At 40.9% G+C, this 144,179-nt stretch overlaps 4 protein-coding genes and 1 pseudogene across 11 annotated transcripts in view; 3 read left to right on the forward strand and 2 right to left on the reverse strand.

The window, feature by feature from the left end:
- Positions 1–20,483: 20,483 nt before the first annotated feature.
- R3HDM1 (R3H domain containing 1) lies at positions 20,484–85,989 on the forward strand. 8 transcript variants are annotated; one of them, XM_066611902.1, is made up of 26 exons: positions 20,484–20,572; positions 21,711–21,921; positions 34,459–34,500; positions 34,941–35,030; positions 39,243–39,357; positions 40,761–40,839; positions 44,346–44,405; positions 44,486–44,626; positions 47,432–47,540; positions 47,624–47,719; positions 49,924–49,961; positions 50,048–50,098; positions 50,206–50,432; positions 55,175–55,429; positions 57,195–57,349; positions 57,816–57,917; positions 60,190–60,468; positions 61,162–61,285; positions 69,989–70,143; positions 71,393–71,541; positions 76,041–76,144; positions 78,730–78,899; positions 80,537–80,687; positions 81,104–81,186; positions 82,682–82,766; positions 84,588–85,989. In XM_066611902.1, the coding sequence occupies exons 2-26, from the start codon at positions 21,751–21,753 to the stop codon at positions 84,950–84,952; spliced, it is 3,396 nt and encodes a 1,131-aa protein (XP_066467999.1). In that variant the 5' UTR covers positions 20,484–20,572; positions 21,711–21,750; the 3' UTR covers positions 84,953–85,989. The 8 variants fall into 8 exon arrangements, with proteins under 8 accessions (XP_066467999.1, XP_066468002.1, XP_066468004.1 ...); XM_066611905.1 differs by lacking the exon at positions 57,816–57,917; XM_066611907.1 differs by lacking the exon at positions 55,175–55,429.
- A 2,507-nt stretch (positions 85,990–88,496) lies between these two features.
- Positions 88,497–109,974, forward strand: UBXN4 (UBX domain protein 4). The gene is made up of 13 exons (XM_066611910.1): positions 88,497–88,724; positions 94,428–94,530; positions 95,506–95,534; positions 96,932–97,050; positions 98,678–98,816; positions 99,923–100,010; positions 103,431–103,485; positions 103,642–103,806; positions 105,005–105,132; positions 105,512–105,614; positions 107,232–107,363; positions 108,395–108,603; positions 109,255–109,974. Exons 1-13 carry the CDS (start codon positions 88,535–88,537, stop codon positions 109,391–109,393), a joined length of 1,599 nt encoding a protein of 532 aa, XP_066468007.1. The 5' UTR covers positions 88,497–88,534; the 3' UTR covers positions 109,394–109,974.
- Positions 109,975–110,158: 184 nt separating this feature from the next.
- Positions 110,159–134,178, reverse strand: LCT (lactase). Its single transcript, XM_066621514.1, has 17 exons — positions 133,518–134,178; positions 129,621–129,697; positions 129,103–129,186; positions 127,098–127,200; positions 126,816–126,894; positions 122,944–123,643; positions 121,505–122,150; positions 118,621–120,183; positions 117,147–117,415; positions 116,579–116,869; positions 114,631–114,829; positions 113,832–114,034; positions 113,308–113,405; positions 112,239–112,373; positions 111,719–111,942; positions 111,032–111,268; positions 110,159–110,358 (listed from the first exon to the last, which is right to left on the reverse strand). Exons 1-17 carry the CDS (start codon positions 134,176–134,178, stop codon positions 110,159–110,161), a joined length of 5,769 nt encoding a protein of 1,922 aa, XP_066477611.1.
- A 929-nt stretch (positions 134,179–135,107) lies between these two features.
- The window catches only part of MCM6 (minichromosome maintenance complex component 6), a 20,623-nt gene continuing 11,551 nt past the window's right edge, over positions 135,108–144,179 (reverse strand). The window contains exons 10-17 of the mRNA XM_066633018.1: positions 144,038–144,145; positions 142,909–143,064; positions 142,426–142,554; positions 139,367–139,528; positions 138,329–138,464; positions 136,497–136,661; positions 135,856–135,995; positions 135,108–135,548 (exon numbers count right to left, since the gene is read on the reverse strand). Of these exons, the coding sequence (XP_066489115.1) occupies positions 135,435–135,548; positions 135,856–135,995; positions 136,497–136,661; positions 138,329–138,464; positions 139,367–139,528; positions 142,426–142,554; positions 142,909–143,064; positions 144,038–144,145 (1,110 nt within the window). The 3' untranslated portion in view covers positions 135,108–135,434. The remainder of the gene's footprint in view (positions 135,549–135,855; positions 135,996–136,496; positions 136,662–138,328; positions 138,465–139,366; positions 139,529–142,425; positions 142,555–142,908; positions 143,065–144,037; positions 144,146–144,179) is intronic.
- Positions 140,583–140,701, forward strand: LOC136637977 (5S ribosomal RNA; annotated as a pseudogene).

A 144,179-nucleotide genomic window follows, 5' to 3' on the forward strand; every position in this document is an offset into this window, starting at 1 on the left:
AAACAAATCAAGCAGGTGTACTGTCTTCCACCTTTAGGGTGCAATCCTAACCCACTTTCCAGCACCAACATAAGGGCAATGCAACTCCAAGGTAAGGGAACAAACATTTTCTTACTTTGAGGAAACCTCTGTGAGTGCTACCCAACTGCAGGTTGCAGCACACGTTCCACTGGCACCACTACGTCAGTGCTGAAAAGTTGGTTAGGATTTGGGCCTTAGTTTCTAAAGTATATGTCTGATGATTGCTTCCAGTGACTAGCAATAGTGTAACAGCCTCTCTCTCCCCCCCCCCCCATGGTATTGGCACAATCTGCCTTTTGTGGTGTACCGTGCTATGTTGCATCTTCTGTCAGGTCTGGTTTAAGCAGCAGATGGTCACATAGTTCTTTCCTCAAAGGTTCTCAGTTTTGAAGACCAACAATTATACCTTCTTATTGGGCAGGAAATTCCAGTGTTCCAAACATCAGTTTTCTGTACCAAAAGTGTACCACTATGTAAACGTTACAAGCAGGAATGCAGTCTTGGAGATATTTTGTTTCATCTATGAACACCATGTGGGTATTGTAGTCTTGAATGCTTCCCTGTATTAAGCCAATAAATATAAATCAGCACAGCAGACAAACAGCTGGGCTAGAACTTTTGCCTTGATCTTCTTAGTTACCTATTTTGTTGATGGTTTCGCGCGCGTGCTGCTTCGTGAATGACTTGAATAAATTGTGTTCCTATCCCAGATTAGCTCCTTGGAAATGGAAGGAGTTTATACAGAATTGGTGCTTAGCACATTGTGCTGTAGTCCTGAAGAGGTGATATTAGACTAGTGTCAGTAGAACTTGTGCAAATTCATTTCATACAACTAAGGTCAGTATGCTCTTGCCTGCACAGTACTGTAATCATAAATATGTAAATTTCCTGTCCTGATAAGTTAAATTTCAGCCCACTAAAAACTGTACTGAATCTTCCATTCATTTTTGTGACATTTGTGTAGTCCAGCCATTTTCAACCACTGTACCATGGCACATTGGTGTGCCATGAGTGGTCCATAGGTGTGCCACAGGAATTTGGGAGAAGGTCATTTATTAGTAGGGTCAATGGAGGATGTGAGCCCCCCACTGCAGCATGGTGTGCCTTGTCAATTGTCAAAAACCTGATGGTGTGCCTTGACAATTTTAGCACCTTGTCAGTGTGTCAAGAGATGAAAAAGGTTGAAAATCGCTAGTAGTCTGCTTTGTGCAATTGGAAATGGTGATATGATGTGTGGATGACACTCAAATCCTATGATGTAAATTATGTAGTAGACCCTCTGTATTCACAGGGGATTCATTCCAGGACCTCCTGTGGATACCAAAATCCACAGATACTTGAGTTCTGGATGGGGGCAGGGTCCTGGTGCTGCAATCAGTCTGATGCCTCACCAGGACCTCCAGAGGTCCGCACAACATGGACCTTCCTGTCTCCTCAGAAGGCCTCCCAGATGTTACCAGAAGTTGTGAACCCAAAGTGGAAGTGGCTTCCAGTTGCATCCTGGAGGCCTTCTGAGGCTTGGGGAGGCATCGTGGATGCTGAACCCATGGATGCCGAACCCGTGGATAAGTAGGTCCCACTGTACTTTGAATGCAGCAGTCTGATTTCTTGCTTTTACTCTTCCAATGCAAACCTAGATGTAAGAAACTTTGACTAATGTTGTATAGGACTAGGTCCTGACAGAATGCTCTTGACTCAGTTTATTGCTTGTGGGACATCTAAAGTGTACTTTTTAAGTTTTTGGGCTTCAGACTCTAGCTGTGGTCTGGGCTTCAGACTTGTCCTGTGGGGTCAGTACTACTTACCAGTCCTTGCCTGTCTCAATATCCCTGGTGTGTTGTATGATTTTTAAGGACTATTTGGAGGGTTAGAAAGGAGTCATATGGCCCTCGTCCGTGCAGCCTCTCCTCTTTTTCTTTTTTTTTTTTGGAGAAGGAAACTGAATTGAACTGCTTAATTTTCAAATACTTATGCAGCAAATCATTTTTATCTGATATACAAGAGGAGTTTGGCCACAAAGAGCTCAAATTCCTGCATCTTGGCTGAGTTTTAGTGTTTGCTTCATGTCCTTATTGATTTTATGTTGATATCTGGGACTTGGAAATATTTTCCCCACCTTGCTACTTGCACATTCCTACAGAAACTGCCACTGCAATTTGTGCTCCTGTTGACAAAAAGCCAGGCTAACTCCTGCCATCACCTGCATATAAACCAGAAAGGTCTCATAAGACAGGAAGCAAGAAGATTAAACTTGGGTCTCATTAAGTTAATGTTCTGCAGTAGAGCCTGAACACACTGAAATTCATCTTTATCAGACCACACGCAAGAGTGAAGTCCAAATTTGAATGTATTTTTGCAGGTGCTACTTTGAGAAAATAGAGTCTTGACTTTGATGACCTAGTTAGTTTTTTCAGACATGTATCCAATATCCATGTAAAATGTGAGCAAATGTTAATGGTAATAGTCATTATGCTTCCCTATAAAAAGGTCAGGGTTTTCTCCATAGAGAAATTAAAAGTCTGACTGCAACCTGGCAGCAAAGCAAAAATTGCCCCCAAGAATATTGCTTATGTTTCCCCCAGGTAACCTGTTTGGTATGTCTTCTGCAACTGGTTCCTATGCATTTTGAATACAAACTATTTGGGCATTGCTTGTGAGCTGCTATTTAGTCCCTAACAATACATTATTCTAATTTTCCAGTGCAGAAGACAAGTTTATGTCAAACTCCATAAACCTTGGAATGGAGGAAAAACCTTTCCAGAATGAAGATTCTGTAAGCATACATGCCATATAACCTCTTTTTCTCCACACTTCTCAGTCTTCTTTAATGTAGACCTAATAAAACAAAACAAAGCTTATAAGTCTTCACCTGCAATTCTGTATACCCTTTTCTATGTGTAAGCCCAATTAAACATAATGTGACTGACTTCTGAGTAAATGTTCATAGGCTTGCATTTGTTACCCATCTTGATACATCTCCCTCAGTTTCCTAAACTGAACCTTAATATGCTTCATAGAATATCAGAAAGTTTTGTTCACTCAATTCACAGGCAGAAATTGACTTAAAGCAAATGATAATGTGCAAAAAGAAACAGAGAACCATGAATGTCCTCCAGGATAACCAGAATAAAGTTCAGAATAAACAGTGGAAGCATCTTGCCTAGTCCATCTACTGCTGAAAGCTCCCTCCATGAACAGGAAAGTCCTTGCATTCATGGAGGGAGCTTCGAATGGGGGAAGTGCTAGTCAGGTGTCACCTAGTACTATAATATTTGAAAATACTGTGCATTCAGGTGTCAGGTATTGCCACTCTTCTGATTCCTGGTTACCTCTGTGAACTTTTGAGGTAGTCCCAGATATTGGTGGAGATTTGTGTTAGAAATCCATGTGTCCATTTGCATACCTCCATGCAGAGTTTAAAAATTGGCTCTGGTCCTCTTTGATATGCTTCATCAAAGAGCAAAACTAAGTTCCAGCTCAAGAAGGAAGAGTAGTTTGCATAGAATAACAAAATCAGATGATCAGGATTCTGCAGAACTGCTGAATTGACTCTGAATATTCTAAGAACCTGTTTCATCGTAAACTGGTGGTGCGTCACTTCTGATGAGGAGAAGCTCAAAGCTACTTTTCTTGGAATTAGACATCTGCCAAACCAGGGTGTTTCGAGAAAGCTATCCAGGTTTACTGGGAATTTCTCTAATTGAGCTAGACCAGCATTTTTCAACCAGTGGTATGTGTACCACCAGTGGTACTTGAGGTGTTGTCCAGTGGTACGCACAGCTTCCAGGGCACACCTGCCGCTCAGCAGCAAGACAGTGACAGCGCAAACAGCGGTAGGAGGCTTGGCTCAGCAAACAGAGCTCCAGTGTGTGGTCTTTTGCAAGCTTGAAAATGCCAACCTGTTTTCCCTGTTTACCACTGTTTATAGCATCATGTCTGGCCTCCCGACCTTGAAAGTAACTGGCAATGACATTATCGCCAGTTATTTCCGGTGTTACATAAGATACATGAGAAGTAGTACATTGGGAGAGAAAGGTTGGAAAAACATTGAGCTAGATATTTGGTACCTTAAATCGCTTTGTAGGAGAATTCTTTGTAATGACAGTGTTTGCATCAGCTGGAAGGATAGTCTTCTGGCTGCACTGTATACAGTACTGTAATATAGCCAGAATGATTGACAGATACACAAGCAACAGTAGTGTTCATTTTGGGTAGCAAAGTGGGGCTGACAGTGAAGATCAAGAGATGCACTCCATGACCCCCTGCAGTGTCTTGAGTTATGTTGGTATGCCTCAGGGCTCAGATGGTGCAACCTCTCCATTAAGTAAAAAGTCTGGTAGCTTTGGTCAAAGAATGAAGTCAAATAGAACTCAAATAGAAGTCAACTTCAGAATTTACTGACAAATTAAAGATTAGCAAGTAACCAGGTCCAGATGGCATCCATCAAAGAGGTCTAAAGGAACTCAAGGCTGAGGTTACTTGTGACTAAAACTTGTCCCTTAAAACAGCCACTGTACCAGAAATCTGAAGGATAGCTAATACCATGCCAACCTTAAAAAGGAGAGAGATGAGACCTGGGAAACGACATGTCGTTTAGCCTAGCATCTGTTCCAGGTAATACAGTGGAAAACTTGAACAAGGATAAATCTGAAAACATGTAGAAGAACAAGGTTTGCTGAGGGAGAATCAGCATGGCTTCTGTCAGGGTAAATCTTGCCTCACGAATCTTGGAACATGAAAAGAGAGTGGCCAAAATGATTAGTGATCTGGGCTGCCTCCCTGTGGGAAAGGCTTATAATATTTAGGGCTCTTCAATCTAGAAAGATGCCTGAAGGGGTACATGATTGAGACATAAAATTATCATAGGATGTATAGAATGGATAAGAAAGTTCTTCTCTCCCTTGGATAATACCAGAATTAGGGGACATCCACTAAAACTGAGTGTTGGGAGAGTTAGACAAAAGAAAATATTTCTTTACTGTATATTCTGTGGAACTCCTTACAACAGGATGTTGTGATGACACCTGGCCTAGATGCCAGTAAAAGGGGATTGGACAATTTTATGGAGGAAAAGTTCATTATAGATGATTATTATTATTCATTGGATTTGTAATCTGCCTTTCTCCCCGAAGGGCACCCAAGCTATGGGTTGCTAGCTATGATTACTCTAGGCTACCTGTAAAACTCACCTGTAAAACTCTAGGCTACCTGTAAAACTCATTATATATATATAATCTAGATATAGATTATAAAAGTGTGGGTTTTCACTTTGCTCCTAAAGGCCCTTTTGACGAAGAGTATAATGACATTTGGTGTTTTGGCATAGCATAGATCTCAACTTTAATCCCTTCTGAAACTGAATCCTTAATAAAGGCCTTGCTAAGTGTGCTGTGTTGGCTTCAAGGTAATTTTCACCAGAAGTGTCTATAACTACATGTAATCATTACTGACCAAATTATACAATCCCAATATTTATTTGTTTGGAGATACAGGTTCTGCCTCCATATCCATAGATTTGGGACCCATGATTTTAAGTAACCACAGGTTTTGAACTCGTTTGGAGCCTGTACTTGAGGTCCCAGACATGACTGGAGATGTTCTCCAGTCACATCTGGGAGACTTTCTGAGATTCTCAGCGGCCTTTACAGGTCTCAGAATGGCCTCTGGTGATGCCAGAAAGGCACTTCCAGTTTAAAAATTGAAAATGCCTTTCTGGCACCATAGTGGCCTCTGCACAGTGCCTGGAGAACATTTCTGGTCATGTCCAGAGGTCCTATGGACCATAGCCACAGATCTGTTTATCCGTGAGATTCAGTATGTGTGAAGGGGGGGAGATCCGGGAATGGTTCTCCCGCAGATTCAAATATCCAACTGTACTGCCTTTATATGTGATATTTTTTTCAACTTATTTTCCCTGTAAAACTTACCTTTGTAAAAGTTGTCTGGTATTACTAGTCCTGTATTACCGATAAGGCCTGAGGCTGAGAAAAAACTGCTTGCCTATCTGGTTTCTAGATAGTTCTCCTCTTTAGCATGTCTGAAATGTCCTGTTTTGTTTTTTTGTAGAAAGTATGTGTGCTTGCTGGTGTAATTACTACAAAGTGTGGGACAAACGTTGGTTGAACCAACTGTATCTTCTAATCTCTGCTATGTCAAGGGCAAGGAGGTAACTGTTACTCAGGATCCCAGTACTGTTCCAGCGCCATTGGGAAGTATTGCAGCACAGTAGCTCCAAAATGGCTGCAGCTGAGCCCAGTGGGTATCTTGGTTGTATGGAAACCTCATTACATGACAGGCGTTCTTGGTTGAAGGTTCAGAGTTGAGCTGTGATATTGACTGCAGGTTTTCAGGCTGAACACACTTCACAGTTCTCTGGAGATCTCTGTAGTATCTCTGAATAGCAGTAGCATCCATCTGCTTGTTTTTCTAACTGTTCCCTTCCTGTATGTTCCACTTCTTGTATGCTCCATTTTCTGGTAGCTCTGAATGTGGTATACTTGGTTACTACTTATAAAATCTCTTCACAGCCCCTTTCATGGGATTGTAGCAGTAGCCATTAGCTGATTACTTAGCCTCATAGTGAGAGTCTTTAAGACAGGCCTAGGGTATTTTTTCAAGGCTTGTGCTTTAAAGGAGTATAAACCTCCATTGATAGCATGCCATAAAGATGGGTATCTTTGTTCATCTGCCTGCTGAAGAAAGCAGATAGAAAATTTTGCTTCTGGTCTTTAAGGCTTTAATATAGAAAAATGGAGCCTGTGCAGTAGGGGGTTGTTAACATGAGTAGTGAGTGAAAGAATTAGCCGAAACCTCAGAAGCTTTTTTTTCTGTCTCGCTTATGCTCTGTTTGTAATTACAATGTCTCTTAAGAAGACTGCTGACAAGACCTAACGTAAGAGATTCTATTCCTGGTTTGGTATATTTTAAGATCATCAAAATACCCCCAAAATGTTACCTATCTCTAATAGGATTTAGCCAACTGTTGGTGTAAAAGGTACAAATGCAACCAAGATAAGACATTTTATGAGACTTGAAATAAGAAAGTAAAATAGCATTATTTTTAGAATATAGGTGCACTTTTGTGATTTTCATTATGAGGGACAATTAGTATGAGTGAGGGGGAATAGAGAACTCAGAAGTCATATTGATGTCCGTCTGTCCAAGTTGGAAACTGAGACTGAATCCATACGGCCATTTCATAGATTGCTTACAGTTTCACAAGACATTTGTACTGCTTCCCTCTGAATTGGTAATGGAAAGCTCAATATAGCTCCTGATGCCTTTCAGTTTTTCTCTGTGGAGACTGGCTAAGGTGTTGCTGACATCACAACATAACTGTTGTTGATTTTTCTATTATAACTGAGGCTTCAGCAAGTGCCTTAACTAACTGCTTCTGCAGCTACATGCCAAATGTCTGAATAAGCAGCAGTGCATGTGTTTATGAACTAAGCTCTTGTTCAAAGGAGGCCTCCGGAGTTTTGGATTACAGACACTATGGAAGTAATACCTTTAACAACTTTATATAATGAAGATAGATGTCAGAATAATGCAGGTATATTAGTTTCTTGCATATCTAATTCAGTATGGATAAACCTCACGTTTATTTAGAGGATTATAAGTAGGCAATTTTTTCTCCAGAGTATGGTAGATTTCATTGTTGCTGAAAAAATATATCTAATATTACTAATAATAAGGCTAATATGACTTCTCCATGAGTGTGCTTTATTGCTTTATGCCTGTGTATACAGATTCTGTTCTTTGGAAAGTGTTGAAATTCTGGTGACTTAATGTTAATATATTTATGTCCAAATGGGTCAGAATATTTTTTAAAATGTCCTTTCCCACCACCTTCCCCACCCCTGGATGAAAAAAGGAACAGTATGTGAACCACAGCAAATGATTCAGTTGATTTATGTCTTGTTTTAGCATTCTCAAAGGACTCTGATTTAGCTGCTATTGAGTTTTTTCTGACAAATCAAATTCCTTCTTCACATGCTGTTGTGTGTGCTTTGTAAAAATTGTGTTTGCTGGGCATTATTGTCACTGTTGTGATTGTTCCACAAAGTCGGTCTTCCTTGGAATACTAGGATTATTGATTTCCTTAAAATAGACTATGCAATTGTCACTATTTGGCTAGTAGAATATTGTTTGCACTAGCAGAAGCAAGTTTAAAGCCATTTATTGTGGAAGAAGGAAGCGACCGAAAAGTGTTAGTGCTGTAAACATTAAAATTCTGCACTGGTATCCTATAAAGGTCTAAAGGATGTGATTACTGATCTACAGAAACTTTGGAACTATCATGATCTTGTCCAATTGTAAAACACTTCCATTGTATTCAATTATAATTAGTGTTCAGCATAATATAATTCATGTAGACCTAAACCCATCATGATTCTTTGTGCATAAATGGTCTTCAATCCTGTACATGCAGGAAAGTAAGTTCCATTGAGTTCAGCACAGCTTAATTCCAAGTAGGCATCCATAGCGTTATGCTATAAGACAACCCTCTGTTTTTGCTCAACTGATATAGATTCAGTAACTGATGGCTAGGAATTGATTAATGGCTTTAAGTTATACCAAGAGAATTTTTTAAATTGTTGCTTAGATTTTTTTAAAATGCATGAGTGCTTTGCCCCATTGGAGAAATAAAAACTAATGTGAGATTCCAAAGCATCACCAAAATAAAGGAGAAGAAAATTGAACAATAAGCTTTGTTTGATGGAATTATTGCATGTAAAGAATGCTTCCATTTTTTTCACTGAAACCGATGTTTTGGTCAGTCATACAAGTAACTAATATAGTTAAATGTTGACACGTACACTGGGACAGTGCATTTTTATCTAATAAGCTGCAAAAAATTTTGGAACCGTTTTAGTCTCCTGAAGTATTTTCCATTTTTAAATAGCAAAGAAACAATTTGCTAATAGGCTGCCTCATTTGGTTTTCATTAATTTCTCCTCTTTCAATTTAATTTCTAAATCAAATGCTTTTTGGTCTGTGGGTAGTACATGACAGGTAGAAATCTGATACATATTAATGTCTCTTAGGCTGATTTTTAAGACATCAAATTGAAATCGACAGCAATGCCAATGAAATTTAATGTTCGTCCTCTGATACGTTATGTGGTTCAGGAATGGATGGTTGAAAGAGGTGGGGTGTTGGTGTAGTTAACACTGTTGGATTGGATGTGGGGAGAGTTGAGATTAAAATCTTTATTCAGCTATGAAACATCCTTGCTGACTCTGGCCCCATTGCTCAATCTAACCTTCATCACAGGCTTATTGGGAAGTTAAAATTGGACCTGGGGGATGTACAGGATATATGGTAAATGTCCAAATAGTTAGGATCCCATATGTAAGAACAAATGTAGCAGTTACTAAGTTTACCACCAAATTGCATTCATTGGTTTTTTGTTCCTGAAATGTTGGTAGTAATGACTAGCCCTTTACTTGATCATTTGAATAGTCCTGTTTAGTTGATAAGGTAAAATTTTTCTGTGAATTTGACACTTATTGGGAAATTATTTTGCTGTACATAGGTTGTATACTCAACAAAACAAATGGTGGAAGAAAAGGTTGTTCCCACTTTACCTTATGAAGGTAGGTTTATTTATTTAAAAGATTTCTATCTGCCTTTTCTCTTGAACTAAGATGCTCAAGGCAGCTCATGTTATAATAAAACACTGGAAAAAAATACAATGCACATAAAGGGAAGTAGAATAAAAAAGGTTATTGGGGTACCTTCAGGAACTGGCACATGGTTTTTCTGAAGATGCGTGTACATCAGGGAGGTGTTGTCATAAATCTCAGTAAAAGCTGGGAATAACTAGTAATTCCCTTGAAAAAGCATGTTACTCCTTAACTATTCAAGCATTTTAGGCTAGTTTTCACACCTCCACCTCCCCCTGATATATGGCTTTGCAAATTTCAAAAGTGTGTCACTCATGGGGAAGTACCAAAGGGTTTGGATGGGGAGATTTACAGATGAATGAACTTCCCATTGAATCTTTTGTAGATGTACAGAGGCAGCATAGTATGCTGCTGATAAATACAACTGCAGAGCAAGACATAAAGCTAAACCTTTAGCTTAGATCAGTGGTTCTCACACATTTAGCACTGGTTGGCAACCTTCAGTCTCGAAAGACTATGGTATAAGCCTACAGCACCCAGTATTCCCAGGCAGTCTCCCACATTTTAGTATGATAATCTGTCAGGTTGCACCGGAAGTGACGTAATCAAGCAGGAACATTTGTAACAATCCTAGGCTGCAATCCTACCCACACTTACTCAGGAGTAAGTACCATTTACTGTCATTGTTAAAAGAATATACATAGTAGCTTATTAAATGTAAGATCTGTAATGTTTCCCCGTCATATACCATGGTAGCATCAAGTCTAACATTAAAAATAGAATATTGAAATGAATGGGGACCCACCTGAAATTGGTTCGCAACCCATCTAGTGGGTTCCGATCCACAATTTGAGAAACTCTGACTTCGATATTTAAAACGGAAATATCATTTGGGAAAGTTTGGACAATACTCTAATTGGCTCCTACCAGTAACCTGAGGGGAGGAGCAAGGGTGCACATGTCTTCTTCTCTAGGTGCACTGGCAACAAATTACGGACGTGAGAGCTTGTCCAAGCCATTCCTTGGCAAATAGATTAAATAAAAGTAGAATTTAATACACATGTTGCAGAGCAGTTTGTCCAAACCAACCCCTGTGCAATTAGTTGATGTCAGGATGACACACTGGGAGAAATGTGCACACCCATTTTCCTCTCTCATTTTGGTTAGGACAGGCTAGTAGATATATCTGAACTAGCCCTTTGATGGTTTTCCAGTAGTTTTAGGATTTTCAGTATGACCCAACTATGGCATTTGTTGGGTACACTCTTGGGGACCTCAACTGATTGAATTTCCTCTGGACATGGTTTCAGGTGCCCAGATACTGTTCACGTGTTTTCAGAAAAGAAGCAGTCATGTCTGTCTCTGCTACAATATGTGAAGCTGTCCTTGTATATAAACTTTAAAAACATGGTTTTGTGGGCCATATTGGAGGCTCTATATGCTGTTGTGCTAAATACACTGTAAGAATTGAAGGTAAAATATTATGAAATTGCAATGCTGGTTCTGTTTTGAATAAGTTAAGGTGGTAAGGCAATATTTGACTTAGTGCCCAATCCTATCCAATTTTCCAGTGTCAGTGCTACTATGCCTATGGGGTATGCACTGCTTCCTTTGTTTGGGAGGCAGTCACAGAGGCCTCGTCAAGGTATGTGAATTTTTCTTCCCTTACCTTGTGGCTGCACCGCTGCTGGAAAATTGGATAGGATTGGGCCCTTATTTTTCTACCCATATCATAAAACAAATTTAGGGTCCAATCCTATCCAACTTTCCAACACCAATGCAGCCATAATGCAGTCCCAAATTAAGGGAACAAATATGTTCCCTTAACTTAAGGAGGCCTCTGTGATTGGCCCTCGAGCACAGGATGCATGCCCCGTTGGTACAGCTGCATCAGTACTGGAGAGTCGGGTAGGATTAGGCCCTTAGAAATGCCACCATTATTGAAATGTGTAGCTTGGCAATTGTGAGTTCAGGCAGATGTAGCATATCTCTTTGCCCTGTTAACTGTGCCTGAAATGCATGTTAAAGGACATCTTAACTTCCTTGTCTTTGACCTCACACTCACTGATGTTTCCTATTAAGTCTTAATGTTTGAAGGTTTTGAACAAACTCATCTTGCAGGCAGTTATAGGTCTCTCTTTCTGTTTAACTTGTTGTCAAGTTCTAATGAAGTTGTGTTTTCAGAGACTCTGTTCAAAATACCAGTTCTTGATGTACTGTCAATCAGGTAATTTGAGGAAATAAGACAATGTGGAACAACAACGTGAAAGCCAATGAAAATTTTTAAAACTTATGTTGAAATAAATTAATCCAATGGTTCTCAAACTTCCCGGGAGATTTACTTCCCAGGTAAGTCTTTATGGGGGCAGGGGCAGCAAAGCGACCCCCAGGATCACTCCCCTGTGGGGGAGGGGGGCTATTTTTCAACAAACCATATCTGTTCCCAGGGTCCAGGGGGTGTGGGGGAGCCCCACACCCCCTGCTTGCAGAGCTCTCTATGGCTTTTAAACAGTGAGAGTTCCAAGCATGATGAAACCGGAAATTCCACTTCCGGTTTAATTGGAAGAGATTAATTGGTATTTTGGAAGAGTTGTAAACAATTTCATCTAAGCTTTGCAGCTAATTTGGGAATAAACTGGTATTAATAGTACTTAAAGATCTATTGATCAAAGTGCAAGAAAAACCAAAATATTTTTTCCTATTAAAAGAACTGCCTTTATGCTTGCTTTAGACCAGCGGTTCTCAAACCTTTAGCACTGGGACCCACTTTTTAGAATGAGAACCTGACAGGACCCACCGGAATTGATGTCATGACCGGAAGTGACGTAATTAAGCAGGAAAATCCTAGGCTTCAATCCTACCCACACTTACCCAGTAGTAAGTCCCATTTACTATGATTGTTAAAAGCTGCATCATGTGGTGGGGGAGCAGACATGGAGGCCTCCTCTAGGTAAGGGAACATTTGTTCCCTTGCCTTGGGACTGTATTGTGGCTGCATCAGTGCTGGAAAGTTGGATAGGATTAGGTCTTCTGATATTAAAAATAAAATATTGAAATGAATAGGGACCCACCTGAAAACGGCTTGCAAGCCACTTAGTGGGTCTTGACCCACAGTTTGAGAAACACTGCTTAGTCTTTAGGTGTTGATTCTCTACACACAAAATTGGAAATCTATCATTCATATATTGTTTCCTGCTGTGGATACACAAGCAAATGGTAGCAGTTACATTTTTGTATTAAACAATCCATCAGCTCTGTTTCTGACTGCTATGAGTGTGGAAGAGTGAAATAACCCAGAGTAATAACAGCCTCACCAAGTTCATCATGTTTCACAACAAGTCACCTTGTGGAAAAATTACAGGGTCACTTGAGTTTGACTGCAAAGTCTTTGGAAGAAGGCTATTTGAATTCTTTACTCCTAAGGATCCTGCTTTGCAATGCAGTCAGTTCTCTCACCAGAAAGTATTTGAAAAAGGATCCTTTTTTTCTGTAAAAGGTGCCTTCTGATTGCTTAATAGGCCCCATATAAGTATATCCTTTAATGTGAGTGTGTGAGCATGCACTACAGGCAGGGCTGGTGCCAGGCTATTTTGCATCCTAGGCAAGGTTATCTGAAATAATATTTTTTGTAAGACTTTGTAATTATATTCCGTAGCATGGTTGTGGCATTTAATCTTAAAATAAATATAAATTGACAGTTGCATTTACTATATGGGTTAAGAAAGGTAATCTGTATAAAGCTGTGCTCCTCAAAAGGACAATACTGTACCCCTCTCAGGCCTGTTGAGGTCTGCACCCTCTGTGGCTGCCTAGTTGGCCTAATCCAAACACCAGCTCTGGCTACAGGTCAACCTTCAATATACGAGTATTTAGGTTGCAAAACTTTGCTTCTGTGCCATGTTTTCCTGTCTTGAGTGTAGAGTTGAAGTAAGAGTGAAGGAATTGCAAATTGGAAAACCGATTTTGATCATTCTGTGCCTTGAAGTCAGTGTGTCTGTAAGGGGGGGGGGGAGTGAGAGAGAAATACAGTATAGCAAAGTAGTGGTGCTTTACCCACAAGCAGAAGTTCAGGGATTCATTTGTCATCTGAGATTCTTCCATTTTCAACCAGAAAGTGCACAATGTTAATCTTCTAAAAGAGAGAAGAGCTTTCAATGGTCTTTGAGGACTCCGTGTGCCCGGACTGCTTTTTTTCTTTATGGCTAGGGGGCTTATTGAAGGAAGCTGCTGTGCCTTTTGGTCTAATGTGTCTAGACGCTCTTAATGTTGCCAATATAATATATTCTGCTTCTGATGCATTTTAGAAGAAGGATAACAATAGGGCAATATTTTCTTGGCATTATGACTCACAGATGCTTAAGCATCTTTGCAAGATAATTTCTTAAATGCCATGGTAAACTACAATTATCAAATTGAAAATAGTACAGCATTTGAGGCAGCGGATAGTGATTCACTCACTTCCGAGTTATGTGGAACTTATTTGCCAAAAAAAAATGCACAATTTAATTGCTTGCTATGGAGAGCAGAATTGATCATTTATTGTAGAAAAGGCATGCACAACCTGGGGGCTATGGGATGATTAAACACATGCACTCATCCTCTTCTGGTCTGAGTATTTGTGGCTCTTGATTATGCATTGATTTTGCAAGCATTTTGAGAGGCTAAAAGTTGATCATGATGAAACTAGGCAGGAAAAAATATTTGAGGAGCTGACTTATTTCAGGAAGACCTCTTACATTGTCGATCAAATTATCTAGAATTAAATGGCAGTATGAAAGATCTGAGGATCCAAATATTGTACTCTTTCAATCTGAGGAGCAGTGGCATTGCTGGAGAGTGCGGCCTGCACCGGGTGATGTGCACAGGGAAGGTGATGCGCACTGGGGAGGAGGTGACATCACATAATGACCAAAATTGCAGTTTGTAGGAATAATACCATCATGTTATATACCATTTGATGCGTAATTTGCAGCAAAATGCAATGAGAAAACTGAAGTGAAATAAATCTATCTTTTCAATCAGTGGGGCGGGGCAATAGTACATCATCATGCCCATCACATGGGTTGTTGCCCCGTCTACTACACGAGAGGAGGTCCATCATGGGGGTGACATGCTAACCTCCTGCATCGGGTGACACAAACCCTAGTGTCCACTGTTGAGGGGAACTTTCAATCCTGACTTTTTTATGTTGCTTGAGCTTTTTTTAGGCTGTGCCATTCTTTTTTAGACCTTTTTTTAGGCTGTGCCATTCTAAGCAAGTTTTACTTGTAAGTATTGTACTTTTAAAAAATCAGAGTACTTTGTATAGCTGCTACTAACTGTCCAGAAATAAAAATGGCTAGGATCAAATTTTGAGACTGTGATTCTAAATAATCTGGATTTATTCTGACCCATTTTTCCTTTTGTTTTGAAATCTTGTTTTGTTTTGAAATCTTTATCATAGTTGAAAGTTAATAATTCATGCATGTATTAGGAAGCCAGAATTGGCAACATACATACTTTCTCTATCAGAAACAAATTATTCCTTCATCTGTAGAACAGGTGTGTGTTTCTTACCTGTACATAATGCACTGCAGCAATCGTCTGTACCACTGCCACAGGATAGATATTTTTCCAGTATTTTAAATTAATAATTTTAATAGGTAGAACAACTGAGGAGATTGCTGTTTAAAATTAAGATCACAGAATCAATGTTTTGTTGCCTAATAGATGTTAAAAATTTGGGGGTATAGATCTGACTTTAACATCTGTTGAGTTACATTCTAGTTTCATGACTGTCTGGTATGTGTCTGTCGGGCAACTGGGAACACTTCTGGTTCCAATATGTTTCATTGCATTTGTAATGTCAGTAAGAAATGGTTGGTTAAAAGGACTGTTGCGTCCCTCACTAGCATAACATTTTCTAAAGTGGTTGAAGAACATGTTTCTACATACGGTTGGAAGAATATTGCTGCAACTTCCTTTTATGTGATAATGTTTTTCTTTATTTGATAGGTTATAGTTATGAGGATTCTGACTTCTTGAAACTTGAACTCAGCAGGCCCCAATTCATAAAATTACATTGGTGATGTTGAAGAGACTTGCTGCCCTCTGCTGGACAATGCGTTTCCTCTAATGCTCCTAGTATGGCTTCAGTAGCTGTTTGCAGTGTGTTTGCCCTGTTGCACCCCAAAATTAGTCTTTGACATTTCCAAATGGAAAGTCTTCTGCCTTTTAGTTAACAGCCATGTACTCTGATTGTACATGACACGTTTCATTTCTGTGTGTGTTTCAAGTCTTGCTGCAATCCAAGTGTACAAAGGATTAAAAATTCCCAGCTGTCCTGACCTAGCTGTAAGGCATACAGCTTCCTGCTGTGCATGCATGCAGTACAGGAAACTCCCACAAAGTGCCACATGTTTGACTGTCATATTGTTTTTAAGGGAACCATATAAATAAACTTTATAACCATAGTCAGATATTTAGGCTGGATCTACAGAAGCAACAGAATGAACTGTACCATTTCAGACTATAGACGGGGAATTGGTGTATGCAGGGACTATTTAACCTGAGAGGAGCATTTCAAAATGTGATCTCCCACCTGCTTTCTGAAGTGATACCACCAATGCTGCTATATTGTTTTGCTGCATCTCCAGGACAGGCTTACTGTGGAGAGAATGGGTGGAAATGGTAGTTCATCTTCCTGTTAATTTTATTCTTTTATTCTATCTGTACAGTGTGTGATAAGATGTTGTGGTATGTCTTTGTTTTTAATTCATCAAAGAGTACACAATGAAGATTGCAAGGATGAAAGCTCAAAAGTTGTTCTTGTAGGTTCTTCTGAAGCATATGGTAGTGCATTGAGCCAGGGCAAAAATGTTACCATCTTCCCTGTATTATGGGAAGAGCTTTTTTAAAAAGTTAGCTGGAAGGAAGACATTGGATTCATGCCCGGGAACTAGTGGCAGGCACTTTAAACCTGGTCACATAGTTTTATGCTAGTCTCAGTGCTGACCGAGTTAGCAGTTGCTAAAGAAAGCTTACTGAGATAACTTTGTTTAAACAGTGACCTGAAGCAAGAATCACTGACCCAAAAAGTGTTGAGCTCAAACGTACAATAGCAATGCACCTTTTGAGGTTCCATTTGTCATTGTTTCTTGGATTTAGGGAACAAGAGTTAAATCCCTATGAAGCTTCTTGCTTAGCTTTTGGCCAGTTACTGCCTGTAAACTTAATCCAGCTCACATGGTGGTTGTGCAGTTGAAAAACCACTTGAGTTCCGGAAGAGTTAGAGGCTGAGAGATTGCTTGTATGAGATACCTTCAGAAGCATACAACTATGTCTTCACTTTAGACAAGTTCATTTCTAAGTATGTGGACCCTTCATATTATCTTGGGCTTATTCTTGGGGGTTTGCATGTCTAATCAATCTGTTGCAAATTATCCAGAGAATGCATGACTATATATTTCACCAGTTAGTCAGAGTTCAGTACTTGTGCACACTCTTTGTATTATCTGCCCAGTGGATGTAAATAGAATACGACTTTCAGTGACAAACTATGCCAGATTCATTATAATTGATCTTGTACAGTTGCATTCCATTTTTTAAAGGGAAGACGTAAAGGCATTAAAAAAAATTGCAGCCAATATGCAACTACATCTTTCCTATCCAAGTTAAATTATTTCTCCTTGCCTAACATTTAGAATATAGGAGAGCCTTGCTTAGAGACAGTCCAATGAGCACCTGCCCACATAAGTGATGGCCACCGCTGGTCACTGTTCATCCCCCCCAACCTCCAAAGCTCTCCTTATAGAGGGGAGCCTCTACAAGGCTCCGACTGGCTGTTTCGACAAAAACACGTGACTTCCAGTTTCCTGGGAAGCTGGAAGTTGTGTGTTTTCACCTGAAAATGGCATTCTGAGCCTCTAGAGGTGAGGGAGCACAACTCCCCTCCACTTCGGAGGCTTTGCATAATGTCAAACCTTGCTTGGCAACGGGGGTGCCAGTCTGCATCCCTGTCATTAAGCCTCGCATGACTGTGTTGTGATACAGGATGATGGATAGCCACCTCAGAGAACATATGGTAAAGGACAGAAAATCCATCAAAGTTCATGATACGAGATCCCTTGATGTCCTTGGGGTATGATTGGGCGAGTCGGTGCTACTTTGCCTGTCATTCGGACCAGTTCAAGACCTCTTGATGCCTGAGGTAGCATGGCAAATGCTGCCTGCCTTTATGGATGAGGTGCCAGCCTCGGCTCCTCCTCTTCGCCAGTGTTCAAGCTCAGCACTCTTTTCTCCTCCACATTCCTCCTTCCCTCTGTCCCCTTCTTCCTTTTCCAGGAAGTGGGAGAAGGAGAAGCATTGGAAGCAAGCAGTACAGAGTTTCATGCCTTCTACAAATAAACAGCCTGAGGTGACCACTTCAGTTGGCCTCGTGGATCGACTGGCCCTGCCTGTTATGCATTGTTGGCTTTTAATTAAGTTCCCTTAGTATGATTTGTTAGTCCGTACCTGCTTCACTTATTTAATTAAAGTTTCACTTTTAAAAAAATTAAGCCCCTATGCCCCAGTTGTCAGCAACTTTATAATATCCAAACTAAAAAACTGAAGTGTGTGCTATTACTATGGGATATTGGTGAAAATGTTTCCAATCTTCTACATAGTTTATATAGGCTGCCACCATGGTGACTGGCCTCTTCACATTGCAGGCAGCCTTGTCACCACCAGGACATGGAAGAGTGATGTGATTCTTGCAATGTGTTTGAGTTGATAATGTGAGGTAGAAAACTCAGAGGGTGCCCACGGTGAGGGCTATGTGTCCAGCAGTGCTAAGCCCCCTTGTGAACAAGCTTATAGCAGACTAACCAAATAGATTCTTTGGGTACGCTATCTTGCGTGATAGTCATGCTCCTTCCCATCATAGGTTCTAGTATGATAAGCATGAACAAATCTCAGTAATTTCATTGGATCTGCAAACTAACATGGATTGAAATTAGTGATATGGGCAGCATCCAGAGTCCCTTGTACCATTAGAAGGCACTACCACTTGTGCAAGAGCAGTACTTCTGATTTCCACATTGCATTACTGGGTGCTCCTTTTTTTAGCAGGGGGAGAGTAACTGGCCCACCTCACCCCAGCACTGTCTTTTCTAGTGGCTGTCTGCTGGTATTCATTTGCATCTTTTTAGATTGTGAGCCCTTTTGGGACAGGGAACCATTTAGTTATTTGATTTTTCTCTGTAAACCGCTTTGTGAACTTTTAGTTGAAAAGCGGTATATAAATACTGTTAATAATAATAATAATAATAATAATAATAATAATAACAGTATTTATATACCGCTTTTCAACTAAAAGTTCACAAAGCGGTTTACAGAGAAAAATCAAATAACTAAATGGCTCCCTGTCCCAAAAGGGCTCTCAATCTAAAATGTTGTACAACTCTTCCTATAGTTTCTTTGATCAAAAGCGTTATATTTGTCCTCTCTTAACCTAAAAATTGGTCTTTTTAAACAAATACTTTGAGACCTATAAAAATAACATTTTAACAATTCCGATTTTCAGTACTTAGAAATATGGAGATAGCATGCAATTTTTCTTTTCAGTTCAGAATTGAAGCCTGAAACTTTGTGTAGGCCTATTTTAATCTCCCAAGCATGAATTCTCAATGTTCCCAGACTCTGAAGCAATATAAATGGAGAGGCTCAATTTTGAGGCTAACCAGTACGAACCATCTGTGTTGTGGGAACATAGGAAGTTGCCCTGTACTGTGTCAGACCATTGGTCCATCTAGCTCAGTATCATCAACACAGATGGGAACCAGCTCTCCATGGTTTCAGCTAAGGTACTTTCCCTGCTGTCCCTAGAGATCCCAGGGGTTTAACCCTGATACTTCCCACATGCAAAGCAGGTGCTCTACCACTGTTGTATAGACCCTTTCCAAACATGCAGCATGTACAGAGAGCATACAGATGGGCCCTTTTTATCTTTGGCTTTGACTCATCATGGGTTCCAAACCCGCAGTGGAGGTCTGTGACACTGCTCAAGCAGTAAAGCTAGCCTCAAACCCTGAGTGGAATCACCCTTGTATTCACCCTTGTACTAGTGCCTGTATCTGACTCTCTTGTTGGATAGTTTTACTTTTGAGTACTCCCATATTATTGTTCAAGATTATGTCTTTGGGTAGAAAAAGTCCTTAAAATACTCTGTATGAGAGAGTGTTTTTCTTTACCTTAGTTTTGTAGAGATGGCATTGGTTTGTAGTCAAATATTCTTCCATTGAGGACATTCTTTGGGTCGGGGGGGGGGGGAGAGGTAAGAAAAATCCATTTTTGCAGATCCTTGTTGTAAAGTCAGTTTCATTTAATTCTCAGTAAAATGTATGAGTTTGCAAAAGGAGCATTTTGCAATACAATGGTTACAGCGAATCAGAGTTGTTCCTTTAGCCTAGATTCCTGAATTCCAGCAGCTATAATGGCTGCTGAGATTCAGAAAACTAACTCCATAGCCATTTTGATGTAACTATTTTATCCCACTTGATTTTTTAAAAAATACATACTGTTAACCTTCAATTTTTAAATACTGTTAAGTACCATTTTCTACCAAATAAAAATTGCCTATGAAAAGTTGTGGAAATGCAGTGCCTAAGAGAAAAACAACTGAATGGTAAATGGGAGAGGGATTAGTTGGCATGTTAAATTTTCAAATTCTCATTAAAAAATTTTTTTTGTTTTAGTTCTCCTAAAAGGGATGGTCTTGTTGACGCCAGACACTATAATACAGTCCAGGAGTCTCCAATGGTGATAAGGACATGGGACTCCTGCCAGATTCCAGATGGTTCATTGCAACGGACATCGTGGTTGACGACTGTGAAAAGGAACCTTGGATTATTTTATTTTATTTTTGTGAGAAATCACAGTCGTGGCTCTACAGGATACATCAGGCAAGTAATGTGAAATGTCTATTGCTTATGTACTGCTTTTAGATAGAGGAAAAATCAAGCCTTCTACTCTTAAAGACTTACTGGTAAACAGATAGCACTTTATGTTTGCAGTTCCTACTATGCTGATGTGGCCAGTTCACTTCAGCTGGCATATGTATGCATAGGTCAATTATCATTTGGAATCATGTGGTGATGAACTGAGCTGTGCGATCACGTTTCATGATCTTCCACCATCAGTTTTCCCTACTGGCCCTAAATGTGGTTAGGTAGTGTGTTGGTACCACTGTTAACCGCAGTTAATGCTTGCTAGCATCGCTTATATTAGGATTTGAAGCCAAAATTTGAAGCTGACTAGCAAAAGCTTGGTTAAGAAGAAACCTGTGGTAGTGCTCAGAACTTTGGCACAGGGGTGCCAGTGCAACTTCCACATGTGAAACATCTGTTCACAGAAAGCACTTCTGATGATGGGAAGTTGCTACACCAAAGTTCTGGCAGTTGGCCCCTAGTTAGCATTAACTGTAGTTAATGTTGTTGCTTGTAGGATAAGCTGTTGGGGAAATTCTCTTCCAAGAGGGGAGGGGCTGGTGAAAGGGAGTGCATGATCTTCTGGTATTGCTCATGACAACTACAAGTAAGCGATTTGAGTATCTTGGCATCCTGATTGATTTGTGTACTGACTAGATAATTATCCCGCTGATTTGTTTGTATTTGCAATAAAATAATTCGAGTAGTTTGACCTGCAGTTATTCAGATGCCTTTGTCTTTTTTCCTCAGCACCTAGTTCTTTGATAAAAGTAATTCCTTGAACTACTTGATTATCTGGATCAAGTACAGAGTTCTGTTGGGGAGATTACACCAGAGTTTTAGTCAAGGAAGACAGTTCTTTCAACTAAGATTAATAACTCTTGTTTGGTTTTTCTATTCTTAGTTTCTGTTCTTACAAAGGTATTCGAATCTGTGCACATCTGTGCTGCAGGTGACCCAGTGAAGAAAAACATTGATGGAGAGGAGCCTTTTTAAGGCAGTTCTTTGAAGCTGTTCTTTTATTATATACAGTTTGAATATTATATACAGTTTGAATTGCAATAAAACATACTGTAGTTCTAATGACTTTTTTTATCTTCTTTTTCCTTTTAAGGCTCCATATTTCCTGTAGATTTTTAAAATAACCTTTTCTAATGAGGATGACTGATATTGTTACTGTAAAGGGGGAAAGTGATACAATGAAAGGTTCAGAAGCAGACGTAAAAGACACTACTGCACTGGAGCATTTCATAAAATCAGAAAACCATGAGCAAATTCAACCAGAGAAGGATGAAAAATGTACACACCTTAAAAATGATTTGCAGGTAAGAGATCCTATTCCCATCTTTTATCTTTGTGTATTTTTAGTATGGTATTTAATGCTACCTACGCATCTGCTAAGGCTTCTCTTTTTTCCTTAGCGTTAAGTGCCCCATAACTTGATCAACGTGTTTACAAAGAGAATACATCATACATGTATAGAGTTCTTAATGTTTATCCTCATCATGAATGTATTACATTTTGTGTATTTGGGTTAAGTTGAAATTCTTCCTCTATTGAAATCCTTATGTGTATGTGATCATTCTGTGTGATTTTGTTTTTAAATATGTATGTTCATTAACTTTTGCTGTTTAGATTTTTCTCAGTGAAGTTTTCCAGTATTTATAGTTTAACTGCAAAAAAGCAGTTGGATTTCATCAGTTTACACCATCTTTTAAAAACCAAAGGGAGAATTGTAGTAGTGGCCTAGTTGGGAATTAGACCCAGAGATGGTTTTGTACATCCATCAGTCTAAAAAGAACACCCCAATCGAAATTTGTGCTGGAACAGGAAGGCCGAGCTCCAGCAAGGTAGGTGCTTGCTGGAGTGCAACTTGAAGTATTTTCCCCCTTACCCTATGTCACACCCCTATGGGGCCACTCAGATCTGCACCAGCAAAATTGCTGATGCATATCCAAGCAACCCTGTGTAATGCCAGGCTGGTCAAAAGGGGGCTTAGGATTTGGCCTGTGGTGCCGCTGCTAATCCCACCCCCTTCCAGGCCTGATCTGTCCAATGTCCTGCCCTCCCTCTACCCAAAATGCTCCCACCCCACCCGCATTCTGCTCTTTCACCCCTCATGTTGACCAACCCAGACCAGTTCAAACTTAACCCCTCTGGCTCTGAAGCCAGTATCCGGGACCTGGCACAGACCTCTGCATCGGCCCAGCATGCTGCATAGTAGTAGCAAACACTCTATGCTTTATGGCACAAGGGACCTGCCCCAGTCCAGCACCAGCTCTGTATTGAGCTCTAAATGTTTTGAAGCTATCATTTGCCTTCTGGCATCTTAGTTCCTTTTGCTTTCTCAATCCCTACTTTTGCCCTCTTAATTTCCAGTGAAATCCTATGCATATTTATTTAAAACTAAGTCTTCCTGTCTCCAGTGGGCTTAGTTTCCAGAATATTTGCAGTTCTACTGTCTTAACTGCCCTGTTCTGTTATGTGCACAACTCCTCAATTTTTTTTAAAGCTCCTCTCACTTATGCTCACTTATCTCTGGCATTGTGTTTATTCATTGTCCTTTACTGCCAAATTCCTTTCTTCCCTTCATTTTTGACATTGTGCTTATGGGCAGATGTAAAAACAGGTAAGTATTGGGCTCCTTGAAGGAAGTTAAGGGGAGGGGAAGTGAGTGTCATATACCTTCTTTCCTTCCTGGCAATTTCTAGAGTCTTCTGCTATCTGCTGATTATCATCAGAGCCTTTAAGCAGGCACCATATTCCCCTTTCAAAATGACTTCCTATCTAGTGGTAAAAAAAATTCACATCTGCTCTTCAATTTGGGACTGAGATTATCTGCTTTCATAGTGGATTTAGTGCTGCAAGCTAAATCTTGCAATCTTGATCATTGTTGGACAACAAACAAGCCATCCCCTGATAAGTTGTTTTGCTAGAATTGAAAAGCATCTGGAGCACAGGGAGCAGGAAAGGGGGTAATCAACCAGAACAAGGTATTTATATACAACCTTTCTGGTCATCGGATTACTCCTCTGACTTTATTCAAGGCGGTTTACATAGGCAGGCGTTTCTAAATCCCTCAAGGGAGATTTTTACAATCATAGATGGTTCTCTCTTTCAAGAACCACCCAACATTTCAGATGCATCTTCCTGGTCTGAGCTCACTTCTGTTCTCCAGTGCCTCCCACGCAGGCTGACAAGCAGCTCCTTCATCTCTCACATGGAGGGCAGCCAAGACGCTTCTTCGCTCAGAGCAGATGGAATAACTTTGCTCAGCTTGCCAGCTGTTTCAAGGTCTCAGGGAGCTGCCGGTAGTGTCTCAAACTGGCAACCTTCTGATGTTATCTTTGGGCTAATGGAGGCTCTACCCTCTAGACCAGACCTCCTGCCCATCTCTCTCAGTTCTGTACTTTAAGAAAAACGCAGGTGTGGCAGGGAGATCAAATATAAGTATGAAAAAGAATTGGCAAAACTTGGAAAAAAATATTCTCTTTAATAGCACTCTCAAAGCTGTGACTGTATTGCCTTTTGGCCTTGAGATTGTCATTTGAGGTGTTGATTCCCTCTTGTTCTTTGACATTGGAATGATGATCATTTGAACTGATTGATGGTAATACATAGTTAATCAAATGGATGATACAGGTCCATCCTATTTATACACTGATTTTTTATACACAGATTTGACTCAACCACCGCAAATGTAAATGAATGTGCTGATTCCTGGAGAAGGGGAAAAATGCATCCCTTTAAAATTGCTTTAAAAAACTGAACAGTCCTTTAACAATAGCCTCCTTAATGAGGGGAGGGGGCAGCTGGCTGACAATCCATCAACCCTTCTCTCTTCAGTGGACCCCTCCCTTCTCTCTGAGCACTTTGCATTGGTGAAGGGAGGGGCTGAGTGAAGTGCCTTTGTAAGCACTTGGAGGAGCACTGATTGATGAATTGTCTTCTTAATTACTCTTATCTTACATCACAAAAGTCACCAAGGCTGTTTTTAAATCACCTGAGCAAGGGAACTGTTTTTTAAATTGATTTGCTATAGTGTGTTTTTTTGCCATCCACACGAATGCTTGGAATGGAACCCATGGGAATAATGAGTATTCAACTCATTAAGTTGTTTAATGAGTCAACTCATCAACTGCATTAAGTTGTTTCTTAATAATTCACCAGTGATTCGGATAGGCTTCGATACAGCTGTTAGAGGAACAAATATTCTAATACGTTTTAGGCTACCAGTAGATGTTACCAAAGATGGCTGAGCTTGCCTTTGGTCTCCTCTGACTTTTTTAAAAAGCCTCACAAGCTTCTTCTCCCCAAAAATCTCAGAAATAATTTCTATTTTCTAAGCCACTTCTAGGCTTCTATGTGGCATGCAAAATGTGAAAATTGACCACTAGTTTGTTTACCTTTTTTGTTTTATCTCTTCTGGACATGTTTATGGCTTATGAACACCTGTCATTTTTTAAAAAATAAGATCATGTTGCATGTTCTACTTAAAAAAATAAAATAAGCTTTACATATGTTTCTTGTGTTAGCTGAAGATAAGCCAAAAGAAGCTTAGATTGGATAGATTAATGCTGCAAGATATGTGAGAAATAAAAATTCTCCTTTCTAGTACCCCTGTTTCTTTAATAAAATGTTGCTGTTGATACACACTTTTGAATTATCAGGCTTTCATTGCAATGTTCTCAACAGCTTAAACAAAGAAGGAATGCTTTCCATTAGTTTCTCAAAAAGCAGCCTGCAGGTGGCCCTCTCAGTGGTTAGTTTTTCCTCCTATGCGGTCTTCAACAGTGCTTTGCTAGCAAAAGATTATTGAAAAGGTATCAGATGGGCATGTTATGTATAGGATATCTTGTGAATTTTTTTTGCTTATAATTGTTCAGTTGGCGCTTTCTGAATCTAATACTGGCAGTTTCCAAACTTCGGTTTCAACATCCAGTCATTCTTCATTGAATCATCATGACAGATTTTCTGGGATTGCATAATAGGCTTGCAGTCACACTGCTGGGCTAAATGGCTTCAGATCCCAGAGGCAGTGGCGTAGCTAGGTAATTTGACACCCGTGGCTCATAAATTTTTGTCATCCCTGTATGACATAATTTTTACATTTTTATATCGCCATTCCTCAGGGTGGAGTGCATGGTTTCTCCCCTTATTTTATCCTCACACAACAACCATGTGAGATAGGTGAGACTGAGAGATAGTAATAATCATGACATGAAATGAATAATGATTATGGTCAGAAAATGCAGTGAATATATCCTCACAAGCAATGGATGGAATACTGCATCAAATGGTATATAACATGATGGTATTATAAGTCAATATTTCCCCAATTTTTGTCACTATAGTGTTACCCGCTCCCTGAAGATAGCTCATTGGTCCATTTTGCGTTAAGGAAGTGCTTCTCAAATTTTTAGCGCCGGGATCTACTTTTAGAATGATAATCTGTCTGGGACTCACTGGAAGTGATGTCTTGGCTGGGAGTGACATCATCAAACAAATTAAAATAAATGATTATAAATAAAAACAAATCAAGGAGAAGGTAGCCCTGTTCCACTAAGTGGCCTGCCTGCAATAACACCCCCCCAAAATCAGTAAGATTTTCATTCCTACCCAGTGCCCAGTTCAATTGAAGTTCTTATGTTTAAACCATATCACTATCACGATCCACCTAGCTTTACAAGTCTAAAAAAGAAATTCACCTTACCAGGTCAAGCCTCTGTTTTATTCGTTTTATGTGGGTGGGCTGCCTTCTGTAGCATTTGTTGAACTTCACTTTCATCAGATTGGGACAATTCTGGTGACCTTGTACTGTATTCAGCTTTGTCTGATCTGACCACAAGCCAAGGCACGGTTACTTACTCATGAGTAAATGTGACCTTGTTGCTTAGTTTAGCTTTCCATTGAGCTTAATATATTCATCAGCTTAGAGGGAGGAACTTCCTTCTTGGGTGCTTTTGGGGGCCTGTATTCATTGGATTGGAACCATTCTGGTGTTGGATTCCTCTCAGCCTGCCCTTTCCAATGGACTAAGACAAGTCCACCTGCACATGAGTAAATGCAGATATGGCAGCTCAATTTCATTTCCCATAGTGCTCCATGCAGTTTTGTTTTCTGGCTTTTTGGCCATAACTTCTGGTAGAATGGAAGAATATCACTCCGGTTTTTTACATTGCATTCTGCTGTAAATTCCACATCAAATGGTATAGGACATGGTGGTATTATTCCTAAAAACCGTTATTTTGGTCACTTGTAGTGTCACCCCACAAAGCTGGTACCTAGGGCGAACCACCCACCCCCCGCCCCTCACTAACTACATCACTGCTCGGGGCGGGGGGAAAGAAAAAATCAGCCAAAAGATGCCCCTTGGTAAGCAGGGAAGGTTGCTTTTCCCTAGTGGCTATTTAAAAAAGCAGAAAAACCTCACAAAAAAGGAAATCTGTGGAGGGAGAGACTACCAAAATGAAGAGCATGGACACTTTCAGGATGATCTAGATTGAAAGGGTAGAAAGGATGCTTATCAAATTTGTGCATAACCGAAAGCTGGATTAAAGAGGGATCATTCTTGCTTTACCTTATGAGAAACTGTGCAATGCAACGTTAGATTTGTAAAGTGGTAGGGAAGAGATGCAGGTCAATATTTACAATGCACTACTTTTTTATTGATGATGTCTTAGATTGTCTGATAGCAGGTTATTTATTTAAACTACAATTTTAAGTGTATTGCTGATAGTTGCTGCCTGCCATTTCATCTCCTGAGAAGTCATGTGTAAATATGCAGCAATTGCCTTAGCCTTGTAGCCTTATTAACTGTCTCAACCAAACAATCAACTATTGAAAGAGTAAAATGCTTGGTACCTGGTGGTGCTTATGACAATTTGGAATTTGCAGAATGTGCTGATTCCTGAAGAATTTCAGAAATTGTAGATTGAATAGGCAATATCCATGCTTGGAAAGATTGCCTTTGTCAGTATTGGTTTATGCAGCTGCGCTAGCTTCTGAGAAGAGATGCTGCTAAATTAAGAATTTTAGTCAAAGGATCTGTGAATGGGATCTCTCAACAGGATCTCTTTCCTAGTGGGTGTAGGGAACATTTTCCCTGGTTCTCAAAAAGCATCTACCAAAATGTCATGTGTCCAGATGTGTGATAGTTTCTAGCAATCAAATAGAGTGAAAGTTCCTGTGTTTAAAGGTCTACCTCACTGAATTTTCAAATGACAATGTAGTTGAAATCTTTTTCTGTATGTATTGATTCTTTTAACAAAGAGGTGTTTTCAAACACTTTATATTTTCCTCTCAACCATAAAGAACTTAAGTATTTTCAAGGCATCCCTCCCTTATTTGATCAGAGTTGAAGGGAAAGCTTTTAAAGTCAGTAGCACTAAAATTTGTTGGAATTTTAAGGATGATGGTAGTGCGGAGGCCGTGTTAATGTTTTACATGATCTCATGTATATAGAAGGTTCTATCTTCCCAATGTCTGTAGAGCGTTTTTTATCCTTAAAAAAGATTTGCGTGAAATGTCTGCATGTTGGAGGATACTGAATGTTGTGGACTTTTCAGAGCTGAATATTATTGCTGTCCAAAGATTCTCAAAGTACATTGTAGCTTTGTCAGTGCAGCAAGACAACCAGAAAGTCTGACAGCATGAACTCATATTTGCTGTGAAAGCTAGCATTCATCATAGCAGTGAGACACTGTAACCTATACCAGGGATCTCCAAGGGATGTCTTGGTCTGTGGGCCACATCTGGCCCTTCGAAGGTTTTTATCTGACTGGTGACTTCCTGAACCTCTCTGGACTAAAAATAGCCCAAAAGATGCACTTGTGAGTATATACTACATTCAGCCACTAGAGGTGCTAAATGTAGTGAAATAATTTCTTCCATTAGATTGCATGCATTGCATTCAGCTTCTGGTGACTCAATGAGATGTATACAATGCAGGGAATACAAGTCATGTCTTGTTATCCACTGATTTGACTCACCACTGATACCTGGGTCCACCTTTAAATGCCTTGTAACAAGGGGAAAAAGCACCAAAATTCCATTTGCTACCTTTGTGCTGTTAAACTGCGCAGGTTGCAAGTGTCTTGGGGTTAAAGATAGCTTTAAAGACCCACTTCTGGGTTTCTTGCTGCTCCATTGTCACCCCAGAATATATATCAGTATGGATGCTATATAGTAGTGGTTCTCACATATTTAGCACCTGGACCCACTTTTTAGAATGAGAATCTGTCAGGATTCACTGGAAGTGATGTCATGACCAGAAGTGACAGCATCAAGCAGGAAACTTTTTTTAACAATCCTAGGCTGCAATCCTACCCACACTTACCCAGGAGTAAGTCCAATTTACTAACATCGTTAAAAGAATATACATAGTAGCTTGTTAAAAGTACAATTTGTAACATTTTGCCAAATACAGTCACATACCATGGTAGCATCAGTTGGCAACCTTCAGTCTCGAAAGACTATGGTATCGCACTTTGAATGGTGGTTCTGGAACAGCGTCTAATGTGGCTGAAAAGGCCGATTCGGGAGTGACAATCCCTTCCACACTGGGAGCAAGTGTAATCTGTCCTGGTCTGTCTCCCTGGCTATGGGCCTTCCTTCTTTGCCTCCTTGCCTCGTTCTGTTAGCCAAGTGTCTCTTCAAACTGGGGAAGGCCATGCTGCACAACCTGCCTCCAAGCAGAACACTCAGAGGCCAAGGTTTCCCCATCTGCTTAGGTCCGTTCCCAAGACCTTCAGATCCCTCTTGCAGATATCCTTGTAGCGCAACTGTGGTCTACCCATAGGGCGCTTTCCCTGCACGAGTTCTCCATAGAGGAGATCCTTTGGGATCTGACCATCGCCCATTCTCACGACATGACCAAGCCAATGCAGGCGTCTGTTTCAGCAGTGTATACATGGTAGGGATTCCAGCTTGTTCCAGGACTGTGTTGTTTGGAACTTTGTCCTGCCAGGTGATGCCGAGGATACGTCGGAGGCAGCGCATGTGGAAAGCGCTCAGTTTCCTCTCCTGTTGTGAGCGAAGAGTCCATGACTCGCTGCAGTACAGAAGTGTACTCAGGACGCAAGCTCTGTAGACCTGGATCTTGGTATGTTCCGTCAGCTTCTTGCTGGACCATACTCTCTTTGTGAGTCTGGAAAACGTGGTAGCTGCTTTACTGATGCGTTTGTTTAGCTTGGTATTGAGAGAAAGAGTGTCGGAGACTGTTGAGCCAAGGTACACAAAGTCAGGGACAACCTCCAGTTCATGCACAGAGATTGTAATTCAGGGAGGTGAATCCACATCCTGAACCATGACCTGTGTTTTCTTCAGGCTGATTGTCAGTCCAAAGTCTTGGCAGGCCTTACTAAAACGATCCATGAGCTGCTGGAGATCTTTGGCAGAGTGGGCGGTGACAGCTGCATCGTCGGCAAAGAGGAAGTCACACAGACATTTCAGCTGGGCTTTGGACTTTGCTCTTAGTCTATTAAAAATAAAAAATTGAAATTAATGTGGACCCACCTGAAATTGATTCACGACCCAACTAGCGGGTCCCAACCCACAGTTTGAGTATACAGCATTTGGCCATAATTTCATTCCATTAATTCCATTATCCACCCCATCTAGTGGCTGAATGCAGTATAGCATCTATACCAATGCATTCTGGGACGACAGTGGAGCTGTAAGAAACTCAGAAGTGGGTCTTAAGCCATTTTTCCACTGATTTGGTGTCCACTGTTTGTTTTTTTTAACCCACTGAGGGTCCCGGAACGGAACCCCAGTGTATAATGGGGTATGAACTGTATAGATAAAAATATAAATTAAATGTCTATGTTAAACATATATGGAGCAGAAAATGAAACTAAATTTTTTGTGTGTGTCATAGGTTACTTGATGCTTTTTCAGAATCCATTCCCCCCCCCCCTCTTCCTGTGCAAGTCAGTTTTGGCTTCTGCTCCCCTCCTCCTTCCACTTACTGTATTCAATCAAACTTTTGGTTCTCAATGTATGTATTTGTTTTCTGGCCCTCTGCGTCATGTTGGATATATTTATTTATGATGCAACCCTCTTGCCAAAATGTTTGGAGACCCCTGACCTATACTGAAGATGTGTGAAACGGCACTCTGGTCATCTGGCCTTATCTTAGTGCTTTACAGTATGCTTGAATATACAATTGGGTCATTTACTGTGTTTTGTGGGATGAGCAGAACTCCAAAATGTATTTTGGTGAAAAGAGCCCACACCTGTCTCCAAATAAAGCTCTCTGAAATGTAAAACTGCTCAGGAAGAGAAAGGAGAGCATATTTGCCTACCTGTAATTATTTTTAGTCTACTGTGTAGCCCCTTATGCCACATGCTTTCACTGCTGTAGAGGAGCTAACTTATTTTTATCTCCAGTACAGCCAGAAGTAAATAAAGTTGAATATTGTTGTTTGACAGCTTGCAAAGGAGAGCTGGGATTGACATGTAAGGGAGACAGTGAAATTGTGCTTTCTTCTCATTCACTGCTATGGCCCGTAGAACTAGGAAAAGGCTGAAGTCACCATTCAGTCATTTGAGGAAGGAATGGGCTGGCTTCCCTATTCTTGTCTCTTGGGGATGTCTTATTAAAATTTTGTTTCTGTAGTAGATTGGTGGCACAGTGGGTTAAACCGCTAAGCCAACAAGCCTGTTGACCACAAGGCTGGCTGTTTGAATCCATGCGACGGGGTGGGCTCCCGTTGCTTGTCCCAGCTGCTGCCAACCTAGCAGTTCGAAAGCATGTAAAAATGCGAGTAGATAAGTAGGTGCCAGCTCGGTGGGAAGGTAACGGCGTTCCGTGTGCTCAGGCATCTAGTCATGCTGGCCACCTGACCATGGAAACTGTCTATGGACAAGCGCTGGCTCTTCGACCTAGAAACGGGGATTAGCACCACTCCTAGGGGCAGACATGACTAGGCTTAACTCTGGACAGGACCTTTACTTTTACCTTTTAGTAGACTGGTAGTGCTGGAAGTGGTGTTGTGAAGGCTTCTGCTCCCAACCACTGATCTTAGGATGTTGAATCTCTTACAGCAGTTCTGCCTGTGTTTACACAGAAGCAGGTGACATAGTTTTTACTCCCATGTAAGTGTGCGCATGATGTCAGCCTGAGCTGGGAATGCATACATTCTGCCTGGTGCGTGTGCAAGTAAATACTGGCATGATGAACAGCAAGGCAACATGCAGTGCACAAATTGCAGGTCCTGGTATGGTATATTTTGTACACATTATTTATAAGACAATTATATTTTTCTTTTTCTACTCAAAAGAATAATTGTCTTGAACTTTAAGTTAGTGGAGGATAGTATTTTCAGGATAAGGCTTTCATAAGCAATATATAAAGCAATATACAAGAAGCCTCTGGTTTAAGAACAGGCATGTTGCAGGTATGTCCTTATTTGCATCTGTAAAATAGGGAATGGTATGTCAGATGTGTTTTACATTTATGCAAAGAGTATAATAAATAATCATAAGAATAGCAAGAACAGATTATAAAAGGATGGTGCAGCCTATGCAATAAGGGAGCCTTTTAACTTGGACCACATCTACTCAGAAATAAGGCCATTAAATTGCCTGGGATTTACTTCTAATTAAGTATGTACAGAACTGCAGTGTTGGACCGCAGTCTTGTTCATGCTCCCTGGGAGAAAGTCCCATTGAATTGGTGTGACTTAGGAAACATAAGAACATAATAAAAGCTGAGGTGGATCAGACCAGAAGCCCATCTAGTTCAGCCTCCTGTATATCACAGTGGCCCACCAGATAAATCCAATGCATGTCCCATCAGAGATGCACTGGTTTGAGCTGTTGGAGTACTTTCTTTAGTTTTAACCTTTGAGGATTCATCTATGCATCATTGTAAACTGCCTTGAAGCAATTTTATGGCAAAAGGGGAAGACGAATAGTGACAATAAATATTAACATGCAGCAATGTGCAAAAAAAACTTAATGGAACTTCGCTTTGTTAAAAGGTAGCGTTGCCGGGGGCATTTTAGACTGGAAATGTTGCAGCTTAATCCCCCCAGTGGAGATGGGTCTGCCCCTCAGCGTAATTAGCAAGTAATGGGCACAAGGAACAGAACTGCCATACACAGGCTTTTAAAGTTGAGCCAAATAGTTCAAGATTTGACTAAGTCATGAAGGGGAGACATATGTCTTCATGATCTCTGGGCAGTTGCATTTAGTACAGTTATGCACATGTACAGAGCCAACCTCAGAAGCTTCTGGAGCTTTATCGGGTATTTGGTCCCTGCTCTCGAGTGAGAGAAACGTTGTGAATCTTGAGGGTAGGTAGTTCCTTCTGACCACCATTGAAGCAGCATTGTGAGAAATGCTTGGTGAAGCACAACTCCTTTTTCTCATCTTCTACATCACACAGCACCCTTCTTCCCTGGCAAGACAGCTGGATTATTAAATTGCATTTTTAACAGACTTACTTATGATCTGTTATTTTCAAAGTGCTGGAGTGTTGTGCTGTTGCATGGCACCAGGCTCCTCTTCTGCAAGCACATTTAGAGATGGTGGTGAAATTCCCTTCTTCCTCACCTTCATTCTGATTCTCCCCCTCCCCCCCCCCCACAGATAGCATCACGAATACTGTTTTATAGACCAGAAAGCTGTGTATGTTTGGGGAAGTAATAAAATTGGCATATTGAACTAGAACTTGCTGAGGACTGTATTGTATAAGAATTTAGAGTTGTAACGTTTTGGAGAATGTCACAGGTCGTCTTATCCCTGTGCTGTCAAAAGTGTGCTACATCATAAACAACTCTTATCCTGTTTCCTTTTAGGATATAATTTATTTAAATAAACTGCTAGCATCTGTCTAAGTAGGAACTATATCAGTTGTACTTGCATTAACATTACAAAGTTTCGGTGGGATCGTTATTGTATACTGCTTAGTTGTGTAAAAGCTGTAGAAAAGTGCTTCACAATTCTTGCCTCATATCTCTGGGCTCTGCCATTATCCCTCAGCTTAATCTACCCCCTGAGCTATTACAATGATAGTGCTTCTTGTCTGAATGGACATATGAATCTAGGCCTTGTGTGTTGTGAACAAGCTTTCCGTAGCAGCGGTGATATCATTCAGGAATTAGACATTGACCTGTGATGTACACCCTGAGGTAGAGAGAAAATAGCCTTATTTTGTGGTGGTCACCCAGGCCCTTTTCCCTAGCGTTAGCTGAACAAATTGGGAGGCAGAACAGGCATGTACCTCTTGAAGAACTTGTCATATATATATTTGTTCCTCTAAGTCAGGGGTGTCAAACATAAGGCCCGGAGGCTGGATGCGGCCCCCAGAAGCTTTTTATCTGGCCCCTGAGGTGTTACAGCTGAAATGACAGCCCACATGAAAATTGGGCTTTCCCAAATCTTGAAATATGATCAAGATTTGCGTACTTTCTCTTCTGCCATTTGCAGTTAATGAGTTTCTATATGAGACCAGCGTCTGATTTCTGGTCATTAGCTGCTTAATGATGTTACTTTCTGCTTAATGACATCACTTCTGGCCCTCAGCTGGAGCCCTGAATGCTAACTTTGGCCCTCTGTATGAAATGGGTTTGACACCCCTGCTCTAAGTCGTTTGCGACATGAAAAACATGGTGAGTTTTGTACAAGTAGAATTATTGTTGAGAATAAAAAACTTGAGAGAGTTCTTCTGCTGAAAACCTAACTTAGTCTTTGAGCCATGCCTTTTTTGCATTTGCTCCTGAAGTGGCTCATCCTTTTAACTAATGGTCACTGTGAAATTCCTCTGCTCTGCATACTGGTGAATTGACAAATGCCTTATACAATCAGTGCATAAAGTTTAATACAAATTCTCTTTTATTATGCTCGCCATTCAGCAGCCAGCGCATACTTTTGGGCAGACAGGAAAAAGGTCCAAGGTACAGTAGACTTGTGTGCTGGCATGCTAAGGAAGTCTTCATGCTTGATGAAGCCTTGCTATTTTGTGGAAATTATGTATTGAGTTGAGTTTTGTTCTTTTCTTTTGGCAATAAAGTGTGTTTGGTTTTTCTTTTTTTCTTTGCCTAATTGTTTGCTTTTTGTGCTTTGCCTTTATATTTCTGGTGGCTTCTTGTTGCTAGAGCGAGGAAATAGTGCTGCTTTTTGCTTACTTTTTTATTAATTGAAGTTGCTTTTTGCTGATATGATGACTTCAGAGCGTTAACTGCTTGTTCCTCTGCCCTCTGAAAATGAATGATTTTATGTTGAAAGTAGTCAGCTTTTGAATGTGAGCCATTTTGTTTTTGTGCTTGGCAGCAAGTTAAATTGAGGAAAAACATCTATAAACTGTAGATTTTTAATTATAAATACTTTTCTTTAGTCAAGTACAAAGTTAAAGCTAGTTCGGAGCCTGGCTGTGTGTGAAGAATCTCCTCCACCTCCCACAGCTGAAATTTCACAGGACATCCAGGTAAAAAGAAAAAAAGTATGAGGTATCAGAAACCTGATGTCATCAAGTATGAGACATTGATTTGAAGTATGAGACATCAAATCAAAGACTGTTTGAAAGAAAGGGGCATAGGAGTTGTTGGCTCTTTTCAGAATATGTAAGCAACCAGCAAGTGTTTCTGCACACAATCATGAACTTGCATGTCAAGGCAACTTTATCATGATAGAGTGCTAATCTTTTTCCATTAAGCAAAAAGATAAAAATACTTGACCAAATTCAGTTTTGATATTGTTTCTCTGATATAGCTCTCACAAGCTGATGAGCGGAGGGACATGCACTCTTACCCATGGTCCTATCGGAGGGACACCAGTATACCACTTTTTTTTAAATGTCTCTTTGTACCTTGGAATATATGTGTGACTAAAGTCAAAGAGAACAACTTGCAGCACATGTTGTAGCATGCCTCCTGATATTAAAGCAATGAAATTCAAGCTCATGAATACTAACTGTGTTGTTGAAGATTTCCCCTGGACACCAGTGTGGCCTTATCAGCCCATCATTTTGCTGCATCAGTATTGTAGGGTCCAGCTTGTGAGTTGCTTTGTCTTCATGTTTTGCAACACTTAAGCAAATGCAGTTGGATTGTAGGGTTTTAATGTTTTCACTGAATGGTTGCTTTGTTTTGATTTTGTTTTTAGTGTACACTGCACACACAGTTTTTCTGTTGACAGTCTCAGGGTCAGAATGTGTATACTGAACAGGCAAATGCTACATGAATCTGTTGCTTTTTATGCTGCAGTATGAAATGACTTTATTAGTTGATGCTGAAGGCAGATTGGGTTGCCTGATAAGGTGAATTAGATGACTGAGCAATATGAACTATTTAAACTGTTTTTCCAAAGATTATAGCTATCTCTGTATTTGGGTTTAATAATTAAGCTCCCTTGTTCTTAACAGGGATAACTGCGTGAGTAGAGTGAGTGCAGGGGTAACTGCATGAGAAGAGAGTGTGTTCCAGCACCAAATCATTGACTTGCTTGAAATCTCAATGAGAGAAATTAGTAAAGCATTTCCTCATTATATAAGGCTAGCTTTTTAAATCTTTAAATTTTGTTTTTAAAAATACCTTTCCCTATGGAGATTGATGTTTCTGTTATGTTCTGAGGTGTGGGTGTACTTGATTGGTAAGAGCTGAGCTATTCATGTTGGGACTGGATAAACAGTATGATTTTGTGGGATGATGCTCCAGTTTAAAGTTCTTTTGCCTGCTTCCCAGTCAAATGTACACAGATGTACACAAATGTCATACAGATGAGAGTTGTGTACAGATTAGGAACTGTGGACATAAAATGGACATGCATTTGAATGAGAGTGTTTTTTCATATTGCGTTACTTCCAGTGGGTTATGCATTAGAAGTAAACCCCATCCATATTTTGATTCAGTGAGGCACCCCGTTTTATTTATTATTAGAATTAGACATGACTGTTGTGGGAAGCCTGTTCTATATTGATTTTTTTTCAATATTTTAATAATTTTTTAACATGTCCTATGGCATTAAATCAATTTAAAAGACACACAGCAGTTTAAGGTTAGCTGTAATAGGCACACAGAATGTTCTCATTCAGTTTGTAATGTATGAAGCAGTCCTGGGTAAGGTTGAAAATATTTTCTTGAACTTTTCTACAAATGAAGAGAACAAAGGGAAACGAACGAAGTTGCCAGTAAAAGGAAGAATTCAGTGATAAATATTTATTTGTGAGATTTTATTCCCAACCAGGCAAGTTCATCTAATCGTACCTTGTCTGCATAATTTATTAAAATAAACCTCAGATGGGTCTTTGTCTCTTACACCTATGCAATGTATTGGGACGTCTTATTCTTGTGCTGCATATAGGATATAGCAGTGCAGTCTTAGGGCCCAATCCTATCCAGTTTCCCAGTGCCAGTGCAGCTGTGCCAGTGGGGCATGCACAGCATCCTATGGTGGGGAGGCAGTTACAGAGACCTCCTCAGGTTATGGGAATGTTCTTTTACTTCAGGGCTGCACTGCAGCTGCACCAGTGCTGGATAGGATAGGTTGGATAGGATTGGGCCCTTACGCTCTCAGAAGGTAGAGATGAGGGGATGGGTAGTTCAGGAGGTGCAATTTCATGATTGCATGAATTAGGTGATTTCATTGCATGAATTAGGTGATTTCATCACCTTTCATGATGAAATGGTCAATTTCATGATTCAATGGAAAAAGGTCAACTGATTAAGACTGGGTTCAGAGAAGATGGAAGAGAAAGCAACACTGCAGATCTTTAGTTCATGAAGAGGGAGGTAACCAAAAGACTTGTCCAGTATCATGATACAAGTGGATTGACTAATGAAAGACATACAAAACTGAGATCTTGTTTTATTACCATTGTAGTTTTCCTCCTTTCTTGATCACTGTGAGAAGGTTCTAACTGGTTTTAACCAGTTAGGATCTTGAAATCATTTTTTTTAGCTTAACAGTTAAGCTAACAGCAGCACTCCTTCTGGTGGTGGTGGTGCTGCTGCTGCTGCTATTAGGTACTATCAATACATGTAGCACTTGACAAAAAATGAGATGGCAGATGTTACTTGCAACCCAGGTATTGACACAAGGGAGACAACTGCAGAATGGTTGGGAAGTAGAGTAAATAAGGAAAGAATATGAAGGTGTTTCAGTGGTACATTCTTAACTATTTTCCCCAGTGTTTCATATATGCAACATAAGTTTGAAAATTGTCAAAGTAACTCAAATACTTAGGATTTGTTTTTTTCCAAATACTTGGGATTAATCTGATTTTTGGCTTGTGAACAGTATGAAGGGTCAACAGTTCAAAGATTATCATGGGTCAGCGGTGTTGCTGGGTTGGTTGGCACCCAGTGTGGAACTTAACTCGTGGAGGCTCAGTGTTCCAGAAGTTCTGGCATGACGTTGTAACGTCATCGCGGCATTGCCAACTGTTTTTGGTGTACCCCGATTTGGAGCCAATCAGAGATGCAGGCAGGCCCTCGCAGCACATTAAGCTTTGCTTGTTGCTGCATGCTTCGGTGCTGACAGTGCAGTGAAGGCTGAAGACGTGGTGGTGATGATTCTATCCCTCGGCCATGTTTTGTGTCCTCCCCCCACCCTTGAGCACCAAACCCGGGGTGGTCCGCCCCAACTGCACCAGCCTCACTTCACCTCTGTCTTAGTTGTAAAGAGACTCGGATATGATGTCTAAAAAAACTGAATGTGTTCAAGAAGACTTTTACTTAAGCATTTTGAAAATGCTTTATGGTTGTGTCAGGGTAAGGAGAGAGGATGGGGTCATGGGAGAATGCAGGCTCACCAAAGGGAGTCATGCCTAATGGTTAGCATGCCAACATCCCTTCCTGCTCCCTGCTTTCTTTTTACTGTACCAGCAACTGAATATGGAAGAAATACTTGTAATTTGTATCCATTGCCACCATCCCACAGGCTACAGAGACCAGGCAGAGAATGGTCTCTGCCAGAAGAAGGAAAGTGCCCTCCAGGAGACTACTGAACCCCAGGGGTTCTTATTAAAAATCAATTTCATAGTAGCATCTGCAGGGCAGCAAGATTTTACAATGTCCTGAATTAGCTATGAACATGGATTAAGCAGTCAGAGGGTCAAAATGTAACTAGTTTATTAAAAGGTCTAAGTAAACAGGTAATTAAACAATACATGGAAAGAAAGAGGGATAGTAAAGTACAGGCGTGACCCCTTATCCACTGGGTTCCATTCCAGAACCCTCCACGGATACCTGAAATGGTGGATACAGGCAAACTCCCATCCTTGTGGTCTGGGGGCCGCCCCCCTCCCTCCAGGGGACAGGGAGTCTGAGCTCATCAGGGGCTATGGACATCAGCTCAGACTGAGTTGTGTAGCTCAAAACATGTAATTTCCGGTTTCATGGAAAAACCGGAAGTGACTTTTTAATGCTTTATAAGGGGTTGGTCTTGTCTAGAACCTGAAATCTATATGTATTTCCATACATTTGCTAATTTTGAATTTAAAGACGTTTGAAGAATCTTGTTTTCTGTTTATGAGTTGGATACTTATATTTTATAAGACTCTCAAGGCAGTACTGCCTGTTTTCTTGGTCTACAACCAACATGTTCTCTGGTATGTTTGCAGATTGTTTAAAGTGACACAGTATTCATTATGGGATGCTCTTCTTGGAAAAGAAACATAGTTGATTTTACTTTTCAACAGGAGAAAATTCAGATCCAGCTAACACAGTCTTTTGAAAAGGAAGAGAAGCCCTTGAAAGATGAAACTGAAAAGGAAAAGTCTACTGACAAATTACCCAGGAAAATGTTATCAAGAGGTTTGCTATTTGTTGTCCTCTGTATTAAATTCGATAAAACTAAACCATAAAACTGGTTCTCTGTTAAGAGATGTTTATTCATTAACTTTACTTTGATGACTTTTTTAGTATGTACTGCTCCATTATTCCAAAAGTTTGGGAATATAGGAGTTACCCAAATGTTTTATCTAAGTTGCATTGTGTTTATGTCTCTCTGTTTCATCTTATAAATAAAAATTCCACCCAGCATAATGTTGCCTGTATAGTATACACGGACGCATTTCACAAAGACCAGAAGAGTGGGAGCAGAATTGGCTGTGCAATTAAGAAATTGGACCTGGTTTGGTCTGCTTTCTTCTCCATTTTGTTTTTTAAAGGAGAGGAAGAGGCAGGGTCAAAGGACCCAAGAGAGCCCATAAATTGTCTTGTTTCACATTTTTCTGGCTTTTTTTTCTTTACACTCTCCATTTTCCTCTCTGTCCAAAGAGCAAGAACTACTGCTTTGCTCAACTTAGTGTACCATGGTAAAGACAGTGGACAGCAGCATCCTTAGTATCCAAGTTCCTTGCACCAGCTTTTGAGAGTGTGAGGAACCAGCGAAGACATGAGAAGCCCCATTGCAGGGCTTGGGGCCTTCCCCCGAGGACACATCCAGATGATTCCTGGCGCCTGTTTGATACAGTGGTAGCGGCTTTGGCACTGCTACTCCAGCAGGCTCTGGGAAGCGCAAGATTTGGCTATCCAGCCCTTAAGGAGAAAATACAGAAGCAAATATGGCCTATAAATTAGCTGATATTTGTCCTGTATTTCATACTTTTTAGAAGTCCCAAAATAGTTTTCTGAACTGTCCCAAGGTCAGTTGCATATTGTGTGGTTTGAGTTAAGACTGGGCCACATAATTCAGGGGATTCTCTAATGCACACATGGATTCTAGGCTTGTGTACCACCCTGTGGCTTAATGCCAGTGTCTGTCTTGTCATGTCTGTCTTTCTGAATTTTTATTAAGATTGTGAGCCCCAGTAGGACAGGGAACTTTCTTTTTAATCCCTTTGTTCTTGTAAATCATTTTCAGAATATTTTGTTAAAAGATGGCATAGACATATTCCATAGTAATAGTAATAGTAATAAGTGAGAATTTCCTTTTCATCCAAGGACCCGAAAGGTTACAGCTAGAATTAACAATAACCAAATAATGTCTGGTTATCTATGTGGTTTAGATTTTGAGCTTTGGGCTTGATTTATGAAGTGAGAGTTCAGAGAGCAGAATTTGCAGAAAGATTACTGAATGAACGCAGTGCAGATTTCTCTACTTTGTAATTTGAGATATGAATATGCAAAAAAGGTATGAATATGTAAAAACAGCTCTTTAAAATGTAATAGGCGTGGTTTTTATTGAAATACTTATATTTTGGTTTGTTTTTTAGATTCTAGCCAAGAATATACAGATTCAACTGGTATAGACCTACATGAATTTTTAGTTAATACATTAAAAAACAATCCCAGGTAAGTGTGCATGTGTGGCTGGTAATTCTTCCTTAAACTAGGTTGCTATGAGCTTAGGCATTCATAGTGACCTTCAGGCTGCCTTCCAGCATTGTGGTCGCTTTTAAGTAACTAGATAGAGGTTAACAAGAAGCAGTACTTAACCTCCTGTTAAGCCACCCCCCACCACGAGTCCATTAACTCGCTTAAGAACTTCCCCCAGCCAAAGTTCCTAAAAGGAGAAGGTTGCCAGGCAGCCTGGAGTTAAAAAAAAAAATGAGACGGAGGTTAATAGGAAGCAGTTAAGTTCAGAACAGAACGCTTGCAGATACTGAGACATGCCTGTACAGTGGTACCTCGGCATCCTTGGGAGTTCCATTCCTGAAACCCCGTGGATGCTGAAATTTGCAGGTCAGAGCACACCATACCTCTGAATGCGACAGGAGCTGTGCGTTCTGAAGCCTGGGGAGGCTGTTCCAGAAATCTCTGTTATTGTCCATACGGTATATGCTGGTTTGCTGCTACAGTTTGAGAACCCACAGATATTCAGTATCTGTCAATTTGACTATCCAGTTAAAGAGGACCAGTCTGTGTATAATTTTGTATGCTCTGCATTCTGCTTTGCTTGACTCAAGAACTGTGTTAGATAATTGGCATTCCTTCTACTGATATATTCAGATGTGTTTGTAAGAATGAATTTAGATTACAATCGAAACTTTTATTGTTAATTTATATGCAGAAATCTAACTTAGAGATGACTAGCTGCAGAGCCTTGGCCACAATGGGCAGCATTCTAATTAGTATTTCTGATGTCAGGAGCTTCCTTCATATGTTGAAGGAGTGTGTTGATCATGTGCAAACAGAATGTGCCATTCATTCTCACAGGGAGCTTTTGACTGTGGAAGTGATAATTTGGATGCTATCTGTTTGCAGTTCCCTGAGGTTATGTCTCTGCATGGCTCAGGAAATGACTTCTTGGCGTAGTCAGACTTTGACTAATTTGCCTGCTTTTCTTTTGTTGCTATGGGGCACAACCAATTTATAAGCAACTTAGAAAAACTAAGATATACAGTAGAATCTCTTTAAGTTGACCACCCAAGGGACTGGAGGAAATTGGTCAACACAGGGAGGTGGTCAGCATATGGAAAGAAGGTATTTAAATATTATCATATTTAGCTCCCAGGACAACAAATGCAAGGCCAAGTTATTATTTGGTTTGGATTTTTAAGAAGTTTTATTGCAAATATCGATGAGAATTGATCCTCTTGTGATGCTTACTATTTATATCTTCTATATCTATATCAAGAGACGGAGAATAAACAGCCCACAATCAGTGTTTTAAAAACCCCTGAAAATTCATAAGCTGAAAAAAATTATGCTTGGTTTCATAGCAGACAGGCAGACCAATGCTATCCCTTGCCAGCCCATAGCATGTAGCATGTTACATAGCCCCAACAGCTAAAAAAACACTTTTTTACTTAGGCTGCCTGGCCTCCACTGAGTCTCCTCAGATTCACTAAATGCCAGAAGGTGTTTGATACGGTCCTCACTAAAAGCTGTTGAGAAAACTCCACAGTCAGGGAATAAGAGGACAGGTCCTCTCATGGATTGGGAACCAGTTGAAGACTAGGAAACAGAGACTGGGTGTCAATGGGCAATTGACAAAAAAGTGGAGAGAGGTGGAAAGTGGAGTGCCTCAAGGATCTGTCCTTGGTCTGGTGCTTCTCAACATCTTCTTCATAAATGACCTGGAAACAGGAATAAGCAGGGAGGTGGACAAGTTTAGTGGATGACACTAAACTTTTCTGAGTGGTGAAGATCAGAAAGGATTGTGAAGTGTTCCAGAAGGATCTCTCCAAACCAGGAGAATAGGCAGCAAAATAGCAGTTATGTTTCAGTATAAGTGTAAAGTAATGCACTGGTGATGGGAAACAAAGTGAAAGGAGAGTGGCTTCACTGTGCACAAGCAACCTCATGTCCCTTACAACTTGGTACATATCCAGGTACAATCGGCAGCCAGTGCAGGTCTGTCGGCTGTGTGCAGTGTGCCCACCTATATAAACCCTTTCGTGCATGCGCTAGCAGGTATAGGGGAGAGATTGTCGCGTGGCTTCTTGCTTTTCCAAGATGGGACAAACCAGGCAAAACACAGGCCCACAGTATCGTGTTCAGTGGGTAACTTACGGTAAATTAATACTCTGTGCAATGGTTCGAAGTGATCAAGATACAGTTTATGGAGGTGGTCAGTATAGAGAGGTTGGTCTCCCATAGAGTATACGCAGTATCTGTCCATATTGTGAAAATTAGGTCAACTTGAGGTGGTCAATATAGAGAGGTGGTCAACTTTGGAGGTTCTACTGTACTTAGTCTCTACACATCTCCTTGATACCATGGAATAGTAAAATGTAGCTTATGGACAGAAGTTTAGCTTTTGTAGATCTGGAGCACACACACAGCTTATTTCACCCTTCTGAATTCAAGGTAACTGGTCTTATTCACACAGACAGACCACGTGCTCTGTTAGGGCCCAATCCTATCCAAGTTTCCGGTGCTGGTGCAGCAGTGCCAATGGCGCATGCGCTGCATCGTGTGTTGGGGGCCAATCACAGAGGTCTCCTCAAGGTATGGGAACATTTGTTCCCTCACCTCAAGGCTGAATTGTGGCTGCACCAGTGCTCGAAGTTGATTAGGATTGGGCCCTTATTCTCTTCTTATCAAGGAGGAGTTAGTAGTAGTAGATGCACTTATTAGGCAAGTGTAGCCTTCATGATATATGCATCTAGTCTCTAATCTTGTAACGCCCATGCTCCAATATTAAATTCTGAGTCATCTGGGCATGTTGCTGAGAAACCAATACTTGTTCAGTTATATTCTTATTGGTAGCAACTAAAACAATTTATGCTAGATGACTAGATGTGTCATAGATTGTGTAACTTGTTTGCTTTAATATTCTACTTGCACAGGTGATTTATTGTGGTGATCTTGTGTATTTATAAAATGTATGAATTACCTTTCTATTGCTTCAGGAGCGCATAAGGTGAAGTACTATTTCAAAAACAACCCATTTTGATTTATTTCCATCATTTTTTAATCACATGAGTGTGCTACCCTTTCCTCAAGAGAACTGAAGGTTATATTCATGGAGGTTGTCCCATTTTTTATCCTCAGCAGCCTTGTGAGGTATATCAGATTGTGTGGTTATGTGGCTAGCCCAAGGTTGCCCATGAGTATGTGTTCTAGTAGAAGTGCATCTTTTAATTTTAGTTATTGTTCAAACCTGTGCAGTGTGAACTCTAGTAAGAACAATTTTTAAAAGCCTGCTGAGTTTTCTGAAGTCAGGGCAAGGGGAGGTCCAAGTGTTGGTAACAAATCCTCCCTTTCATTAAAGTTGCAATTTCTTTTTCATGGACTTGAGATTTTTGAGAGAGCCTCTTAATAACATTCTTACTATTGCAGGGAGTATTAGAGCTTCCTTTATGACTACTTCTTTTCTCTCTTTCCTCCTCCCCTGTATTTTTTGTTTCCAGGGATAGAATGATGCTGCTGAAATTAGAACAGGAAATCTTAGATTTCATTGGTAATAATGAGTAAGTGTTCCAGGTTTTCAAAAAATTTTATGTGTGATGTATTAATTTATGCAAAATTAAACCATACTGCTTCTTTTCAGAATTCCACGAAAGAAATTTCCCCCCATGACCTCTTACCATAGAATGTTATTGCACAGAGTGGCTGCTTACTTTGGACTGGAGCATAATGTGGACCAGAGCGGAAAGTCTGTAATAGTAAATAAAACCAGCAATACAAGAATGTAAGTTGGAGTTATTTTGTTCATTAAGCAAGTATCCTGTTATCTGGATGATGAACAGTTTTCACTGTTGAAATGAATAAGGCAGTGATTTTCAACCTTTTTCATCTCACAGCATACTGACAAAGCATATTGGTAAGGCACATAATGCTACTGGTGCCCACATGTCCAGTGGACCTACTAAATAAACGACCCTCCCCCAAACTTCCACGGCATACCTGCAAACCATTTGCAGCACACTAATGTGCTGTGGTACACTGGTTGAAAATCACTGGATTAAGGTGTTGCATTAGAATCTAGAGAAAGTGTAACTAAATTTTTAAAAGCTTACCTTTATCAGTTAGTGACAATGCCTAAAACAAAGATCACACCCAATCATTAAATATTATCCCATACTTAGCAATTTTGGTGGCATTTCTTTAATTTTAATTAAAATTACTTTTGCCTTTTGCGAATAGGGGCCCCAGTTTTTCTTAACCAATTAATGTGCAATTTATAAGCAATTTTTTTTGTCTTTGTAAGAGAATTAAGATGTAATTACAATATCCATATCTACTTGGCACCATGGAATAGTGAAATGTAGTTTGTGGACTGAAATTTTGCTGTTGCTGTGGAACATGCAGAGCACACACATTACCCCCCCTTAGTAATTTTAGTGGCATTTTTTTATTCCTTCACTTCGTGCTCTAAAGGTACCACTAATTTGTGGGAGCCATAACTTACAAAACTCTGTTTCTAGAAGGGGAGAAAAAATCTCCCACCATGATTTCTTTGCTAGAAATCTCCCCAGTGCTATATTTAGTGTAATTTGTTGCTGAAATTGAATAATTTCGGAACTATAAAATGTTAGAAAGCAGGAAATAAACATTTCCTTACAAAGTATATCGGACTCCAAAGGGATTCTAGGAGGGGAAGCAGTTGAAATGTTTTCTTCCATTTGAGCCAACGCTTCTTAAATTGCCTATCTGGGTTTTTGTTTGTCATATATGTTGCCTCCTAGGTAAAAATCAGTATTAAAATTACTGAAATGCTTTGCCATTTTGATAAGGCTGTTGTAGTCGTAGTGAAAGCTCCTGTTATGTAGCATACCTCTTTGGGAAATTGGGTTCACCAAAATCTCTGGGCAGAGTGCTTATTACCTTTAGAATATATATGTAATATGTTGATTTCATCTGAAAATTCAACCTGCGTCTCTATTTGTCCTTTAATCCCTTTCCCAAATATTGGTATGGCTTACCTCTTTGGAAACAAGAACTGTTTCAGAGCATTGTTCAGTGAAATCGGCAACTGCACATCCAGTGCCTTAGGCACAAATTCCTTCTGTGGGTCATCGTTGAGTCTCCATCACCTAATTGTCTGAATTGTTATAAACCATAAGTTTGACCTGCATCATTAGCTATGGTACATTTGCTCAGAAATAATGGTCTTGGAGGAAAGCATAATTTGATAGCTGCTAGGCGTGGTATTATTTTGTTCCTGCCGTTAGTTTTTGTACTACAAAATGAACTAATTCAGCTATTAGCATTTTTCAGTTAGTAGAATGGAACAGGTATGCAACAAAATATTTAAAGCAAGGCTGCATTTAAGATTAAATATAGTGTGTGTGTGTGTGTGTGTGTGTGTGTGTGTGTGTGTGTGTGTGTGTGTGTGTGTGTGTGTGTGTGTGTGTGTGTGGTGATGCAATTGATAATATTTGCTTGCTAAACTCTATCTCAGGTTGTCTGTCTATTTTTAACTAGATAATTTTGAGACCTGGTGGTTGAAGATTTTGGGAAGTTGAAGAATGAGCTACAGTCCCTGTCCTGTGAAAAGAATTTTTTATAATCTTTAAAAATGTAGGCTGGTATCTGGAAGCCCTGATAATAATTAGCAGGCATTTCATATGACCAATAGACTATGTAAATTATATTTAAAGTTTTTCAATGTTCTTATTTTAAATCTCTTGAGATGTAAAATAAGAATATAGAAAGAACCTTGGAGATCTGCTCCATATTGAATAAAACCCAACTTGCCTTTTCCTCATAGGCAGATTCCCCGCTACAGTGGCGATCAGTGCTGTAATGACATCATCAACCCAGTGCACACTGGGACGACTCAGTGGAGTGGTGATTGCAGGGCAGTAAATTCAGGGACCTTTAAGAGAAAAGAGGTAAGACAGTCTAAAGGTTCTCTGAAGTGCCTGCTAATTATATTTGGGCATCCAGTAGCTTAGGTAAAATTTGGGAGGCTTTTAAAAAAATTTATAATGTAGTTAAGGAATTAAGAAACTACGTGTTTCTTGTTTCTCAAGAGATGTATATAATGTGGGAAGGCAAGTACAGAATACAGGTGTTGATGCACTTCAGCATGTGGTTACCTTTCTGTTTGGAAATGTATCATGGTTTTATTACCTGGTTGCAATCTGAAGGTTAGTTGAAAATGAGTCACATAATTCCATCCCAACTTTTGCTCCAAGAATGCTTGAACACAACTTTATTTATTCTGACCTCTGCTGTTAGCAGTAGAAATTTTTCCCCCCATATGATTTATTTAAATAAAAACTTGGTAGATGGGTACACCAGCTCCCAAAGACAACTCCAGACACCCTCAGGAATTCTTAAATGTAGGTCAAATGTAAAGGAAATCTTTTGCTAGTTGTTTTGATACCTTATATGGCAGCAGGACTGGTCCCATGTCTGTTTAAAGTTAATCTTCTGTCATGTGCAATTGACATATTTATCTTCTATAAATCTAAAGGTCCATACGTTTGAAGCAGTTCTTTTTTCAGATTTATCCTGATTTCTTTTCTCTTAATCATTTGTTTTAAAGACCTGACCAGAAGTTTTGTGAACATATTAAAGATGAAAAAAATGAAGATTTTCAAAAGCGGTACATCCTTAAAAGAGAGAACTCTAGTCTAGACAAAGACGATAACCAGGTAAATGTTAAACCTATATAGTTGTCTTGACTACAGTTGTACCTTGTAGTGGAAAATGGCAATTAACAACTTATTTAATTTAGATGCGAATACGATTAAAAGATGACAGAAGAAGCAAATCTATAGAAGAACGAGAAGAAGAGTACCAGAGAGCTAGAGAACGAATATTTGCACAAGATGTAGGTATTAAATTGCAAGAAATGTTCATAGCATCTTTATATGTGACAACGGAGGAACTAGACTATGTATGTATGTGGTTCATAGTACTTGATAAAGTTGAATTAAACTGCAGAAATATCCATATAAATTGAAACATTCTGTCACAGTTCTGTTAATTGAGTGACAACGGTACAATGTACTATGAGAGCATTAAGAGGGAGAAGCAGTAAGCCACCTACCATTCTTCTCAATCTAGAGACAAGTAGAATTATACCCAAATAAGAAACAGTGTTAAAAACATTGAGGACAAATGGATCAGGACAGATATCTCATTTTAAAAATTCTGATTCTTGAAGTTTTGGCATCAGCGGCATAATGCATGCCTTTTGATTCAAAAGGGTGCATTATCTACTTTCGGGTCCCCAGAAATTTGCTTTTTGTACTGTAAGAAACTTGCAGTTGGTTCATTAAGGAATTGGATTCAACTTTATAAGATGTGAAGTGTGTGTATGTTGCTGCTTACTGATGTAAGGTGTGCAAGTTCTGCAAAAAGAAGAGTGGGATATTCCAACAGTTCAAACTTAGGGATGAACATAAGTTGCCTTGCTTTTCAATGGTATTTGTGCTTCTCCTCCCCTGAGCCCATAGTTTATTAAGTCCTTTCTTCATTGAGAGAACATAGGTTCATATTTGGTCTTTTGTTAACGTTCTCCTTTCTCACTGTTCAGATACTCATGGATGATGATGATGATGATGATGATGATGATGATGATGATGATGATGATGATGATGATGATGATGATGATGATGATGATAATAAAACTTTATTTTTATCCCACCCTTCTCCCTAACGGGATCCAGGGCGGCTAACAACATATTTAAAAAACCAGATTTTAAAAACATTAATACATAGCAGATAAAAACATTTAAAAACACATTACAGAGGCCATAAAAACAGTAGTCAGATTAAAAGACAGAAATAAAAGAGCAAGTCACTGAGGAATCAAGCCTGTAAAAAACTAAAAGATGTATAAAAATGTTAAGAAGGCCAGAAATCAGAAGGCTTGTTTAAACAACAGTGTTTTCAGGCCTCGCCAAAAACTCTCAAGAGAGGGAGCCATTCTCAAATCAAGGGGAAGGGAGTTCCATAATGTTGGTGCCACTACCGAGAAGGCCCTATTTCTTGCAGCCGCCCCCCGGACCTCCTTGGGTGGCGGCACTTGCAAAAAGTCCTTCTCTAATGACCTGAGGTGGCGAGCCGGATTGTATGGGAGTAGGCGGTCTCTAAGATATCCTGGCCCAGAGCAGTATAGGGCTTTAAAGGTTGCATACCATGATTGCATAATGGTATGATTCTTCCATATCATGATAGTCTTCTGTACTTCTAAGAACAATAGCCAGCCTTCAGTGGGAGGAGAGGTGTGAAGGGAGTGCTTTAACTGTACAGCACCATAATAGCCATATTCTACTTCTCCCTATAGTGCTAGAGAGAGAGAGTCCAAGGTTTCCTTTGGTCTAGGACAGGCAAGTGGCTGCCCTCTACCCCTCTCTCTAGCATGGAGCTGAAAAAGCAGGCAGAATTTCTGCAGTTGTGCTGCCTTTTCACTAAGCTCAGTGTACCTGTGGGGTCTGAGTCTGCTCCTCCCTACTTCTAATAGGTGCTGGATAGATGCCGTAGATGCCATCAATGTCGCTAGAGGCCGCTAGCATGTTTGCTGTGCAAAGGGCACCATGTGAAATCTGGAATTGAGCTTAACAGTTTGAATTCATCTTTGAAACTTGCTTTGGGGAAGTAAACAATAATACACAGATCTGTCTGTGCCCATTGTTCTCTAGGATAAAAGGCAGGTAACCTAAGATGATTCCACTGTCCCTTGTTCTCTTTGCCTGCCTGTGACTTTAAGAAGCTTCTTTATAAATGGCAGCATAGAAAGGTTAGACATCATGTAAACTGTTAAGTGGCAGACATGCTCCCTATCCTGATTCACATATCACACCCCCATTGCTATGTTAGTTATATGTACAACTGATAGATCTGTGCATGTGAGCAGTCCTTTGGATGAGGTTGCCCATTTCCCTTTATCCTACATGGCCAGAGAACATGTTACATTTCTTGCTGTGTGTGGTTTCTGCTTTCCTTTCAGTCTAGTAACGGACAGGCTGGGACTTGTTAATCTAAATAGTTAACAATGGTGATTTTAGTTCTACACTGTTTCTTCCTTAGTCGCTGTGTTCCCAGGAGAATTACATTATTGATAAAAGGTAAGAACAATTAATATTTTAAACAAGTTCCTATTTGTTTTGTACTAATAAAATATTAAGGTATTGTTTTATTGACATGCCAACAGAATCCAGGAGGAAGAAGCCAATAGCACCCAGCAAAGGCGACAGATATTTAGGTATGTTTGTTGTTTGAATCTCAAAGCATTCTGCATGTGTCTTTCGTCTTTTGTTTTGCTTTTTTCAAACAATGTCTCAGTTTGAAAGCTAAGTTTGTGAATTACAGAGTCAATAAAGATGCTTCAGGGAGGTCAACTAACAGCCTTCAAAGCAGTACAGACAATGAGATGAAGTATTCTGAGCCCCGTCCATGGAGCAGTACGGACTCTGACAGCTCCCTTCGCAATTTGAAGCCAGCTGTGACCAAAGCCAGCAGCTTCAGTGGGATTTCTGTTCTGACAAGAGGTGATAGCACTGGGAGCAGCAAAAGCACAGGCAGGCTTTCTAAGACAGGTACAATTTCAAACTGCTGGTGTATGTTGCAAAAATGTGCGCTGAAATCCTTGTTGAATCATATTTTTCTGTACAAAACCTGTATTGCAGGTCAGGAATATCAGTGTCTCAGACTTGCTGAGAAACAAAAATGCAAATTGAAGAGAGTCAAATTTAAGAACATTCTAGTTAATTTTGGGCTTTGTGGTAGGAGCTGAGTCTTGGCTAATCAGGTGAATAGTATGTACAGGGAAGAGTCTGGGGCTCCCTGAATGTGTGCTGTAGGGGCACCTTCTATCTGCAGTATAAAAAATAGCCAGATCAAGTCCTATGAAAAGTGACCAAATATGGTGTGGTTATTGAGAACTCTTTTTTCTCTTGTGAAAAGTGTCATTGTTGTCTCTCCCACCCCCTTTTTCAGTGATTGGTAGGCCTCTTTGATTCAGTCATAACGTTTTAGGTCATCAGTGGATAGAATTGCACTGTGTTAAGGCAAGCTATGTCCATTGTCTAGTAACATTTAGGCACAAATTACCCAACTGACACTTGCAATATTCAATGCAAGATAAATAAGACACCACATCTCTGTAGACCAGTGGTTCCCAAACTGATGGAATCGTGACCCACCAGCCTGGGAAGCACTGGCCAATGCCCCTTTAAGGGAGGGTAAGCAGCAACACAATCCCCTGGATTGCGCTGCTGCTGGGGATGGGAAGGGGGGTTTTCTACTTAAAACTACTACTGTCTGCTTCTTCTACTTTCTACCTGCAGTCTTGGGGTTTGCAAGAAGCTCTCTGCAGGGCTTCCCGTGCCTGGCAAAGTGTAAAAAAAATGGGCACTTCCAGTTTTGCAATGAAATTGGAAGTGCGCTTTTCCATTTTTTTACACTTTTGCAGGCATAGGAAGCCCTGCAGAGGGCTCCACGCATGCCCACACCTACTAGGACTGCAGTGCTGGCTGCAGGTAAGTAGAAAACCCCCTTTCCCATCTCCAGCAGCAGTGTGATCCTGGGGATTGCATTGCTGCCTTCCCTCCTCCACAACAACTTACAGTGCTCCCAACTCCCTTATAGGAGTTTGGGAAGCACTGCTATAGACCATTAATCTTAAACATGTTGGATAGGGATTGTTAGGAAGATATCTGGGTCAACACTGACTGATTCTGACTGGATATCACTGAACACAGTTGGCCTGAACACAGATATCACTGAACACAGTTGATAATGGGACCTGCAAGTGAAGTGTAAAGAAACCTGAACCTGACAGTACAGTGGCATGTCTGTGCTTGCCATTCAAAGCATTGACCAGTCCATGTTAATTGCTATCGTAGTGTCACAACATCTGTCCTTGATATATTTTGATTGGAAGGTTTTGTTAAACGTTAGTGAAGATAATTATATGTACAGGAGTGTGTTGCTTAGCAACATTCTGTGTTGCTTAGCAACATTCCGCCTTACGACCAACCGCATATACAACGGTGGTTGCTTGAGATTAAGTAAAGCACATGCTCTAAGATCAAAGGCTGCAGTGCAAAACCCCACAAACCTTGCAAAAAACTTATCCAAAGGCTTCCTGCTTGAGATCACTGTGTTCTCCCTGAACTCCGGCTTATCTGAACTGCTTCCAGTCTTCCTGCATGCTTCCGCTATTCTCTTTTGCTGTAGTGACCTGTTAATGAGACAATTGCCCCCCATGTTTGTTTGTTTGGCAACTTGATCTTAATCAGGCAGTCAGCTCCCTTTTCCCCTTCCATTGTCCTCTGTGACTTCTTAATGATCCTAATGGAGGCTCTTCGTTTGCAAAAGATGTTGCTGCTGAGATTGAGATCTGAAGCTTCTTGCAAGGATATTTATTTTACAGAGCTTGCAAAGCTTAATGAGCTTAACTGTAAAACACTAGACTTGCATGCCTGTTCACTGTGCAAACTTGATGATTGATGACCAGGGGTGCCCAAACCCTGCCCCGGGGGCCACTTGCAGCCCTCCAGGACTCCCAATCCAACCCCTGGGGAGCCCTCAGTCTCCAATGAGCCTCTGGCCCTCCGGAGACTTGCTGGAGCCTGTGCTGGCACAACAGAACTGCTCTCAGTGTGAAGGTGACTGTTCAACCTCTCACATGAACTGTGAGATGAGGACTCCCTCCACTGCTTGCTGTTCCACGTCTGTGATGCTGCAGCAGCGAAGGAAAGGCCGGCGTTGCTTTGTGCAAGGTCTTTTCTAGGCCTTGGGCTGTTGCAAGACCTTCATTCATATAAGTTCCATCTCTAATATATTCATTTATGCAAATTTATTCAAATGTGAAATATAATTTAATTCTTTTTTCCCCGGCCCATGATGTGGCCCTCCTGCCAAAAAGTTTGAACATCCCTGATTTAGACATGAGGCTAGATGTAGCAGTGGTCTCGCCTGTATAAGGCAGCTCCTAATGCTTTATTTCCAAGTTTGGAGTCTCAGATTGGAGATGATTTCTTTTAGTATTGCATCACATTTTGTGTTTCTGGGTTTGATCATTTTTGTATTTGTATAATTTTAGGGTTAATTGCTTGAGTGAACTCTGAAAAGTTCAAACCCTGCTAAAGTGAACAAACTTAGAATTTCTTACAGGTACCAGAGGAGTGCTTGGGTTCATGACCACTTGAGAACTGGAAGTTTGTTCTCCCTAGTTTGAGAAGACTATCCTGGAACTCAGTTCTTTGTAGGTTGGAGATAATCAACTCTTCCCATTAGGGAGTTTAACATTATTCAACTCCTTCTTAAAAGAAACCAAATACAGCCTACCAAGTCAATTACCTTACCTTTTAAATAACTTCGATTTCCAACTCAGGTTTTTAGCCAAAACTTATATGACTTCTAGCAGTCCCTAAGTCTTGGCTTCCTGAGAACCTAAGAGCATGGTGCCAAAATATTGTTTGTGGCCTCACTTGACAGTTATGGAAATTGACAAGGAAGGCTGTAACCTTGTTTGTGATCTGAATCTGGACAACCCTTTAGGCATCACAGAACTGGTTTCAAGTGCTCCTGTTTTTCCTGATATGGACATTTAAAATAGCAGGATTGAATTTTTACTTACCTTCTCCTTCAGACTTTCCTTAAGAATCTCACAGTTCCACCTCCTTTTTTCTTTCCCAGCTCAGCATCTGGAGGAAGTGATTGAATTGAGACCTGTAGACCAACTGATGTCCATAAACTTTGTTTTCCATTTTCTTCACACCTTGCTCTTGTAATCTTAGTGTTTAGTGTGTTGCGTTGTTTATAGATGACATATCCTGCTTATGCTCAATCTAGACACAAACTATTGCAATAGTGATGAGCAGGCTCTGTGCCTTGGAAGGAATAGCAATGTATGTAGTTGATGGTGTTGAATCCCCTCTAGCCAGTCATGTCTTTGAAGTGTTCCTGGATCTGTTCTCATCTAAAACTTGAAAGTACAGGTGCAGCCATCCGCACAAGCCCTTTCCATCAGCACCACCACCTGAGAAAATTGTCATTGTTTTATGTGTGGACATCTTGCTTTCAGGTCCATTTAGTCCATCATTCTTTGCACGTATCCCAGATATACGAAGGACCTAGATCAGGGGTATCAAATGTGTTTTATACAGTGGGCCAAATACCTTTCATGGCACCAGCTGAGGGCTGGAAGTGATACTATTAAGCGGATGATGGCTAGAAATAAGCACTTGTTTTCAAATAGGAATTCATCAGATGCAGATACAGAAATTATGCAAATTTTGATCATATTTTCAAGATATGGAAGAGCTCAGTTATCATATCGGCTACCCTTTCAGCCACACCGCTTCTGCTGAGGTGTCATTTCACAGCTCAGCAGTTTTTTTACATGATTTGGCAACGTGAAAAATAAAATTGCTAATGTCTGAGTTGATCAGCTATGTGAAGATATAAAAAATGCAATCCAAGTGAAATGTTTTTATCACTAAAGACCGCTAGTTTATTTTTTTTAAAAAGGTTAAAAAATCAAACCAACTGCACAGTTAAAAATGAAAGGTAATTTAAGATTTGAGATTTAATGAATTTTCAAGTTTCAGACTGAATGAAAGAGGTAATTTCTTCTCAGATTTGATTTATTTGGTATATTGAATTGAAGCAGTGGAGTTATCCTGCATCTCAAATACATGCATTTGTTTTCTGTGTCTCCTTATTGAATAGCAAATTTTTTAGAAAATATGAAATATTCAAGCTAGAATCGGTCTGTTTTAAGACCTATTGGTATCTGTGGGGACAAGTGAAGCTCTTCCTTAACAGCTGCAATTTAAATCATGACTCAGATATCTCTGTAATAACTAGTTTTGTGTTGACCACACTCTTTAGAAAGGGGGGGAAAGTGTGTGTGAGAATTCATTCCTAAACTGCTCATGGGCTGGGGGCGAAGTCTTGTGTTGTAGTCTTTTAAAGATTGCATGCTTTGGCTGTCTTAGATTTCTCATCCTGCTCTTCCATTGCCTTGTCTTTGTGATTTATGCAAAAAGTAGAACATGTGTGTTGCTCTTCTCCTATATCTGCATGGCATGAAGCCTTTGTATTCAAGGTAGTTTAGGATAGACCCCCCATTCTTATAGTTAGAACTATTGGTATGTGTAACACAGAGAGGGAGAACCTGCTTGCAGGAGAGCGGGTGGGAAGCTGCTGCCTAGCACTATAGCGCCAGCTGTGCTTTAAAAGGGTAAGAATGTAATAACTTGCATATTTAAATGTGCATGATGATATTCTGTCTCTAGATAAAATCCCTTTCTCATTACTCCTTTCCTAGGTTCAGAGTCTTCTAGTAGTGTAGGGTCATCCACGGGTTCTCTTTCTCACACCCAGCAGCCTCTTCCAGTCACAGCTCTCAGCCAGCCTTCTCATGGCACATCTGCCGTCTATCCAACTGTCAGCACTAGTAGTTCTCTTTCCTTTGATGGTGGCATAAGTGGGCAAGTGGCGCCTTCTAGCAGTAGCTTCTTTTTGCTTCCCTTGGAAGCGGCAGGCATACCACCTGGAAGTATTCTGATCAACCCTCAAACAGGTTGGTATCCAGTTGTGGATGTCTTTTTTTAAATTAATAACATTGCAATAATGTGTTTAAAATGTTTTGACATCACAATAGTATGTATCCTTTCTTCCCTCTACCCCACTTCTCTCTCTCTTAATTTTGGGGTGACATGCATTTCATTCCTCCTTGTTACAATTGTGCTAATACAAAATGATGTAGACAATGTTTTGGTTTCTTAACTGATATTTCTCTGCCTTCTGGGGAACTCTAATTTATATGGTGTTTTTAAAGAACATTTACATTTTAATGTAACATTATATATGGTTAAATATATCCATATTAGCTTATCTTATTCAATTTTTAAATGACTTTTTCTTTCTTTGTTGTACTTGTTCAGATACACCCAGGTTAGTTCAGTGGTAGAGAACAGGTGCAGTGATAGCTTCTTGGACCACTTTCTGTTAGTGGTGTATATTATTATTAACTTCATTACCTATATTAACTTTATTTTTACCCCACCTTTCTCCCCAAAGGGACTCAAGGTGGCTTACAAACAAGGTTAAAACAAATTTAAAAACATAATTTAAAAACAGATAAAAACATAACATATCATAAAAACAGTAGTCAGATAAGGGGAAAAAAAAATAACCAGGTGAAAGAGCATAGCGCAGCAAATTAGAAAAGGATCAGGCCTGTAACCAGATGTTAAAAAAGATATTAAAAGATGTTTAAAAAGATGTTTAAAAGGCCAGGAACTCAGAAGGCTTGTCTAAACAGAATGGTCTTCAGGCCTCCCTGAAAAGTTTCAGGAGAGGGAGCAGTTCTTAAGTCAAGGGAAGGGAATTCCATAGTGTTGGTGCCACTACTGAGAAGGCCCTATTTCTTGCTGCCACCCCACGTATAGAGTGGTTTGAAAGCAAATGATATGGTACAACTGCTGAAACTAAGCAGTGCCTGCATGTTTAACAGCCCAGAAACCTACATAAGCCACTTTGAGTTCCTGGGCGAGAAAGCAGAATATATCTATTTTTAAAAAAAATTTAGTAGGCTACAACACTGGCAGTTAAATAATTCTTGGTCTTTGTTAACCTTGGCCCTAGGTCATGGTAATGAAGTGCCACCCTTGCTGAAGGGTCTGGTTGGTCCCTAGATGGGAGACCACCTTGGAATGTTCCATATGTTGCTTTGAGTTTGATTGGGGGGGTGAGAAAAGGCAGCAGGGTATAATAAGCTTTTAAAAAAATCACTTAGCTGATTCCCCCCTGTCTCTTGTGTGGTCACCATGCTCGGTGGCTTGCATATAAGCTTCTCATGATTTAAAGTCCATTCATCTTAGTGTGGCTTCCCAGTTTAAACATTGGTTAAGAATAACTGTGGTGCTGCCTGTTCCACAGGCTGGATGCCTTCATGAAACAATAGGTTTTAAAGAGTTTTTTTAAAACGTTGCATAATATCTCCAAATGTTGTTAAGCAATTCCTAAATCAAATCCTTCTCAAACTAGAGTTTGGTTTTTATTTTTTAAGATAAATACAGGGAGCTACTTGTCAAAATGTCTTTTTTATTTGCCTTCCACCTAACTCTTTCAACAATTGTTTTATCCCAAACAAGTCAAATGGGTGAGGTTTTTCTACTGATTTTGACATCAACCATGCAGCTGTTTTCGTTCTCTTAAGATGTCATCTGTACTACTGTACATGATTGGATTTTGAAAATAGGCAATGATCTAAAGCAAATGTGTTGTTTTGCTAGTAAATTGTATTCGACTACATATGTACCTCTTTACCTCTGGTCCTCTAGGTCAGCCATTCATTAATCCAGATGGCACTCCAGTGGTGTACAACCCTCCTATGCCTCAGCAACCTGTTAGAAACCAAGTGCCTGGACCTCCTCAGCAGCCACCTCTTCCCATACCACCTCAACCACAACCAGCAACCAATCACATCCTCTCACAGGTGTGCAGGTCAAATATGCCATGCTTGACTAAGTGTTCTTGCCATCTGATGAGAAGAAAATAGTAGACTGTTGTGGAAACCTGTTGAGAGAGGCAAATACCTGTTCATTATAACTCATGGCTCAAACTTTGGTGTGGGAAGCCAAGCTTTTTTAAAGCAGTTGAAATAACTGTTTGTGCTTCTGTACTTGTATGTGATTTGGTCTGGTTTTTAAGTGTAATGATAAGTGTGTAGTCTCGCTAATACTGCCTGACGTTTAATAAGTTAGGAAGCAAATTACACCTATTGGAGAAATGGAGAAATGTTCAGTTTTAGGTTTTTACTGTATGTTTGAGCCTTGTGTTTAGTTTTTTCTTTTTTTGTGCACAATTGATTTTTCAAAGATGATTTTATTCCAAAAGAAATACTCCCAGTTTCATTTCTTTTGACTCTGTTAACTGTATGTGTTCAACTGTTACTTCTTCAGCCTGTCCGACCTCTTCAGCCTTCTTCACAGCCTGTTCAGTTCTCCACAGTCTCTTATCCACCCCCGCTCCTGCCAGTTTCATCTACCCAGCAATATACTGTGGTATATTATCTTCTACTCACCTCTTCTGTGCATGAGAGAATCTTTACTAGGGTGTGTCAAGTGTGCATGTATAACAAATACTGACTGGCAATAATATCTAAACTTAGTTCAATAGTAGTAGCAAAAGGGAAAAAATTAAGCTTCATCCTAAATTCATTTTGAATTTACCTGAAAACTAAAGCTGTATGTTTCAAGGGAATTGCCTTCTGACTTAAAATTACGTTTTGGCCATTACTCTTTGTAGCCAGTTAATATTCATTATACCCTTTGGAACATTTATTCTTAATGCATTTTCTTATTTCCCTGGCTGTCGTTGTCTAATCTTAAGGGTGTTTTGCCTTGACAGTAAAAAGCTTTCCACTGTGCTTTAATGTTTGACTGGAAACCAGTGCCAGAATTTTGTATAGGTGTGTTTTTGAGCTTTGTTGTCTAGCTTAGCTGCATTCCTCAAACTTATAGTTATTCAGCTCCGCTCTCCCAAGGTAAGATTCTCCACACACCAATCTCCTCAATCTCAACCTTTTCCATTCACTTGGAGCATGTTGTGCTGTCAGCAAGTCAGATGGACATTTGTTGATCTGAACTCTGTCACTGCAGTTCATCCTGTCAGCATGCTTCCACAATAATTTAATTATGAAAGATAATTTATTTTTAGAATGCATCCCAAGTACACTAATTTTAAACTAGGGTGTCATCCAGAATAGCACCTCCTTGAAGAAAAGCTCTGTCTGAGAACAGAAGAGTCCTTGCACAAGCAGAAGACCCCTTTTGCTCAGGTGGAATGCTTCTACCATTCATGGAAGCATTACAGTAATCAGGATGCCATCTTGTATATTTTTTGGATGTTGCTGTAAAATGATATTCAAGTTGAACAAAATGTTAAATACTTCCAAGTTTAGTGATTAATACTCACCTTAACATCAAAGTCATTTAAAAATGGACATGTGCATTTGTTTTGCTTTGGAGATGTATTTGGGTGGTTGGGAAGGACAGCAAGTAATGAAATTCTTTCCCTATCATTACTCTGTAAAACCTGTTGAATTAGCATCTCAGCAGTGAAATAAATGGACATGCTGGGGGTCCTAATTATCCATGGGGGTTCTGTTCCCGGAACCCCTATGGATATGGAAAACCACAGGAATTCAAACTCCTCCCCCCACCTCCAAACCTGACTGGAGCTGGTCTCTAGTTGGACCTGGAGACTTTCTGAAGCCTACAGAGGCCTGGGTTTCCCCAGGCCTCCCAATGCCTTATAAAGCATTAAAAACATTTCCGTTTTTATTGTAAAACCATAAGTCGTGAGTTTTTTGTATTTTGGGGCATTCTGAAGCATGTAGCAGCCACAGGGGATCACACGCGGCCTCCATGGGCCTCAGAAAGCCACTGGGCCTGACCGGAGCTGTGCTCTGGTTGAGGGGAGTATTCGGCACTCATGGATACTGAAGATCCATGGATCCTGAACCCGTGAATGACGCAGGCCCCCTGTATACATTTGTATGTTTTGACAGAACACATTGGGTGGACTTGCATTTAGTCTGTTTACTGTGTGTGGATACTTACAAGAGAGTAATTAACATTGAACATAGCAGGGCTTACTGTGCAAGTAAACATGCTTGGGGTTGTAGGGTTAGGCTAGATCAACCTGTTTAAAAAATTCTGTTAGAAAGTGTAGTAGAGGCAGAAGGATTTAGGAAAATGGAAGTCCAAAAAATTGAACAACTTGTCTATCTTGGTGACTAACATTTCACCCTGTTAACAAATACAAGCTTTCTTCTTTGCCTTGTAAATGAAGGCAATTATTCAGTTGCTTATTCAATTCAAATAATTCTTGTTATTCAATTGCTAGAATTTTATATTAAAGTTTACCAGAGTTGTGTATCTTTTTGTTTGCAAATATTTCCCTAACAGAATAATTTCAGAAATTCTTTCCAAGTTCAACTGATGGTGGCTTTTACATGTACGTTTTACAAACAGTAAATTTTGTGTTGCTTGCTGCAGGAGTAAGTGTATATCATTTCTCCACTTGCTACTGAGCTTCTGCTTTGTCCATCCAGCTTTCATTCAGTTTTTTTAAGCAAATATTGCTAACCAGCTGTAGCTGGAAAAGAGAATATTTTGTGTTTAACCATTTCTGCCCAGCCCCCAAGTGTACACATTTGATCCCTGTTGCATATATATGCAACGTTGGACAGAAATGGCTTAATAGTGAACTGTTTATGAAGCAGCTTTGTGTTTCTGCAAATATTCAGAAGGAATAATGCTTTTTTTTCAGCAAGACAACCTAGGATCCCAATTTAGCCATATGAGTCTCTCCCGACAGACATCTGGGGAAGCTGCTGATCCTCATGCCACCATGTTCCAGTCCACAGTTGTCCTCCAGCCCCCACAGCAACCTGGTTTTATCATAGCAACTGCCCCACCTCCTCCACCTCCACCACCACCACCACCACCTGGCCAACCTGTTCCTGCTCCTAATTACAATGCATCCAGCCACCCTGTCAACCAGCAAGTTCTTCAGCAACAGGGATATATGCAGCAACCAATGCCACAGGTATTGAGATCTTTTAACTGTTGCCAAACCATTTCAAAGGTAACTCACATTAACTGTTGATTTTAGTTTGAATTAAAATCTTGGACTTCATTGTGTGCGGCTTTGTCCTCCCCCCCCCCCTTGGTATGATACTGGCATATAGGAGAGGAAAGCAATCTAGGCTTCATGCCTCTCTCTCAGAATAGACTCAAGTAGCATTATGGACTTGTCAGTAGATGCTGCTTTAAAAAAAATTCTAGCACAGTGTTAGAACTTGGTGTTATTACTTAAATTCCCATGTCATATTTTGTTCATTGGCAATATTTCTGTGCTAAATATCATTATTTTTTTCTCTAAACAAGAAAACCAGCAAAATTACTGCTTTTCCATAGCAGAGGATGCATCAGCTTGTGGATACTATCCTTGAGACTTGCAGAATAGCTTCCTGCATTAATAATGATAGTTGTTAGAAAACAAAGCACAGTCCTAAAGTTGTTTGTCTTCCTACATGGAATATTAAGTGACATGTAATTAATGTGTGTTCGAATCTTAGATAAAAGTGTTTTTCTGCAACTATGTAAATTAACACCATCTTCTTTTGCCCCACTAGATTTTTTAACGTTTTGTTTCATAAATCTGCTATTGTTCAGTGCTTTAGGATGTGTTTGATTAGCATATGTATGTATGAATCTTTTATATATTTATCTTTTTTAGATGCCAGCCTGTTACTGTGCTCCAGGCCAGTATCCACACTCCGCTCAACAGTATCGACCAGTAACTTCTGTTCATTACAACACACAACAAAATCAGTCACTGCCACAGCCTGCACAGCAGACAGGTTTGTGGTGTGTTTTTCCTCTAATTTATCTACTTCTAGGAAGTTCAGATGGCTGTCTACACTGTCAAGTAGCAAGAACCTGAGAAGTGCTTAAGGAGAATGTTTGCACCCTTGATAACATTCCCATCTAGTGAAAATGCATTTTTCATCTACATTTTCAACTTCTTAAATCTTAAGTGGTGACTGAGGGAGGAAGTCATAAACTAAAGTATTCTACACTTGTATTTGGTAATTCATTCTTTCAGATGTAAAGAATTTCCAGTGAAAGGCCAAATTCACACAGCTCCCTGCTGCATTCATATAACTTAAGCCTGTTCATCTATCTTGAGTGGTTTTGTAATTACAATCTAATTGTATCATGCACACTCATTGCTGTTGGTTGGTTTTATGTGTTCAGAATTGAAGACTTTTTGAACAAGTGTACCAGATTTTTTTATGTTCTCTTCTATCTCTTAACTCCTCTTCTAAAAATCCCACAAAGCTCTAAGGTCTTCTCTTCTGGGAACTGTGTGCGTGCTTGCTTTTCCTTGAATCATATTTAGTCGTAGCTTAGTGTGGCAATACTTGTGCTTTAAGTGGTGATTCTGGCTGCTTCAGTGGTGAGGCAAAGATTAAGCTGCCCCTGAAAATACTTCTCTCTCCTCCCTCCCCTTTTCCAGGAGTAGAGCAAACAACAATGTCTCAAGTCAAGTCAATTTATTAATATGGTCAAAGACCAGCATAAACAAAATGTTACAACATTGCCTGTACAACAAAATTTAAAAATTTTTAACTGCACGTCACACTAAAAACAGAGAAAATAACCATTATAATTTTTTCTCATAACAAATGATACCCTTGTGGGTTTTGCAGGCAGCTGCCAAGAAACTAGCACTCCCTCTTGTGTAGTGCGGGTTAATTCCCTTAAGAAGTTTCTTGGCTTTCTCCTCATTTCGCAGGCCTGAAAATTTCCTAGTCAGGGAAGTAATAAACATAGCACGTATTCCGTGATAAAATGAGCAGTGGAACAAAACGTGTTCAATTGTTTCCACCTTGCCTGAGCCACAGGAGCAAATCCTTTCAGGAATAGGGATCTTTCTATAACATTGTATATTGTATTGGCAGCCTTCAGTCTCGAAAGACTATGGTATCGCGCTCTGAAAGGTGGTTCTGGCACAGCGTCTAGTGTGGCTGAAAAGGCCATTCCGGGAGTGACAATCCCTTCCACACCGGGAGCAAGTGCAGTCTGTCCCTGGTCTGTCTCCCTGGCTATGGGCCTTCCTTCTTTGCCCCTTTGCCTCAGACTGCTGGCAAAGTGTCTCTTCAAACTGGGAAAGGCCATGCTGCACAGCCTGCCTCCAAGCGGACTGCTCAGAGGCCAGAGTTTCCCACTTGTTGAGGTCCATCCCTAAGGCCTTCAGATCCCTCTTGCAGATGTCCTTGTATCGCAGCTGTGGTCTACCTGTAGGGCGCTTTCCTTGCACGAGTTCTCCATAGAGGAGATCCTTTGGGATCCGGCCATCATCCATTCTCACGACATGACCGAGCCAACGCAGACGTCTCTGTTTCAGCAGTGCATACATGCTAGGGATTCTAGCACATTCCAGGACTGTGTTGTTAGGAACTTTGTCCTGCCAGGTGATGCCGAAAATGCGCCGGAGGCAGCGCATGTGGAAAGCGTTCAGTTTCCTCTCCTGATCCTGTTGAGGGTTCTATAAAAACCCTCAACATATACTGAGGGGAGAGCTCTCCATCTAGCCGAAAAGAAAGCTCTCCTGTGCCCTGGAAGCTCAAGAAGTGAGAGAGAGGTGGCTGGTGCAGGTATATACCTGATATCCTCCGCAGCTAAGAAATTTGGAGTTCTATTAATATCCTCTTGCTGCTCGAGGTCCAACAACTTCTGCTTTATGGTTGCTCTTGCTTGATTCAACTCCATAGCCCGTACAACCTCTGGAGAAAATCCTAGCTGTCTCACCTTTGTGTAAACTGCCTTGAGCCAGGTTGATTGAAAGTTGTCACATAGAATTAAAGATGTCAAACCCTGGGCATTAAAGTTTAAGTTGAGCCAGAGGTAGATAGAAGTTAAAGAAACCCTGGCCTCAACCTTTAGCAGGCCCGAATCCAAACGCACGCTTACATTGGAAACATAGCTAGACACTTGAAATATTGATCTTAGAAATTTGGATTGGACACGCTCCAGGGGGGCAAAGCTAGAGGACAGAGGGCCTACAATTGTCCCATACAAAAGTTGGGACCAGGGCTGTTTCTTCCCACTGACAGCTTGATGTTCGCTATAACTTTCACAAGACAGGACAATGGACTATTTTCTCTTGCTGTATATCGATAGTGGTTGACATAAGGTATATCTAAGAGTGTGTGTATGCCTATAGCAGTTTTTGTGATTATTTTGAGTAGCTGACCATATCACTGAAAGTGAGGGAATTTTTAGACCATTTCTAATGTAATTTGCTGTATGATATTGAGGGCTGCTGTTGAGGCAACACCAGTGCTAAGGCTCTTGCGAATGTAGACCCAGTTGCATGATGCTTTGGATCCTGGTCTAAATCTTTACCACTTTCATCAGTATTCCCTACTGCCTTTTACATGAAAAGCAGTGAGCAAGATTGCATCCTCATCTGTATGTTGTCTTAGGCGCAATTTCTTCTGAGGGGTCCGCACCAACGCATTGACTCCTACTGCAACTGTATGTCATTGCAACACTGCCTCCGGATGTTCGGCAATGGCTTCATTGCCGAGCTTCCAGGTTACTTAGCTCTGCACTGTGCAGAGTTCAACTGGGAGGTGCTCAGCTGTGCCACCACGCATCTTAACAGGAACACTCATCCTAGGCATTTTTCAACAGTGCCCTTCTGCAAAAAGTGTTTTGTGCACTCTGGTAATACAGTAATTTAGAAGATTTTGCACCAGTCAATGCTCTGCTAGCAAGTTCGACCCTGGCAGCCAAAAGAAACAGGTCAAGTTTGCATTTTGCATTGTGCAAAGTTGGGTTCAAGCCTGGCCAAGTGTTTAGTTTTCTTTGGTTTGGAGAGTGATCTTGGAAGCTCCATGCCCTGTACATGAACAGTCAAAAGCTTGCCAGGGAAGTTGGAAATGGTCTGTGTAGGCACAAAATATGGGTCCAAGCCAATGCTTTCAAGCAAACGAGAATGAACAAATGTGAATGGTAGCTTTCGTTTACCACCATGTTTAGTGACCTTTAATTTTAATTTGTAACATTTTAAAATTACTAAATTTTTGACATATCTGTGTTTTGTGGTATGTGTAATCAAGTGTGATTTTATGTGTGTCCCTGTGATAGACCAGACTGTGGTATGTGTAAAACATTGTGGAATAGATTGGCTTTATTCATGAGCTGTTGGATTCGGGGCCGTAACACTGTCTGAGAGGGTTACATTTCTCACAGTGAACCGGTCTCTTTTTCAGCTGCTTGCTGCCTTCCTTTTTAAAAGGGTTTCAGGTGTCTCTTGTCTTGCTCTGCTGCTTTCTGTTTAAGAGCTATATGCTTTTCCTTCTTAAAAATAATCCACAGTATCTGCCCTTTAAATAGCCGGCACTAGAAATCTCAGGAAGGTGTTCAGCAGTGGCCAGGTGGGCGAGAATATCTTTGACAGGCTTTTGCCTCTGTGGCTTGTTGTATGTGTCCTGTGCTTTTTATAATTCTGTCCTGCTTGGGATTTCCATTACATCAGCGAAAGCTATGGCCTTTCTACCTGATTCAGTCATGAGATGCTGTATCTGGATACCACAAGCAGTTTCATTACTTACGGACAATAAAATTGCAGAGTGACTATTCATTATTTGTGATCTCTAAATTCTGAGAAGCACAAGTTTCACTGGTTTGATAGCACTGCTGTAAAATAAAGCCATCTGTTTCAGCAGGTGCACCTTTCTCTTTTTCCCCGATGAGTGCTATATTTCTTTCATGCTACTTGGTATGCTGAGGTGAAATAGTGAAGCTAAAAATAGGAATATGCTTTGGAACCCCATGGGGCTGCATGTTAGCAGTCAATTTGTATTGTCCTAGTTCTTCTCTCAGCATGGAAAATTGATTTTGCTTCGTCTGTGTGAAAGTGCCAGAAGACACTGAATAATTTTCACAGCTACACTGCAGTCCCTGAGAAATGAAAATTTTGATATTGCAGCACTTTGCATATTTTGTGCTTGCATATTGTAGCTTTTGAGTTTCCATGCTGCTGTTGAGAGCATCAGTCTGTATTTTGCCCTGAATACTTTGTTGGATGGCCAGATACATTGAGGCTTCTGTTTTAATTGGAAAATATTCATAAGGCTATCGATGGAAGTGTATTAAAAGTTCAGAATATCTCTTTTTTCACTAAACATTGGAGGGGGAGGAATTGTGTAAGTTGACTTAAGCTTGTCAACAGTGCACATTTAAACCAATTTCCATGTGCCATTTTTAATTTTTTTAATATTACATAAGCACTCTTAAGTTCGAATTCACTCATTCAGGCTGAAATTCACCTTTTTGCTTTAGCCTTTCTTTTTAGACCTAGCATGTCTTAGATTGTGGTGTTGCATAAAATATCTAAATAAATTGCTTTTATAGTTGCTGGAAAAGCAGCCTTATCTGTTGTTGCATTTGTATTTTCGAAGGTAGATTTTGTAAATCCTTCTGAATAAAACTGCATTTATATTTGTTGAATTACAGATTGTGAAAATGAGGTATAGGTGTGTCCCCTTATCCACAGGAGTTTTGTTCTGGAACCCCCTGTGGATAGCTGAAACTGTGGATACTAGCAAATGCCCATCCCTGCAGTCCTGGGGGGTTGGTTCTTGGAGGTGATGGAAGCTCTGTTCCCCTCTCCTCCAGAGGCGTCTCTGCACTCAGCAGAGGCCGAGGACATCAGTCTCCAGCGTCTGCTGAGCTCAGACTGAACTCTGAAGCTCAAAACATGTGACTTCTGGTTTCACAGAGTAACTGGAAGTGATGTTTTTAACGCCTTATAAGGCATTGGGAGGCCTAGGGAAACCTAGGAGCGGCTAGCATGAAAACATAATTTTAAATGGTGAAAACTGTGTCTGGCTCCTGAAGTTTTGCATAGGTTCCTTGATCCAAAGCAAATTGGTTGAACCCTTGGCTACAGTCTCTTTGCAAAACATTTTTTAATCTGGGTTTGCAATGCCAGTTTGGTTCATGCTGTTCTGGGGTGATTATTTTTTGCTTCAGAAAGATATGTAGAATAAAATTGTAGGCCTTGGTTTGGTCATTTTCCACCCATGAACTCAACACTCTTGTTAAAGGGATGGTTAAGCAGGAATTCACAAATTGGTTGGCCACTGTTTGCTGTTGGCTGCTCCTTAATTGCAATTGATGAAAACATGGGAGAGAAATATCAAAATTAAGAATTCCATGCAGCCCTCACTTGTAATCTGCAGTGCTGATAAAAAGGGCAAGTTATCAGAGATTTCTTTTTCTTCCACTGCTTTGAAATAAAGATCCTTTCCACCTAAAAGTGTATGTTTGCTTACTTGAGGACCCTGTTCCCTCCCAGGCTGTTGGAACAGATATCTGGATCACTTTATAAAGGACAAAAGGGTAGTGGAATGTTGGCAAGTCTGAGCAGAAAGCCGCTAGCATTCAAGATATGAAGTTTAATTTGTTTGTGTATATATAGCCAGAATACCTGCACAATCCAGCTCTAGGTCACATAAAAATGCTATTTGTGGAAGACTAGTTGTATCAGAATGTGGACACATTCAAACATACATCCCATTGTAAGTATTGTGGTGTTGATAGATGACATTGGCCCTCAGATATGCCTCTGATTTACAACCACATTTCCGATCCAGTTAGTGATATGATCATTGCCTTGTCTGATTCTTGGAAAGAAGGGCAGTTTAAATGTTCAGGCAGGTGAGTATGCCTGCCTCTTCTCCATTTAAACAACACTATCCTACTGGCAGGATTTAAAGAAATATTTCACTCCCTAGTTCAGTTGTTGGCTGACTGAAGCAATGGCTGATTTAATTCCCCTTTTGGCAATGAAGTGATAACTCCATTGAACATTGAGATAACAGAATGGAAACAATTTTGTGCTTCTCACATTTAAAGTTCAAATGCAATGTCACCTGGTAGCTTCTTCTTTGAAGACTGAGATGTTGGAATGCAAAATGATGTGCACATTTAAGACCACATTCTGTGTTTCAAGTTCAAATACAGTTCAAACTGCATGATCCCCTGCACTTGTTGCTTTTCCACTCCCTGGAAACATCCAAAGTGCAATCTCTGAAACACTTTGCTTTATTATTTTTATGTGATTCCTTCAAGTGTCACAGCAGAAAAATTTTATAATTGGTAAGTTAGAAGGAGCATTAAAAAAGAACTTTATTCGCCAGAAAATGAAATAAACTTCAACAGATTTTAAAGAGAACAAGATAAGTTTGATAATTGTTGCTTGTTGGAGCTGAAGCAGAGGTGTGTTATGGGCTTGTAAAACTTCACTGGGAATTTATTAAAATATGCCTCAACACTGCACATGCAATATGATTTCTCTGAGTAAAACCATTTATGCCTTTATAAGGAGTGCATAACAGGGAGAAGTTTAACAGATATAGAGTTCCCTGTTGCTGTGTCTCTGCAGGGGAGGATTGTATCTGTTGAATTTCTGCTTATTGCACAACTTTTAAAGGCACCTTTTTAGTCCATTGTAACTTTCCACTCTTTTGATGCTTTCAAAAAAGGGAACCTAAAACCCCTGTCACCTTAGTGTGTGTTTTATATTCTTGTGAACTTCCCTGGCCTTTGCACCTCATGAAAGATTCTACCAGTGGCAGTTGTAAATCCCTGCTTGAGAACTTTTGACACTGTGGCCAGTTGCTTTATGCATTTGCTGTGCTTCTCCAAAAGACAGCACAAAGTAAGCCAATGGACCTTCCTTCTGTCCTCAATCCTTTGTGTGTGCCATAGAATGTGGGGAATGGGAGGTCTTATATCACATTCCTTCCCTAGAATCTCATCTCCTCTTCCTCTTGAGTCTTTTTGCAATGTATAGAGAACTTAAGGAGTGGATCATTGTGCTGGAGAGATAGTTGCTTGAAGGAAAGGGGCAGAAACTCAAGTCAGTTCTGTTATTCTATTTGAAGTATTTTTAATGCACTTATATGCTTGTCAGGTCTGTTCATAGCTTGATTTGGAATTTGAAAGGTAAATTCTTGAGTAAGGTCAGTGACAATGGCATTTAGTCCTTCATCCTTCTCGGCTCTGTTAAAGTGACACTAGAAGTGGGAACATTTCTAGGCCACCATTGTGACATTGAATGAAATGACCAATGCACCTTTCCTGTTCTAAAGCATCTCTATATTGATTTTATATTTAGGACATAAGGTCCTATATATGTTTAGGGCATGCAACTAATGAAATAAGGTCTGGGTGGGCATGCACTCATGCCATACTCTACTTCTATGTAAGAACAGCAGTTCTTGCATTTTGTTTAGTGTGTTGGCTTAACTGGTTGGACCTGAGATACCTGTGATGGGTGCTATATGTTTAGGTTTTGGATGTTAAATTTGCCGTGCACATGGTTGAAGAAAGAGCAAAAGTGCTGGGAAACGGAACATAAATGAAGTTGATGGGTTTCAAAGCCATGGTGTTGAAATCAGTATACCTGTACATTTATAGGATACAGTTGCAGAATAAGAAAAGCTATTGCAACATGGAGTGACCTTGAATCTAACATTTTTGTGTGAATGAAATACAAAATAGTGGCACTTAACTGAAACATAAAATAGTTGCTTCATCAGTGACATCACTTGTTATGGTCTGAAATTCTTTTTGTGCCCAAACTTAGGTTTGGGATCTTATGTTTCCTGACAGTATTTTGGAGGGTGGAGAAACTCAAGTTAGAATCTCAGATTTGCAAGAAACCTACAAGATCGAGTGCAATCCCCTGCCAATATAAGTTGTTCACAATTACAGCATCCTCAATACATGGCTGTCTAGTCTCTGCTTAAGTTATAGACCTCCAATGATGGAAAGTCCACCACTTTCCAAAATGAACTGTTCCACTTCCTAACAGTTCTTATCATCAGGAAGTTCTCTGCAACATTTAAGTAAAACCTTCCTTATTGCAGTTTAAGCCCATTTTGGGTCCTACCCTCCAGAATAATCCAAGAACAAATCCATTCCATCTTCCCTATGACATTCCCTCAGTTATTTGAAGAGGCTGCAAGGTATCATTCACCAGTTCTTTGAGCACCCTAGGGTGCAACTCATCCAGTCCCAAATGGGTTTAGATTCTTTTAGAGCAGTTAAGTGAGCCCAAACCTCTTGCCTGACAAATCCCCTGGTTCTGGTGGATTTTTTTAAGACTAGTAACATATCAGAAGCAGAACTGATGGCAAGCACACTACCCTGTTTGCAAGCTCAAGTAATGAGCTCCTTGGCCTTGACTGTCTCAGCAAAACTGACTCGTGCCCTTTTGATGTTACAGCAGCAGCATGGGAGTCACTTTTTCATTCCACAGTGCTGCTGTGGCATTTTTAATATTGGTTGCACAAACCCTTTTCACACAATTGTTGCTTGGGGTGTGCAGTGGTGGACTCCTTTTAACACTACAGCAGTGTTGTGGAATGAATCCACAGAAAATAGCTTCTACCGTATAAAATTTAACATCCTGATTTACGTTGTGTGTCTTTTAGAATATTGTATCAAACCAAACTTATAAATATTTTGTATCATTACAGGTTACCAAGTTATGCCTAACCAGCAGCAAAACTACCAGGGTTTAGTTGGTGTCCAGCAATCTCAAAACCAAAATCTAGTCAGTGGCCAACCTAATAATATTGGAAACCAGATCCAAAGTGTAATTGTCCCATATGCTCCAGTGCCATCTTATCAAGTAAGCTATGCTGTATCTTTTTCATTTGTATCATTGCAACTTTTAACTTGTAATCATCTTGTAACTGTACATTGTACATTGTACAACTGTACAACTGTGTACAACACAACAACAATTGTACAACTGTACAACTGTACATTGTAACTGTACATTGTAACAACAATGTAAACTTGTTATCAAGTAAGCTATGTTGTATCATTGCAACTTTTAACATGTAATCATGATCATGTATCATGATTTTTCTAGACATGTTCCAAGACAGTGTCTAGACAGAACTAAGATGATTCTGAATCTACAACGTTACAGATGTATTTAGCTTGCTTTCTTAAACTGCTTACATTTCAACATATTTGTTGGGAACTATTTTTTTAATATAAGTGAAATCCACAAACACTGGAGAAATATTGCCCACTTATCACTTCCATAGTCTCAAATATTATTCAAAGCTGTTGTGTTTCCTTGTTTTCAGAGAGGGTAAGCTACAGGTATGTAAGCTTATTTAGATGTTACTTTATATGCACATTCAGTGAACAGCATAGTATCATAGCAGTAGGCTCTGCTCTAGCCCAATGCAGTTATCAGTCTGCACAGAGGAGTTTGTTCCTGTGTTCAGTGAATGTCCTGGGATTGGAGGGCAGTGTCTGCTGCCATGATACCACTCCTCTCAAACCTGCATTCATTGAGTTTTTGGATGATAAAGTCTTCCCAGGGTTATAGTATTTCATTTTGCTTTTTATATAACTACTTTGTCGTAGGCATTCACCTACCACTTTCTATCAGATCTCTGCTGACTCTGTTCAGTGGGAGAGAACTAATCTTTATTACTTTTACAATAAAATTCCTTAATTTGCATGCTACGTGACAGAAGCCTGTCTTCTGGGCTCTACCATTTTGCGTTGGATTACCATTTCAGCCCTGCATATTGGGAGTTCATATGACTGAATTAGCTCCACAAACAAAGCTAGAGGTCAGAGAGAAGGCAGATCAGAATCCTTCTCCCTGACCTTTTACTGATAGAAAGGGACTATTGAGGAAGCATTAGACCCTGTGAGCCCCCACCAGCAGTCTGAAGTGGTACAGCCAAGATATATGTTTACCCTATTGCAGCAAGAACTGCATATCGAGATGCCAGTTACATTGACGTTTAAAAAAATTTTTTTTAACAGTATAAAGCTATTGTGGGGTGTTATGTGTGTGGCAAATTTAAAATAAATTAAATTAGCGGTGTTAACGTACTTTTGTTCCTTAGGTTCCAATGGCTCAAGGTTCCCAAGGAATACCCCAGCAGACATATCAGCAGCCTGTTGTTATTCCCAGTCAGTCTAATCAAGGACTGCCCACATCAGGAATGTCAGTTTACTACAGTGTCATTCCATCTGGACAGCAGAATAACTTAAGGTGAGTTCTAAGCTGAAGAATTGATTTTTCAGTATTGAAATTTCAGAATTTTGTAGGTTCTCAACAATTTGCCATTAGAAAGCTGGTTATGATTGGATTAAAAATCAAATCATGAAATGGTTCCCTGTCCCTAAAGGGCTCACAATCTAAAAAGATGCAGAGCAGCACTTGCCAACATCCACTATGCAATCCTTGTTTCCTGGAAGGAACAATTTGGCACAAGTCCCAGAGCATGCAAGCAAATTAGTCAAGTTACCAGCTTTTTTAGTGTTCAGTTTCCCTGTGAGTTTGTGGGTGACCTACTTTAGCTTGTATGATGTTTGAAGTGTTCTGGTAAACTTTTATAACTGGCTAAAATTAAAAAAAAGGTATCACCATTTCAGATATGTTGGCTTGAAACAGCCTTTCATCTGTGCCTAAGCCTATAGTGCTACTGTCAAAACATGCTTTCAAATTTCATTTGAGTTGCATAACAGCCATACCATTATCCCAATGGCCTTTAAAGCGTCTTAGCTCCTGTTCCTGAATTATAAATGTGTTACTTGCTTAAACATTAAGAAAAAAATATGTAAAAGCAATTCTTTGTGTTTGAATGCAGCTCAGTAAATCCATGGATGGATTTATTATTAACACTGTAGATCCATTATGACGATGGGGTAAATTTATACTGAAGCCATTTTAAGGAACAAGATTTGTTTTGGGTAAACATTGTAATTTGTTTTAGGAAGCCACTGTCTTTGAAGTTCTTAACTGCAGTGTTAATATCATGCAGAGCATAGCAAATATAAATGGAGATTAAATCCAATACTGATGCACTACGTGCTCAAATTTTGCTATTAATTATATTGTATCATTTGCTTCATTATGGGGAAGACTTTGACTTATTCAGTGTGAGTTGACAGCAAACTACTATTCTGTCATAGAAATATTTAAGAACAATGTCAGTCACTCATCCATATTTGAAGATGCCGTTTTTATTATTAGCTGTATTAGAAGTTACAATATCACCTTGATTCATGCTTTAATAAATTATATTTTGATTTCTATCTGGGCAGTAGGAAAGACTAAAAGACGACTAAGTAGTGTGTTTGCGGGTTATTGTTTAGTTGGCCCAGGGTTTCTCTTAGATTGTTAATCCCTATGCATACATAGTGCCCTGTCCTAAGAATGTTAACAGGCAAGTCCTTTCTACCAATCAGTTCCTGGATTTCAGTGTTACAGTGAACTAATTTGTTTTGTCCAGGGGAAAAAACATATAGTAAGTCCAAAATTAGAGTACCAGATAACTTTTTGAGTAGTACCTGTAGGTGAGATTGGTGTATTCCACAGTTTTAGTGTACAAATGTGGATATGGTACTGGCCAATGAATAAAGTAACCATATAACCCCAGCTTTTCTCACCTTTCTAGAGTCAATCTATTGTTTGCGAAAACAGTTTGCAAATGTATATACAATAGCTAGGAGAATTTCTGAAGTGAGGGGAGAGGTGGCTGTAAGCAGAATTTCTGGAGATAGGACTGTATCACCCTGCATAGCTTTGTCTTTCCAAGTTATTCTGCTGAAGAGCAATAAAATGGAGAAATGTAATTTGGGGTCACCTTGATCTTGAGTTTTGACTTCTTTCTTCTTTTGTAAAGCAGTGAATATATATATTCTTGCCTGTAGCTTATCTTTGTATCAGTTCTTTTTAATATTTAAGGTTCCTTTGATCTTTGTGTCTTGCTTTGAAAGCTTCTTTTGAAAGTCAGTAATTTGCAGTAATGTGTTGCATTAATAGCAGTCTTCAAAGCCTGACCACTTTTCCAAAAGTCACTCCATGAATAATTCACAGGAAGTTAAGAGAAAGGAGAATAGCATTTGAGCAACTATTTTTCCCCCCTTACAATAAGTATTTCACTCTTGTTTCTAATTTTATTAATTTGAATTTAAGTGATATTCATTTCTCTTAGAACAAAAGCATGTAAAATTCTGTTTAATAATACAGTGACAAATGAGAGCCAGGTTGGAAAGCATTGTAAGAGAAATGTTCGACCTTAGGATCAATAAAAAGGCCTAGTGAATACATATGGCCTGTAAAATATGTTTAATCAAGCTGAGCATCAGCTTCATAGGACAGGAAGGCAACTTTAGTAATAAGTGCTTACTGTCGAGAGATTTCAGTTCAGGCAGTGGTCATGAATGGACATACAGCAGCCAGCACTTTCAATAGAATATGTAATGACAAAGTTTTATAAATATAGTGAAGATAGGGAGAAAAGAGAGACATGATACCAGTCTGTGGTTAGTTATGACGACCCTAACAATAACGGTATTTTCCATATATACATCACTGCGTATCAAATACTAAGCTGCTCAAAACAATAAAGGGAACACTTAAACAACACATCCAAGATCTGAATGAATGAAATATTCCTATTAAATGCTTTGTTCCTGACATAGTTGAAGGTGCTGACAACAAAATCACACAACAATCATCAATGGAAATCACATTTATTAACCCATGGAGGTCTGGGTTTGGTGTCATACTCAAAATTGAAGTGGAAAAACACACTACAGGCTGATCCAACTTCGATGTAATGTCCATACAGCAAGTCAAAATGAGGCTCCGTAGTGTGTGTGGCCTCCACGTGCCTGTATGACCTCCCTACAATGCCTGGGCATGCTCCTGATGAGGTGGCGGATAGTCTCCTGAGGGATCACCCCCCAGACCTGGACTAAAGCATCCGCCAACTCCTGGACAGTCTGTGGTGCAACATGGCACTGGTGGATGGAGCGAGACATGATGTCCCAGATGTGCTCAATTGGATTCAGGTCTGGGGAACGGGCGGGCCAGTCCATAGCATCAATGCCTTCATCTTGCAGGAACTGTTGACACAGTTCCTGCAAGATGAACTTGCAGGTCTAGCATTGTCTTGCATTAGGAAGAACCCAGGGCCAACCGCGCCAGCATATGGTCTCACAAGGGGTCTGAGGATCTCATCTCGGTACCTAATGGCAGTCAGGCTACCTCTGGCGAGCACATGGAGGGCTGTGCGGCCCCCCCAAAGAAATGCCACCCCACACCATTACTGACCCACTGCCAAACCGGTCATGCTGGAGGATGTTGCAGGCAGCAGAATGTTCTCCCTGCCATCTCCAGACTCTGTCACATGTGCTCAATGTGAACCTGCTTTCATCTGTGAAGAGCACAGGGCGCCAGTGGCGAGGTTGCCAATCTTGGTGTTCTCTGGCAAATGCCAAACGTCCTGCACTGTGTCGGGCTGTCAGCACAACCCCCACCTGTGGACGTCGGGCCCTCATACCATCCTCATGGAGTCTGTTTCTGACCGTTTGAGCAGACACATGCACATTTGTGGCCTGCTGGAGGTCATTTTGCAGTGCTCTGGCAGTGCTCCTCCTGTTCTTCCTGGCACAAAGGCGGAGGTAGCGGTCCTGATGCTGGGTTGTTGCCTTCCTACGGCCTCCTCCACGTCTCCTGGTGTACTGGCCTGTCTCCTGGTAGTGCCTCCATGCTCTGGACACCACACTGACAGACACAGCAAACCTTCTTGCCACAGCTCGCACTGATGTGCCGTCCTGGATGAGCTGCACTACCTGAGCCACTTGTGTGGGTTGCAGACTCTGCCTCATGCTACCACTAGAGTGACAGCACCGCCAGCATTCAAAGGTCACCCAAACATCAGCCAGAAAGCATAGGGACTGCGAAGTGGTCTGTGGTCACCACCTGCAGAACCACGCCTTTATTGGGGGTGTCTTGTTACTTGCCTATGATTTCCACCTGTTGTCTACTCCATTTGTGCAACAGCATGTGAACTTGATTGTCAATCGGTGTGGCTTCCTAGGTGGACAGTTTGATTTCACAGAAGTGTGATTGACTTGGAGTGACATTGTGTTGTTTAAGTGTTCCCTTTATTGTTTTGAGCAGTGTATAATGAAGCATATGCTATTGGAGTTACACTTTTTCTTTATGCTGTGTTGTTAATTGACTATTAGGCAAGAATTGGCTTTAGCATGTTAACCAATGAAATGCAAAGCTGTATCAGGTACTGTATATAATCTCATATATCTTCCAGTCTGTGCTTAGCATCCCTTGGATTTGGCTTGTATTGGCTCTCTGTGTGGTGCTCACAGAAATAGAGCCTCATTGTTTTCTTTGAAGAATTTGGCCTTTTGTCTTTTATTCTAAATTTCCTCACAGCAGTGATGTGGCTAAGCAAACAGAATTCAATGAAGTCAACTTGCAATTCCTAGCAAAGTTGACAGACTTTATCCTGAAGGTAGCAGCCAGGTGAAGTGCCCAACCCCTGCATCACCTCAACCTCTTTTGCCAGCGTGGGAGCACCAGGGAGCGACATTGTTACAAGTTCTAATTTTTAGGGCCAACAAGGTTATTGTAAGCAAGTGCTTTCATGAAATTAGAAAAACCGTGTCTGAGGTGTACAGTCAATATTCATATGCTATTAATATGCTATGCTATTTTTGCTTCCTCCCCTTTTGCAGTTCATCAGTAGCATATCTGCAGCCTCCAGGATCAGAGCAGATACAGTTTTCTAGAACAACATCACCCTGCAACTCTCAGCAACTCCAAGGACAACAGTGTGCAGGTGTGAAAAGAGAACCTTTCAAAATGAGCCAAGTCCCTTTTGTCCTCTAATTGTGTAATCAATTTTTAAAAGTTGCATATTTTGAATAGTTCCTTCATCCAGCATATTTTTGTTTAAATGAAGCATTTGCCCCTAATTAATTCATATCCTAATCCAGTAGACTAGCTTAAATTGCAGCAGAGACTTGTACTGTTGCAGCTAAGCCACTGCTCAGGGTGAGTGGGAGGACTTTTCAAAGCACCTTAAACCATGTGATGGAGCTCAGCCCAATGGACTGAGCCGCTTCCTGCTGTTTTGAGGCTGTGTCATGGGTCTTATTGCCTGCTGACTGGCAGCGCACAACACCCCAGGGGAGTGCCTCATGATGCCCCATGGCATGGTCATGCACAGTTTGGGAACCTCTGGTTTAGGCTATACAGGTCCAACCTTGTTGTACACGGATTTGACTCAACATGAATGGCCACTGCAAATGAGAAGGAATGTACTGATCCCTGGAGAAGGGGGAAAATGCATCCCTTTAAAATCACAGTTTAAAAAACTGCTTTTTTTTTTTACTGTTGTAGAGAGACAGTCATGCAAGTGATTATAGGTATAACCTAATTACCCACTGATATTTCACCCATGGAAAATCCACAGATTTTTCTATTTCAACACGATGAGAAGGGCCCTTTAAATTAATAGAAAACAGTCATTTAACAATAACCTTGTTAATGGGAGAGAGGATAGCCGGCTGACAATCCATCAGTCATTCTCTCTCCAGGCACTGAGCTTCGGTCCCAGGCAAACAACTCCTCTCTTTCCTCTGAGCAGGCAAAAAAACGATAGTTACTTTGCATTGGTGAAGGGAGGGGGTTACTGGCTCCAAGTGAAGCCTTTCTAAGCGCCTGGAGAGAGACTGACTGATGGATTGTCTTCTTAATGACTCTATCTTGCATCACAAAAGTCAGCAAGGCTGTTTTTAAATCACTTAGCAAAGGGTAATTGTTTTTTAAATTGATTTGCTTTAATGTGATTTTTGCCATCCATGTGAGTTCTGGGAATGGAACCCTTGCGAATACTCAACCTGTATAGTATCACTTATATCTTGCTCCAAAAGGTTTGAGTTGTGGTTTGAAGGACCATGTGATGGCTTTCAATGTATAAAAGAGACTACCTGCTTGTCTTAAGAAAATGCAAATAGGTTTCCTGTTCAATAGGCATGTGTAAGAGAAAAATGTTCTTTTTTTGTTTTAATTCATTTTCTTTTTCACATTAAATTTCATTTTGCATTGATTCAATAGAAACTCCATCTTTTGATGCTATACATATGACATTTTTCAACCAAAATGACATGAAATTTTCAGAATTTGTACTTCTCTCTTCTGGCATCATTTGTGTGAATGTTCAGGAAAGTTGGAGAAAAGGAGTCCACTTTATAAGCAATTTAAAAAACACACCCACTATAAGTTTTCTATTCATTTCATTTTACATTGAGTTCAATAAAGGCTTCCTTTTAATGCTTGTAACTTCAGTATTTTCTGTCCCAATTGCATAACATTTTCATAAATCATACTATTGTATTAATGCATCATACCTGAAATTTTTAATAGAAATTCTATCAAAAGAATGGTGATACCTATATAAACAAATTTTCACAAAAATAAATGGCCATCTTGTATTGACTGCATTTTTAAATTCCTTATAAATCCGATTTTGTCCAGTCACTAAAGAGATAGTACCCTAGAACAGAGGTGTGCAAATCCTGACCTGTAGGCCATTTGTAGCCCTCGGGGACCCCCAATCTGGCCTGCAGGGAGCCCCCAGTCTCCAATGAGCCTCTGGCGCATCAGAGACGGTTGGAGCCTGCGCTGGCCCGTGACTACCAGTCATGACTGCCAGACACAAGCTGCAGACCGAATTAGAGCAAGGCCTTTTATAGTGTCCATGTGTTTTCTCCTTTTCCCTAAGCATTATTTTAACCCCTCCCCCCATTGCCTCTGAACAACTTATGTCTCCATGCATGTGTTTCTGGCTTGGTCTGTATGTTTTCACTGTGCAAGAGGTGTGTGGCAAACAGTTCATAGTTCAAATTCACATTTGAAATTTAAATTAATTTTTCCCGGCCCCAGATACAGAGATGGTGTGGCCCTCCTGCCAAAATATTTGCCCATCCCTACCCTAGAATTCTAAAAATTTTGAAGTTATAATCATCAAAAGATGAGATGGGTCTCCATTGAAATCAATGTAAAATGAAAACCATTGGATTCACATTTGCTACCAATTGAATGAGACACATTTGTTGTTCTCATTCCTTTTGAAAACAAATGCCCATTCTTAATTGTTTCCAGAAATAAATACATTGTCGATGTTCATCTCTTTCTGAAGAAAGAGTAGACTTTCTGACTAACTTCCATATTTATTGAGTTCATATAGATTTGATTCAGTAGCCTTTATTTTTAGCCAACTGACTGATGATATGAGAAAATATTCTTCTGTATTTACTTTGCTAAGGACATTTGTTTTTACATTTATAGCTACCTGCCTCTGCCTTTCGGAAACTGTAAGATAGAAGCTTAAATACCATGTTTCCAAATTGTGTTTTGTAGCAGTAGCACCACCACCAGGAGGAGGAATGGTAATGATGCAGCTCAGTATACCCAACAATCCTCAGCCTCGACCCCATTCACCACCCCAGTGGAAACAAAATAAATATTATTGTGACCATCAAAGAGGGCAGAAATCAACAGATTTTGGCGCTTTGGACAGCTCTACACAGGTATATTATCTCCTGTGCAATAAAAACTTAGCATTTAAAAACAGCTGTTTTAGAAAAGTGTCCAAAGGTTCCCTTCTTCAAATGGAAGATGCTTATCTCTGATGCAGGAGGTATATTTACATTTTTATTTCTTTACTTTTACATAGTTTATTGTTAAAAGAGTTGAGAAAGTTATTCAGATCGTCAGGAAGAAGTTTGTTATCCCATTTTTGGTTAGTGCAGGCGCCTTCATCCACTATAAAATTGACTGGGAAGTCAAGGTCACACTGTAAATCAAATCCTGTATTCAAAGGAATGGGAAGGAATCCTGATGTTCTAATTGCCAGACTGTTGTAGAGGATAGTCCTGTTCTGCAAATAGGATTCAAAGAATATTTCTTTGTCTAGGAAAAGAGAGAGTATAGTTTCTCTTCCTAGGGATAGTATTTTGCCAGTCATTGGAAGAAATGCCAACTTTGCAAAAAGAGGGAACTTTCAGAGAAAGAGAGCACGTTGTTTCAAGAAGAATCATCTTTGGATTAAATCCAAAAAGAACAGAATGAAGGAAAAGAGAGGGATCAAAAAATACAAGAGAGTTAAGAAGAAGTGGAAGGAGCAAGAAGGAAAACACCAACAAGACAGAGAACAAAGAAAGTACTAAGACAGAAAGTGAAAATGGCTGAACAACAAGTAGAAATTTTCTTTGTAGATGTTAATGCACTGAATTCTCCTTAGAAGTGAAGAGTATTCCATTAATTATATCGAATCAAAGCAGATGTAAATGAAAACAAATTTGGAACACAAATATTGCAATAATTAAAGTGGTATTAAGATAACTAAAGTGGTATTTTTTAAAGAGAAATTATATAAAATGTTTTATAGATGGTATTTAATTCCAGAGAAAATAGCAAAAGTGTACCCTGGGTCATCAAACAAATGTTGGATATGTAAAGAGATTGAGGGAACTTTTTATTATATGTGGTGGATATGCAAAAAAGCAAAGAAATATTGGAAAATGATATATAAACTGTTAGAAGAGATATTGAATTGTGTTTTACCATTCAAACTGGAAATATTCCTCTTAAATGCGACATCAGAAATTAAGAACCAAGATAAGAAATATTTTATTGTAAATATTAGTTTAGTGGCAAGAATAGTGTATAAGTAAAATCTGAAGCCTTTTTATGATTGAATAGATAATGTTAGTTATTTAATATTGTTAAATCATTAATCAATAGATTAACAAATATGATGATTTTTGTATTGATGAATAATTTTGTTTTTAGTCATTATTGGTTTTTTTTTACTAATGCATGTTGCAATCGATGGCCAATACCCTCATGTGTAACCTGTGTAGTGCCAGCCCTAAGTCTAACCCATTTTCCTTACCTGTATCTGTAATAAATAAATAAACTTTGTTGCAAAGAAAGGAAGAAATGCCAACTTTGCCAAAATCCTCTGGTTTCATGTTTCATAAAAGAGGTTCACAAAATCATGTCTTTTTGTAAGGACTGCTGAGTGTGGAAAGTGAAATTTCAGTCTGCACGGAGTCATAATTCACATGCAGAATATTAAACTGATTTAAACAAGGGTTTCCAATAAATTGAAAGACTGACCTCCCTGCCATGATATGCTCATATGTGACTTTTTTTTTTAAAGTTACAACACAGTCCACAACTAGGTAGCCCTGCAATCTCTCCAGCCCAGTCGCCGGCGCCAGCTCAACTGTCAAACATGAAGAACATCCGTCCCACGTTAACACCCCTTCCTCTTGTACCCCCGTTCTCTAGACCTTTTGTCCCTGGACAAGGTAAGAATGAAATCATAAATGGATGGCTGTGCTTACATGATGGTGTGTTAATTGGAGAGATGAACTAGTGCAGTGGTTCTCAAACTTTTTGAGTTAAAGGCTGCTACCTAATTTATAAATGCTAAAGAGTGTGGCTATAATGGTGATTGGGCAACAGTGCTTCCCTCCCCCCTCATGTAGTAGCTTGTTTAACCCTTGATGTGTGTAGCCTAATTAGCCCTGTCAGTTTCATGAACTGCCAAAAATTGGGTCACAGTCCAATGGTGTGTAATGGACCCATAGTTTGAAAATCGCTGAACTAATGTGTATATTAGAACCAGAACACATTGAATGTATGTGTATGCCTGCATGTATGACTTCCCTAAATATAGTGTATACACACTATTTGATCTAAAATTGAATATCTGTGTCTTCAGGAGATGCCAGATATCCTTTGCTTGGTCAGCCATTGCAGTACAATCCTCCATCTCTGCTACATGGACACATAGCAAATCCACAGGTAGGAGAAAAAGTCCTCCCTTCACAACATTGTCCAGTTACCTGGATAAAGTGTGTAACAGTAACAGGTATTTCTTGCTTCAGAAACAAGGTGCTTTCCTTTTAGAATTGTTTGCTTTGTTACTTATGCATAGCTTTTTTTAACAGAAAAGAAGCCAGGCAGGCATGTAAAATTGTTGTACCCTGACAAGTTTCAATATTTCCAAGAAATTCTGTTCAAATCTTTTATAATGCAAGGTTATCTTTCATGCATATGGATTTGTGGTGATTTGCATTAGTAAGTTTGTAAAAAGTGGTGTTCAGATGTCACTTTAAGATAGTGGTATTCAAACTGGAGCATTGCGATGCCCCAGCCTGTGGGTCCTGGCCTCTGCCCCCTTAAGGGGCGGGGGCAGCCAGGAGATGGGGGGCAGTGGCGCAATCCACAGGATCGCAATGCTCAGGGGAGCTGCAGGGGCTTGTGTGCACTTGCCCAAGCCTCCTGCAGCCTCCTGGGGGTGCAGGGAGCCCTGCGCAACCTTCAGCAGGGCTCCCCAGGTCAGGAAAAGTGAAAGCGGAGCGATCGTGCCCCACTCTGCAAAACCGGAAGCGGAGCGCAATCGCTCCGCTTTCCCTTCTGATGGGGCTGCAGGCACTGGGGTGCACCCTCCAGTCCCTGCAGCAGCTGTCCGTGTGTGCGGGGAGCCCTGCCCGAGTGCCTGCAGGGCTCCCCAGGTCAGGGAAAGGGAGAGTGGGGCAATCGCGCTCCGCTTCTGCTTTTGCTCCCCGCACAAAGGGATGGCTGCTGCAGGGACTGGTGAGTTCGTCCCAGTCCCTGCAGCCCCCTGAGCGATGCGATTCGCGTCGCTGCCTTCCCCCTGCCCCTGCTGCCTCCCCCCCATCCCTGCAAAGACTTACTGTTGGTTTCAAACTCCTGGAGAGTTTGGAAACCGCAGCCTTAAGATATTAGCCATAGAGTCTAAAAGACAATGCTTAATATTTAGTGAATGCTGAAAACACAGCATTTGGGTGCCTTGCAGCAGCTTAGAGTTACTTGTGAATATGACTGTATGTTTGCTTTTAATGATCCAAGTTGAGGCCAGGGTTGAATGGGAATTTGTAGATTCAAACTACCTTGACACATATCATACCTTGACCATTGACCTGAGTTGTTTGGACCACAAGCGAGGAGATCAGCAATGTTCTGTTTGCATCTCCAAAGTCACCTCACTCCAATGTAAGGAATGATTTTTATTTTTTTTAGTATGAATGGTGTGCTATCAAACCTGACCTGGAATAAAGGAGCACAGTAGTGGATCACTTCATAGATTTCAGATGCTGCTGCGTTTCTTTTCAGTTCAGAAAACAGTACCATGTAGCCATTGAAATTATTCTAGCAAGATAGAAGGAGATAGCTATTGTCCCTTTTGGGTGGAGTGGGCAAGAGAAGAAAGAATTCCAACTCCTGATCATTCTTTCTTTCTTCATATGTGTATCTGTTCCCCTCCCCCCTGTAGTGTCAGCCTGGAAGCAGACATGGAAACAGAGGAAGAAAACCAGCCAAGAAGGCTGCTTCTGCAGACCTTGGTGCTGGAGAACCAGGTGGGTGACTCATTGTGTGGCATTTTTCTTTGAGGCAACTGAACAGAAAGAAAGTATATTATGCATGCATCCATTTTAACACAGCTCTGCAGGTCTGATCTCTGAAGATGAATGCAGAAAACAACAGGCAGTAGGAAATGTGAATGGGTATTTCTACAATGTACTGCAAGCTTTTTGAGTCTGTGTTCTACACAGCAGTTCTTTTCTTTTTCTCTATCATGCAGAACGGTGTACTAAACTATTATTCTTCAGCATTTGTCATACTTTCAAGTATGCATATCTTCAGCTGACATAGCATCCTTTGAACATTTGCCCATTCTCTGTAGCGAAATAGAAGGCAGATTTTAAAAATCTGGAACACAAATGCAAAGTTTCTTTGGACCATTTCTAAACGTGTCTATAATAGATGTTTGTGAAATATGATTGCAAACATCACCAGCTGAAGCTGTCTGGGCCCATGGCTATTCAAGTTATTTATGAGTGTGTGTGTGGAAAACTTTCTCTTGTGTGATTCCCGAGAGGAAAGAAACCCAAATAACTCATTCTAGTTCTGTTTCTGTTGGAATACCTGATCCTTACAGTCCGAACATAAGAAATTAAAATATTACAAAGTTAAATTTAGAAGCAGAGTTAACTCTTTGAGTTAATCGAAGTGCACACAGGAGATAATTGGATCCTGATTTATAGTGGTAATCCAAGTAAAAGAGCTGAAGAATGGTGTCTGCTTATCTTGCATATTATGCAATTTTATATCCCATTATAGTTCTAAACTTTGAGCCATGATACCTACTTGAGGCATCATTGAAGCTACACCAGAAAAAACATCACTGACACCTTTTGTTATCATTAAAACAGAAGAGCAGTTGCATATCCTATATTCAGTGCTTTCATTTTAGTACTTCTCACTCTTAGGGTGGAAGCTACAAACTACATTGCTGGCCATTTTCCATTTGTTCATCAGATATATACCTGATAGATATCTCTCTATTGGGAACTTCACTTCATGGGTCTGATCAAGTGGACATTAGTTAATGAAAGTTTTTGCTGAAATACATTAGTTTTTAAGGTACTACAAGACTCTTTGTTTTCTTGCTGTGACAAACCAACACAACTACTGCTCTGGAGGTTATCCAGTGCATTAGTAGCACCAGGTCATATAGAAAGGTGAGAGTTACTTGATCATAGTTATTGAGGGAATGTGGTGACACATGGCCATATGCTGTACCTGCTCACAGTAAGTTGTTTTGGGGCACATGACTACCACGTGCCCCAAATTGTTCTTGCTTTGCCTACATTTGGAGGGTGGTATTGAATTAAAGCAGTGTTTCTCAACCAGAGGTATTAATACCACTGGTGGTACTTGAGGTGGTGTTTGGTAGTACACACAAGAACTGCCAGAACCTTGCTGTTGGGCAGCAACACCAGTGATGCAATGTGACAAGCAATAGTAGGAAACTCAGCTCAACGGGCAGAGCTCCAGCATGCACTTTTCATGCTCACATAAGCCCTCCCATCTGCCCTGAGCTTCTTACTGGTGCTTGTTGTGTTGTATCTGGCCTCCTAATCCAGAAGAAACTGGGGATGACATCATTGCCAGTTACTTCAGGTGGTACTTTCAGTAGGTGAATCATGTGAGGTGGTACAGTGGGGGTCAAACATTGAGAAACACCTAATTAGAGTACTAGTATGTTAGATCAGATGGAAGCAGAGGCAAGATTGCCAAACAGGTTCAACATTCTGTGGATGTGTGTGATTAAGTACATGCTTTATGATAACATAAACCTCCTGCAATGTCATTTTTAATCCCACATTTTTCTCCAGTTGTAGGAAAAGTGTTAGAAATTACTGAACTACCAGAAGGAATAACACGAGCAGAAGCTGAAAAATTATTTGTGGAACTTCTTAAAGTTGGTGCCAAGATTCGGTGGCTACGAGATCCCCAGTCCCTACACGTGCAACAGCAACACCACCATCACCCCTGTGGTAGTGGAGATAGTAATGTGAATGTGGAACCTTCCAAACTTAATGACTTGGCATCTACGTACACGGTTCTAGCAACATTTCCAACCATGTCTGCAGCCCAAAATGCATTGAAGAAACAAAGTAATTCACTGAACAAGTTTAGGCTGAGAACAAGCAAGAAGCACTACGACTTTCACATTCTGGAAAGGGCTAGTTCTCAGTAGCAGCTATGCCATTATGAACATTCAGCCTTTATTACTTCCATGTCTTTATCTCCTCTACTTGATTGGCTTGATGTTTATGGGTTTTTTGTTGTCTTCATAAAGACTCCTTGGATTTCATACAATAGTAAAGCCTTTGAAGAATAAACCCAGTGATCCAGGCAGAAGATGCAGAAAAAAATACACGCAGTTAAATCAACAACTATTTAAAAAAAAAACAACTGCTGTGACATGAAACGGACAGGCAGCTTTCTTGGAGGAATGCTGTTAAAATCCCCCTTTTGTAGTAGTTTCGTTTTATATTTCCGAATTCTTGTATCAGATCCAAAGCTCTGTTGTACAGCAAACATTTGTTCATAAGGAATATCCATATTCTTACCTGTATTTTGTAATCCCTTTGCACATAGCCAGCACACTTCTATCACTTTTAAGGGCAGGGATTTGGGGTGGCGAGGGAAAGAGAAGAGTTCTTAAGGAATTACACTGTATTTCTAGCCCAATATGCAACTGGCAAGGAAAGCAGTGTATTTCTGATCCCCTTCTCCTAATCTAACAATAACTACTGAAGACCTTCTCCAGTCCTTCCCTTTCCAGATTCACTTTGGAGCTGTGAATGGTAACTGCCAATAAATACTCAATTCTGAAGCAGCTTGTTTCTGTTCCTATGGGATAAGTATTAAAGAACATTGCAGATAATTTTAACTGGAGCCCCTTTGTTTTCAGTAAACAGTGAGGAAATTAAATGTGACTCTCCCAATGGCAAAACGTTTGCACTTTAATTGTGTTCCCATCAATATGGTCCCCCCCCTTTTTTTTTTACTGTAAGAGTAATAGCATTTGATAAGTGCTGGAAACTTCTTAAGTGGTTTAAATATGTTTTTCATCATTTGTAGAGGATCACTGGACATCAAATGATTCATTGCACATATAAAGGAGACACCTTTTTCAATTTCTGTATAATTTGCAAGGCTGTACAATGTGTGCTGATGCAAGCCTTTCTTCAGTTTGAAAAAAATAAAAATAAATGTTTACAAGTACAAGTTTTCTGGTGTAGTTTTTAAAGTGTAGTTTAGTTTTCAAAAAGATATGATACAAATCTCCATATCAGGAGAGTTTGTCTGGTATAGTGCTGAAAAGACTGAACTGCAAATTGTGACTTCCCTGGTTCTAATTCCACCTCTGCCATAAATACCCACTAGGTAGCTTTAGGCACCCCCTCCCTTTCAGCCTCACTTTCCCAACTGTAACAATATGGGATAAAACTTGTCCTATTGGGTTGTTCTAAGGATTACATCTAGATAATGCATGTGATATACTTTACACAATCAGAAAACACTACATGATGTTAAATATTATTATTAGGAACTGGATGACTTGGTTCAGCAGTTCCCAAATGTCTACAAGGGAGTTGGGAACCCTGTAAGTCTTGGCAGGGTGGAAGGCCAGCAATGCCACCAGAAGTAAGGGACTCTTAAACACAGCTGGTTGGGCTGGCCTCTGGCAGGGTGTGGGTGCTTCATACCCCCCTCTGCAGGCCTCCCTGCTGCAGCAAATGGGTCCGCTTGGCAATCAGAGCTATTTGCAGCAGTGGGGAGGCCCGCAGAGGGGGCAGCTAGCCTCCCACACTGCAAGAGACCAGCACAACTCCTCCAGGTAAGTTTAATTATCCTTTGCTCCCAGTGGCATTGCAATTGCTGCAGAACCATCAGGGCATTCATTTCTTTGGCCACTCCTCAAGTGGGAATGGTTCTCCTTGTTCCCCTAATTGGGAACCCACCAGTTTGGAACCACTGGCTTAGCTATTAGAGTTTGGTAAATGAAGCTGTTCTATACTACAATTTTTCATGAGACAAGACTTCAGAGAAGACTACTTGACTCAGATTGTTTTAGAATAGTGGTTCTCAAACTCTCCAGGAGTCTGAGAAGCACTGGTAAGTCTTGATGGAGGTGTGGACTGGGATGGGGAGGATGTCCCAAAGGCACTGCAGCAATCACAGCACCCAGCCACATTTCAACACACCTGGGGGGACTGCAGCCTTAGCTCTGCTGCAGTGGGCTTCGATCTGCAGTTGGAGTCCACTTCTGGTTTGTGGTCGGAGCTCCAGAGCATGGAGTTTCTGAGACCAGAAGTGGGCTTTGACTGCAGATCAGAGCCCACTGCAGCAGAGGGGAGGCTCGTGGAGGGAGCTGGAAGCCTCTTGGATCCCCTGGGAGGCTGCAGTACCCCAGGTAGGTTGAAATATGCCTGGGTGCCCTTGGCGCCACGATCGCTGAGTAGCTGTCAGGACACCCATTTATGGGTCACTCACCTTAAGGGAAAGTGACCCATTTTGGTTCCAATGGTGGGTTGTAAGCCACCACTTTGAGAACCACTGGTTTAGAAGTTCAAAAAATCAGGTCTGTTAATGTCAGCAGCCTTACAGTTTTTTGGTTGTATTCCCCATCTTATCCATTGATTCCTCTGCCCCATGCTAGTCTTCCTTTTCATCTTGAGAGCACAGTTGCACTGGACAAATCAAAAACATAAATCAGATGAAATATACAGCTGAACAATATTTATGTACAGAAAATTTTGTATTGCTTATTCTATAGTGTTGAACAAAACCTCAACTCAAAAGTAGATTTAGCCCTATAATATGTCTGTATGAGAAACTCCCTGGAAACCATACACAAGTCTCTCTTTTTCTCTGCTCAGGTGATAGGTGGTGGTGGTGATGTTATTGATTAATAATTCAAACTGTTGAACAATGAAATGCTACCACAGTGAAACATTTAGCAGTCTAGATGAGTCTACTACTAGCTTAACATCAGTGAAGTTATGAGGAAGAACTTTTCAACAAATACATTTGGATCTTGGATTGTCAAGGTTTAATTATGTGAGACGGGAACTTAAGAACTCATGGGACTTAAGTTGCTTAACAGTGCAATCTTCTGCATTATTCCAAGTTATATTCCTTTCAATGGGACTTATTCTCATGTATGTGCATACTGTATAGGACTGTGGCTCAAGTAACTACATTGGATGGGAATGGAGACGAGAAATACTAGGCTATTCTGTAAAAATATATGGACTCCTAAAATTACCATATACACTTGTTCTTATTACTGTGAGTTGTACTTAATGCTTCAAACTTAGTTCAAGAAATCTTAGTTGATGAACTCTGAATTTTAGTTTAGTTGTATCAACCTAAACTTGTACACAAGAAAAATAGTTCTGAAGAAAAAGCATACCATACTTTATTTTTAGATTATTTTCTAAATCTACATGTTCTAATATGTACTTATTACATTAATATCCCACCTCTCCCATTCGTGGTGCGCGTCTTCTAGGATACCTACGGCTCTGCCTCGTCATGTCAGCCTCGAACAGGCCAGTCGTAACGCCCCGCCCCCACCAGCCCAGCCGAGGCGCTCCCAGCTGTCAGTCAGCGAGCGTTCTCGCCCCGCCCCGCCCGCGCGACTTCGCAGCGCATGTGCAGTCCTCCCACGTTCTCTCCGGCGGCGGAAATCCGGGTGGAAAACTGCTGGTTGGGTGGCGAAGTCCGAGTCATCGTCTCTAAAGCGAGGCTGACATTTGTGACGCGCATGCGCGCTGCGTCTCGAAGGAGACGGGCTGCTGGGCCGCGGGGAGCAGAAGGCGGCGCGAGCGAGTCGGGTGCGCGCGGCCCCCCTTCTGAGCCCCCCGCCGCCGCCATGAGGTGGTTCCCCGGCACCATCCCGGCCGCCATCGCCGCCGCCAAGCAGCGCAGCGCCGTCTTCGTGGTCTTCGTGGCAGGTACGGGCTCGGCCGGGCGCCTCCCCGGCCCTCCTCTGCCCCACGGGGAGGAGGACCCCGTGCCCTCTGCAGGCCTGTGGGCCCCTCTGGGCCCTCCTCGCCCTCGGGGGCTGGCACCAGCCTGGAGGGCAGGGGAGGGGTCTTGCCGGCCCTGGCGCCCGCACTCCCACCGGGTGCGCCGGGGCCTGTCTGCGCCCCGTTGCCCGCTCTGCTCCTCTGCCAGCCCAGGCCTGTGCGTAGCTGCTCGGGAGGGACTCCCGCTGACTTCAGGGCACCTACTCCAGGGGGAGCGCGCGGGATGGTGGCGCTGCCTCGGATCGCAGCCTCACGCCCCTCTAGGCCAGGGTTTCTCAGCCAGCGGTACGGGCAGCGCCTGGTGGCAGACGGGGTCCCCGGGCACCTGCCGCTCAGCAGCGAGACCAGGAGGGCGACACATCGCGCAGCAGCAGGAGGCTCCCGAGCAGGCTTTTCCGGGCTCGAAAACCCCTCCCGTCCACCCGAGCCTCTTACTGCTGTTTGTCGCGTCGCGTCTGGCCTCCCAACGCAGAAGTCACTGGCGGTGATGAAACCGCAAGTTTCATAAGAAGAGCCCCGCTGGATCAGGCCAAAGGCCTATCCGGTCCAGCTTCCTGGATCTTGCAGCAGCCCCCCAAATGCCCCAGGGAGCACATGAGACAGCAGGCACCACCTGCATCCCAGTGCCCTCCCCGGCATCTGGGAGGTAACTTGCATACACTACTTGATCATGCAGGTGCCTCTTCGTTTCATGGCAGTGCCTGAATTCCTTGCAGTGGTACTTGGAATAGGTGGGCCACGTGAAGTGGTACGACAAAGGACCAACGTTGAGAACTGCTGGCCTAGAACAATTAGGGCTGCAATTCTATATGTTGTGTAGGGTAACAGGTTTTTCACAAGGATGCTATTGGCTCCCTTGGCTGGCCACCCCAGCTTCCCAGAAGTTTGGAAACCATTGCTCTAGGTTCACGCAGGGGCAGAAGATTATTAGCATTTCTTGATAACTGTTCTGTTTCTCTAATATAAGTCTAGTAAACAATACAGCCTAAGGTAGTTTGTTTGTGGTACAGAGAACAGTTATGCTTGTTAAATGGAAACATCCTTAAAAAAGTTTCTCCAAGGCACCTAAGTGCCTTGTCCACTCTATCTACTTTTTTTTCTCCTCATCTCCCCCCCCCCCCCCACACAGGGTGAATTTCATCTAATTCCCATCCCACATTGTTTCTTGTATTTTTGATCTAATATTCTCCAATGTATAGAGCAACTATATGCGTGCACTAGAGCTTTAGGCTCCCATTTGACATTCCCCTCTTACTGTCTTGTGATCTGCTTGTGAGAAGGGTTCCTGTGTCATTCGGAAGAGGAAATGCAGTTCCTTTATTGTGTATAGGCAATTCCAAAATTGACAAGGTGAGGTTTGAATCCATTGTGTTCAAGACTATAATCAAGAGCCATAAAAACTTGGTTGCCTTTCCCAAGCTGGCTTGTATTTCCTGTCTTGCGCCTGTGATGATGCCATTACCAAGGACCCCATGCTATTTTTATTTATTTTGATGCTTATTCAGTTCTGTCCTGAAGATTTGGGGCAGATAATAGTCCCATGCAGTCATCTTCCTAAGAACATAAGAACAGCCCCACTGGGTCAGGCCATAGGCCCATCTAGTCCAGCTTCCTGTATCTCACAGCGGCCCACCAAATGCCCCAGGGAGCACACCAGATAACAAGAGACCTCATTCTGGTACCCTCCCTTGCATCTGGCATTCTAACATAGCCCATTTCTAAAATCAGGAGGTTGCACATGCACATCATGGCTTGTAACCCGTAATGGATTTTTCCACCAGAAACATGTCCAATTCCCTTTTAAAGGCGTCCGGGCCAGATGCCATCACCACATCCTGTGGCAAGGAGTTCCACAGACCAACCACACGCTGAGTAAAGAAATATTTTCTTTTGTCTGTTCTAACTTTCCCAACACTCCATTTTAGTGGATGTCCCCTGGTTCTGGTGTTATGTGAGAGTGTAAAGAGCATCTCTCTATCCACTCTGTCCATCCCCTGCATAATTTTGTATGTCTCAATCATGTCCCCCCTCAGGCGCCTCTTTTCTAGGCTGAAGAGGCCCAAACGCCATAGCCTTTCCTCATAAGGAAGGTGCCCCAGCCCCGTAATCATCTTAGTCGCTCTCTTTTGCACCTTTTCCATTTCCACTATGTCTTTTCTGAGATGCGGTGCCCAGAACTGGACACAATATTCCAGGTGTGGTCTTACGATCGATTTGTACAACAGCAAATAGTTTCTTCCTGTTTCTTTCGTCTAATGTAGACACAATGTTCTTTTCTCATCTTACAAAATTTCCTTTAAGCCTTTTCTGGTTTTCTCTCCCTTCTTTATATTTCTTTCTCTTCTTGCCCCAATGTCTCTGTAGGCCTAGCTTCTCAAAGTCTTTTAATCACAACCAGATTGATCTTGGGCATCTGATCGTGCAGGTGCTTATGCATGTCATGGGGATGCCTGAGATTTTGTCTTAATTTGTTAGGTTTGCCTCTCACTTACATACTATGTATTCCATGTATAGTTTTTGTCTTCCTAAAATTTATGCTTTACTAGGACTGTAGTAATATTTAATTTTACATGCTTACATCTGTCTGATTCTGTATAGAAAGCTATTCCTTCCTTGTCTTCAGACTTACAATCTAAGGCAGATGTGTTAAATGGGGAAAAATAAGCGACAGACTGTTAGCCTCATACAAGGACTAAACTCATAGGCTTTTTGTCACCATCCATGTAAATGTGTCAGTAGCTCTTAGGAAGGTGCCTTCTTAAAATTATCTCCTGGTACACACATACACACACACACATACTGCTTGCAACACATCTCTAAGAATTTGGGCTAATTTCATTGTCACTCACAGCATATAGTTGGCTGTTTTAGATGCATAAAAAGCTCTTGAGGGAAAGGGGGATGCATCTATGTAATAAATAATTCAAAGGCTGACTGTATCACTTTGATGCTGTGCTCTTAAGTATCCTCAAATATTAACAAAAGTAACTGAAAAAGCTAACAGAAGTTTAGTTACAGATTTGACATCTGTCAGTTTTGTAAAGTTAATGCAGCATTTTATAAACTGTGGAAATTAACTGTAATCAGCATGTGCATGATATGTTTCCTGCATGTCTGGTGCACTTTACAGTGCATGATGAATACACCTGTGGGAAATCAACACACTTGAGCTCCTTATTTTTCTCTCTCTCTGGTCTCTCTTGGGAAATGATTCTGGAGTATGCAGATTGCAACTGTGTTGGCAGTTGGCTCAGACCAGCTATTTTCTGCACTTCCCTGCTTCTATCAATATAGCAGTGTTGTTTTTAAGCAGAGTTTAATGATACCAGTTAACCTATTGACAAGATTGTTTGTGTGAATGTAATTTTGTTTTTATTATTATCTGCTCTATTACATGTCTGCATAGACATACAGTATATATTCTGTAGAGCTCCATAGATAGTGAGATAAGATTAGGCAATTGTAATATGTTACTCGGAGTCAAATGGAAAACTTAACAAGTAAACAAGAGTATTAAATCTCATCACATGCACTTGGATTTATTTCCAACTCGTGCTAGAACATAATATATTACGGTGAGAAATTCTTTTTTTGCCATATTTTCATTAATTGGCTTGTTTATTTGGAATTGTTTTTATACATCTGATATTTATTGCTGTTTTTCTTTCATTTGTATGAAACTTCATCATACCCACATTCTAAAAAGAATGAATGTGTGTTTTTGTAAGGTGGTTGTATTAAGTGTTCATACCATATTAAGAACTAGTTAGTCTGAAAAACTGCTACGGCATTCATACTTTTAATAGGTGTTTGTAGTTTAGAATCATTTTCAGATTCTAGAGTGGTATGTTTAGCAAGCTGCACAAGGACACCTTCTCATATTAATTTTGTAGGGTCGGAACCACTGCATCTCATTCCCACTCCATGAAAGCAGCATTAGAAGACCCATCCCCTTCTTGGAAACTCAGACAATGTGAAAGAATAACAGCCTAGGCTCCTTCTGTGTGCCCTCCTCATCTTTTGGATGTTTTTTTTCCAGAAGTAAATCCCTTTGTATTCAGTGAGGCTCTCTCCCAAGTAAATATGCAGAGGTTTGTAGCATTAGCTTGAAACTTGTTTTAATGTTTTGCTAAACAAGTTTCATGAAACTGAAACTCGCAGCATGATGATGCTAATCCGAAACAGTATGTTTAGTTTCAGTAATATCTTTCTGGCTACATAGTTCACAAAATAAAGACTTTGATTGTAATTTAAAGCTGCCATAATGCGTACTGGGTGACCTTGGACCAGTCACTATCTCTCAGCCTAGCCTACCTCATGTCATCAGTGTTGTGAAGGTAAGAGGAGGAGGGGCCATGTACACTGTCCTAAGTATCTTGAAGGAAACATGGTGCATAAATGTAAAACATTCCCTAAGTATGCAGAAAAAATATTAGCTTGTGAATTAAAGGAAAAACAAAATGTCTAATAGCTTAATTGAGAATGGCACCTTCATTGCCTTTCAGGGGCCATGTAATATTGAAGGTGGTTAAGCAACAGTCAGGGGAAGAGGAGGAAAATGAAGGGAGCTGCACAAGTCCATAACAAGTTATAGTATGGCATTAGAACTGGAGGAAGTTATTAAGGGGCATGCATCGCTTTTCCACTATGATCAATGTTATAAGCATTCAGGTCTGTGATTCTAAACACATTCTGGGGATCTGTTTATTAGGTTTGGAGGAAAGTGCTTCCTTTAAATCCTAATCATTCATCCTCTCAAGGGACTATTTCAGTTACAAAGGAAGCTTGAAGCATAGAGCTTGAAAATAGGATCAGTGCCATGAGATGCACAGTCTTCAGTCTGAGTTGCCACTCGCCTAAGCCTTCCATGCAATGTACAGAGGTTGAAATACCCTGTCATTGCACTGTGTCGCTCAGATTTTAGTCTAGATGGAAAGCCCTGACCCTTAGTAGTCAGCTCTGTCAAATGATTACACTGTAGTGCTAACCTGTTGAGGTTATATTTTAAGTTAGGAGGAGACTACTTATCCATGTAGAGCAAGCAGTCTTGTACTATGAGGCAGGGGATGGATAGACCTGGATTTCCCAATTATTTATTCTGCTTTCCCCTCTGATTCAGTTCAGACCTCCCGTGTGTTTCATCTATTTCTCAATGTGCAAATGTCTGTTCTTATAACACTGCAACATTGAAAAGTAGTTGACTTTGTTATGATATTAACAACTGGAAATGTCTTAAACACAAAATTGTGGCAAGAACCATCCGTGAGGTACCGCTGTTTGGAGAGGATCCCCACATGTTGATTGTGAGAGTGCATATATTGTTTCCCTTGCAGCCTGTGACCTGTCTCTCCTATTTCGTCATCAGGAATTATTTCCTTTTATGTCCTGCACCTGCTGTCTGCTTGTGACAGGTTTAAGTTAGGATGGTTTTGACTGATCAGTATGAGCCTGGAAAGTGGGTTCTGATAACCCAATGAGAAGGTTTTTTGGGGTGACCTTTTGGGTCACTGTATTGATGTACTGACAGTTGCCTTAAAGTCATGAACAATGTGTTTTGACACAAGATTGTGTTTACACTGTACTGTAATTTGTGATTAATCTAGATTTGTATCTGTTGTTTCTTCATAGGAGATGATGAACAGTCCACAGAGATGGCTGCTAGCTGGGAGAATGAAAAAGTGACTGAGGCAGCAACAGATGGCTTTGTGGCTATTAAAATCAATACCCAAAGGTCTGACAACTTCTGATTTTTTTTTTATTCCCCCCCAGTGGTATTTACTCTCAAATACTCTGTATTCAAGACTTAGTTATTTGGGAACAACTTTGCATAACGATTAATAAATGTGCTTTAAAAGTAACTGTACACTAAGAAAACATATTAATTTTTACAGCATAAATTTACATTGTTCTGGTCAACATTCCTGCTACTGTATTGTTTGCCAGAATAAGATCTGGCTGATGTTTGTATTTTGACTCTGAAAATTAAAAGCCATAATGATTATGGCAAAATTTGGGGCCAAATTGTATGTTACATTTAATAGTAAGTAACCTTGTACTCCTTGATTCTCTGAAATGCTGATTAGGAAGGAAGTGACTGAATGAGAGGTGCTTTAACCCTTTCCCTGTCTGGTGAAATGGGGACACAGTCGCTTCTCTACCAGCTATTCAGAGTAATTCAGTAACATTCCACCTGCCAATTCCAAATGTTTGTTTGCCCTCTCATTTGATTTAGAATGGTGAAATGGCAAGTAAGGAATAAAACACATACACGCACTGTTTCTCCACTTTCATCCTCTTTAGGTACGCAACATGTAACTCGATCCTCAAATGAGATGCATTTGTTGTCCTTTCTTTGACACTTTTTACGAGAAAGTACCCTCCTATTTTGCTTTAGTAAGTTAGGTAAATGTGCTATTCAGTTGGGTAAACTTTTTAAAAGTTGCACTTGTATAGCTTTATTTCCCTTTAGTAGCACTTTAGAAAAAGAAACACTTGATGATGTTTGATATTCGTGAATGTTAATCCTGGAATTCCCTGTATTGTATAATACTGGTGTCTTTTAATACCGGTGTTTAAAAGAAATATAAACTAATTCGTTGTAGTCTCACAAGGCTTTTACTAGTCTTGCATATGTCACTGGCTCTTTTTAAATTACATTTCAGTCAGATACAATGATTTGCTAAACTAATATTTACTTCTTACACAGCGACGCCTGTCTGCAGTTCTCACAAATCTGTATCCTTTGAACATAGTAAGATGTAAGCATTTCATTTTAGAATGATTATGAATTTTCCTGTTCAAAAAGGCTTTATTTCACAATGACAACCTGGCATGTTTGATATCATTTCAACTATCTGAACATTTTGCACAGATAAATTGCTACATTGAGTGGTGTCTTTTTGGTTCTGATTTTCAGCTAGGGAAGCTGAGATACAGTAGGTTTAGGGCAGGCCAAGAAGTACTGCTTCACACAGTGTTTATGCTTCTTCCTGAGAAGTATGTGCAGAAGAAACAATCCAGAAGCAAATATACCTACTGCCTTCTTGGTACAGCTGTCGTCTTTGTCTGACAAAAACCACAGGGGAGGGGTGTTGGGTGAATTCCCAAGAACATGATTGCATAGGATACAGAAGGTTGTAGAACTAAAAGGAGATCATGAGCAATTGTCCCCCACCCATGTTTTCGGTTTGTGAGACTTAGGGCGCAATCCTAACCAATTTTCCAGCACTGGCATAGCTGTGCCAGTGGGGCATGTGCTGCTTCCTGCAGTTGGAGGGCAGTCACGGATGCCTCCTCAAGGTATGGCAATGTTTGTTCCCTTACCCATAAGTTGTATTGCTCTTATGTTGGTGCTGGAAAGTGGGTTAGGATTGTGCCCTTAGAGTGCAAACCATTATTATCACAGAATTCTCTGTCCCAGGCTGTGGTGATGGCCACTTGCTTAGATGGCTGCAAAAAGGTTAGATACATTCACGTTCAATAGCTCGGTCAACATCTATCAGCTTTTTAACAACCCTGCATGCATTATTCTTTGTGCGAAATGCAAGGGGCAAACAACATAGGGAGGTTGTTTCCTTCATGCCCTGTTTGTGAGCTTCCAGGTTACATTTGTCTGGCTGCTGTTGAAAATGGAAAACTGAAAAAAGAAAACAGTGCTGGCCTAGATGGAGATTTAGTCTGAATCCTGCAGGATAGACCTTACGTTAAGAAATGAACTACCATTCCAATAGTCATCGATATATCTTATTTAGTGAAGTAATATCAGGCACTGGCAGAAGATGTGTGGGGGTTTTTTGGGGGGTGGGTGAAGAGAGACACTTATCCTGAGGGCTTTAGGCAGTTTCCATACAAAAGCTTGATGCATGAACAAACTCTTTGATCCAGTGTATTTCTTTTGAGTTGGGGGAAGAGGCAGCAAAAATATGATAGGTAGGTTGGTGTCCCACTTAAATGTTTCTCAGTAATTTTGACATTTTTCTGCCAACATAAGTTTGCTGTGTACTTTCCCTGCCCACCTCTTTCCAGTGACCCCTTCTCCTAAGCACTGGCATTTGTTTTTCTCTTTCCCTTCTAAGGTACATTTGTCCACAAATGCAATACTTTATCTATTGTCCTTTACTATCACTGTATAGATCCTGTAGTGTGCATTCCATCCAGTTTCTTTATAGGAGACAGTGGAATCCCATTGGAAGTCATCGCTGGCAGTGTTTCTGCCGATGAACTTATTACAAGAATTCAAAAAGTCAAGCAGGTAAACAAATGGTGACAGACCTGTTTTTTTGTTGTTTTGTTTTTTACTATAATGAAGTGTTTTGAAATAGTTCTTTAAATTTAACCTTTTCTGGCTTGAGTGTGTTCCTGTGTCAGTTTGCCTTACAGAATTTTGAAGCATGTACACTTGTCGTAAGGGTATTTATAGGCCTGTTGAGGTTACACTCAGTTACACAGTTTTAATGGTATTCTGGACAGAGCTGGAAATGTATTGACAAGGTGGCGAGGACTTGTACTAAAGAATTAAAATCCTTTTCCTTTGCAGAACTAAATGAATGACCTTTCTTCTCTCAAATAAACCTCTTTGCACCCTGCATCAAATTTTATGCTTCCCAGGCATATTTTTTAGTGCAGTGGGAGATGACAGGTTGCAAGTGGAATTTCTTTAAGATCCTGTGCTTATTCATTCCAAGCATTGCCCTGTAATAACAGTTCTCTCAATCTGTGTTGAATAATCCTCCTCATCTGTTGGTGGCAGCTTCATAAGCAGTCTACGGCACTTGGGCAAGCTATTAATGCATTTGTAATTAGAAAGTCCCTTCTGTCAGATCAGAATGTTTGGTGATCAAAGGCAGATTTTTGTCATCCTGCCTTGCTAGTATGTACCAAAGCATGTGCTATCTAAGGATGTTTTATTAAATGTTGTTTGCCCTGCACACCATTATGGTATTGGTAACCCTCAACTCTCTTCTTGTCTCTCATTATTGTAAACTAAGCTCATATTTTTTTGGGTGTGTTACTTCCAACCGTACAACTCAGATGAAGCAGTCTGGAATTGTGCATTAAAAATATGTAGTTGTGCTATAGTTAAAGGAGAGGACAAAACTGAGCTATCTGTTACTCTTGCATGATATAATTCCCTCTCCTTCCTCCAGCCAGGCAAGGAATTTCCTTATCTGACAATTGTATAACCTTAGATTTACCCTTATAACTGGAAATTAACAACCTACAGTCTTGGTATGGCTTGATAGCAAAATAATGCATGTCTGTATAAGGTAAACCAGAGGTTCTCAAGCTGGAGCGTCATGATGCCCCAGCCTGAGAAGCTCTGACCCTGTCCCCTTAAGGGGCGACCATGACAGCAGTGCTGGTGCTCCCGCAATCACACTGGCACTGAGGACATCAAGGTTACTTTTAAACTCACTGAGGCCCACAATTGCCCTCCGGAGGGTAGGGGAAGCCTGCAGGACCCTCTGCAAGCCTCACCGCACCTTAGAATTGCTGAAAAATGCTTGTGTGACCCACTTCTGGTTTTCGTTGCAAAACTGGAAGTGGGTCATGCAAGCGTTTTTCAACAATAGCCCCAATGTCCCCGGCACCAGCGTGATTGCAGGAGCACTTGCCCCATCTGGCAAGGACTTACAGCAGTCCAAACTCTTCTGGAGAGTTTGGGAACCGCTGTAGTAACCCAAAGGTATGGATATATAAGGTAAAGTCCTCCTGGACTATACATGTAACCCAAATTCCAGTTCATAGACTAGAAGTAGATGATGAGTTTTGTCATTGGAGAGTTAGTAGTCACTGACCCTTTAAAATAGATAATGGCATCAAAAACAATGTTCCATAATTATAGCAGCTATTCATGTCCTTGCTTTTTTCTTCCTTAGATGCACGTGTTAAAAAATGAAGCATTAGAAAATTCTGCCTCATGTCCCTCCTCTTTATATAACCTCACAGAACACTCTCCATCCCAGGCAGCTCAGCCCTTTGAAGCACAGCCTGAAAGGCTGAATGTTGCTTCATCTGGTAAGTGTTACTGATTCCATATTTGTAAATAACTTTGGTTATTTCAACAGTTGCATGGTTAATATTTAGATGTTTTTACACCACCATGAGTAATGTACTTAGGACATTTGTTGCAACATAATTTAATTGCATAATGGTTATATCAAAAATTGGAGTTCAGAGGAGCAGCATTGCACAGAAGTAGCATAGCAACTACTCAAATCCCCTTACATTTTTGTTTCTCAATGGCAATTCAGTTTGGAGTATTGATATGCAGAATGGTGCATTTTTATAGTTGAAGTTTAAAAATTCTATGATTTCTCTTATAATAATACAGTAGGCTCTCAGTATCCATGGATTTCATCATGTGCGGGTTCTGAACCCACGGCTGGACCCCACTGAAGGCCTCCAATATACTACTGGAACCTCATTCCAGTTGCCTCTGGGAGGCTTTCTAAGGCCCGCAGAGGCAGTGCCTCAGTTTTCAGTGAAAACCAAAAGTTCACATAAAAAACTTCCAGGTGGCATTCTGAGGCCTGCAGAGGCCTTGTTCCGGTCATATTTGGAGGGTCCAGATGGCCCAAATCTGCAGATATATAATAATAATAATATACAGTATTTATATACCGCCTTTCTTGGTCTTTATTCAAGACTTTATTCAAAGCGGTTTACACAGGCAGGCTTATTAAATCCACGCAGGGATTTTTACAAATTGAAAGAAGGTTCTCTCTTTCAAGAACCACCACATTCAAGGTGTTACACTCCGATCTGGTTTAACATTCTGGCCTCCATCCTCCCACGTTCCGAGCAGATGGAACAGCTCAGCTGCAGCTTGCCAGCTGCTTCAAGGTCGCACGGTGCCGGTGGCCTCGAACTGGCGACCTTGTGGATGTTAATCTTCAGGCAAATGGAGGCTCTACCCTCTAGACCAGACCTCCTGCCCTCCTACCAGATTCAAACACCTGCAGATTTTGGTAATCCCAGGGGTTCTGGGAATTGAACCACCATGGGTAACAAAGGCTGTCCTGTATAGAAATCACTTTTCTCTTTTTTTATGGTGGTAAAAGTTCTGTCTTTTTCTTCAATCTCCCTCTTTTCACTTATGTGTGATTCTAAACTGTCTTAAGATGATACAGGTTTGGTCCAGACAAATGCAAAAATTGACAGAAGGGCAGAGCCAGAGGTCACAGATGATCTTGCAACCAAAGTTGAAAGGTATGTATTCCTTGCAAATGTTTTGGGTGTTCTTTGATGTACTGTATTTGACAACATTATTTATGAAAGTGTATTAGCATGTATATAATTGCAATCATGTTTGTCACAGTGATTACAGAACAGTATTAGTTTAAGTCACTATCTACTCTGGCAACTGCAAAGAAAGAGGTGTGGCTGTTTGAAACTGCTACTTACTGTTTTTTCACTATCATAACCCAGATGTTCCAGCATAGTGGCATGTCTGTCTCCTGTACTGGACAGGGTAGAGACCGAAAATAGGGCTGTGTGGCAGGTACAGTGGGCCTCAGTATCCATTATGGATCAGTTATAGGACCCCTGGCGGAAATCGAATTTCACGGATAATTAAATCCATGTTTGGGCCTCAGAAGACCTCCCAGACGCGACCGGAAGTGTATTCTGGTCACATCCAGAAGATGTACTGAGGTGTGGAAACACATCCAGAAGGTATTTGCGGATTGCACTGGAGGCTTCCGATCACATCTGGAGGCCTTCTGAGGCACAGGTGACTCAAGGTGACTGATTCCATTAATCTGTTGCCTAGAATCTTAACTCCAGCATGGAACTATATGCAACATATAAGTTCCCTGTTATTTATCAAGCCAATTCTCACCTCTTAAATGTTTTTACACCACCACCTTTGTGCCCCATTGCTACTTGCTGCCAGTCAATCCTTTCCCAAGTTTTCTGTGCCATCATACTGAATCTTCTGTATTTAGTATTGTTTTAGCTGTCCGTCTTAAATCTTCTATACCAGTATTTCCCAAACTGTGGGGCCCAACCCACCAGTGGGTCACAACCCGATTGTTGTTGGGTCGTGAAATTGAAACTGATAAGCTGATAGCTTACAAGGAAAATGTATTGAGCCCCATGAAAAGTGAAAGTGAGCCATACGTACACGTTTACTTGCAAGTAGGCGACTGCGCCTTAGTCTGCTTCGAAGGACAGGAGAAAAGGAACACAACGCCACCAGAATGGTTCCGATCTGATGGATGTGGACCTCAGCAAATGCTCTAGAACAGGGGTGTCCAAACATTGTGGAAGGAGGGCCACATCATCTCTCTGACGCTGTGTTGGGGGCCAGGAAAAAAAAGAATTAATTTACATTTGAAATTTGAATAAATTTATATAAATAAATATATTAGAGATGGAACTTATATGAATGAATGAAGGTCTTGCAGTAGCTCAAGGCCTATAAAAGGCCTTGCACAAAGCAAGGCCAGCCTTTCCTTCGCTGCCGCTGCTGCATCACAGATGTGAAACAGAAAGTAGTAAATGGAGCCCTCATCCCACAGGTGAGAGGTTGAACAGTCGTCCTCACACTGAGAGCAGTTGCATCAGACCAGCACAGGCTCCAGCAAGTCTCTGGAGGGCCAGAGGCTCATTGGAGACCAGGGGCTCCCCGTGGGCCGGATTGGGAGCCCCCAAGGGTGGCAAGTGGCCCCTGGGCAGTGGTTTGGGCACCCCTGCTCAAGAAGGTGGTCTCTCCTGTCATGATAAAAATAGAGGCTTGAGCAGCTGCAAAGTCTGCTTTTAGTCTTTTTTAGTCTCGTAAAGCTATGTGGGTTCCAATAGAATGTCATTTTTAAAAGTGGGTTGCAGTGCTAAAAAATTTGGGAACTGCTGTTCTATGAAAAGTTTGTGACTTTTCCCTTTTTTATATTTAGCATGTTTTTGATGCGAATCAAATGTGTAATAACATCTAATAATAGCCATATACATTGTTGAAGAGGATTTGGGTCAAATATTACACAGGCTAATATACATTTTGCTGTCTTAAAAGTTAGACCTATTCTTGGGTTTATTTGGGTTGCTGAGTCCAAAAATGCCATCTGTTTTGTCCATTGGCTATAGTTGTGTGGGTATGGCAGTTTTGGGCTCTGGTTTTCAGGATACGACTGTTACCATATATCAGCGGTTTTCAAACCCTCAGGGAGAGTTTGAACCACAGGGAGTTCTTGCAGGGGCGGGGGGGGAGGCAGAGATGCATTCCCCAGGATCGCATCGCTAAGGGGGCTGCAGGGACTGGGATGCACTCACCAGTCCCTGCAGCAGCCTGTTGGGGGTGTAGGGAGCCCTTTGTGAGCATCTGCAGGGCTCTCCAGGTCTTGAAAAGTGAAAGCGCAGCAATTGTGCTTCACTTCCAAAAAACCAGAAGTGGAGCGCAATTGCTGCGCTTTCACTTTTCAAGACCCAGGGAGCCCTGCAGACATTTGCACAGGGCTCCCTGGACCCCTGACAGGCTGCTGCAGGGACTAGTAAGTAATGCCAGTTCCTGCAGCCCCCTTAGCGACACGATCCTAGGGATGAGGTTGCTGCCTTACCCTCGCTCCTTAAGGGGAAAGTGGCCAGGGCTCACAGGCTGGGGTGTCGCGAAGCCCCAGTTTGAAAAGCCCTGTTGTATATGCTGATTCAAACAGCTTCCTCATGAGGAAACCATGGTGGCAGCTTCCTCATGAGGAGGCTGCTTAAATTGACATATAAGGTGACTATATCATACCTTCCAAATTAGAAAAAACGGATGCCATTTTTGAATTCAGCATCCCAAAAATATCCTAAATTCATTCAAACATCCTTGGCAACTGAAAAAGTTTTTTTGTAAACCTGTATTACACATGACCAGCTGTTCTGAAATGTAATAGTTTGCAGTACTGTACAACAGTCTAGTTCTGGTTTTAGTTCATGCTCTTAAATTCAGTGGCATTTGAGGTTCTGTGATATATCATTATATAACCTTTATATATGCCTTGCAATGCATTACTTTGAAAAGTATCTTCTTTTAGAATATAAAAGCAATTTGATTCCTCTGTTTTGAGGAAACAATGAATAGAAGAGACCATTGTGGTGACTTAGGTATTTGAAACAAATACCCAGGAGGGTTGCTCTTGGACAACAGTATTAATGTTTTTGATGTTCCTTTTAAGATACACAGTAAGATATTTCTGGTCTCTTAATTCTGGCTTCTATTCAAAAAGAGAGCATGCTACTGTCATAAAATTGGACCTCCCTGCCCTTTTCTACCCTCTGAAGCTTCCTGACTCCCCCCAGGAACCAAGGGTGGAAACCCTCTGGAATAGTGTAGGATGGGGCATGGAAGGCTACAGGAAATCGGAGAATTGGCTAAAAAAGTGGAACGTCTTTGTGCAAGCTTCTTACCTGCTCTCATAAAAAGGTGCATCTATCTGACAGTGATTGATCTTCCTTCCCCACACCTCACCCTACATGTTTTGATGCTCTTGAGTGGATTTTTTGAGAGATTTAGCGGAAAGGGGGGGCAATGAAGTCTCCTTATGCGAACTTCATTCCATTTGTGCAAGTTAAGATTCAGCCCTTTCATGTGAACTTCACATTGCAGATATGAGTTTGCATTTATGTGTGTGCTTTTGTTTTTTTCAAATTTAGAATGACAAAAAAGCTTGAAGAAAGACGAGAAGAGAAAAAGAAAGAAGAAGAACAGGTAGAAAGCCGCTGAGTTAGTGATTCTACATGTGTGTATACAGCCATATTTTCTTTTAAACAAGGGTCTTATTTAAAGCAAGCTGAAAACTAGTCTATAGCACAACCGTATTTATATATTTACATTCAGTGATAATTTTGTTGTATCCTCTCTTAGAAAGAAATTAAAAAAGAAATAGAAAGAAGAAAATCTGGAAAAGAGATGTTGGACTATAAAAGAAAACAGGAGGAAGAACTGACAAAACGAATCTTGGAAGAAAGGAATAGAGAGAAAGCTGAAGAGAGAGCTGCCAGGGAACGCATCCGACAACAGATTGCATTGGTAAGAGATCAGTTAATTAATTAATTGATGAATTTGAATAGAGTAAAGTCTTGCACATGTCACTGATGCATCGGGAAATTGTTGTAGAATCGTCAGGCTTGTTTTATTTTGTTTTCTGTCATTAGCTGAATGTTTGCAATCGTGTAGCCATGTACAGAGATTCATCCCTTTGTGGAGACGAAGACATAGTTAGAGGGAGCAAAAGCACACTGGCAAGCTCCATCCTCTTACCCAGGGGTGTCAAACTCATTTCATATTGAGGGCTGAATAACATTCATGATGCCTGCTGAGGGCTAGAAGTGATGTCATTAGGCAGGAAATGATGTCATTAAACAGGTCATAAACAAAAATAAGCAATTTTTCTCACTTAGGAACCCATTAGCTGCAAATGACAGAAGAGAAAACACACAAATCTTGATCATATTTCAAGATATTGGAGAGCCCAGTTTTCAAGTGGGCTGCACTTTCAGAAGTAACACCTCGGCACTGCTCAGCAGCTGAGGGCCTGAGGACCAGATAAAAAGCCTCTGCGGGCCGCATCCGGCCCCTGGGCCTTATGTTTGACATCCCTGCTCTTAGCGATGCACTCTAGAAGCCCCATCCCTTACACATAGTGTTTTTTTCTGAATAGACAGTTGCAAGACCCAAGGAAAGATTCCCTCTGTGATTGGGGAAAAAAATCTCTCTCTGGGTAAAACATTTGCAACTGCAAGCACAAAATACTCACAGGACAGAGCTTGTCAGAGTTGGAGACGAAATGCATACAGGACTAGCGACTAAAGACCATGTGTGCTATTCCTGTGAATGTTTCAACACACACAGAGCATGTTATCAGAAGATGTTACTCCAGTAGTTTCATATGATTAATATTGGAGTCTGAGAGAGAGGCAGATAATATTGACTATACTTAGTGAATGTTTAAGAATTTACGTGCTCCCCTCAGGAAGTGTGGGGATTAAGACATGCACCACATGAAATTGAATTTTGCCACTGGTGCTGCACTCGGCCCATTATACCAAGTCCTTCTACATAGAAATAGGTGGTGATGCCTGTCACCAATCATTCTAATCATGAAATTGGTGGTGATGTCTGTTACTGATCATTCTAATCAGTGAGACTATATTCAGTAATGTGGCCTCAACAGGTTTAAAAGCAGAGCCTAGTAATTTGTCACTAGTGTATTTTTATTCTTAAAAAGGATCGTGCAGAAAGAGCAGCTCGTTTTGCAAGGTCAAAAGAAGAAGCAGAAGCTGCCAAAGCTGCTGCTCTCCAAGCTAAGCAAGCTGAAATGGAAGCCAAGAGGGAAGCTTCTCAGAGGGAGAGAAGGTGAATCACATTTTTTTGCTCCCATCCCAATCCTCCCCCAGCCACGCACAAAGCCCTGCCTAGGTTGCTGTCTTTTGTTTCTGCTACCAGTTAATTCTATTTCACGCCATTCTTATCTTTCCTTGTTCAAGCCTTGTCCTTGGCCCTCTTCCTCTTTTTCAGACTGCAAACCCTGCTGGTAGAAACATGTTGCTTCAGCATTCTGTTCATTGCCTAGCATGCTGCTTGTGCTAAATAAATCTCAAATAAGAGTTTAGATTTAACCTGAAGTAGTGCAAAGGGCAAGTTCTTCCTATGTAGTAAACTTTACTTGAGCAAAGTTTTTTTTATCACATCTCTTATTAAACACCTCACTGGTAACCTGAAATATCTTCCTTAGTGCCATTGCAAGAATTCAGTTTCGTCTCCCAGATGGATCTTCCTTTACTAATAGTTTTCCTTCAGCTGCTCCCTTAGAAGAAGCTCGACAATTTGCTGCCCAGGTAAATAAGCACCTGTCATATTTTAAGGTTTAAAAAAAGAAGCTGTATGTGTAGTTGCAATAAATTGTCACCTTTTTGTATTTTAAGGGATTGTTGAGAGCCTCCAAAACTGAGGGGCTTTTGTCCTGGCCTTCTAGGCATTGATTTGTTGGCACAGTCCTGGCCCCATGGGGCCCTTGGATCATAGGTGACACATAGACCATGCAGAAAAGCAGGCAGACTTAGAAAGTTAAATTAACAACAATTTATTGAAGAAAGCAAAGGAGCAATTCTACTCTCAAAGCATAACCATACAATATATAAATAACATAACTTAGGACTGGGCAGCACTCCTTTGTACTGCTCCAAGAACAAAGCCCTTGTTCTCTTACTGGCATCAGTCCAAAGGACTGTGCTCTGAATGAAGCTCTCCTCACTTTTTTATGGCCTGCCTGTTAAAGTTTCCAGCAGAATTTCCTTATGTAGGTAGGACTTCTTGGCTTACCTCAACCTGACAGTCTCTACTCAGGTCAGGAACAGTCAGAAGAGAGTTAGAAAAGACGGGGATACTGTTTGACTCTTTCCTGCCTGTCTACCCTCTCGTTCAAGCTTCCTGAGGTAACTTCAACTAGTCAAACATTCCAGTACATAAAAGAATTACATTAAACATTCCCTTAACAGTTTTGTTTCTACTTCTACCTTCCACCTTCCTTGAATAAGTATATTTAATAATCCTGAGGTAGCAATTCTGAGATTTTTTTAACAGATCATAATCTTACTGCTTAGAAATTAAAATAATAATAATAACAATAATAATAATAATAAACTTTATTTTTATCCCACCCTTCTCCCCAAAGGGACCCAGGGCGGCTTACAACATATTAGAAACAAAAACAGATTAAAACATAATTTAACAGATAAAAACATATTAAAAACACATTAAGAGAAACCATAAAAACAGTAATCAGATAAAAGTCAGAATAAAAAGAGCATAAAACAGCAGTTCAAGGAGGAATCACACCTGTAAAAAACTAAAAGATGTATAAAGATGTTAAAAAGGCCATAGAGTCAGAAGGCTTGTGTAAACAACAAGGTCTTCAGGCCTCGCCGAAAGGTCTCGAGGGAGGGAGCCATTCTCAAGTCAAGTGGAAGGGAGTTCCATAACATTGGTGCCACTACTGAGAAGGCCCTATTTCTTGCCGCCGCCCCACCTACCTCTTTAGGCGGCGGCACATGTAAAAAGGCACATGTAAAAATTAAACCTTTTAAGTTGTGTGATATTAACTTAAGCGGTTCAGTGAGTGTATCTCAGTGTCTGCTACTAAGAATGTCAGTTCAATCAAATGATACAGGTTATACTGACTTTTTATAAAAGTCTTCCAATCTGACCAGACACTTTCATGTCCTGAAACGGTTCCCAGATTAACCCAAAGTAGCACTTTTCATGTTTGGTCTAGGGTCATGACAGATTGGTGGTGGACAGACCTAGTTGTGTGTAATTGTAAGCCCCTTTTGTTTGAAAGAACTTATTTTGAGATGAAACTATATTTGCTTTGGAAAGAGCAAATATGGCCATTTCATTTCTACAGGCACTTAGATGCATACAAAATGTTTATCTAGTTTGTTGTATTGTTACAGACAGTTGGTAACACATATGGCAATTTCTCATTGGCTACGATGTTTCCCAGGAGAGAATTTACTAAAAATGATTATGGAAAAACATTATTGGACTTGGAACTTGCCCCAAGCGCTTCCGTAGTATTGTTGCCGGTAAGTGTCTTTATTTTCCTTGAAGAACAGCAATAGTAGGGTACAGGTTGAAGGGTTCCATTCCCAGAACCTCCAAAGATGCCAAAAATGTGTTAAAGGGAATCCACTTAAAAAACAATGTCCCCTTGCTTAGTAATTTTAAAAACAGCCTTGCTTACCTTTGTAATGCACAAGAGTGGCAGCCAGCAGACAATTGGTCTCTCTCCAGGTGCTTAGAAAGACTTCGCTCTGAGGCAAGCGACCCCTCCCTTCACTTCACTGGAAGTTCAGGAAAGAATGCAAAGAGAATGATAATCCCGTCTGCTTTGCATTTTCATATGCGGGGGGGGGGAGGGGGAAACAGGCTGTTTGCCTAGGAGTGAAGTCTTTCTCTTGAGAGAAAAAGTGAATGAATTGAAAAGGGAAACCAATGTGGGGCAGGTGGGGGTGAAGGGAGAGGAGGGCAGTGAGCTCAGGGGGTGGAGGGAAGCAGCCTGCCCTCCCAACACAGGTGCCTCCTGTTACCCCCTTTGCCACTTTCACCGGGAGGAGCTGCAGCAGACAGCTGAAAGAGCCGCAGGTTGCCGACCCCTGACATAACTCCTCTTTCTGCAGTTCTAACTTTGGAAAATCCTTGAAAAAATACAACTATTTTCTCCCACCTCTACTTATAAGCATTGGAGATCCTGGGAGGAGGGGTCAGGGGGGCAAAAGCCCTGGGGTGCCATGTCTGTGGGGATGGTACTGCCACACCCTCCACACTGCACCCACTGCCACTCTGCCTGTTCTTCCTGCCACAGACTGCTGCCTGTTCTTCCCCATTACAATGGTATGCGAGGCTGTTTATAAAAGGGGTGTTTTCCCTTTAATTACTTGAGATAAAACTGTGGGTGAAAAATCTGTGGATAATTAGGTTATACCTGTTAAATTGTACCATTTCAACAGGATCTTGGTGAGTGTTCATGTGTCTGTCTTACTATATGAACTGAGCTTTATCTAGCATGGTAAATTTTTAGCTCTTTGAGTGACTTGCTTCTTGTTCTTATCAATAGGCAGGAAGGCCAGCTACATCAGTTGTACGGTCCTCCAATGACACAATAATTGGCAGAATCCTTGGCATGATCTTTTATCCTCTGATGGCTGTCTGTCGATTTATTAGCAACTTTCTGTTCACCAGCCCTCCTCCTTCCCAGCCTACAGCAAGACCTCGTCAGCAGGAGGACACAAATCCTCCATCATCTAACACTATGGAACCAAACAGGTATTATTTATAAGACTAGTGTACTCCCAAAATTATCACAGAGTTTAACTGTAGCCCAGAGTACCTTTGCATTTTGTCTGAGTTGTAAGTGTAGAGGTAGCAGGAAGAATCCAAAAGGCCTTCACTGTTTCTCTAGTTAATTTTAACTTATAGAAGCTAGTCTAAATTCACTTCAGATGCAAACTGATGCTTTCTGAATTGGGACTTCTGTGCCTATTACCAGAAACTTTATCTTACATCTTCTCAGGTATATACCAAAGGCTGGCTAGTTCCATGAATGTATTTGCATTCTTGCCAAATGCTGAGATTACCATTAGCCAGGAAGTGGCAAGCTACAGTTAGCAGCAAAACACTCATTAGATATACTCACTCAGTTCTGTTTTTCTTCATTTTTGATTATTTCAATTACCTTGCAATGTATTGGAAAGGAATACAAAACTACCTTTTATAGTTGGCACTACGTTAGGTAATGTCAACCTAGTCTGAGTTCTTATTCCTGTACACAACTCATTGATGGGGGGGGGGGGCCGGAAAGAAGAGCTGAATGAGTTGTACACTTTTATATATAGGGCAGATGAAATAAGACTCTTCTCCTGTAGGAAGCTGTTCTCACACTGTTTTTTTTGTTTTGTTTTTTGTTTTGTTTTTTAGACAGGCAGTCAGGAAACGAGCACTGGAAAGACGGGGTGAAGAATTCAAAAAAGAAGGCAAAATCTATAGACTGAGAACCCAGGATGATGGTGAAGATGATAACAATACTTGGAATGGAAATTCAACCCAACAAATGTAGTTTTTACAAGTAAACTGTGCATAGTAATCATTGATTTTTTTTATTTGATTTAATTCAATTTAAAACTTATGCTGCACAAGTGGGCTTGTATGGTTTGCTGCCTGAACTGTACCTTATTCCTGTCATAGCACATGGAAGAAGGTGTTAAGTCATGCATGTAGCTGGATACTGCAATGTAACTACTGCCAAATATGCTCAAAGAATCTCAATCTTCCATCAGCTTCGAAAAGTTTAGTATTTCATATTTTCTAGCCCTATTGTCATCTGAAAGCACTTTTTATTTATAGACATTTGAAATCAGAAGCCCAGATTATAAAAGTGAGTGAGTTTGAATAGCAGAAGCATAATACTAGCAAATTGGATAACTTATTTTTCTTTTCGTGCTTCTGTACCATGCCAATTCTGATAGTTTTTAATCTCCACGCATTCAATAAAGTTTTTCCAAAAAAGGTGGTTAAGATCTTTGTTTTTAAGAAGTATTTAGTGCATTCTTAGTTCATATGCAAACTTGTTCAAAAAGCTACATTTTATATTGGAACCAATACACAAAAATCGATAGTGCAGTCTGAAGTACTCATAATAAACTAAAGACATAAGCTGCCAACTGAAGTCTCAAACAAACCAAGAGAGTTGGTCTGCACTTGAGGATAATTCTGGTAGAGATGCACCTCTGCCCATATCCAGAGTTATGAGCCAATTGCGAATTTCAGTAGGTCAAGCTTAAGGTTATGCAATTCAAAGTCTTTTCAGCCGGAACAATAGATATTAGTGTTTACTTAGTTTAAGATCATGATTTTTGTGGGTTTTTGACTTCTTTCGACAGCTATATGAAAAAACAAGGCCCAGTACAGCTACCAGCAATAGTGCAAACAGCACATAAAGAACTACTTCTGCATTAGATGATGTCAAGTCCAGTCCCAAAAACTGCACAGTCTCAGTGCGTATAGGCCAAGTTGTGCTGCTGGCTGGTGTAGTACCTTGTGTAGTACCTGGGAAGACACATATTAGCATAAATATTAACACAGCCAATACACTATATGAGAATTCTGTGTTAAAAGCAGTATTTCATTGTCTATGACAGAATGGGTTCTTGAGCCTCTAAATAAAGAAAAAACCCTCCTTGGCACTTCGCAGTACTATTGTTGGCAAATGGAAGGAAGAATTCAGCTAGTCATGTTGGAGGCAGAATCCAGGGTTAAGCATGCTCACTGGTTTGGTTCAGGTTTTTTTTTAATTCTAAAAAGCTTATATATGATTATTTGATCATATTTTTATTGTGTTAACTGTAGTGTGTTAACCACTTTGGGTTCTATAGAAGAAGTATATTATAAGTTTTTAAAAGCCTATTTGTTCTCTGTAGGGTTTTTAAAACCTAGACTCCCACAATACTTGCTCTACTTGATGACTTATCTGTGAAAATCCTATTATAATTGATTATAGTTATGCTCACACACTGATATAGTTAGAATCCCAAGTGAACAAGATCTCAACAGTCTTATTTTCCACTGGCACAGGTCATTAACATGCAAAGATTCTGATTCCATGCATGGACCTACTAAACTTTCAAAGAAACATGTACTTTCACCCATGTCTTACCATTAATCAGTATAACGGTTCAACTTGGGTAAATGTACCTACCTTCAGGTTGTGGCTGTAGACACCAGTGAGGCCCAGTGGCTGGATCTGGAAAGCCATTACACCTAATGATGGATGAATAATATTTTGAAGATGCCTTTGGAATCCTTGGTAGGTTTGGGTCTGTGTAGTTAGTAAAATACAGTCCAAATCTTTCAGCAAAGCCCACTGCCCATTCAAAATTGTCCATCAAGCTCCATACAGTGTAGCCTCGCAGATCAACACCATCAAGTATAACTCCTGTTCAAGAATATAGAGTAGTAAAAGATTCAGCATGGATATCTGAGAAGCTTACTCTGTAACACTGACTTACTACACATCTCAAAATGGTCAGACTTGGAGGAGAGAAGCAGCAGGGAGTAAGTACTTGACCTTTACTGCAACCACTGTTCTTCATACTCCCCAGTCACATGTTTACCTAGGTTTTGAACTCCAGGTGGAGTTGGAAAGGTAGTTTGGAATGAAGGATTGGTAAACTGGAAAACATACCCCCCCCCCCACACACATGCTTTGTTTAAAATACTTTCAACAAGCTTGCTTTCTTTAAAAAAAATAAATAGAGGAAACTGGTGTTGAAGCTGTGTCTGTAGCTAGCACCTCACTAACACTTATCTTGCAGGGAAAGGATGAAATGACCAAGCATCTTCTAATTATCTGGAAACACACCAATTTAGCAGAAACACACTGTACCTTTTAAAGCTTCGTTGATGTAATTCTTTAAATAATGTATTCGCCAGGTATCATTAAAACCCCCATCCACCCGTTCTGAAATCCCATTCTCAGTCACATAAATAGGTGGATTATTGTACTCGTCCTTGATCCACTTCAAGAGCCTTCTGAAGCCAAATGGGGTCACCTTCAACCAAAAGGAGCCAGAGCCCAGCCAGCTGCGGTCTGTAATTGAGGCAACTCCCCTGGGGAAGAGACCATAACATAACTATTGCTTCCATAACATAGGACAAGATGCACATGTGTACTGACACTTGCAAAACAGGTATTTCTAGTAGATGTCAGCAAAGCCAAGAAGATTGTTCTGTGGCACTAAAACCCTTTGTCAGGGTAGGGAGAATAGTGCAATGCTATGTATAAATGTGGGGTTAGGATGTAGCCAAATGCTGCTCTGCATTAACATTCTCTGGCAACCCCGTACAACAGACATCAGCACAGCTCCGAAGCATGCAAGTTTTGAGGAAGTCTGCTTACTTCTTACCTATCAGCATCATATGATGAAATAATAGCAGGATAGTTTAAGTTGGATGCCAATATTGTGGTATAGTGATTCAAACCAAAGAAGTCAAAGGTGCCTTTAATCCTCCGTTTTTCACTTTCAGTAAATTCAGGGAGACTGCATTACACACAAAAAAAGAAGAGGGTGGAAAAGGGGATTTCATATGAGAGTATTTACCAGAAGTGTATTATCCTGGTTTCCTTTTAAAAAATTGACACTTCAGGGGAAAAAAAAAAATCTTTAATCCATTTTTGCCCAGCCCACAGGTGTACACATTTGGTCCCTGTTGCATATATGCAACGCTGGGCAGAAATGGCTTAAAAAGAAGCACATTCTAACTAGTGATTTAATATGAATACCAATCAGGACTGCGTATGAACTTTGTCTTGTTCAAAAGCTCAAAACTAAGTTGTCATTAAAACATTGCAATAACAGTGGTAAAACCTTCCCCTGTATTTGTGGGGCTGCTATGATGTCACTGAATGCTCATGAATATGCTAGCAGCTCAAGGGGACTATGTGTCAGCACAGCCACTTTTCACTTCTCTTGCGTATACAAAATTATTGAGTGAACATACACTTTTCACATGCACTTTGATCCAAACTATAACCGAAGGGCTTCAGTGGCAAAACTCTCCAAACCTTGCTTATAACATGGGGCAGTTTTCTCAACACTTCTCAATATATAACCTCAGTGACATTTCAAACTAAACGACTTCTGCCATCTTTCACAGACAGTCTTAGAGATTTGGTCCCTGTCTCTCATTTGCCAGCCTCTTTTTCTTCTGATGCTCAACTACAGTCTTGGCTTATCATAGGCCACATTTCCACTAAAATCTAGGAAAGAAGTATCAATAGACACTGGCACAGCTTCAAGTTTTGTACCAGGTAGTACTAAAGTGTACTTTATTCAAAATGTAATTTTGAATAAAAACACATCTTTCTGCATTTCTAACTTTGGAAAACACCAAAATCTGTGAAAAAACACTATTTTCTCCCTCCTCTAACTATAGAAAACGCCACAAGAAGCTACTGCATGATTGGGCCCTTACCGTGATTTTCCTGAGCTTCTCTCCTGTATCCTCCTTTTCATCACTTCACTATAGTCACCGTTTTTGAATATTGGATGAGCAAACCAACCAGCATAGAACTGAGACAATAAAATTAAAAGAATGTTCATTAAGCAGTGTCCCTACAACAAGACTCTGTGCAGAGACAATAATGTTCTACAACTAGACTTAAAGGCAAAATGTCTCCTCTTGGGATCATGGTTTAAAGAGGAGAGCAAAAATACAACAGTACCTTCTTGGCATTTTACTCAGAGTATTTGTGTGGTCGAGAGGGGTACAAAACCAGTTATAAGACTAAAAACTTCATTGCCTTAGAATGACAGAATGAGAGTCTGGCCAATATGTATTCATCTAGGCATGATAATTGAATCAGGGAAGACCAGACTATGACAAAGTCAATTAATGCCACGTACAACAGGCACTATGTTAAGGTAGTGAAAACAGGGTTCTTAACCAAAAGCAACCGAATTCGCACCCACAAAGTGTTGAAGAACTTGTTGTATTACCTCAACATGTCGCTTGGCCGCATCGTGGTCTTCCTGTTTGTAAGGGTTCTTTGGTTCTGCCCACTCTGAACTGATGGTAAGAGAGATCAGTCCCCCTTGTTTTGGGCGGTATGTTTCATTGTAGAGATGCCAAACTTCCGCATGGGCCTTGATAAGGTTGTGCCCTACTATGTAAGGGGCTCGACCTGGTCTGGCAGAGATTCCTAGGAAGAGAGTGATAATGGCACAGGGTTACCCTTTTCTACAGTTGGTGGGAAAATACAATTAAAACAATAGCAAAGAGCTTACTTGGCTTCCTGCCCCATATAATGCCTTCAAGGTATTTCCTCCTTATAACAAATGTCTTTCATTAACTAAATAGCTGTCAGCACAGGGCCTCAGAGAAATACGACTAAGGTAACTTACTTGAATGGTTATTTTTAATTGGGTACAAGCCCCATGGATGGATTTTCTCCCATAAGTATTCTGTGATTAAGCTCTCGTATAAAGACATTAAAGAGTCTACTTCAAAACAATTGTGGCAACAAAGAGGTAAAAATCTAACTGCATGGGGACAACCTTCACAGGTCTTCCATCTGAGAGCAGATTCAAGTGATCAGCATATGTAGGCTTTCCATGACTTGTGCTTCCTGTTCCTGTTTCTGATATACTGTGTAGTGAGGACCATGAGCCCTAGATTATCTCTGAATATCATAGATCACAAAACTATCTGGACTTTCAGAAACGTTCATGTAATCAGTATGTCTTTTGTTTCCAAAGTTCCCCTCCTCAAAGGGCCATAGCAAGGTAGCAACCTTACCTGGAGCAGACACTCCATAACCGTGACCAAGATTAGCAATGACATATGGCTCATTCAAGGTTATCCAAAATTTCACTTTCTCCCCAAGTCTCTGAAAAAGAACCTCTGCATATTCTTTGAATCTCTGGATGATGGTGTCATTTTCCCATCCTCCAATGTTCTGAAGGGCCTGAGGGAGGTCCCAGTGGTACATAGTTACCTAGAGACAGAGACAGGCATGTACAGACATCAGGGCCTCTGAGAGGAATTTTATCAGGGGGTACAAAGTGTCTTTTGGGCCCCTTTGCAAAGAGGGAGGGAACCACATGCATGCTGTGTTAACTGCTGCTGCAAGCCATACACACCAGGCCCAGGAATGCATCCATGACCCTCCTGAACACAGTGTCAAATCTGGGAGGAAGCTCGCTTGCTACATTAGCTCTTTGGCTTGCGGATCCCATAACAATGAAGGAGTGTATAGAAGCTCAGGGACCCAGGTGTGGGGCTACTGCTGCTGCAGAAGTTCATTGTGGTCCAGTCTAGTGTGAGTCTAAACATGTTGATGCTAATTTTCTGTAATTAAATTTCTATATTTCAAAAATTTTAGAGAGACTTAGTTTGCTTGGTTTTCCATATTACTTTATCTAGCTGCCAATGCCATATGATCAGGGAGACCTGGGCTCTGCATCAAGAAGCCTAGTAGACCTGGGCTCCAAACACTGTTGTGGCTGTCAGCACCCTCCCCCTGCCTTAGTTTGCCCCCCATTCTGCCTGCCCCATTGCCCCCTCCCCCTTTGGGAAGGGGCCCAGAAGAAACTTCGTACCCCCTGACAGAATTCCTCTCATAGGCCCTGCTTAGCTCTGTGAAGATCTCACCATTGTTTAATGTGTCAATTACCCAATCAAAATGAAAGTTAGTGGGGTATAAGATGTTGCATTTGTATCAAGGAATCTGAAAGCCAGTCCCTGCTCAAACTTAAACCTTGCCAAGTGATCTTGGGGCAGTCACTCTCTCCCAGCACCAAATCTAGCTCACAGGTCTGGAGTGAGGATAAACTGCGCTACTTAGGAGAAAGACTCAATGTAAATATTACTTTCAATTAGTAAGTTCCACCTATCTTCTACTTTGATTTAAGGTTATCACTGGAAGCACAATTCCTCTGAAAGAAACACATCTTCATGTCCTAATCAACATAAACGACTTTATACATTGAACATAAGTGACTTTAAAAGGCTTATATTATAAGCACTCTCAGCCTGTCAATGTTTCTGAGTATTGACAGTATTTATTAATGGATCATATGATAAAACCTACTAAGTGCAATCTAATGAAAAAGCAAATTTCTACTATGTATCAAGAAGAGCAGCATATTTGCAGTGCCTGAAAAACCCACACACTAAACAAGTCTTGCAAAGATTACAAAAAAAGGGAATGCTATCTGTACATTTTGGTACGTATTTGTAGTTTATATGAACCACACTACAAATTTCTTGTAGTTGCCTACATTTCACAGAATATTTTGAAAAGACATAATTGAATGATTGTGTTCTTGATTTCTCTTTCTCTAAATTAGCCATTTTCAACCACTGTGCCGTGGCACACTAGTGTGCTGCAGATGATCTACAAGTGTGCGGCAGGAGTTTGTGGGAGGATCATTTGTTAGTAGGGCCACTGGGGGATGCGAGCTCCTGTTATCAGTGCAATGTGCCTTGTCAGAAAACTGATGGTGTGCTTTTCACAATCTTAGTGCCTTCTCAGTGTGCTGTGAGATGAAAAAGTTTGAAAATCTCTTCTCTAGATTATCGACAAGAACATGCTTGTCTTGAAGTGAAACAACTGACTGTAATAAACTATGCTTTCTCTTTTAGTTTATGTTTGTTTCACCTAAATAAAAATGCACTATCAAAAATCCTGCTGTGCTTTCTTTCCTACTTATAGGTTGTATGGATTCAACATTTTTGCATTTACCTGAGGCTGGATGTTGGCTGCAAGAAGACCATCAATAAACTTTTCATAGTATCTCAGACCAGCTTCATTTACATACTTGGTGGTTCCATCAGGAAGGACACGAGGCCAGGAAATGGAAAAGCGATAATGAGTCACTTGGAGGTCTTTCAGAATAGCCAGATCAGCATCCATCTTGTTGTAGCTGTCGCAGGCTATATCTCCATTTTCATCATTGCTGATTTTCAAAGGAGTGTGAGCAAACTGATCCCAAATGCTGAGGCCTTTCCCATCTGCTCTCCAGGCACCTTCAATCTTTAACAACACGAAATAATTAGTGACTCATTATCACCAAAGTAAATAGAATATTATAAAAAGCTAATTCTTTCAAGAGTCCTTGACGGTCACTACTGACAGCATTGACCTTATATGGTTTGCATATATCTTGCAAAATGAAGGCTTTGATTAACATTCACACCACAATCGATAGTCCTACCAAGAATATTTATATACTGTTTTCAACAAAAAAAAGTTCCTAAAGCAGTTTCTGTAGCAAAATTGATAAATAGCATATTAAATGCAACTTTCTAACCTGATAGGCTGCCGATGACACACTCCAAGCAAAGTTCTTGGGAAACTCCCCATAAAGAAAGTCATCTTCCTTTGGCTGCGGGATTCCATTTTGACGTATGATTTCAGAATAGTATATAGCAGAACGTTTTGGGGTTCTTGGCCTGTTTGGATTGGCAAAATCAACCTGATGCAGTCCAAATCGTGGATCATAACCATTTAACCATTCAAAAGAATCCATGAAAGACCAAACAACGTAGCCTCGAAGATTCACCCCATCCAGCTTGTAGGCTAAAAAGACAAACACCAACATACGTTTGTAATGTCATTCCTGCCACAATTCAAATCCCCCCCCCCCCCAATCTTGATGCCTCCTGCAATAGAGAACAAAAGCTTCCACTGAAAGCAAATTCCTCTTGAAAATAATGCACCGTGATAACGCATCAGAGCCTGGGCAAAACTCCCCAATCCCCTTATCAAACTTCCACTCCCTTTCACAGCCCAACACACTACTGTTTCTACAAAGGGACACACACTCACCAGGCCAAATTACATTTTTAGGGCAACATATAACTTGGCTTTAATGTACCCACATACTGGATTAGAGTTTAATCTTTCACACTGTGGTGCAGCTCTGTGATCAGGAATTCCTTCTTCAAAGAGAAGAAGCCCTCACCCATGAAGTGTGGCAGTGTGCAAGGGTACGATCCAACCTGTTTATTTCATTCTTTGTTATAGTTAATTACACACTTCCAAACCCTGAGAGTAAAGTATACATATAGCCCAGTTCTTCTTTCTACAAATGCTAGACCTGATAAGCATTGAAATCTGCAGGTTGGTCCTCACTGGGTTTACTTGGCAATTAGTGACACTGATTTCAGTGGGTTTTAAGTCCTTTCCTTAGAATCACAGCAAAGTGATGCTAGGCAGGCAGCCAAAAATTTTGTGGTAAGGGGGCCTGAGTGGGTAGCCTATCATGGCAGAGCAGGTCAAACATAATTATAGGTAGCGTTTGGATATTGAAATTAAATTAGCCTTAAACTTAATAAAATTAAAATGTCATAAAATGTAGCAATAAAAGGTTCTAATCATTGTCAGTTATCCCAGCCACCAGAAAATGGAAAGTGGAAGCAAAATTACTTCCTAGTGAACAACTGGATAGAAAGTTGCATACACACTTTTCTTCAAACTTCCTTGACCAAAAAGGTTGTAAATTCAGAGGCCCGGAATATCCCTGAGGGGTCCCCTCAGTGCCCCCTCCCCACGCATGACCAAGGAACATTTAATTATTTCTCCTGCAGAAAGAGCACTTCTCTCAAGTCTCACTAGTGTACCTCAGATGTACTTTGGGAAGGACTGGTCTAGAATCTTTCAGCTCTAAATTTAAAATAATAATAATAATTGATTTAACTGATAGAACTATAGGATCACCCAATGTAATCAGCCATCTACATCTGAATAATAGTCACAAGCCTTCACAGCTGTTATAATCATACCTTTCAAAGCTTCATCAATGTGAGTTTTATAGTAAAAATTTCTGCTTGTATCGTCGACATCAGATTCGGTTTTGATCCCAACTCCATTCTCAGTAATGTATATGGGAGGATTGCTGTATTCTTCTTTGATCCAGTTTAGAAGCCTTCGTAGCCCCCAGGGCACTGCTCGCATATTACTTAGCGCTGAGGTAGGCCAAGAAGAGTCTTTCTCTGATGCTTGTTCTTGGTCATTTTCATATGAAAATGGATTAAGCCTTGTGGTCTTGTGCCTTATAATGCTGGTGGTATAATAGTTCAGACAGAAGACATCAGCCGTACCACTTATATATTCCTTCTCTTCTTCTGTGAAGACTGGAAGTCGAGAAGATGGCAGTTTCTGTAGCTCACTTCTGTTTCCCACCGTCCACTTCATGGCCTCTGGGTAATCACCATTTTTAAAAATTGGGTGCGCAAACCACCCTGCCGTGAACTGAAGGAAGCGATCAGCAGCTTCCACATTCCGGGGATCATTCAGAATCTTTGGCTCAACCCAGTCTATGTTGATGCTCAAAGAAATGACTCCTTTCTGACTTTCTCTGTATTTTTGGTCATAAGTGTGATAGACTCTGGCATGAGCCTTCAGTATCACGTGAGTAACCTTATAGGCAGCATAACCGGGATCATCTTTCACATTTGGGGGAAATGTTGCCAAGTCATAGCCTAGCCAGGAAATTGCTATAGGCTCATTAAAAGTAATCCAGAACTTGACCCTATCTCCAAATGTCCGAAAACAAAAGTCCGCAAAATTATCAAAGAGTTCAATCAATATGGGATTCTCCCAGCCACCGATGTCTTGCAAAGCTTGTGGGAGATCCCAATGGTACAAAGTCACCATAGGGGTGATATTTCTGGCTAGTAAACCATCAATAAGCCGGTTGTAATAATCAACACCATGAATATTTATGGAATCGTTTCTTCCATACGGAAAAATTCGAGGCCATGACAGGGAAAAGCGATAACTGTTTACTCTTAAAGCTCTCAGCAAATAAAGATCTTCATCTAGTTTATTGTAGCTGTCACAAGCTATGTCTCCAGTATCATCATTTTTAATATTCCCTGGGATGTGGGTGAAGTTATCCCAGATGCTAGGTCCCTTTCCATCGGCATCCCAGCCTCCTTCAATTTGGTATGCAGCAGAAGAAGCACCCCAAAGAAAATCTTCTGAGAAGGTGCCATAAAAGTACATGTCTCTTTCGAAATCAGTCTGGTTTGAAAATTTTTCCCAGATGACTTTTGCCCTTGAAGGAACTTCTGAAGCTGGTAAACCAGGCAATTTTGGAGTAAGGAATATGTTCCTTTGGAGCGTTTGAAGAAATTTTTTTGCAACCTTGCTAGGGAAGCCATTATTTTCAATAACAGTGGAGAAGAAATATGCTGATTCTTTTGGTGTCCTCTGTCTGTTTGCATTTCCAAAATCCACAAGGTGCAGGCCAAACTTTTGTTTGTAACCTGATGGGCCTTCAAAGCCATCAATCAAAGATCGGGCAACATATGACTGAACATTGACGGCATCTAACTTTATAGCTGTCAACAAAGAGGAGGCAATTTAGTTTGGTTTCATTAATCCGTATACCATAAACAGTATAATCACAATTCTCCTTTCTTCCAATCCACGCTATAGTGATTTGAAATGCATCACTCATATTGTTCTGAGTGAACGAGGAAATCAAATAAATTCAGATACTAATTCTTAAGCAATATTTGGCTTTCAGCTGCACATATAAATTAAGTCTACTGAAAAATGCTGCTCTTGAGCCAATGTGGAAGTTCTGCCATAACAGTTCTTTCATATTTATGGATCCCTTTGGGATTTGGCAGTGATCAAGTGGTGATGCAGTCAGCATTCCATATATTCAGAGTCACAGACAAGGTGTTAACTAAGGTACCTTAGCCACAATCACAAAATGAACCATGCTCAAACTTCCCAATGGTGGTGGCCATAACTGCTTCTACATCCAGCTTCCAACTGGATCCTGCATCTTCCAACCCAAGGCAATACACTGCCTTTGTTTGGCACAGCAGAACAAAATATCAGCTCTGTCTGCTAAGTACGTAATGCAAGATGCTGCAGTTAAGCAAGAATAGGCATTACCTAACAATGGGCCCAATTCTATCCAACTTTCCAACATCAATGCAGCCTGGAGGTAAGGGGACAAACATTCCCTCACCTTGAGGAGACTCTGTGACCCCACCCCTTAACAGGATGCAGTGCATGTCCTGTTGACACAGCTGCATCCATGCTAGAACACTGGATAGGATTAGGTCCAAACCAACGGAAGTAAATTTTAAATTATCTGTGCATTATATTTACAAATAGTACAATCAATTGGTATTAATGTTGCCTTTACAGTAACAGTTTAGAACTGTCATCTTGATTAACTGTCCTCAAAATATGCATCTCAGTGAGGTCAGATTCTTGACCATTGCCCTTAGCTAACTGGGCAAAGAGGCACCTTTTTATGTGGTGTCTCTCTCATATTGGACAGGGGGAGAGCTACTGCCCTCGTTCAGTCTAGCATAGCATCTCCTAATGGCTGATATTTCCCTTTGTGTTTCTTTTGAGGTTGTGGATCCTTTAGGGACCCATTTTTCCAATTTTGTTGTCATTATTTAAGCCACTTGAAACATGGTTTTAAATGGAAAAGCATTGTATGAATTTTAATCCTTTCATCTCAAAAATACTCTTTCCCCCCATGTACTGATGGGACAAGATAAACTTCAGAAAACTTTCTAGCCTTGTTGAGAGAAGAGGGTGAGTAACTAAAGAGCTTTTCCACAATCTGACAAGTGAATTTCAGTTGCATGTTATGCTTGATGCATAACACAAGAACAAGAACTTTCTTACCTTTCAAAGCCTCATTGATATAGAGGCGATAGTAATCCAGCCTTGCAGTATCGTTAATAAAATCATCTCCATCATCTGCTGGTGCACCATTTCCTGCTATATAAATGGGAATGCTTGTCCCTGTGTATTCCTGGGACACAAACCTCAGCAATCTCCTCAGTCCCCAGGGAACCACATAGAGCCACGGCGCAGCTGTCTGTGGCCAAGAAGGGTCCACATGTTGGGAAAAGCCACCAATATTCTCATAGCTTGGAGTGCAGGTGAGATTAACTGAAGCACTAATGAGCCTGGAAGTGTAATGGGAAAGGCCAAAAAAGTCAGCAGTGCCATTCAACCGGAGCTTCTCGGCATCACTGAACACAGGAAGTCTGGCGATGGGAGTAGAACACTCTTGGTTCTTCTGCTGAATCTGGGATTTCAGGATGTCTGGGTAATCACCATTAACAAATATTGGGTGAGCAAACCAGCCCAGCATAAACTGCAAGTAGCGTTCAGCAGCTTTCACATCCTCAGGACTTTCCACCGACCTGGGTTCAGCCCAGTCCGAATTCAGCACTATTCCCACCTTCCCATGCTGCATGGGACGAAACAAGTTGTTATAAACATGCCAGGCTTCAGCATGAGCCTTGAGAACAACATGAGCCACCTTTTGGAAAGAGAAGAAAAGACAGTATTACTATTTGGCAGGTCCAATATTCTGCAGAGACAAATTGATCTACTTGCTCTTAAGGATGGAAGAATAACTAGAAACATCATATGTTCTGAGATATTCCTTGACCAAGATGCGTTGAAGATGCTTGTTTGAATAATCTGACCCATATTTTAATATCCTGATAATCAATAACATCAGAAATCCAAAGCCATAGTCCACACTGTAACGCTTTCTTTTGTCAGTCCTGCTCCAGTTTCTGGGACAAGCACCTCTGACATGCAAAGAAGTTGCGCTGTGTACTACAAAAGCGGGCACAAGATGGAGCCGTAATCCAACAGCTTCTTCTGCTGCTATACGGACTATTGGAAGGGGTTCTTCATCCTGAAGGCATCATTTTGTGAAAGCAATTGGTGAGGGTAGAAAGTAGGACTGAGCCATTTTCAAAACCAAGTACTGGATGTACCTTCTAGCTAATGTAGATTTTTCTTTCTCAAAAGCTCTGAGGTTTCAAAACAGGTTATCCTACCTCTTAATTATCAACAATGATCAAAATCAGTACTTCCTGCATTCCTACACAATGGAAGTAAAGTTTTTGATGGTTATAGACCAGAATGTGAAAATGGACAACTTTCATCGCTTTTGTCTCCTGAGTGCTATTTTCTGGGGGGGGGGGGGTCTAACTTTGTTTCACTGGCAGATTGTGGAGGAATGAATAGCCTCAGATTAGGAGGTAATCACCCATGATTCATGGAGCCATACATCGTGGCAAGTATTACACTGTTGGTACCTGATAGGATGCCTCTCCTGGATCAGCAGTTCCTGGAGGATGCTGACCGGTGCCATAGCCAGCATAGCTAATGACCCAGGGTTCGTGGAAAGTAATCCAATATTTAACTCGATCCCCAAAACTGGCAAAGCAGAAAGATGCATAGTCTATGAAAGCACTTATAATGTTCTCATTTTGCCAGCCTCCAAGATCTTGCAGAGCTTGTGGCAGGTCCCAGTGGAACAAGGTTATCATGGGTTCAACATCAGAATCCAGCAAGCTGTCTATGAGTTTGTTGTAGTAGTCCACGCCTCGAGGATTCAAGCTGTCCTTATAGCCAGATGGAAATATCCTAGGCCATGATAAAGAAAACTTATAGATCTTCGGCTGAAGGCCTCTCAGTAGGTAAACGTCATAGTCAATCTTGTGGTAGCTGTCACATGCAATGTCAGCTGTTTGATTCATGTGGACGTGGCCCTGATGCCCAAATTGGTCCCAGATACTTTCTCCTTTCCCATCCTCTGCCCATCCTCCCTCAACATTAAAAGATCCTGTCGAAGTTCCCCAGACAAAGCCACTTGGGAAAACGTCATGCAAAAAAGAGTCTCTGTCTGACTCAGACTGGTTGGCAAATGTTTCCCAAATCATTTGATAGGATGACATGGCAGGTGGCTGCTCCTTCTTTGGCTTTGGTTGGATGGGCAGATCTTCCATGTAAGGGCTAAAGAAGAAAATAAGAATGAATATGAATACATATAATTGGACTTTGGTGCAGCGGCCTAGCAGGGCAGGAGGCCTGAGGGAGTACTGTGATCCATGGCAACACTCCATGGGGGGGATGGCTCATGGCGTCACACAACCTGTTGTTGTCCATCATTTGCATCCACGGCTGCCACAGCTTCTGAGGGCGGGCATCACCTTTGCTGAGCTGCATGACCACAGCGATGGCACCTGCAGAGGCCCCAGCCCACTTCTCATCACCATGCATGATGACCCAGCATGCACTGAGGCACTGCTGTCCAACCTTACCTGGCTGCTCACCACCCTGGGCCACCTTTTCCTGACACCCTTTGTGGATAGCATCACATGGAGCTCTGGAGGAGCTGAGCTGGAATGCCCATCTAGACTGCCAAAGCACTGTGGCTACTCTATTACCTACAGGAAGATGATGCTTTGCAGCGCAAGGCCAACTAGCTCTGGTTGAAGAGCTTCCTGGAGCGCATCCCCAACCACCAAAAATTAATAAATTACCGGCTGGGGGCTGTGTTTGGGCAAGGGAAAGTTTTGCAGGGTGTCCCTGAGTGAGATGTGATCAGGGTAAGATGTGATCATAGCCGGGGTGGAGTGGGTGTCACAGAGAGAGAGCGAGAGAGCGAGAGAGAGAGAATGTGTGAGCAGAGGAGCCACCAGCAATGGCTGCCACTTGTGCTCTCCCCCCCCCATGTCTGGAATTAAGGCCCCCAAAGGGGCCAGCTTCCTGTATCTCACAGCAGCCCACCAAATGCCCCAGGGAGCACACCAGACAACAAGAGACCTCATCCTGGTGCCCTCCCTTGCATTTGCATTCTGACATAGCCCATTTTAAAATCAGGAGGTTGCACAAACACATCATGGCTTGTAACCCGTAATGGATTTTTCTGCAGAAACTTGTCCAATCCCCTTTTAAAGACATCCAGACCAGATGCCGTCACCACATCCTGTGGCAAGGAGTTCCACAGACTGGCCACACGCTGAGGAAAGAAATATTTTCTTTTGTCTGTCCTAACTCTCCCAACACTCAATTTTAGTGGATGTCCCTGGTTCTGGTGTTATGTGAGAGTGTAAAGAGCATCTCTCTATCCACTTTATCCTTCCCATGCATAATTTTGTATGTCTCAATCATGTCCCCCCTCAGGTGTCTCTTTTCTAGGTTGAAGTCTCTCTTGCTTTTCCTCCTCCTTCCTTCCCTCTCCCTATTTCCACCTCTTCCAAAATAATCCAGAGATTATGATGATGACGACGACTGCTGATTAATCAACAGGTAAGTAGTGGTGCTGGTTAAAGCGGGGGGGGGGGAAGAGATTAAAGGGAAGTGTTAGAAAGAGGAAAATCATAGAATGTTGTATGTTGGAGTTCTATGTATGCAATTATACACACACACACACAATAAAGGTCAACATTAATTAATTCAATTTAATATAATATTAATTTAATTAATTAAATTCAACTACGGTGGGTGCCAAAATTTTAGATAAGACGTCAAAACTTGGATAAGAATAATTCATGGTGTGAAAATACAAAATGCATTCCAGAAATCTGAACTATTCAGTCCAGCTCAGATATGTAATAATGCTGAATTCTGCCAGTCCAATGCAACTTCTCTTGACTAAGTCAGATTCCATACTGAAAAAATAGATAAATTTCTACTGCATGATTTTTAACTGAATCTTCAATATATATGCAACTGTTATGGACATCTAAAATCTGTTAACAAGTTGCTTTGATAAACAGAGATTCTCTAAGAGTTCTATAGAGCAGAAAGGCACATGATCCATCTTCTCTCTCATGCATGAGCTGTGAAAACTCCATTTACCTGGTAAAACAGAGGTTAGTTTATGAAGTCTATTAAGTAGCAGGAAGTGACACTGTCAGACTGTTCCTGATGTTTCTATTAAAATGAGTCAGGAAGCCATTTACAGCTGAGTGGACTGCAGTTGGCCGACACATACATGAGCATATAGCCTTTCCCAAAACTGCTCCCCTGTGGTCTACCTCCATGTTATCTCTATAAATCAGGGCTGTCCAAAGTTTTTGGCAGGAGGGCCACATTGTCTCTCTGACATTGTGTTGGGGGATGGGGAAGAATTAATTTACATTTAAAATTTGAATAAATTTACATAAGTTTACATAAATGAATATATTAAAGATGAACTTATATGAATGAATGAAGGTCTTGCAATAGCTCAAGGCCTATAAAGGCCTTGCACAGAGCAAGGCTGGCCTTTCCTTTGCTGCTGCTACTGCATCACAGACGTGAAAAAACAAGCAGTGGAGGGAGCCCTCATCCCACAGCTAACGTGAGAGGTCAAACAGTTGCCCTCACTCTGAGAGCAGTTGCGTCAGGCCAGTGTGGGCTCCAATGAAGCTCCAGAGGGCCAGAGGCTCATTGGAGACTGGGAGATCCCTGAGGGCCACATTGAGAGGCCTTGCGGGCCCAAGTGGCCCCAGGGCCGGGGTTTGGGCACCCCTGCTATAAATGAAAGGTCCGTGCACATTCTAATCATATTGCAATTTTCCCAACATGTGTAAACAGACAGTGGTGGAGGTAGAGGAGGGGATGGTAGCATGGGAAACAATGCAATCAGACTGACATATTTGATCCATACATTAACCGAAGCGATGTACAGCTTGACTAAATGTGAAGCATTTTAGGGGCATCCACCATCCCACCCTGATCACACAAAAACTGGGCCTTAGAATGGCTAAGAGCCCAATCCTATGCATGTCTACTCAGAAGTAAGCCTCATTAGAGTCAGTGGGGCTTACTCCCAGGAAAGTGTGGATAGGATTGGGCTGTCAATCCATCATCCCTAGTGAAAAGTGATAAAACTGTAAATAAGTTTATCACTATAGAAGCCATTTCAGTCATTAGTGGGAGAAGAATACTTTCTCCAAACATTAACACACAGAAGCTGGTGTAACGTGTTGGATGACCTTCATTTATGAAAAGCTGTCCAAAACACCTCATTTGGCAGACTCTCTTGTAAGCTGATCCAATACATGTTTAGTCAAAATTAACTCCCCCTTTGCTCCCCTTTAACTCCTCCTAAGAAAAGACTGCAGCCTGAATTGCCAAAAGAGACAATGTTTCTTAATGAACCCAAATAATTCAAGAATTAAAATTTTTATGGTACCGAGCTGCTTCAGTGGATGAGTTGTCCAAGAAGTGATTCACATCATATCCTATGGCAAATATTTGATCTTTATGAATGGCTAAAAGACAGGGAGAAAAAGGAATCAATGCAATGGAAGAGGATGTTATTCTATTACGTTCTGTCCCACCCTGCAGTTCTTTTTCAGTGAAATCCAGAAGCATTGATGCTAGCGGTTCAAATACGCCACCATAATGCCTTTATTGTCTTCCCTCTATTTCCCCAAGACTGAGACACAAGATCCACAATTCTCAATTCACCTACCATCAAAAATGGAAGCCACTACTGCATATAGATCTTCATGCTTGGAAGAACATTCATGGAACTTTAAACTAAAGAGCAATACTTCCATGTTCATAGTGGCGTGCTGAAAAAAAAATCAAACACATATGAAACATCAGTGGATAAACCTGCAGAAGTCTTGGCATCTGTAACATTAAATGTAAAGAATATAAAACCAGGAAAAGTGTAGCTTGAGGCTGAGTGGCCAGAGGCAGAGGAGGAAACCGCAGCTTGTCCTTCATAGCTGTGGAGAAGAGGAGCAGACATGCAAAGAGATCCTTCTGCTGAAACTCCTCCCTCTGCAGGACTGAATGATAAACAGCTATGCTAACCTCCTCTGCATCTGGTCACTCCAGCTTGAGGAGCATTCAAAGGCTTCTTCTCATGCACTGTTTACAAGTGTGCATTGTGAAGTCCTTATAAGCTTATTGGGCTCTCCTGTCACACCTTTCACCAGCATATTCTCCCCTCTCTGGGCTGGTTTGGACGACGTTTCTATTGCCTTTGGTACTCTATCACCTAACTCGACTGCACATTAAACCTCAAGAGCCTCTTCTCCCAAGGTATGCAGCAAAATGGTCACCTTTATCTCTTCCACCTTTGGTTCTGAGATTCTCAAATCACCTTCTCTAATACTCAGCAAGACTGCCAATTACTGATAAAGGTGGCAGGCTTTGAAACTGTTTCAATTTTTAGGGCAGTTCTTTTTTTGGAGGGGGGTGGGTATTTTGGAAAGTCGTGTGTGTGTGTGTGTGTGTGTGTGTGTGTGTGTGTGTGTGTGTGTGTGTGTGTGTGTGTGGATGGCATCTAAAAGCAGGTGCAAAGCCCAGAACTTGTGCAGTTCTCTCCTGCCACATCAGTCTGAATCCTCAATCCCTGTGCATCAACTCACTTCTGACACCATATCATGTGGTAGAGGAGACACATACGCAAGGATGGCTCAGAAATTGGGCTCCAAAACTGTGCTGGCTTCAGTTCTTTATTGGGGTTTCAGTACACACAGAGACAAAGTGTGGTCTCTGCTGCAATCTGTTTCCTTGAGCTACTTGAGCTTGTAGCCAGTAACTACAGAAAAGAAATCTTTTGTTGGCCTTGTGTGAACTAATCTTGAAGGGACCATATCAAAATATACTAAATAGCACTTTAAACCACCCTCCTTGACACGTGTAGACCAGATCTTACTGTGCTCTGATCATATCCATTTCTAGAGCTGTTTCTGCTTGCGCATTTCATAGAATTCATCACTGTGCCCAAGCATCAGTTTTACTTCTGATTTCTAAATGCCCCAACTGGAAGATGCAGTCATCAAGGCTTTGCAACAACAGAACTACACTTAAATTCAGCTAAATAAGACAGCTTTCATTCACCTTCAGCTGGTTTATATGATATTTCCTCCCAACCAACTGATCCAAGATTTGCACAGACAAGAAGTGCATGTATCTTGCCCCTTTCTCTTCTGGGTGACTTGAGACTGTTTTTTTCTTCATGTGTGTGTGTGTGTGTGGGTTTGAATGAATTCCCCCAAGCATGAAGGAAACTGGTATGCACATTACGAGTAGGTATGGCCCAAATCCTAACCAACTTTTCAGCACTGACACAGCTGTTCCAATTGGGCGTGTGCAGTTGGGTGGCAGTCATGGAGGCCTCTTCAAGGTAAGGGAATGCTTGTTCCCTTACTTTGGTGCTGGGAAGTTGGTTAGGATTGTACCCTATATCTTTTTTTCACATGGGCTGAGCTGGAGGGAGAATATAATCTAAACTGGCCCCATGACAATTTATCACTCACTTTTTTCTTTGACTGCACTGCTGTCCACATGCTACACTGTTTTCTCTCTTGGTGAAAAAAATTGTCTTCTATGCATTGAAACTGATGTACCATGAGCCTAACACAAGGAGATGTCCTTAAATAAGTAACAATCTAAATGCATGTAAAAGACACCATACAAAAGAGGCCAAAGACAGCCGTAAAGTTACTCAGTACAATTACCTGCAATTCAGTCACCATCTTTTGGAACCCTGCTTCATTATTACAATTGTACAGTAAACCAAAAGAGAGAAAGTCCAGAGAGTCCTGAAAAGAAAACAGAGCATTATCACAGAGAGAAAGCTGTGCTTAAATGAAAGTTAAAATTACTTGCTGAGCCCACCAACACTTCCAGATCCTTGATTGACAACATCCCTTACAGTCCCAGGGAGTCCCAGGTAGGCAGTAGAGTCTTAAGTTGCCAACAGGCTGTTTCTTTTTTTTTGGGGGGGGGGGTGTCACTTGCAGATCTGAGTTACAATAGTCATTTAATCAGGCCCAGCCTAGTTTATAGTTGAAGACCATCACTTTGAATCGTGCCTAGAAGCAGATCAACACCCTCCATAGCCAAATACTGGTAAATTATGTTCTGTATATCTGGTCTCAGTTAGAAATGTGGCAACTGTGTTTTGTGTGTTTGATCCTTGCTCAAATACAAGTTACATGTAGGAAGAGACTGCCAAGGAAATAAAATGCATCACCAAAACTGAAGTTAAAAATGATCCTGATGGCATCAGCCCAGCTTCATTGACATCTAGTGAAAGAGACAGTTCACCACCTGAAATTCAGGAAAAAAAGAAAAATTGCACATTATCTACACTAACTTCAAATTATTTACTGTGGAAGGAAAAAGAGACTCCCAGTAGAACCAACTCCAACTGTTAACATAAAATATTCCTATTATAAATTACCATCAATATGCATGATGCTTCAGGAAAGTGAATGACTTACATCCTAATATGTGGTGCAGGGCCAACACAGAAGGGGCAATGGTGGCAGAATGTCCGTTAAATTCAGCATTGTACACTTGGGGCTTAGTTTCACAGTGGAATGAGGACTGTGCAAAGGCTGCATGGAAAAAGTGGGTTTTGAGAAGAGATCTTGAAGGGAGAGCGAGGGAGTTGAGGTCATGGAGAAGTTCTGGGAAGGAATCAACAGGTAAGGGGCAGCAAGGGAAAAAGGCAAATTTTGATGGATAAGAAGATGGGGCTGTCACAGCCAAAGTGATACTGAGTTACAAGAGCAGTAAGATGAGAGAGCCACTGAAGGAAAGAATGGGGATTTGTGCTGGATTTGTGCCTATTTTTAAAAAGGGAAAGAGGGGGGACCCGGGAAACTATAGGCCGGTCAGCCTAACATCCATACCGGGTAAGATGGTGGAATGCCTCATCAAAGATAGGATCTCAAAACACATAGACGAACAGGCCTTGCTGAGGGAGAGTCAGCATGGCTTCTGTAAGGGTAAGTCTTGCCTCACAAACCTTATAGAATTCTTTGAAAAGGTCAACAGGCATGTGGATGCGGGAGAACCCGTGGACATTATATATCTGGACTTTCAGAAGGCGTTTGACACGGTCCCTCACCAAAGGCTACTGAAAAAACTCCACAGTCAGGGAATTAGAGGACAGGTCCTCTCGTGGATTGAGAACTGGTTGGAGGCCAGGAAGCAGAGAGTGGGTGTCAATGGGCAATTTTCACAATGGAGAGAGGTGAAAAGCGGTGTGCCCCAAGGATCTGTCCTGGGACCGGTGCTTTTCAACCTCTTCATAAATGACCTGGAGACAGGGTTGAGCAGTGAAGTGGCTAAGTTTGCAGACGACACCAAACTTTTCCGAGTGGTAAAGACCAGAAGTGATTGTGAGGAGCTCCAGAAGGATCTCTCCAGACTGGCAGAATGGGCAGCAAAATGGCAGATGCGCTTCAATGTCAGTAAGTGTAAAGTCATGCACATTGGGGCAAAAAATCAAAACTTCACATATAGGCTGATGGGTTCTGAGCTGTCTGTGACAGATCAGGAGAGAGATCTTGGGGTGGTGGTGGACAGGTCGATGAAAGTGTCGACCCAATGTGCGGCGGCAGTGAAGAAGGCCAATTCTATGCTTGGGATCATTAGGAAGGGTATTGAGAACAAAACGGCTAATATTATAATGCCATTGTACAAATCGATGGTAAGGCCACACCTGGAGTATTGTGTCCAGTTCTGGTCGCCACATCTCAAAAAAGACATAGTGGAAATGGAAAAGGTGCAAAAGAGAGCGACTAAGCTGATTACGGGGCTGGGGCACCTTCCTTATGAGGAAAGGCTACGGCGTTTGGGCCTCTTCAGCCTAGAAAAGAGACGCTTGAGGGGGGACATGATTGAGACATACAAAATTATGCAGGGGATGGACAGAGTGGATAGGGAGATGCTCTTTACACTCTCACATAATACCAGAACCAGGGGACATCCACTAAAATTGAGTGTTGGGCGGGTTAGGACAGACAAAAGAAAATATTTCTTTACTCAGCGCGTGGTCGGTCTGTGGAACTCCTTGCCACAGGATGTGGTGCTGGCGTCTAGCCTAGACGCCTTTAAAAGGGGATTGGACAAGTTTCTGGAGGAAAAATCCATTATGGGGTACAAGCCATGATGTGTATGCGCAACCTCCTGATTTTAGGAATGGGTTAAGTCAGAATGCCAGATGCAAGGGAGCGCACCAGGATGAGGTCTCTTGTTATCAGGTGTGCTCCCTGGGCATTTGGTGGGCCGCTGTGAGATACAGGAAGCTGGACTAGATGGGCCTATGGCCTGATCCAGTGGGGCTGTTCTTATGTTCTTATGTTATGTTCTTATGCTGGGTAGGAGTGCAAACCAGAAACCAATGTAGGGATTTAAAAAGAAGATCATCAACGTAGTCTCTGAGCAATGAAAGAATTACTTTGGTATCAGAGGTCTGGACAGAGGTGAGATGGTTATAGTATACCAGTGGAAGACCAAAGAGGAAAATTGCACTAGTTAGGAGATAGAAAAGCACGAGCCAGTTTTCAGCAAGGGGTTGGAGTCATATTTTTGCAGTTTTGTATAGGGTGAAGGGACATGACTTGGTATTGGACTGAACTTGGAGAACAAAGGAAAGGAGGAGTTAAAGATGAAGACAGAACTCCAGACCTACTGAGCAGGGTGGATAGTGAGACGTTGCCAATAGATGCAGGATGGAGAGGAATGCTTGGGAGCAAAGATCAGAAGCTCAGTCTTAAACATATTGAAACAATGATGAAAAGCAAAAGCAGAGCCGTCAGATAGGTATACAGTAGAGGAGGAATAAGCAAGTAGAAGGAATAGCAACCTAAAATCAGAAGGGGTCAGGATCAAGGAAGAATGCAGATGAATTAGTCAGGACAATAGGGCAGTTAGAGAACATAAAAACAGCCCCACTGGATCAGGCCATAGGCCCATCTAGTCCAGCTTCCTGCATCTCACAGCAGCCCACCAAATGCCCCAGGAGCACACCAGACAACAAGAGACCTCACCCTGGTGCCCTCCCTTGCATCTGGCATTCTGACGTAGCCCATTTCTAAAATCAGGAGGCTGCACATACACATCGTGACTTGTAACCCATAATGGATTTTTCCTCCAGAAACTTGTCCAATCCCCTTTTAAAGGCATCCAGGCCAGATGCTATCACCACATCCTGTGGCAAGGAGTTCCACAGACCAACCACATGCTGAGTAAAGAAATATTTTCTTTTGTCTGTCCTAACTCTCCCAACACTCAATTTTAGTGGATGTCCCCGGGTCCTGATGTTATGTGAGAGTGTAAAGAGCATCTCTCTATCCACTCTGTCCATCCCCTGCATAATTTTGTATGTCTCAATCATGTCCCCCCTCAGGCGTCTCTTTTCTAGGCTGAAGAGGCCCAAACGCCATAGCCTTTCCTCATAAGAAGGTGCCCCAGCCCAGTAATCATCTTAGTTGCTCTCTTTTGCACCTTTTCCATTTCCACTATGTCCTTTTTGAGATGTGGCGACCAGAACTGGACACAATACTCCAGGTGTGGCTGTACCATTGATTTGTACAACGGCATTATAATATTAGCCATTTTGTTCTCAATACCTTTTCTAATGATCCCAAGCATAGAATTGGCCTTCTTTACTGCTGCCGCACACTGGGTCGACACTTTCATCGACCTGCCCACCACCACCCCAAGATCTCTCTCCTGAGGGGTTGATGGATTTTAGGAGGAAGCTAATTAGAAGAGATCAGAGCTGATAGAGTTGCTTGTCAGCTATGGATATAGCCTTTAGAATCTCTATGAAGTCCTCTTAAAGTACTCCTTCACGATTTCTTTTCCATACATTTTCCCCCAGGACTACATGCTATCATTTGAAGTCAGTGAATTGTTACTGGTTAAAACACCACTAAATACATGTCCAGACAACCGGGTGCCCTCTCCTATACACCATTAACTTTGCTGTAGTGCAACAAAGGGAGGGGAGGAACCTACTGGTGTTGTGTAATCCTGTGCTCTAAGGTCATTAAATGTGCAGTTATTCAGGATTCATGCTACATTGCTCAGAGAAGACACATGAAGCATCCCATCCAACCCCCATTTCTTTTACCTTGAGAGTATTTTTCATGGTAGATTTTGTAAACCTTCTGATGCGCTGCAGCTAGCTTCTGAAGAGGCAGGGCTAGTGGATCTCCATGGATCTCCAATCCCTCGGTGGTCTCAGGCAAGTCGCTGAAAGTCAGCCAGGTGTCAACAAAAAGACCAAAAGACCAAAAGCAAAAGTCTGCATATTCTGCAAAGAGGTCAGTGAACGTTGTAGGCTCCCTCAAAGCAAGCTGAGTGCTCAAAGACTTCGGCAAACGTTTGTGATGTAGAATTAAAATCGGCTTAAGATCTGCAGCCAAGAGAGTGCTGAGAAGTTTCCTGTAGCATATGACATTAGTCTTGTTGGGTTTATCTGTGTTCCCTTCTGGCAGGATTTGAGTCCAAGGCAAGAAGACCTTAAAGTGAGTCACCCCATTTTCACTGAGCTTTAAAAAGTATGGTGTCAAGGAAGGGAGTGAAGGCAAATGGCAAAGAAATTCTGGCTGTGCCCCTCCAGAATTTAACGCTGGTTCTCCTAGAGGTCTGCTCTGGAAGTTTAAATCACTCACTAACTCATCAGTAAGGGGACCAGCAATGAACATAAGCCTCTGAACTGCATCCTTGGGTACTCCAAGGCACGGCAAAGCAAGCAGAAAAATCCAGCACAGCTTGTATACCAGCTCCATCTTTACTAATGCATCGCAACATGAGAATGCATGCTACTTTTGTACTAGATGAAAGATAATAAAATTAACATTTAACTTACATTATCAATCACCAAAGATATGAGGTTGCCCAACTGCAATCAACCCAAAGATAACACAGTCAAAGGTTTAAGTTTCATTGTAGGGGTGTTTTAAAAAAAACAACCAAGTAGGTTCAGCATGCAACTTGTGAAAGTAGGAAATATTGGCCATCCTGTTTTGATCATCAGAAACCACAGAAACCCTAAGGGGCTCAGGACAGGAAGGAAACACAAGTTGCCAAAACCATACTTTCTTGTAATGCTAATGCAGAGGCAATGAGGTCATTGTATGGAAAAACTAGCAGGTGGATTCTCAACCTTGCCCATGAAAATGCCCTCCTCCTCTGACCATTTCTGAACTCTTTTTTGTCTCAGTTGTGTTCTGAGACTGGAAAAAAGGGTGGCTGTTGGGATATGTGTTTGAAGCTGTACCCAAGAGGTTATGACCAAATCATAACAATGCAAAATTCACAATGTTTAAGTCACCTGCTCTAGATTTATCCCCTGATCCCTGTATGACAGTGGTTCCCAAACGTTTTTGACTGGTGGTTGACCCTGCTGAGTCTACAATGATCCTACTGGGCCATTCGCAGCAGCTCACCATTAGGGTTACAATCGTATACATTGTATAGGTGGGTTTTTCACAAGGATTCCATGGCATCCCTGGCTGGTTTTCACGGTTTCCCAGGGAGCCACAGCTCAAAGTTTGGGAACCACTGCTGTATGAGTTGAGAGTCGCAACCTAAACAAGATACTGTTCATTTAAACTGATGTTTTGGGTTTATTTCAAAAACACAGTAAGAAAAACAAATAATATTGAATAAAGGTATATAGACAAACTTTATTTAATTATCACAAATATAAGGTGAAAAAATCTACAGCATAAAATCTTGCTATGGAACTACTGAAGAATGATGCAAAATGTTCTGTTAAGTAAAATACAAAATCAGCATTAAAGAGAAGCACTAGTTTCTTTCCAAACAGTTCCTTTATCAGGTTGCCTGATTCCTTCCTTAGAAAGGATATAGAATTTTACTTAGATAAAAGATATTTAAAAGTGTCCGGGTGGGTGAATTTTGTGACAAAGCCTTTTTGGAGTAGTCAGCTATGGTATGTACAGTGGTGATGGTTATCAGAAAGTGAGTACTGATCTCTAGGAAGAAACTGATACATTGTTCCCCTGTTACTTCATAATCCCTAGTCTTCCAGCAAGTAGTTAGGATTAACTACCAGATACGGGTCTTCCTCAAAGCTTTCTTCTTCTGTGGAATCTTTCAATCCAGTCTGGGTGAGCTCAATTAGAATGTGGTCCTAAAACAGAGAGAGATTCTTCATTAAGTTATGTTTGAAGACTTCGAGGTCATGCACTATGATAGTTAAATGTTCCACTCACAAGCATACAGTAAGCGCCACTCATTTGAACTCCAATTTACTTCCAAATAGGCATGAGCTCATCGGACTCTGGTACTAAAATCTGAGTAAACATGCTTAGAATAAACGCTGTAAACTCATCAAATCTCCACATCAGCTATTTGCACTACACCTTTTATTTGAGGAATTCAGAGTCTCATTCTGGCTCCAAAAGGAGCCCACTGATGCAGAGTAAAAGCATACGTACATAATGTGTAAGGCGATGGATGACTTTCTCTATTATCTTCTTTTTGTTGATAAGCTCCTCTTCAGAATCTATTTCTGACTCAATTTCCTTCAAATACCAGTTGATGAGTTCACTCTTTCTTAAGGAAGCATCATCATCTTCTGCAAAGATGCACGGAAAAGTGGCATATATAATACTTGATAGCTCTCTAAAGTGTTCAATATACTTCATACACATTATCTTAGTAATGCTGCCTACAACCTTGTAAGGGAGGTCAGCATGATCATGCCCATATAGGGGCTCTCTGGTTGTGAACATTGCTTCCATATCACAGGGTTGTATCCTAACCTGTTCAGGGCACATGGGACATCATCATAAGGTTCTCCTCAGAAGAAGCTTTCAGCCCTTACAGCAGTAAACAAATAGATTAGGTTTCACCCATACACCAATGACTGAACAGAGGCACTGCTAGCATTGTCATGATTTTCCATAGAATTTGTCTTTGTTGGGACTTGCCTTCACAACCTAGACGGATATTCAGTGGTCTAGCTCTTTCTAAAAAACGCATCTATTTGCAGCTAAAACTCACTTGTTAAATTCACCATTTCAAATGGCCTTTAAAAGCACTTAACCTGTTGTGAACTTGCTAAGCCTGTTCTTACCTTCTTCAGATTTCCTCAGATGCATCACAATGAGGTTAGAGATTCTGCGATATTCAAGGAAACTAAGCCTTAGGGAAGCCTTGGGTGCTGAATCTTTGCTTAAACTGTCAGCCTGGCCATTGATACCATTCACCAAGCCATTAACAACTGCAGTTTCTCCATCTCCTGCAAGCATGGGAAAGTGTTTGCATACATTAGACTGAGGCACATGACTCAACAAAATGTAACCTGCTTTATTCCAAACAAAACACTCAACACTTGTAACTATGGTGATTGCCAGTTGCGATTGTGTCACCTAGATGTTCTTTGATGACCAACAGCCCTGCTATTACTTAAGGGCTCAAAATCATGATCTGGCTGCTAAAACCAACTTATGGATTTAGGAATAATGAGACTTCTACTTGCCTTCTGGTCAGGAAGTCTTACTGATTAAAATGTATACAGGTCGCATCTTGTTATCCACTAAGGTTCCATTCCAGAACCCCTAGCGGATAAAAAAACAGTGTAAAAATAGATTTAAATACCCATTTCCAGGTTTCTTGCCCCTCCATTGCTCCTAATGTAATAAGGCCATGCCTCAGCAATTGCAGGGGTTTGATTTTTGGGACTCCTGCTGGTACCATAAAATGTGTAAAATAAAAGCAATTTTTTAAAAATTAAAAAGTGCATCCCTTTACAATTGTGGTTTAAAAACAGCTTTTCTTACTGTTGTAGAGAGGTAGTCAGCAATTAGAAATGCAAAGAACCCCTTGCCTTTGCCTGGCTCAGCTGAAGAATGGAATGATCTTTTGCATGACTATCTCTCTACAACAGTAAGAACAGCAGTTTTTTAAACTGTGATTTTAAAGGGATGCATTTTTCCCCTTCTCCAGGGATTAGCACATTTGCAGTGGCCATTCGTGTTGAGTCAAATCCGTGTATAAAAAAATCCGTGTATAACAAGGTTGGACCTGTATAAGGCTTCACAGCAAAACCCTTGGAGCAACTCACAATAAAAAAACACAAAAAACCATGGACAACCTAAAAATGATATTCTGGAGACACTAAGGATGGGCTACCTACCTCCTAATATACAGCACTGAGCTGGTGGAGTGAACTATAACTGGGAGAAAAAGCAGACTGGAGGGAATAATGAATCAAGTAAAATAGCCAACGTAGACAGAGAAGCGGTACACACTTATTTCTGTTCACTTCCTGCTTTATGATGCAATTTCCTGCTTAATGACATTACTCCTGGCCCCCAGCAGGAGCCATGAATTCTATTTGGCCCGCTGTATGAAATAAATGATATCCCAACTTAGATCTTCTAGCCAGATATGCAAGATAATCCCTTGGATAATCTTAATGCATTGGGGTTGGGGGAGAAAAGGTATCTGGAATGAAACATTCCTTCATGTAGGTAAGACACAGGCCATGTACGACTTTAAACACCAGAACTATCACTTTGAACTGTGCCTAGAAACAAAAGTACATCTATCAAGATTGGTGTAAAATATGGCCAACAGCCCACATAAGTTAAAATTTTCAAGGGCACTTCACACATACGCTTTGTATTCACAAACTAATTCCCAACTATGAAATACATAAGAACAGTCATCTATACGTATAAAATGCAGCATTTCCTCCAAAAAGCATGCAAATTGTGGAAGAGAAGGACTGAGGTCTTCTGCACGGTATACTGAAGGGATGTGTGACATGTAATCACCCTTTACAACTGATGTTTTGTCACATGCTTTGTATTCAGAAATTAATTCCAGAGTACAAAGTATACCATAGGAAATAGTCACTAAAAGTAGTCTTATAATACACGACTCATTTGCAAAATTTCTTACCAGTGACTCCATCCTGGGCCTCAGTTTCTTCAATGGACTGTTCCTCATCTTGGTCCAGATTGATATCTGGAGTCTCAACTCTGATGATAGATTTGTTCAATAACCTGAAAGCTTCCTTCACATGTTTTGGATGAACCTAGTCACAGCGTTTAAGGAGAGCCAGGTGAGCAAAGCAAGATGGTTGAAAACAGTTAAACACTAAGGCTCACTATTCATTAGTCCCTCAAAAGAAAAAAGAAGTGTTTTAACCACCACTAGTATTAAATTGTAAGTTTAAGGTATATCAAGAAATGTTCTTTGCTTGCAATAACTTTGAAAACCCATCTAGGACTTTTATCTTTCGGGCACCAAGTGCTTTTATCAGTCACGTATTGCTATGCTTTTATCAGCCACATATCAGTCATGTATTAGATGAGTCTATAAAGTTATGCTGGCAAATATCTTTGGGTTCCAACACTCTTTTTCCTGTTAAAGGAAAACTCACTCTGAGGCTAACTTCACCCCAGGGAGCTGATAGAACCAGATACTGTACAGATCCACTACCAAAAGTCTATAAAAACTTTTACAAAGTTACACAAAATTGATACAAATGGTATTTCATTCAAACACTGGTAAAGGAATTTCCATGCCTGATTTACAAACAGCATTCCATCCAGAAGATTAAAGATTTGCATGCAACTCAAAAACTTAACAGAACTTGCTCAGCGGTTCTCAAATTTTTTTGGTCTCTGGAGCTCTTTACATTCCTAAGAGGAGCCTCAGGGAGCCCCATTAGTGCATGCATGGAGTCTCAGAGAGCCTCAGTGCAAACTGGGCAGAAGGCAGTCATTTATAGTGTGCTTGTGGAGACCTAAAGCGTTCTTAGGGTGCCCCAGGGCTTCTAGGAGAATACTTTGAAAAACACTGATCTGAAGGTTTGCTTTTGGATCCCTTCCTCCCTGGGACTAACATACATTAGGCCACTTAAACTGAACCACATGGGCATACTCCAACAAAGAACCACCATGCCAAACACAATTCCATTAAAAACACTGTTACCTCATCACAGCAATGCATCCGTGCCATTGCTTCCGACAGTCGAATCATGCTCTCCAGCTGTCGTACTGTAATTCTCCATGATGATTTTGTAACACCAGAGCCATCTCTCTGGCGTAGACGCTTATACTGTTCAACTATAAAATCCTCCGACTCTTTAGAAATCTGGATTGGATTAAAGTAATAAAAACAGTGTAAGCTATAGGTGAATTGAACATCACTTTCTATATTCACTGGAAAAAGCTAACGGTCCATTCCAAAGTGGATCAACCACTGGGGGTGGTTTTGGATCCACAGCTTCTCCTGAATGCCCAGGTGACAGTGGTGGCCAGGGAGGCCTTTGTCCAGCTTCAGTTTGTGCGCTGGCTGCAGCTGTACCTGTGTCAGTTAGATCTGGCAACAGTGGTCCATGCCTTGGTGACATCCCATTTAGACTACTGCAATGCTCTCTACGTGGGGCTGCCCCTGAAGATGGTCCAGAAATTGCAGTTAGTATAGAATGCAGCAGCCCATGTGGCTGCAGGGGCTCGACAGCTTGACTCAGCTGAGCCGCTGCTCTGGCGGCTACACTGGCTGCCTGTTTGTTTCTGGGCTCGACTAAAGGTGCTGGAACTTATCTTTAAAGGCCTATATGACTTGGGACTACAGTAACTGAGGGATACTGCCTACTCCCATATAATCCTGCTTGCTCTCTTAGGTCATCTGAAATGACCCTGTTGAGAGTGCTGTTGCAGGGAGAAGTGATGGGTGTGGTGGCAAGACACAGGGCTTTTTCATGTGTGGCACCACTTTCATGGAACTCATTACCAGAACATCTAAAATCTGCCCCTTTGAAAGTTTTCTGGTGAGACCTAAAAACATTTTGATTTATATTAGCTTCAGGGGGTGGGTAAAGGGGGAGCATTCCTGGTTGACTTTTATGTAACCTGTTTTTATTGTGTATTCATGTGTTTTCAGTTGGTTGTGTATTTTTTTTACCTGTCACCACCTAAATTATTGCTGAAAAAGCAATCTTGTACTGGCATGCCTTATATATTTTTGATTATAGCTTGCATACAGTTGAATTTGCAAGACAGTTGAATTTGTATTTGGTTGTGTGTTTTACCTTACTTCATTGCATTCATCCACAAGAATAAAGAAAAGATCAAATCTTGACATGATGGGGGCTGACAAATTTTTGTTCTGTTTCAGAGACTTTGCTCTGAATTGTAAATACATGTTACATAGGAATATTACCCTGCATATGCCCAATCTCGTCTGATCTCGGAAGCTAAGCAGGGTCAGGCCTGGTTAGTACTTGGATGGGAGACCGCCTGGGAATACCGGGTGCTGTAGGCTTATACCATAGTCTTTCGAGACTGAAGGTTGCCAACCATTTTTATGGGTTTTTAGAATTATTATACTACTGCTGGGCTGGTTTTAAATGATCTAGATTTTAACTGTACAGAAAAAAATAGTCTGTACAGAAAAAAAATAGTTTGTACTGTATTTTAATGTTTTATTTAATTTTTGCTTATGCCAATAAAGGTTTTGGAATGGATTTTAACTATACACTGTTTTGAAAGCTGCCTTGGGCTTTTGGAATGGCAGGGTATAAATAAATGAATACATGATTGAATATATAAATTTAGATTCAACATTTTGCTGACCATTATTACTTGCCTAAACATTATAGTTTACTGAGGGCCCAATCCTATCCAATTTTCCAGTGCCGGTACAGCCATGCCAATGGGGGTGTACTGCATCCTGTGGTGGGGAGGCAGTCACAGAGGGCAAATTTGTTCCCTTACACTGGGGCTGCATTGCAGCTATACCAGTGCTGGAAAGTTGGATAGGATTGGGCCCTAAGGCAGCACAAAAGGAGAGATATGGTTTTAAAATAATTAAATTTGCAAGATCAAACAACAAAAAACTAACAGTTTGGCAAATACAAATTGTCCCATATCAATGCAACAGATGTTGACAGTAGAGGTTGACGTTAGATACAGGACATGTTAATTAATGAGCTGGAATTCTACTTAGGTTGGGAGCTGTACCAACAACCAAGTATGAACTAACCACAGTCAGTTCTCATTATCTGTTAGGGTCAGGTTCCTGGAAAACCTAGTGGGTACCAAATTAGCAGACATCAAATCATTGAGCCTATGAGAAAAACAGGGAAACCTCTTCATCATACACTCTATGAACTTTGTGAACATGAATTTTGACTTGAAGTCTACAGGGCTGGGTGAAAGTGACGGCTCATCAACTTCTCCAACATCTGATGCTTCCTTCTCTGTGATAGATATCCCTTGATGTGTTTAAGGTTGTGGCAATTGCAATTTCTCTGTGCTGGCTATCCCTTGACTTGTTGAAGGTTGCAGGCCCAACAATGGGGTCTCAGAGTTCAGCATTGGGGAGGGGGTTGCTTCACTTATCTCCTGTCTCCTTCCCTGGGCTTGCTGAACCCCAGAGCAGACCTCAGGTAGCCTTCCAGAGGCCTCTGCCTTACTGCCCTGCCACACTGGCAGGGTTGTGAAGGTTCATCTGGAGTCTCTGAGATGGTGCTCAAGATGGTGAGCAAGCTTGGAAGCGGACACAAAAGTGTCCGACGATTCTCCATGGGCCAATACCAATGCCCATTTGATGCAGAAAATTGACCTAATCCGGACAACTTTCTCAGAAAAATCAAGGCGTATAATTGGCTGGACTCAATTACTGCAACTCCCTTCCCCATCAGCAATATACTGTATACATGCCCCCCCCCCGTGCACAGTGTTGGTGCTGCCTTCTGCTCAGAGGGAGGCCACTGTCTCTTCTCTTCCTCCTTCCACAACCTCGCTTGTCCCCATCTACCTGGTGCTGTGCCAAGCCCCAAGTGCACTGTCACAGTATTCGCAGATTACAAAAACAGTCATGGATAATGAGGTAGGTGGCAGTTCTGCCCCTCGAAGATAAGTGAAATCGTAGATAGCGAATTTACATATAAAGGGAACTGACTGCATTATAAATTCTGGATCAGCTAACATGCAAGGGTGTGAGACTGTGCTCAAACTCCAAGAAGATCTAAAGACTCAAAATACCTTTGGCTTAAATTGCCTGGCAAACAGAAGGTACCTCCTGATATCATCCAGTGAATACATTCGATCAATTGATTCTTCTATCCTGGAATGAAGATCCACAATGCGCCTAGCAATGGCATAATCTGTAACCTAGGAAGCAGAGGGTGTTGTTAGGACAGGTTTACCGGAAGCTACAATCACTATCACAGCAGATTAAGAAGGGGGCGTCCAGGAGATCAACTATATCCAACTGGACTGCTTCTGTTTAGGCAACCTCTTCAGCAACATTTCCATTAAAAATAGGTTCTAACACACAATTAGATAGCATCTTAGCTCAGTCAATGACTTTGTTTGGGTACATTAAGGTTCTCTTTCCAATTTTAGAATGAAATGCTGAAAAAGCAATCTCATACTGGCATGCCTTATATATTTTTGATTATAGCTTGCATACAGTTGAATTTGCAAGAGAGTTGAATTTGTATTTGGTTGTGTGTTTTACCTTACCTCATTGCATTCATCCACAAGAATAAAGAAAAGATCGAATCTTGACATGATGGGGGCAGACAAATTTATGTTCTGTTTCAAAGACTTTGCTCTGTCATAACGTCCGCCAACTGGATTTGCTGCTGCCAAAATGGACGTTCTGGCATTCAAAGTAGCCTGGTAACAAACAATTATTATTATTATTATTATTATTAACAGTATTTATATATCACTTTTCAACAAAAAGTCCACAAAGCGGTTTACAGACAAAGTCAAATAACTAAATGGCTCCCTGTCCCAAAAGGGCTCACAATCTAAAAGATGCAAAACACCAGCAGACAGCCACTAGAAAAGACACTGCTGGGGTGAGGAGGGCCAATTACTCTCCCCCTGCTAAATAAAAGAGGAGCACCCACTTGAAAAAGTGCCTCTTACCCAGTTAGCTGGAGTGAACAAGCAGAAACATTTCTAAGCAAAAGGAATTGTTAATAAGTTAAGCGAAAAACTATCTTGGACAAACACTTTCAATGGCACCTAGACATCTGTTTGATCAACTGTATAGCACCACAGGGACTGACTTACAGAAATAGACAAATGGGAACCAAATAATAACAAAGGAAAATAATGAAGTCTAGAGGCAGATGTTATTGGAACTAGGAGAAGGCAAACCGGTCTCTTCATTATGAGGACAGGTTTTATATCCTCACATGACACATTTTTTGAATAAATACGTGCTATTAGTGCTCTTACAGAAATCATAGTCCTGCCCCCCCAGTCAACACATGCTGAAGACCACAGACATTACTGAAGTAATGTATACTTTACAGCAAGCAGACTGATCCTGTGGAATTTGCCTCTGAGCAAACACAGTGAGTTCAGTGGGGCTTCCTCAAAATAAAGGTGCTTAGACTTGGTGTGCCCAGGTACTTTTGTGACTGTGAATTTTTTTTTTTCCAGAGATAATTAATGGTAGAAGCAGTGCAAGAAAATTGTTTATGTTTACAAAGCTTAATTTTGATTTAATGTTCCAAAAGAAGAAAAGCTCTGTTGTAGATAATGGCAGAATGACTCTATGGTGGAGGGCTAAAACAGAAATGGTTTTCTTAGTTTTATTTAAAAGGAAAGTGGCAGACATAGAGCAGCTATTCACCTTAACTCCTGCTTTAGTAATTGAGATGGTCTGTTGTTCCATTGCTTCATGAATGGCAACTTGATCTCTCATGTCCATTTTGTCAAATTCATCAATGCAACACACTCCCTAAAAAAGGAATAAAAATACAAGATCGATTCAA

Source organism: Tiliqua scincoides, chromosome 1, assembly GCF_035046505.1.
Source record: "Tiliqua scincoides isolate rTilSci1 chromosome 1, rTilSci1.hap2, whole genome shotgun sequence".
NCBI lineage: Eukaryota > Metazoa > Chordata > Lepidosauria > Squamata > Scincidae > Tiliqua > Tiliqua scincoides.

Excerpts from the sequence above, each read along its gene's own strand:
- LCT (XM_066621514.1), bottom strand. The coding sequence starts at position 134,178 with ATGGAGCTGGTATACAAGCTGTGCTGGATTTTTCTGCTTGCTTTGCCG. Across the intron at positions 129,698-133,517 it reads CCATGAAAAATACTCTCAAG|GTGGTGAACTGTCTCTTTCA; the intron begins GTAAAAGAAATG and ends CCTGAATTTCAG. Across the intron at positions 129,187-129,620 it reads CATTTTTAACTTCAGTTTTG|GACTCTCTGGACTTTCTCTC; the intron begins GTGATGCATTTT and ends TTTTCTTTTCAG.
- UBXN4 (XM_066611910.1), top strand. The coding sequence starts at position 88,535 with ATGCGCGCTGCGTCTCGAAGGAGACGGGCTGCTGGGCCGCGGGGAGCA. Across the intron at positions 105,615-107,231 it reads CTCGACAATTTGCTGCCCAG|ACAGTTGGTAACACATATGG; the intron begins GTAAATAAGCAC and ends GTATTGTTACAG. Across the intron at positions 108,604-109,254 it reads AACACTATGGAACCAAACAG|ACAGGCAGTCAGGAAACGAG; the intron begins GTATTATTTATA and ends TTTGTTTTTTAG.
- R3HDM1 (XM_066611902.1), top strand. The coding sequence starts at position 21,751 with ATGAGGATGACTGATATTGTTACTGTAAAGGGGGAAAGTGATACAATG. Across the intron at positions 44,406-44,485 it reads GATTTCATTGGTAATAATGA|AATTCCACGAAAGAAATTTC; the intron begins GTAAGTGTTCCA and ends GCTTCTTTTCAG. Across the intron at positions 60,469-61,161 it reads TGCAGCAACCAATGCCACAG|ATGCCAGCCTGTTACTGTGC; the intron begins GTATTGAGATCT and ends TATCTTTTTTAG.